Genomic DNA, 144,179 nt, shown 5'->3' on the forward strand with positions numbered 1-144,179 from the left:
CCGAGGGCATTTATAAGCCTAGCCCATAGTTTTGTGGCTTACGCCACCCATTTAGTTTGGAGAAACTATGCCCATTATTTAGCTGTGCCTCTGTCGAGCAGTGACACTGAGGTAACCCCTGGGGTGTATCTGCGATCTCCCATCCATTGGTCAAGATTCCTCTTGAACAAGGCCAGCGAGGTGCTCTGCCTCACATAAACCGGGATTTTGTTCCACAGCATAGGGAGTCTTTGGGTGATGAATCTATCCCTCCAGCACGTCCTATTAATAACCGTGTTGAGGTTTAAGTCTCCCGCCCTTGTGGCTCTGAGGGATCTAGATTTTTTGAGATAAAGCATGTTCATCAAATCTGGGTTTGACATGGCCTTGTATGTCAGGCATAGGTCACCTCTGAGCAAGCGGCAACTGAATATAACTGGAGTTCTTTCAGTCGGGCAGCATAAGACAGATTTTTGAGACCCTTTATCCTTTTGGTGAGGAACTTTTGTGGCCTCTCCAGCTGCTGCAAGTGTCGGGTCAGATACATTCCGAATGGGGCATTGTACTCGATCATTGGTCTGATGAGTGATGAGTATAGGGAGACTATGACTTCCCTTGATCTAGATGTGAATCCCTTCATGATAAGGTGGGCAATGTAGAAGGTCTTCCTAACTACTTTAGCAATATGAGTGTCGAATGAAAGGCTACTGTCAACCTGGGTTCCCAGGTCCCTAATAACTTCTTCTGTGTTCAGGGGATTGCCACTTATATGGTAGCTAGGGGTAACCTTATTTTTACCGAAGGGTATGACTATGCATTTCTTGGCATTTAACTTGAGGCCATGGCTCTGGCACCAGTTATCCATTTCTGTGAGACCCTTATGAAGGATATCTGTGTCGGATGTGTTTTCAACTATGGTGCCCAGTTTGCAGTCATCTGCAAACTTTGTCAGCCATAACCCTCCTGTGTTTGCTTGTACTTCAGAAAAGTAGATGCCAAACAAGAGTGGGCCCAGGACTGAGCCCTGTGGGACACCACTTGTGACAGGCTTTGAGTCTGACATGGCGCCAGCAACTCTGACCCTGTGGGTTCTGTCACTCAGCCAGTTTGCAACCCATCTTGTAATGTATGGGTTTACATTTAAGTTGATGAGTTTTTCAATGATACCCGAGTGGGGTATTGTATCGAAAGCCTTCGCCAGGTCCAGGTAGGCTATATGGACTGCCTTTCCCTCGTCAATGGCCTTGGTGACTGTTTCGAAAAAGTCAACCAAGTTTAAAAGGCATGATCTGCCTTTGACAAAGCCAAACTGGGTTGGATCCAAAGTCTGCAAATTCCCTATGTCTTTATTTATGAGATCCATTATGATCCTCTCCATGGCTTTGCAGATAAGGCTTGTCAAGCTGATGGGACGGTAATTTCCAGGGTCGGTGGAGGCACCGCCTTTGTGGAGTGGGACCACAGTCGCTGTGCGCCACTCCCTGGGTACGTATCCGGAGGTGAGACTAAGATTAAACAGCTGTCCTAACTGTGGGTTTAATTCCTCGTTGAGTTCATGGAGCACACAGCCGGGGACACCATCAGGTCCCATGGATGCTGTGTTCTTTGCCTTGGAGAGAGCAGTTCTCACCTGAGCGTTAGAGATGTTTGCGGGGCTACAATCATTTGGTATAGATATCTCTCCTTTAGGCGGGGAGGGAGAAGTTTGCACTGAACCTGTCAGCCAGTATGTTGGCAATGTCTGTAGGATCAGTAATCTTCACATCATTTTGAACTAATTCTGAGCATATCTGGGAGTTTCCTCCTAGGTTTCTGACATAGCTAAAGAATGCCTTATGGTTGTCTTTAGAGTCCTTAGCTATTTTTTCTCAAAATTAGCTTTGGATGATTTTATGAGAGCTCTTAGCTTTTTACTTATAGTGATCAGCGGTGTCTTACCTTTTAAGGATTTTGCTCTATCTTGTAGTAGCTTTCTCCTTTTGTTGTAGAGTTTGTTTATGGCTGGGGTCCACCAGACTGGACGCTTGCCTTTGGTACAAAGAGTCTTTGTTTTGCTTGGGATTGCCTGATCCATGCAGCCCTGCAGGTGCTGGTAGAAGGCATTTGTAAGTGATTCAGTGGTTTGAGTAATGTTAACCGCCAGCTCAGGGGCCTTAAAGGAGACCACACTAGTCTTTAGAAGTGTGAAGTCGGCTTTCGAGAAGTTCTTTACTGTGGTCTTTTCATTTCGGGTGGGGGCAGGATGAGGACCTCCAGCGAGATTAGTTTGTGATCAGATCTCACCAGTGAGGGGTATACTTCTGGCGTTGAACATTGTGCTCCCATGTTCATGATGATGAGATCAAGTATGTTCTCTCCTCTTGTGGGGATGGTGACTAGTTGTTCCATGGCATTTGAGTTTATGAATTCCAGGAACTTTTGGGCTAGAGTGTTTGGGCTTGAGTAGTGTTCCCAGTCTATATTAGGGTAGTTGAAGTCACCTAGTATGATGGTGTTGGAGATACATTTATCCTCCAGTGTTTTCAGGAAGGCCATATGAGGTTCCTGAGTTTGCGAGGGTGGCCTGTAACATGCTACAATTTGCAGAGCAGTCTTGCCTATGGTTAATTGCACCTGGATGGTTTCCGATGCATCGTGCAATGCCACCAATCTTGAGGTGTGGGTGTCATTGATGAATATGGATACCCCTCCTCCTTTCTTGGTATTGTCCGGGTTTTGTGGCCGGAACGCATGATATGAGGTAAAACCTGATAGTGCTGGGGTGCTCTCAGAAGCCTTGAACCAGGTTTCTGTCACAGCACAGACATCGATGTTCTCCATACTGAGAAGGGCCTCGAGTGCATGCATCTTGAGGTTGAGACTTCTGGCATTGAGCAGCATTACCCTTAGTTTTTTTCTTTGTTTTGTTCTAGGGTGGTAGGTTTAGAATTTGAGCCTTGCCTAAAAAAGGCACTATGGGGGTGGCAAGAGCCTTTGCCAAAATCCGGAATCCCAGGGCTGACAAGTGCAAGCCGTCCCTTGCGAAGCAGCGTGGCTTGTCCAGCATGTCATCCCAGGCAGACAGACATTGGATCCCCTTTGAATGACACCAGAGTTTAAGCCAATTGTTAAAGCTGATCATCTTATCTCTGTATTGTGGCATCATTCTTGGTGAAGGTAGGATACTGCTCAAGGTCAGGGTCATACCTGCTTGGGCTACATAATCAGAGAGCTCCTCTATGTCTCTTTTCATGTAGTCCAAGGAAGTACGTCTCAGGTCGTTTACACCAGCGTGGACAATGATTGAGTCGTACTTGTACCTGCTGTTGAGAGACCTGAGTGCATGCGTTATGTGGCGGATTCTAGCACCCGACAGGTAGCTTACTGTGACGTTCTCCTTACTCAGTCTGGTGAGCGGGACGTCAGTGTGTCTGACTATGGAGTCACCAATGACTAGTGTGTCTGGCATTGTGTTTGGCCTTAAGGGCTGTGACTGCTTGACACTCTGACTGTGTGGTCTATGTGTTGCAGGTGTTGTGTTCTGAGGTGGTAGTTGTTTGGGTGTCTGCTTTGGTGGCCTCTGCTGTTTTGGTAGATTTTTGATCAGAGCCTCCGAGTATGTCTTTGTGTGTTTATGTGTATGATTTGAGGTTGTGATGGTATTATGTGAGACTGGGTCTATAGTGTGTGTGTGGTTACCTTCTCCTCCTGTCTGGTCTTGCCAGTCCTGTGTTGAGAGAGCTCAGCCTCCAGTTTGACCGCATAGTTGCATCTCTTGCATGTATTTGTGTTTTGTGGGAGGAGGAGAGGGTTGTCTGTGTACATGAGGCAATTGTAACATTGCCTCAATAATCCCAGGTTCACCAGCTGAGCAGGAGAGGACATCAGCAACTGATCCCTTGACATGCTAGAAGGAATAGACAGAAAAACTTAAAAAAAAGGTTCTGGGGGATGTGGGTGACCGAGAAATGGGGTTTGCTTTTTTTGGGGTACTTTCTATAACAAGAGTGCTGTATCGAGGTGATAAGTACTGTAGGAGCAAGTGCTTAGCTATACAGATAGAGAATAGTCTACTTGGGAGTCAAGTAGAGATAATTTATAGTTGTAGGATACACTAAATAGAACAGTAGTATACTTTGAGGAAGGTAGTTTTAAGGGAAAATTTGAAGAGTGGACTTTAGGTAGCCCTAATAGTTTAAATCTGCTTAACCGGCGCTGCCCTACTGTGCAACGGTAGCAACTCCGCGCTAAATCGTGCTAAAGCGCGCTAACACGTGCTTTATAGCAGGGGGCTGGAAAAAACAGGAAATGACCCAAAATGGCCAACGAATTACCAGTTGCTGCTTCTAACCACTCCTCTGAGGACAAACAAGCAGCTCAGTACTCCCCACTCCCACTGGTGAGTAAAGAAACTACCTCTGGCCACACAAGAAAATGGAGGAACATAGAAACCAAATACAAAGCCCAGGGATCAGCAAAATCTGATCACTGGAACAACTAGCAAGGAAAGTTTAGGAAGGGAGAATTTTTTTTTGGTTTTTTTGTTTTTTTTTCAAACAGACAGGATAAAATGCAGTAAATGCTTTGTTTTCGATTAAATTGCTATCAAAGGCTGGTACACTTGAGTGTATTAGCCTGTTTGTTACTTTTAAGCAATACTTTAGCCCACAAGTGCAATCAACAATATAAGCTCACAAAAACAGGAAAATAAGGCAATAAAACAGTAATATAGGCACAAACAGTAGTCGAAAAGCTCAAAAGATCGAAAAATGCAAACTAAAAAGTTAAAAAAATACTTATGATCAAGAAAGTTGCTTTTTCTGCTCTCTGCTGGCTTGTGTGTGTGTGTGTGTGTGTGTGTGTGTGTGTGTGTGTGCGTGTGTGTGTGTATGCATATGCACACACACACACACATATATATATATATATATATATATATATATATATATATATATATACACATATGCTTTAATGAATGTTTATATATATATATATATATATATATGTGTGTGTGTGTGTGTGTGTGTGTGTGTGTGTGTGTGTGTTGTGTGTATGGCTATAGATGTACATATTGTATATGTATTAGAAAATTGTGCATTTTTCAAAAGAATGCATTGATGACCAACTATTACAATGAGCCACATGGCATGACATTATTTGGAACACAATGTAAGCATTAGAAAAAAATTAATTAATCAACAAATTCTATAACATTTAATCCACAGTGAACTTAAATGTAATGCATACTAGAAAAGGGAGTAAGATGGAGTCATTTTGTATAAAATGACAGAAAAGCAGAATTATGATTGCATACAGTAATGCTGAGACTAGAAAGAGGCTAGTCAATATTATAAATTCAAAATAAAGGAACAGAGAGTATTTAGATAAACTATTGTATGATGTGACAGCAAAATAATTTTCAATTATTGAATATGACTTTATGCAGAAATAGTTTAATTAAAGTGTAGCTGTTTGAAGAAATTTAAAAGTGCAAGCTGTATTTTGAAGTGAGAACAGACATTTTAAGTCACATAAAAACAATGAATGAGATATTTTTGCATATCAATGAAATTCATTTTGCATGCAGACATTTTGAGCTATTTGTGGATAATTAAGCAAATAAAAATGACAATAAGTGTTTCAGAGCAAATTGGACTTCATTAACTATGTAAAAGCCTGAACTAAACAAATGTTGAACATCACTGAATACAAATTTGTGTGAATGCATTTTAAATCATTTGTGGTACTTTACCATATACAAAGGGGGAAAAGCTATCTATTATAAGCAGAGCTTAGATATATTTGCACAACCATGCTAGACACGTAACTATCTGTTTATGTATAGGCATGGGAGAGGAAGGAATTCTTAGGTGGAAAATGAGTTACACTGCTATAGTGTTGAAGTGACCAATACAAATGGGGATGTTAATATGTACAGGGCTAGAAGAGAAGAGTCAGTAAACTATACTAAACGTGTAGGACCTTATTGCAAAGATAGTTGTATTCTTAAGTGATAAATGAGTTTTGTTGATATTAACTACAATAGGTGACAAGACTGACAGTGTTCTGCACAGAATGGCAACACCAAGGAAACAGACAAAAAAAATATTCAGACAAACCACAGGTACTTTATAAAAGCACTTGGATCCAAAACCTGTGAAAGAATAGAATGCTTTAGATTTCATGTGAAAAATCAAAAGAGATGCAACATTATGGAGTACAAACTACAGTTACACAGTTAAGTAAATTATGCAGTTTTAGCATATGAACAACAGAGCAGTAAGATTTCCAAATGGTTAGAAATATTTTCTATAGTCTTAGAATGACCTAGAATATGTAGTTGTATTAAATTCAATAAAAAATATGTCACCCAGAGCTGTACTTTAGTATTTATTTACTTACAACATAACTGACAGAGAAGCATGCCCAGACAGGATGCCCACACATGTATAAATGCATGTGTACACATAACTTATTCTGTTGGAAGCTATAAATGGGTAATGGCCCAAGTTGTTTGAGAAATAAATCAGTTATATAATTTGATGGTATGGGACATGGCAGATTGAAGACAAATAAGTAATACTTGTTCATCAACCAGTCTGTCTAGAACCAATAGATAGAAAACTGAATGGCTGAGAATGGCAATTAAGTAGAAATGATGATGTCCCTTATATTGCAAGATAAATTTCTCCTAGATGTATTTATTAGTCTCCAGACCTGCAGTTTTAGCTAGTGAAAAAATGATATATAGTCATATTCAGAAATTTAACTAGGGTTTAATTAGATGACCCCCCCCCCATGACAAGTTGAGCATACTGCTTCACCTAGCAGAGACTCCCACAGTTTTGCTGCACCAATTAAAACTTCCCTACCAGGGATACTGGACACCAGCCTCTATGGCTGAGGAAGGATATTATACATTTGGTACCTGTCTTGGGTGCCCACGGAAATTAGGAGATGAAGTTCAGAAAATTGGGGATTGTTGCTGGGTTAAGAGCCTATGAGATGTCGCCACTAACTTAGCTAATAAGGTGCTGTGTATAAGTATCCCCAGCACAGCAGAGGTTTAGGTAATAGCGCATCTCCTCCCCTTGGTTAAGCTTAACTGCTGCTCATAAATGTTGCATGTTTCAAGTTTCAGTTGTTACTATGTCATACATAACCTCTGAAGGGGAATCACTAGCATCCCTTTCTGCTTTGGAACTGCAAACTTTTACAAGGAAGAATTGGATTCTCTATAAGACAGACCTGTGGATGGATAATGCTTCTGTTTTTCAGAAACTATCATGTGGATAAAATATTCCTTTTATTTCTGGAGTCAAGCCTTTTCCGTATTGGTTGAGAGAACATAACAAATTACTAAGTCAGTATGTTTTGGTTGTTAAATGTGTAGTGAGTACTGTTTCTCTTGTTCATAGGAAAATACTAAGATATTAGCCTGCAGACTATTACAAGCCTAGCCAATAACCAGAGTCCGGAATCAAACACTGCACCTTGCATCTATAAAAGACCTTAACCGTTATGCCAAACCCTTGTGTAAAAGCTGCTTCCTTTTATTTTCTTTCTCTTAGTAACTTAACCCTCAGTTGATTGATAAATATTAGAAGTGTTTGTAATGAAACCATGATCTTCATGCTCTTACAAAACTTGGTTAAAATGATGCATCAGAAATGAACACCTTCGCCCCTCCTCTCCCAGCTATAATATTATTAGGACTGATAGACAACATAAAAGAGTTGGAGCATTTGCTATCTCACACCCCAATATTTTTGAACTCATGTTATATCCTTATCAAGTCCCACAATTTAAGAATGCTGAAATACTAGTTACCTTCCTAAAAATAAACCTGTACAGAAACCTTTGCATTGTTGCTTTTTTCATACCTCCAGCCAATAATATCACAATCAAAGAAGATATCCGATTTTGGATACATTCTCATATCAACTGTGTAACCTACATCTAAGATAATCTAAATATAGCCTGGAACAAAACAGGTACACATTTTCATTTCTCCTTAAATGACACTAATCTGTGGCTTTACACAACTTATCACTTCCACCACTAGATATGAAAAGTCCAGGCGCATTGAATCTGTTCTAGACTACATAAACACCTTACACCCTAACAACATCACCAACTCAGGCACTCTTGCTAATATCTTATGTGATTACCTTCCCATTTGTGCCACTAGACAGACTCTTCATATTCCCAATAATCACTGTTTCAGTCTTTCTCGAACTCTATCCACATTTAATAAAGAAACTTTCATAACAGCCTTAAAATCTCTATAATGGGAATTTACTAACAACTTTACCATTAGATGAAACTGTCACACATTTTAATTCTACCTTCCTAAACAGTTCAATAGCCTGGCTTCATTAGAAAAAAGAATTAAGTGAAACCCTGCATCATGGCATCAAAAAGTACCAAACAGTTAATATTGCAGTGCGATAAGGCATGTAAAATATGGAACTCACAGAAGATAAACCACACCTTTAAACATTTTAGACAGCTTAGAATCTCTGTTAAATGCCATGTCATCAAAGACAAATCTTATTTCCACACATTACAAAATTCCACCAAAACAATCCAAAATTATTCTGGAAACATTTAAATAACATTTTTTATCCTCATAGATCATCTTAGCCAAAACCCCTGCCTAATGAGATATTTCAATATATTGCCTCCAATTTAACATTGACGTCATGCAGTCACTTTTCTTTTACACAGTTTTATTTCACTTAATACATCTAACATTTCAGTACCCAAAAGCACTAATGCTAACACCACCTTGTCTTTAACCACTGTCCTTATCTCCACAATTAAAAAATACATGATCAAGCTTAAATCTACATCACTTGCAGAGATAATCTTTCAAAAGAATACATCAAGTTAGCTGCAGGTGCTCTGGTCTATCTAGTCTTCACACTTAAAAATAGGTCCAGTAAGGAATCCTGTGCTCCCCTCATGTGGAAAAAAATCCTACCACTTCATAAAGAGGGAACTCCTGTTAAATCTTTTAAGTACCATTCAATTGCGATTCTTCTACCATTAATAGCACTAGAAAAGTGCGTGTACTCACAAATTATTACATACCTTTTAGAATTTAACCTATTACCCCCCATAGCATGGTACTCCTTCCACAGTGCTACCACTGTGTATGCTCAGCTGTTTGAATGCAATAAACTTCAACAGAAGTGAGCACAAGATGACTTTAACTGCATTCTTAAACCCATCCAAAGCTTTTAATACCATTTTGCCTCATATACTTCTACATAAGCTGTCCAACCAAGGACTATCACCACCCATCATTAACTGGTTTTACATTTATCTCTCAAATGGATCATGGTCCATAAAATGGTAAGATTAGTTCTGTCCCTCTGTAACTATTTCTGTATCACAAAAACCTGGCAGTTTAAAAGAGGTGTGTATAGGTGTCCCCAGGGATCCATTTTAGGACCTCTTCTGTTCACCATATTTATTAATAACCTATATTCTGACATTAACCTTGCCAACATCATTCAATGTGCAGATGACTATCCCATTTTGCTCTGCCTCTGCCCTTCAAGAAGACCAAACTCAAACATAAACTTATTTTCCAATATTGAGTCTCAGCTAATAGATGCACAATTATTACTGAACCCACATAAAAATAAACTAATGGTATTCACACCTAAGCTGCATATAGATATGAGCTCCTCCTTTCATATTACTTCAGTAAACAAGAATTGAGGTAGTATTACATGCCAAACTTTTGGGAGTTAATATTGATAAGCTGAAGTTTGAGCAACATATCCAAACTTTGGTTAAAAAAAATTGAGAAAATATTTATTTGAGAGGCACTTTATTTGATAGACATCACCAGAAAAACAACAGAAATTGTCTACTTATTACTGGCCCTCTTTTATGCTTCTTTTGTTTTTACAAAACTCCAATCCTCACAGATATACAAACTGGATCAGTACTACAATAAAGTCACCTGATATACTGCTGATCTCCATCCCAATATGCATCACTATAAAGGTCTAAGAGCTCTAGCTTAACTATCTTAATTATGCTCCATTAGAAATAATACACAACATCATTTATCATCAAGACAAATGCCTATCTTTATTAAACCTTTGGCAAAAATATTCACCTGACAAAGCTTTGTATTCCAAGGACAAATTCCTCCTAGTACTAACAATATCTCATAATGTAGCCAGAATTCTTACCATGTCACACAGCTTTGGAACAAAGTTCCCTTAATACTGTCATTGCAAATTCTCAACAATTTGAATCTGTTATACAGCTGCACCTGAAAAAAATCTTGGATTGCTTACTTCTCTTTAAGGACTCATTAATTAGGCTACCAGAATCAAATTTGCAACTACCCAATACTAACCTCTAATTTCCTTCACTTTCCCAAAATAGGCAAACCTAGGTGCCATTTTATTGTGCTACTCTTCAATTAATTTTCCAATGCACTATTAATTCAGTTGTCTACTAGTATTCTATTATTCACCTGCAAATATTAGTTATATTTTTGTAAAAAAATCTCTAGTCTTTTATTATTTGTCACTGTTGTAAGTTTTTACCTGAAACATATTCATTTCACTTCTTTTTAGACTTATCTAAAGCTATGATTTAATCCACTGAGGTATATATTTGATAATTGTTTCCTACAAATAACGTATAATTTGCTTGTGTAATTATAGCTGTATATTCATCATCTTGTTTTTTCAAAAACATTAATATGTTGTTATGTTTACTTAGCTGTTATTTGTTTATCTTGTTCTAAATGTTAATATGTTGTTGTTAATGGAGGTTTTTAACCTGGGCCTGCACTGGAAAGGGGCTTTGGCCAGTTGGACCTTCCTAATAAATAAAGGCAATAAATAAATAAATAAATAATTTTATTATAGACCACAATATTTCTTCATTAAAGAGGTAATGTTTGAATAAATGTAATCATTGTGTTAGAACTTATTATACAATACTTTTGCACATCTTATTAAAAGAATTCCCAGAGTATAAACATCCAACACAATATGACATCAGTAGAATGAACATTTCCCTCCTTAACCTTGTAATACAAAAATCTGTAGACAAATAATGTACCAGCACTTGCAACAATACTCAAGCTTTAGAAAAAGTTTACAAACAAATTTTCATCTGCTCAAATTCTAAAATGATTTGTTCAATAGTTTATAGATTTCTACATAAACATACCCCAGGATTTACTAATCTTCCGTGTAAGACTAGATTAGTCTTACACGGAAGTGCCAGTCTAAGAGTATGATGGCAGCGTGCCATGCATATTAATGAGGGTGCACTGCCTCAACTCTAAAGTTTACACGGAGTGTGGAAGAGTGTAGGGTGCGTGTCGGACTGCCGAGCAGTCCAAAAATCCACACCCCTGCAATGAAGAAACGCCACAATTTCAAGTTACATGAGTGAGTCCACTCACATGTGCACAATGTAACACTACACTCCCCCATATGTTAAACACCTGACAAAATTAAAAATAGAAAGTTTTTTTTTTTTTTTTATTTCATCCGCTATAGCTGCCCGTATTTGCGCGTGTTTGCACGGGTTTGCCCATTGCTTAGCTACAGATAGCAGCTTAGACACCAGAAGAGGATAATAAGAAAAATATATGCAAATTAAGCAAAATAGCGATAGCATAGTGGTTAGAACCTTCGTACAAAGAGAAGGCATTCCCAGTTCGAGTCCCACTACTGCACGTTCCATTTTCTGTTGGAAATCTGTATACAAAAATATTTCCTGACATTTTTTATGTATAATTTTTGTAAAAAGCATTGAAAAGTTAAATGTAGTAGTGAACAAATTTTATATATATATATATATATATATATATATATATATATATATATATATATATATATATGAAGGTGAAATGGTTATGCATTCTGAGGCATGAGTACCCTATTTTAAGCAATATAAAGTACTGCTAAGCACATTTTACCAGTACTGAGCATATTTAAATCCAATTGCGCATAGCTGCTCACCGTGTTAACCAGCGCAATGTCTTTGCGTGGAGCCGCGCACCGTGCTAACCAGCGCAATCACAACGTATTTGCGTGTAGCTGCGCACTGCACTAACCAGCGCAATGTCAGCAATGTCAAGCAACGTCGAGTAAAGTTGAGCAACGTCGAGCAATGTCAAGCAACACTGAGCAATGTTGGGAAAAGTCAGGCAAAGTTGAGGAAAGTCGGTTAAACATGGCCACACCTACTTTACTGTACCTTAACCAGTCAGGTCTGCCCAGTAGAAAAATAAAAAGAAGTGACAGGTCTCAAACTCAGGATACTGTGCACTATAGTCACAGTACTTAACCACTAAGCCATGACAGCATTTCATAAACATGCACTTTCAACAGACACATATCTATCAAAGGAATTTTAAACATTGCCAACATCAGCTAAGCAGGCGTGCCTACAGCTGCGTTTTTCCAAAACTGGTCAATAACAAATAAGTGCGGGAAATGAGGCATATTTAAGCTCCACAGGCAGGAATATTTGCTATAATTGGTTGTAGCTTCCTTCTGCAGCCAGCATGGCCGGTGTTGGAGAAGGCACTTGATTTAGAGAGCAATGCTGGGGCATTGAGGAGTCCAAAGTAATGGTTTGGCTCCTTGTCCACAATCATGAGGAAAGACTCCTACAGGGCCAGTACCAGGGTACCCAATATAAAATGGAGGCCTGGAACAGTCTTGCCCGTGATCTCACCAGTGCCACTGGTGTTCCTTGGACTGGTGAGCAGGTCAAGCACCATTATTCTGACCTGAAGCGACATAGGGAGGATCAACCAGACCAGTGGATCCAGGAATCCCATGCAATGTGTAATGCTGCAGTACTGAGTAAGTAGCCATTGTATTAAGTAGTTAAGAATTGCTATGCTTGTCTATACTATGGATAGGTATGTCTCAATATCACTGCATTTACTTCACAGCTGCAGGTGTCTGGGCTATGAACCAGCAAGCCCATGAAGATAGGCTGCAAAGGCTGTGTCATCAGGCAGGTTAGTAATTATTCTGCATATACTGTTATATAAAATAAATGAGAGAGCCTTCAAAAAGTGTTTTAACCCAATAAATAAAGATGTAATAATCCTTTAATAAATGTATAATTCCTGGAGTGTGTCTGTGTCATTTTCTTTGATATGTTGTTGTACTGTTGCATTCTACAAATAGTAGTGTTGTATTAAGCAGTGTCAACCCACACTTGGGTAGGCCCATATAACGTGGATGAAGGGAGTGCCAATAGGTTTTATGCATATTTACAGCCCTCAACTGTTGGTTCATGCCCAGCATGTACAGGTTAATCTGGCCCATGAGTAGTTTGGTATTGTGTTCCCCAGAAATGTCAGTGTGCTGCCAGAAATGTAGGGAGCTGTTAACATATAACTGATACTTTCACCTGAACATATATAGATAATTATATGAAAGTAGAGCTGTCAGTGTACCATCTTAGCAGTAGTGTGTGTAAGCAACTCTCAAAATATGTTGCAGTAACATCTGCATCTTGGACAGTTTGCATGTAAGATACAGCTCATGTATATAATGATCTAACAAAATCCAATTGCACAATATGAGGACATTGGGTAGTGTAATAATACATGTAAGGGACATATAACTGCAGTTAATAGGAATTTAGTGAAAACTAGAAGGATATATAAGTTGTTAACTGAGCTATCTTTTTCCACCCTACTGTATGTGCATACAAAATGCAATTCCACACATCAATCGGTATGTCTAATCTCAAAACATTTCTTGGAACATATGTCCTATTGGTTTATAAATATTTGTGTTTATTTCTATGCATGTGCCCTGTTAAAATACCACGATATTGGTGGCCTGTTGCCATCAATTCAACCTGCATGCTGTTGCAATGTCCGCTATTGTTAAATATATGCATGTGTTATGCTTGCTTTTCAACTGTTGAAAATCTGGTGTGTTGGGTTAATGGGAATACTTTTGCATGCTGTTATAACTAATTGGGAATGCTGTTGACTGTTACTAACCCACATCTTTATTAAACTCTCCAAAACATAGTTCATATGGGAAGGCCGGTCCCAGCGGACTCACCTGTCCCACCTCAGCTGGCCATGGCACCTGGCACCAGCAGATCTGGTGCCCAGCCTGGGACCTCCTCCTCCGTTGGTCCTGTGCCACCTTCAGGTGGAAGTGCTGCAGGTGATGAGGCTCGGGCCCCCCCATGCAAGCGTGGGTGGAGGAGGGCCACCAATCACCCTTCGAACGGTCCGGGCTGTGGTGCGTAGAGAGATTGAACGTTCTGTTGCAGAACCTCTACGCCAGCTTGAGGCCCAAGTGGTGCAACTCCCGGGTCAGCCTGCCCCTCCTACACAGCCCCCAGTACAGCCACCCTCTGGGCTGTGAAGGTGCAGTAGTGACTGCCCATGGGTGGGGACCTCAGTCCCACTGTTTCCATATGGGGACTCATGGGCTTGCGATTTCCAAACATCCCTCCCCATCAAAGGTGTTCACCCACCACATGTGTCATATACCGCCCCTGCATGCATCTTGTTTGTCTTGTCTGTTTACCTTCCCAACCTACCTCCCCAAATATACCTACTTCCCCTACCCCACATTCCACTCACCTGAAAAAAAAAGGGCAATCTGCTCCCAAAAAAAAAAATTACGCCCCATACATAGCTGCCCATTTTGCACACATGTCCACTGGACCCATGAAATGTTATTTAATTGGCATTACAACATACTTTGTTGTCCTCACCCCTCTCTCAGGGGTTGAAGGTTTCATATCTACCTCCAAATGTATTGCATATGCACAGCTGTTGAAGAAATGGGCAGTTAGACACTTATTTTACTTCAGAAAAGGTGTATTAATTCATACGCTCTGATTCTCTCAATGTCTCAACTTAATGGCACTAATATTTTAAAGGTGTCCCTGATTGTCCCTGACTTTTTATTGACTTTTCCCTGAGTCTGTTCAAATATGTACCTGAGTGGTTGAGAGGTCTGGCAGAGGCAGAAACACAGAAGCATATCAGCCTTTCTGCTGTTACACACTGTGCAAATAGCTTTGGAAGGAGTTTCAGAAGCATACCCTTATGTATTAATACAACACTGAAATACAAATGGATGTAGCCATATACTGGTAGCAACCAACTGTAAGAATGCCATTGCTCTATTGCTGAAAAGACCTGTGTGGTGCACAGACAAAAAATAACAGGCTATTCTCTGGCTATCATGTGGATAGGTCCACAGTTGGGAGTTACGCAGACAGATTACTTGCCTTGATAAACTAACATGTACACAGCAACCCTGTAAGTCCAGCAAGATAAAATCCATACAATAGTAATTACGATCTCTGTACTTCTGCAACCCTACCCAAATGTAGAATATACCTGTGTGTGCAGGGCCTACCAAGGATGTAGGTAAGCATACTCACAGTACTGACATGTGTGCAGTTTTTCTGAGCAGCTTGTGCTAATGTCAATACTAAAAAAGCACAAACTGTTTAGAACTGAGTAAATGAATATTCACAGTATAGCAGTTCACAAAAAATTCTTGTGCAAAAGGAATACATCTCAATAACTAGCTTTGTATGGCAGTTAATTGTAACAGTTGAAAAGAAAGTACATCTTTCCATGTATCTTGGGGTAACATTTTGAGGGGTAAGTTCATTTCTACACTGACAAGTGGGTACTAGAAGCAGCAACATTAGGTCTGTGTACAAAATGTAAATCTCTGGCTACACCCCTGGCTTCTGATATAAGAACTATAAAAACCTTCTGTCTTAAACAATGATGTCCACAGCAAACAAGGATGATCTCCATCTTGGAAAGCTGAAAGGGCCACGCCTACATGAGTCAGCAATTTATAGTACTGGGTTGCTATGACAGTGATTACTGCAATTACTATGCAGCAGGCTGCATGCAATTAGCAAATGGTGGCCACTAATTGGTGCAGAGGCCATCACATTCTCATGTGCAAATTCCTACAAAAGCAGGCTGCAATCTCTGCCAACAAACTCAATCACTCTATTGCAGAGACTGACAGAGAGAGAGAGAGACAGAGAGAGAGAGAGAGAGAGAGAGACAGAGAAAAAGAAAAAGAAATATTACCAAATCATACAAAGGAAAGGTATGTGACACATATGTATTTACTGGCATGTAGTACATGTTATTGAAGAATAGTCTACATAATGTGAACCATTCATACGTGACAGCAGTACTTCCTTATGCACAGATGTTCTGCTTAACTACTGCTATAAACAATACTGTGTGTACCTGTGGGCAGTGGGGCATACCTGTGAAATGTGTAGCTCAGCATTAAATGTCAAAGATCTGATCCATGTTATCTGTGTTCTGTACCGAAGTGTGGCCAATGGCTGTTGGAGGGATTAGCGCTGACATTATATAAACATGGGTGTGACAGAACAACACATGCATCATAGTCATATTAAAGTGTAGCATATTAGCATTGGCAACTGCTGTAGCAGTCTAGTATGTTTATCTAGCATCTGTTGCCATATATACCCCCCCCTAATGTTAGTGTGTGTTCATATGTGACACCTGTTTGTGTTGCAGCAAGGCTCAACAGTTCAGCTGTGAGGTCCAGGGACTTACAACAGTGTGGACCTTGTGTGTGTATGCCACACACATATGGAGAAATATATATATGTCATATATATTCACATCTGTATATGTGCATAGAGCAGGGGACATATTGCAATTGTTTGTGAAGGAGGGAGATATATATGTTGGTGAAGGTTAGTATGTGCATATTTGTATGTAGGTTTTAGTGTGTGACAAACAAGACAGCATACAGTGCTATTATATGACATGTGGTCATTAAACACTGTGGGTGGTTTGTTCATTTTGCAATGTTGAAGCCAGTAAGGCCTGCTAAAGCTACCTGGGCTGTGAACACCTTCAATGCATTTATCCCAAGACATCCTTTGTATAATTGATATTCTCACTATGAAAGGTGAAATGTATATGTGCCTACATATATATGTATATGTAAACCAATGGATGTGTATATGTATATATATATATATATATATATATATATATATATATATATATATATATATATACTCATACACACCTATATCTACTTGTTGCAATAGATTCTCTGTACTGTTGCCTGACTGTGATAGTCAATATGTTTGTGAATACGTCAAAGATATGTATCTGTGGGATAGCTTAGTGGGAAACTGTTTATGTCATGGTATTATGGGTCCTTGCTTTGATCCTAGCAAAAGCTGTGTAATCTGTTGCTAGGCAGAACAAGTACTATTGCATACAGTGTGATTAAGTCCCTTGGTTTTAACTAGGGTGTGTCATTGGGGGCTAAAGCACTACATCTATGATTATTGATTGGTACTGATGTTGAATGCAAATCCTGTGTGTACTGTAATACTACTTGAAGCTCTGGGCCTGTACAGCAAAGTATGGTGTATGTCCACATTGCTTGCATCCACTGTTTTGTGTGGTCCCTGTATTCATCAGATATTACATTTCTCAAGATTAAGGTTGTGTAAGTACTGACACACAGTACTGTATAGTACACACTGAAAGCTTATCTGGGGTGTTATACCTTTGTGTCCTGTAATTATGTCTGATGTGTGTGTGTGTGGGTATGCCTGTAACATGTCATTTGACATATGTGTGGTAAAACATATAACTGCATATCTAGCAACATTCATAGTGTACTACAGAGGTATGCGACCTATATTCCCAACTGTGCACATATTTTGGCCACAGGTTTGCCATTAACAAGTTGTGTGGTATAATAGTAATACATTTATTGGACCTTACACTGACTGTGATGGATGATATATTTCTTTACACATCAGCTTGATGTATATCTGCTTTGGCTAGGTGGTGCATCATGTTGCATACAGTCTGCCAGCTACTCTTGTATAGTCTTACATAGTGATTTTATTTTGTTGCTGTGCAGAACATGGTTCATTAGATAGAGAGTGAGCAAGGCACTTTCATGCAGTTGTGGGGTGAGCAGTGATATGTGGCAGTTACAGTGTTTCACTCTCGGTTAGCTTATAGGTTGCTATACATGGCAGTTCAGTGATTTCTGTACTGTATAATGTTAAATGTGCCATATGACTTGCTCAGACATATTTTTGTATTTATGTCTTCCAGGGATCATGGCCCATCGCAGGAACCCCAGTTACAGTAGTGCTGAAGATGATATCATTACTAGCAGTATGATTCAGCACTACCATGTCATGTTCTCACGAACCAGCCAGGACCAGCAGAAGCATACTGCAATGTGGCAAGATGTTGTCCGTAGGGTCAATGAGGTAGGCCTGCATAACCAGACATATGAGCAGGTACGCCACCACTGCAGTGATCTTCCCAGACATGTCCGTCAGCGTGCTGCTGATGTGTGTAGACAACAGCTTGCAACAGGGGGTGGTGTTAATATCCACCCCCCCTCACCAGAGTGGAGGAGCTGCTCCTAAGCCTGGTGGCACCTGCCCAACAACAACAGCAGCAGACATACACCATGATGGAGGTTGGAGCCACCCAGCAAGCACACATGGAGCATGCAAGTAACATGGCATATCTGTAGACTACTTTTATCTGTATTGGTAGATCATGCATATGTGAGATGTGGAGTGTGTTGTTCAAAGATGTGGAGCTTGTTGTTGTGCAATACTGATCATTTGGAACATAATCTGTAGCCCTGTGAATGTAAACTGTTGTTGTACTATAAGATTGCAAACACACAGTAGCAATGCCACAGTTGTGGCCACTGACAAACTGTCCCATCTCTATGTAGGTCCCTCTGGGGTGACATCAAGGCAGCGGACAGATGCTGGTGAGTGTGTTCTACATTTATTATTGTAAATAAAAAGTGCATGTCATAGTTAAGGTGTAGGCCATGTACACATGTAACACACCTACCCATAATGCATGCTGTGCATGTTTGGTGTAAGAGCACACACATCTCACTAATGTGATTATCTGCCTCAAACACATGCAATACCAAGACCATCTTAAACAAATGTGGCTAGACTGTAGTGACCATTGGATAGGCACAGTTGATACTCAACATGCACATAACATACACATCTATGTCATACAGAGAGCATTTTAACATGCTACACATAAAGGATTCCCAAGCCCTCTGTAAAGACACACTCCAGTATCCAAAATCTCATCCACACATTACACATAATATACCTGAGGGGTAGAGGCCTATCATGGGGCATTTAAACACTCTGCAACACACTACACATTTATGTCAGGGAATGCTCCTTATTGGCCTCCTTACAAACTCACATAACAACTGGTTGCGAAATGGTGAATTTAGCCAAGGTAGTACAGTTCTGGCATAGCATGATTAGTGCTGGTTTGGGAAACATTTGTAGCCTTGAGTGACCACCTGATGCTTCATGATGATGGCCTATTGTACTATACCCCATCCAGTTATTGTAACCACAGTACTATACATAGCTTTCATTGCTATACACCTTAATGTTGTGTATGTGCACACTTATGCACCTCTAAACAGTATGCATCCCAATCACCATTTGCACAACTGACACATATATGTCTTGTGATGCTATTGAGCGGCTAGGTCATATGACACACATTGGGTATGTGTAGTGTTTAAATATGCAGTTGTGTTTTAGCATGCCATGTCATGGATGAGACTGGCATGTCCACAATATGATCTACACTCACCATAAGTACCGTACATTGGGTATGTGAACGAATGGTATTCCATCAATTATCCATGCACCACTGATGATGTTGTGTGAATACTCATCATGCATGTGCTAAAAATGTGTCCACAATTATTTGCTAAAGACACAGAGGCTGTAATCAGCATTGGATACCTATCTGACACACTGATACACATCCAGCAATGGTATGTACACCTGTGAGTTATGGTGCACAGTACATTACAAGGTTATGAATACCTGCACAGCAATGTTATGTCCATATATGCATTGTGTTCCATGGGGAGGGCCATCACCTAATAACAAAACACATGCATCAAAGCCATGTATACTGTTAGTAACAAGGACTGACTACACTTACACTGCATGCTGTTGAGCAACACATGTCCTGCATGCTGACATGTGTGATATGACTGTTTTGCTTGTGATACTGTACCCCACCATCACCTGCTATTGTGTATGTTCTGTAATTGCTGGTGTTGTGTGTGTCTGCTTTAGGGAGGAGTGTATTGTTGTGTGTGTGCATGTGTGCATGTGTGCAGAGATCATCCATGTGCAACTATCAGCAGGCAAAACCACATTTCAAGTCGTAGCCGGTTATAGATCACCCACCATGTTCCAAGATGCTCACTCTGCATTCCGTGAGACATTGGAAAATATAAAGGTCCTACCCAACACCATAATCTTGGGTGATTTCAACTACCCTGGTATAGACTGGGCGAACTACCAATGATCCAACTCCTATGCTCAGCGATTCATAGAATTTATAAATTCAAATGCCCTTGAACAACTAGTATGTTCCCCCCACTAGAGGAGACAACATATTGGATTTAATCATCACAAATATGGGCACCCATTGTACCACACCCGTTATCACCCCCTCCTTGGTCAGATCCGACCACAAACTGATAACCCTGGAAATCCTCACGCCTCCACCTCCCCCAATCAAAGAAACCATAGTCAAAACCTTTCCAAAGCAAACTTCAAACTACTTGCATCCGAAGTGGAAAGCTTCACTATTCCCTTGCAGAAGGATAATGATATCCAGGATGCGGAATCCTACACCAAGGCACTCTATATGCATCTTCAGGATTGCATGGACCATGCTATCCCAAATAAAACCAAGACTCCTTCCTCAAGCAAGAAGAAACCAGTCTGGTGGACCCCGGCCATAAGCAAACTTTACAATAAAAGGAAGAGACAAAAAATGGCCAAATCTCAAGTAGAAAAATCATCCCTGATCAGCATTAGTAAGAAATTGAGGGCCCTCATCAAGTCAACTAAAGCTAATTTTGAAAAGAAAGTTGCCAAGGATGCCAAAGATAACCATAAGGCCTTCTATGGTTATGTCAAAAACCTAAATGGCAACGCTCAGGTCTGTTCTGAGCTACTACAAAATGGAACAAAATACACTGACCCTTCTGACATTGCCAACATCTTGGCTGACAGGTTCAGTGCAAATTTCTCCCCCCCCTCACCACCTAGAGGGCCTATTACCATTCTAGGGGATTGTGTAAGTCCAATTATTACTGATATGTTGGTTAACAAGGCTCTATCTAAAGCTAAAAACACTGCCTCCATGGGACCAGATGGTGTCCCAGGCTGTGTCATATGTGAGCTCCAAAAGGAATTAACCCCGCATCTTAATACCCTGTTCAGTCTCAGCCTCTCCACAGGATATGTGCCCATAGAATGGCGCACAGCAGTGGTGGTCCCGCTACACAAGGGTGGGACCACAACTGACCCTGGGAACTACCGACCAATAAGCCAGACCAGTCTGATCTGTAAGGCTATGGAGCGAATCATTATGGAACTCATAAATGGAGAGATTGAGAACCTCCAGTCACTGGACCCCACATAGTTCGGCTTTGTCAAGGGCAGATCATGCCTCCTGAACCTGGTGGATTTCTTTGAGACAGTTACTCAGGCTATAGATAAGGGAAAGGAGGTACACATGACTTACCTTGACCTTGCTAAAGCATTTGACACCATTCCCCATTCAGGTATTATTGATAAGCTCATCAGCCTGGGCATAAACCCTTATGTCACAAGATGGATCACAAACTGGCTCTCAGACAGATCCCATAAAATAAGAGTAGTGGGATCTATGTCTGACTCCAGACTAGTAACGAGTGGTATGCCTCAGGGCTCTGTCCTGGGGCCCCTCCTGTTTGGCATATACTTCTCAGAAGTACAGGCAAGCACGGAAGGGCTGTGGCTGACTAAGTTTGCAGATGACTGCAAACTGGGTGCTATAATAGAGTCTCTGGCTGACATGGAGTTCCTCCAGAAGGGCCTAAATGAGACTGATGCATGGTGTCAAAGCCATGGTCTCAAGCTAAATGTAAAAAAATGCGTAGTAATCCTCATTGGAAAAAACAGAGTACCCACAAACTACAACATAGGAGGTAATCCCCTGAAATCTGAAGAAGAAATAAGGGATCTAGGGACCCAAGTAGATAGTCAGCTTTCCTTTGATAACCATGTTGCCAAAGTGGTTAGAAAATCCTTCTATGTGACCCATCTGATCACGAAAGGGTTCGCATCAAGATCTAAGGATTTAATGGTGCCCCTCTACTCTTCCCTCATCAGACCCATTATTGAGTACAATGCACCAATTGGAATGTACCTGGCTAGACATCTCCAGCAGCTGGAGAGACCACAAAGGTACCTAACCAAGAGGATTACTGGCCTCAAACAGTTGCCCTATGCAGCACAATTGAAAAAGCTAAGACTGTTCTCTGTTGCATACTGCTTTCTCAGAGGCGATCTCTGTCTAACGTACAGAGCCATGTCCAACCCAGAATTGTTGAACATGCTCCATCTTAGCAAAACCAAATCTACTCGAGCAACACGCTCTAGGGATATAAACCTCAACACAACAATGAATAGAACATGCTGGAGGGATAGATTCCTTTCACAGAGACTTCCCTTACTATGGAACAGGGTCCCGATCTACATAAGACAGAGCCCCTCACTATCACTCTTCAAGAGGAACCTTGATGAGTGGATGGGTAACAGAAAGTTCACACCGGGGATCACACCAACAGCACTACTAGATAGGGGCCAAGGGTACTAGCTGCTAGTACAAGGGTCTAGGGAACTACTAAAGGGGCGGTGAACACCGCACAATGTGGCTGGGCTAATATATGCCTTCAGGCAGATAGCCCAGTACCAACCTATGAACCTGTGAACCTATGTGCGCATGTGTGCATGTGTTCATGTGCACATGTGGTCTGAAGTCATGTACAGGTCTTAAAGAGTGTTTCCTGTTTTCCTCTCACAGGTGCCGAGGTGGGGCTGGTTCAGTACAGCAGGGGACCTGATGTCACTGAGACAGACAGTGATGATGAGGATAGGTGTGTTGAGGCACAGGCAGGTTTGTCAGGGTCTGTTGTTGGGCCACCAATTGACAGTACACAAGTCCCCACCCCATCCATGCACACAGTCTTACTGCCTGTACATCCATCATCACCATTGCCCTTAGCTGAGGGACAGTGTATGGTTGACACTGGCCAGGACAGTGTGGTATCTATGGCACATGTATCAGGACACAGCAGCCATAGCCAGATGTCTGGAATGGTACCCCATAGGCAGATGCCCAGGGGTTCTCGTCAGAGCACTGCTGGTCATCATGCCCCTGGCAGACGTGCCACACCTCTTTCTATCACATGCATGTTCCAGGCTGTCATGGAGGCACAAACACAAATGGAGCGGTACACCAGACATGGACTAAGGGCACAGAGGGCTCATAACACCTCTGTAAATGACAGTATCCATGACCTAGCAGGTGCCATACGTAACTACACTGAGGTCATTGATAGACGTTGGGGTGAGACATTGGATGTCCTCCACAATGTCATGTCCATGTGTCAGGACAGTGTGGGACGGTTGAGATGTTGACGTGGACGTATGCCAGCAACATCAGCAGCTGGAGGTCGCCGTGGACATCCAGCAAGTCACAGCCATTCCCGTAGTGCCAGTACCCGCCCCAGCAATGTTGGGGGGAGGCTGTCCATAGACCGTCCTAGCAGACCACGTGCACATGGCTCTGGCCAGTCCCAGCAGGGACCTGGATCCAGTGGACATATGTCAACCTCTTCGGATAGTACCCAATCTGGATTAGTACCTGATACTGTCTGTAGCACCCCTGCCAGGCACAGGTTCCGTATCCATGGCCAGAGATGGTGATCTGTAAAGCCTGCCAGGTACAGTCTGTAGCTGTCTCACAAATCCCCGTTTATGGCAGCCACATGGTGGAACTGTGTGCATGCAAACACACACACATAAACCAGAAACCTAGGGCAAAACATACCCGCACACATTACATCAACATTGGCCCATAACAGTACTCATGGCCCTCACACACACACTCACACACACATGTCGATTGTATGGCTCAGTGTAGGCATCTGGCAAACCAACAACACACTCTGTGCATATGATGAAACTTGTGCCACCTCCTGTCATCTGTAACATTGATGCAGAACAGGCTAACATGGTGCTGATGCACAGGGTGACTTTAATAAAGTATAGCAATGGTTGGATGTGTAGCATGTTGTCAGCAGTAAAGTGTAATGATATCCTTGAAGGTGTAGCTGAGCAGGCATGATGCATTAAAGATGTAATTAGCAATGTTGTATTGTTTTCACCAGTGTTTATTCCAATTGTGTTTTGTTTGCCCATGTGCCACTTGGCTGATGTGTGTAGTTGTGTCAGCATGCGTTATACAGTGGACAGTAAGTGTGGGGTGTGTGCAACACAGGTTTGCAGGTGTCCATTTGTGAACATGGTGGAGGTACACTGTCTGCATGTACATGCATATTGGACACATGGGCAGGGTGACATGCCCTGTATTGGCCAGTGTTAACACTCCATGGTTTCTATTGGTGGCCAGTATGCATTGTACTACACACATTTTGGAACTTGAGTACACATGTGTGTGCATGACACAGGTTGACACTGTGCTGTGGGTGATGCTGTTGTTGCTATCTGTCATTGGTTTGCATTACTAAGGTTAACACTGTCCCAGCTGCATAATCCTTTAGCAATGCACACTGTTCACCTACAGGGTTGCATGGACCGTGCTATCACAAACACAAGAAATTCTCACTTATACAGTAAAAGTGCATTAGTCTCATGGACCACTGCCATAAACTAAATATATAATAGAAGGTGTGAAGTTGTACCAAAAATGAGTTACATACCAAGAAGGGATAACCTCTCTGGTCAGTATCATTGGTAAAATACAATCCCTCAATAAACATACAAGGCAATCTTCAAAATACAAAATGGCAAGGATTCCAAAGACAGCACTAAAGCTTTCTTTAGTGTTGTGTATAATCTACAGGGGAAATCTCAGATTGGGTCACAGTTAATGTAAATGGTCACAAAGTACACTTATCTGACTGACATTACCAGTTTCTTGTCAGACAGTTTGAATGCGGATTTCACCACCCTGTCGTTACACAAGGGCCACATTTCCAGACCTGAAGAATGTAAAACCTGATGATTCACAGACACTCTAGTTAAAACATCTCTTTACCAAAGTCCAAACCACAGTGGCAATGGTACTGGACAGTGTCCCTGGCTGTGTCATACACAAGCTGACATATGAAGTCACCACTCACCTAAACACTGTCCAGATGCAGCCTCTATACAGGTTACATACTTGTGGAATGATGCACGGTAATGGTGTTCACAGTCCACAAGGTTTGAGCTACAACGTCTTCTTCTTCTCTTTTTGGATGCTCCCATTAGGGGTCGCCACAGTAGATCATCTGTTTCCATTTCTTCCTGCCCTCTGCATCTTGCGCTGTCACACCATCCACCTGCATGTCCTCTCTCACCACAGCCATAAACCTCATCTTAGGCATTCCTCTTTTCCTGTTACCTGGTGGCTTCATTCTTAGCATCTATTTCACAATATACTCTGCATCCCTCCTCAGCACATGTACAAACCAACTTAATCCTGCCTATCTGGCTTGGTCTACTAACCTTCAAACCTGGGCTGACCCTCTAATAAACTTATTCCTAAACCTGTCCATCCTCGTCACACCCAGTGCAAATGTTAACATAAATTAATTAAGGGTAGAACTACAACAGATCCTGGAAACTCTCACCCTATAAGCCAGACAAATGTTATCGGGAAGGCTATGGAGCACAGCATTATGGAACTCATTAACAGAGACATTATGAACCTGCAAACACTGCACCATACCCACTTAGGTTCTCTAAAGGCCAGATCATGGCTCCTACACCTAGTAGACTTCAAGCCAGTTAACAAGGCTATAGGTGAGGGAGGGGAGGTCCACACAGCCAAGCTATAGCTCACCAGCAATTCATACCCATCCCACATTCTGGTATTATACATATCCTCAACAGACTGACCATAAACGATTGTTAGATGATGGATTAACAACTGACGCACAGATGTAGGACACACAGTAACATTTGCAGCCTCCATGTACAATTCTATGCCAGTAACAAGTGGCATTCCCCTGCACTCAGTCCTGGGACCACTCCTGTTTGGCATATAGCTTTCTTAGGTACAAGCAAACACAGTAGGGATATGTCTGCCCACGTTTGATGAAAATGCATACTGTGGGCTATACTTTATTCTCCAGATGACACACACATCCACCAAAAGGGTATCATAGAGACAGATACCTGGTGTCAAACTCATGCTGTAAAGCTATAAGCCAAAGAAAGCATAGTTATCCACTTTTAGAAAACAAAGTATCCCCAGAGTACAACATAGGTAGTAGCCCCCAAAATGTGGAACAGGTACTAATGTATACATAGAGCCATGTGTTTAGTCATCTCTCCTTTGTTAATCACATTACCAAAGGGTTTTGGAAATCCCTCTGTGGAGCACATAAGCAATAAAGGGTTTGCATGCAGATCCACAGAGGTTGTTGCACACCTATAATGATTAGTCATCTTTGCCAGACTTTGTTTGCTTTGGAACAGGATTCAAATATACCTCAAGCATAAACCCTCACTCACACTCTTCAATAGAAACCATAATGAGTGGATGTGAAACAAAGGACGTAGCCTGGGGATCACTGCAGTGGCTACGCTTGTCACTAGCATACAGAAGTGACCTAAGGTCTGGAAAGTGCCAGCACACTCTGACAAAGATAACAGATGTGTTCATGGAGAAACCAGAGTACCCACCTATGAAATAATTGAGGTCACATATATATATGGCTTTGCCCCACAGTTACCTTACATGTGTAATGCACATACAGCTGTCATTGTGATATGTCATACACTAGAAAAATCAAAACCCACACCACATTGGCCAACGGTGTCACATATTCTCACACTGCTGGAACACACACAGTCAGCAAGTGCAAGATTCAAACTTCTTCCTAAGTACATTATGATAATGCAGCACTATGCATTTACATGACACGCTATACACATTACTAGAATTTCTCTTTTCCACAGGTATATTTGTAGGATGGTGACATCATCAGACTTGACAAAGATGAGTATACAACTTGTAAGGGGGTGTGAGTAGTCTCCATATGGGCTGCTCCTCCCCAGGGAGACACACACACTCACTTGGCAAGTGCAGGATTTGAGCCCCTACCTAACTATATTATGATACTACAGCAGTACACATTTACATGACACGCTATACACATTACTGGGATTTCTCTTTTCCACAGGTATATTTGTAGGATGGTGACATCATCAGACTTGACAAAGATGAGTATACCACTTTTAAGGGGTGTGAGTAGTCTCCAAAAAAGTTGCTCTTTCCCACGGTGACACACACACTTACAATTGGCAAGTGCAGGATTCAAACCCCTACCTAACTACATTAGGATACTACAGCAGTACTCATTTACACAATGCACTATACACATTACTGGGATTTCTCCTTTCCACAGGTATATTTGTAGGATGGTGACATCATCAGACTTGACAAAGATGAGTATACCACTTTTAAGGTGTGTGAGTAGTCTCCAAAAAGGTTACTCCTCCCCAGGGACACACACACACACACACACACACACACACACACAGTTGGCAACTGCAGGATTCGAACCCCTACCTAACTATATTATGATACTACAGCAGTACACATTTACACAACGTGCTATACACATTCCTGGGATTTCTTCTTTCAACAGGTTGCTCTCCCCCCAGGGACACACATACACACACACACACACACACACACACACACACACACACACACACACACACACACACACAGTTGGCAAATGCGGGGTTCTTAATCCAAACTAAGTATTTCTTTACACTTCAACAAGCAATATGGAGTCACAGGGTGCAATACAGACATTACTTGCTGACAGTTTGCCCAAAGGTTTTTTTTCACATTTGCTAACCTCAGCAGGCTTATCATGCTAGGAGTATTGTGAGTATATTGTATGCATAGGCCGTGACCATATTATATATGGGTTGATGCACCAAATGCTGGCACACACAGGGACAAACGGGTGGCTAAGCTCTGTCAACCCAATACTGGACAATACAGTCAGGAGGAGTAGGGTCATACAACCACAACACCAACTGTCTCACATAGACCTACAGTATAAGCACCAGCAAAACACACACATAAATACACATTACCATACTCGGAGAATACAAATATTAATCTGAAAAAGAGAGCGTGTCCTCCTAAGCAGACAAGCAAGCAACATGCACCTCCAAGCACACGCCAGAAAACACATAATACACCAAAGCAGTGTGTCTCACAACAGGCCCTAAGGCAAAATAACATAGCCAACACACTAGTAATAGGTGACTTCATAGTCAGGCACACAGATGTTCCACTCACTCGGCTAGACAAGGGGAAGGTTACTGTCAGTTGTCTATCAGGTGCTATGATCCGCCACATAACGCAAGCACTTACATCACTCCAGAACAGGTACATATATGATGTGTTCTTTGTACATGTCAGTGTGAATGATCTGAGACATACCTCCCAGGACAACATGACAAGAGATATATATTAGCTCTATGATCATGTAGCCTAGGCTGGTATGACCCTGACCTTGAGTAGCATCTTACCTTCACCTACATGATACTGCAATATAACAGAAAGATGATAAACTTCAACAATTGGCTGAGCTTCTGGTATCATTCAAAGGGGATCCACTCTCTGTCTGCCTGTGATGACATGATAGACAAGCCTCATTGCTTCACTACAGATGGTTTGCACCTGTTGCCCCTATGCTTCTGAATACTGGCCAAGGCTCTTGCTGTCCCCATACTACCTTTTCTTAGGCAAGGCTCAAAGGTTCATAGGTTCATAGGTAGGTACTAGGCTATCGGCCCTGGGGCCTATACAAGCCCAGCCAAAAAGGTACCCTGGCTTTTGCCACCCAAGAAATTTATTTTCCTGTGCCACTGTTGAGCAGAGACACAGAAGTGATCCCCGGGGTGAATTTCCTATTTCCCATCCAATCATCAAGATTTTTCTTGAAGAGTGCTAATGAGGAGCTTTGTTTGATATAGATAGGTAGTTTATTCTGGAGTATGGGAAGTCTCTGGGACAGAAATCTATCCCTCTGGCATGTTCTATTTATTGTGGTGACAAGGTTTAGGTCCCTAGAGCGTGTAGGTTCATAGGTTCATAGGCAGGTACTAGGCTATCTGCCCAAGGGCATTTATAAGCCTAGCCAGAATGTGCTGGCTTTTGCCATCCTTTTAAATTAGTTTCCTGGGCCTCTGTCTAGAAGGGCCACTGAAGTGATCCCAGGGGTATATTTACGATTTCCCATCCACTCGTCAAGATTCCTCTTGAAGAGAGTCAGCGAGGGGCTCTGCCTAACATAAACTGGGATTCTATTCCAGAGCGAGGGAAGTCTCTGGGACAGGACTCAATCCCTCCAGCACATCCTGTTTATTGCTGTGCTGAGGTTTAATTCACTGGAGCATGTGGCTCTAAGAGATTTGGTTTTCTTGAGGTGGAGCATGTCCATTAATTCTGGGTTGGACATGGCCTTATACGTCAGGCATAGATCACCTCTGAGCAAGCAGTAAGCAACCAAGTAGAGCTGGAGTTTCTTTAGTCGAGCTGCATAGGGCATCTCTTTGAGGCCCATGATCCTCTTGGTGAGGTACTTCTGTGGTCTTTCCAGCTGTTGCATGTGCCGATTAAGGTACATACCAAATGGGGCATTGCACTCTATTATGGGCCTAATGAGTGATGAGTAGAAGGGCACAATGACCTCTCTTGATCTAGAGGTGAACCCTTTTGTGATTAGGTGGGCTACATAGAAGGAATTTCTAACCACTTTGGCAATGTGATTACCAAAGGAGAGATCACTATCTACCTGGGTCCCCAGGTCCTTAATTACATTTTCTGTACCTAGTGGATTACCACCTATGTGGTAATTCATGGGCACTTTGTTTTTTCCAAAGGGGATGACTATGCATTTTTTGGCATTCAGCTTGAGGCCATGGTTTTGACAACAGGTATCTGTCTCTGTAAGACCCTTCTGGAGGATGTCTGTGTCAGCCGGAGAGTCGATTATGGCTCCCAGTTTGCAGTCATCTGTGCACTTGGTCAGCCATATTCCTCCCGTGCTTGCCTGTACCTCAGTGAAGTATATACCGAACAGGAGGGGTCCCAGGACCAAGCCCTGTGGGATGCCACTTGTGACTGGTTTAGAGTTGGACATGGCACCCACAACTCTGACCATGTGTGTTCTATCCATGAGCCAGTTGGCCACCCATCTCATGACATAGGGGATAATGTTCAAGCTGATAAGCTTGTCTATGATGCCAGAGTGGGGAATGGTGTCGAAGGCCTTAGCGAGGTCCAGGTAGGCTGTGTGGCCTACCTTCCCTTCATCTATTGCCTTGGTAACTGTTTCAAAGAAATCAACTAGGTTTAGGAGGCAGGTTCTGCCTTTAACAATGCCGAATTGGGTAGGGTCCAGTGTCTGGAGGTTCCTAATGTCTCTCTTTATGAGTTCCATGATAATTCGCTCCATAGCTTTGCAGACCAGGCTGATCTGGCTTATAGGGCAATAGTTCCCAGGTTCTGTTGTGGCACCACTTCTGTGGAGCAGGATGACTGTTGCTGTACGCCATTCTTTGGGTACATACCCTGTGGTAAGGCTAAGTCTGAACAGTGAATTTAGGTGAGGGTTTAGTTCCTTTTGGAGCTTGTGTAAGACGCAGCCTGGGACACCATCCGGTCCCACTGATGCTGTGTTCTTAGCTTTGGAGAGGGCTGTTTTTACCTGCATGTCCGTGATGTCTGGGGCTCTGCATTCTTCTGGGATGGACACGGGCCCTTTTGGGGGTGAGGGGGGTTGAAGTTTGCACTGAACTTGTCCACCAGGATGTTGGCAATGTCAGTTGGTTCAGTGTATTTTTTGCCATTTTGCAGTAGCTCAGAGCATATCTGAGAGTTGCCACCTAAATTTTTGATATAGCTAAAGAAGGCTTTGTGGTTATCTTTAGATTCCTTGGCAATTTTTCTTTAGAAACTGGCCTTGGATGATTTTATGAGCAATCGTAGTTTCTTGCTAATAATGATCAGTGATGCCTTTCCTTTTTTGGAATTTTGCTATATCATGTAGTAGTTTCCTCCTTCTGTTGTATAGCTTATTTATGGCCGGGGACCACCAGACTGGTTTCCTCTTTTTGGAGGAGTGAGTCTTGGTTTTACTTGGGATGGCTCGATCCATGCATCTGTGTAGATGCTCATAGAATGCACATGTAAAGGATTCTATGGATTGGATAGCATTATCCTGTAGCAAGGGGGCTTTGAAACTTTCCACTTTGGTCTTGAGAAGTGTGAAGTTTGCTTTTGAAAAGTTTTTCACAGTGGTTTCCTTGACTGGGGGTGGGGCCAGGATGTGGATGTCCAGTGTGATTACTTTATGATCTGATCTTACCAGCGAGGGGTTTACCTCTGGTGTAGAACACTGATCCCCCATGTTGGTGATGATCAGGTCCAGTATGTTGTCACCTCTAGTGGGCATGGTGACCAGCTGTCCCAGGGCATTTGAGTTTATAAACTCTAGGAAGCGTTGGGCAAAGGAGTTTGTACTTGAGTAATTCTCCCAGTCAATGTTTGGGTAGTTGAAATCTCCTAATATCATGGTGTTTGGTAGGACCTTTATATTTTCCAGTGTTCTCAGGAATGCTGAGTGAGGGTCCTGAGACAAGGTACATGATCTGTAGCAGGCTACGATCTGATAAGCAGCTTTGCCCACTGTTAGTTGCACTTGGATGGTCTCTGAGGGCTCGTGCTGTGCCACTAACCTGGAGGTGTGGATATCCTTTATGAAAATGGATACACCCCCTCCTTTTGTATTTTGGTCTGGGTTTTGGGGCCGAAGCTCAGAGGGATTGGGATTTCTTTAAGTGGAGCATGTCCAACAGCTCTGTGTTTGACATAGCTTTGTATGTTAGGCAGAGATCACCTCTGAGTAGGCGATATGTGACAGAGTAAAGCTGGAGTGTATTGAGACGGTCTGTGTAGGGCATGTATTTGAGGCCAGTAATCCTCTTTGTCAGGTATTTCTGCGGGCCTTCCAGTTGTTGTAGATGTCTTGTGAGGTACATACCAAAAGGGGAGTTGTACTCTATAATGGATCTATTGAGTGATGAGTAGAGGGGAACAATGACCTCTTTTTTTCTGCATGAGAAACCTTTTGTGATGAGGTGTGCCACGTAGAAGGATTTCCTGACTACTGTGGTGATGTGATTATCAAAGGAGAGACTACTGTCCACCTGTGTCCCAAGGTCTCTTATCACACTTTCAGTGTTAAGTATACTACCGCCTATGTTGTAGTTCATGGGTACAGAGTTTTTACCAAAGGGGATGACAATGCACTTTTTGGCATTGAGCTTGAGGCCATGGCTTTGACACCAGGCATCTGTCTCAGTGAGGCCCTTTTGTAGGATGTCCACATCTTTAGTAGTTTCGATTATGGCTCCTAGTTTGCAGTCATCTGGGAATTTCATTAGCCAAAGACCTTCTGTGTTAGCCTGTACTTCAGGGAAGTAGATACCAAACAAGACAGGACACAGGACTGAACCCTGTGGTACTCCACTTGTCACTGGTCTGAAGTCAGATTTGGAGTCTGCTACTTTCACAGTGTGGGTTCTGTCAGTGAGCCAGTTGGCAACCCATCTTGTGACATAGGGATTTCTACCTAGTTTAGTGAGTTTATCTATAATTCCTGAGTGGGGGATGGTGTTGAAAGCCTTGGCAAGATCTAGATAGGCTGTGTGAACCACCTTACCCTTGTCTACAGCTTTGGTGACTGCTTCAAAAAAGTCTATCAGGTTTAGGAGACATGATTTGCCTTTCACAAACCCGAACTGGTTGTGGTCCAGAGTTCGGAGATTACCAATGTCTTTGTTTATAAGTTCCATGATGATATGTTCCATGGCTTTGCAGACCAGGCTCATCAGGCTAATGGGGCGCTAGTTCCCGGGGTCTGTGGTGGCTCCCCCCTTGTGTAGTGGGATAACCGTCACTGTGCACCATTCAGCAGGCACAAAGCCTGAGGTGAGGCTATGATTGAACATGGTACTTAGGTGTGGTGCCAGTTCGTACTGTAGTTAATGTAGAATGCAGCCTGGGATGTTGTCTGGTCCCATGGATGCTGTGTTCCTGGCTTTGGAGAGTGTTTTTTACCTGTGCAGCCATGATGACAGCAACATTGCATTCTCCTGGTATAGAGATGGGCTCTTTCATGGGTGAGAGGGGGGTAAAGTTAGCACTGATCCTATCTGCCAGGATGTTGGAAATATCAGTTGGGTCTGTATATTTAGTGCCATGTGCTGTAACTCAGAGCAGATCTTAGTGTTGCCATTGAGATTCTTGACATAGCTATAGAATGCTTTGTGGTTGTCTTTAGAATCAGTGGCGATTTTGTTTTTGTAACTAGCTTTGGAGAATTTTATCACGGATCACAGTTTCTTACTGAGGCTGACCAGGGAGCTCCTCCACTCATGGGATTTTACCCTCTTTTGCAACAGTTTCTTCCTTCTGTTGTACAGTTTGTTTATGGCAGGGGACCACCAGATTGGCTTCCTTTTCTTGGAGGATAGCATCTTGGTTCTGTTTGGGATAGCACAATCCATGCACTCATATAAGTGCTTATAAAGTGCAATTGTGTAGGATTCAGTAGTCGTAACTGTATTGTCCATCTGCATGGGTGTCCTGAAGTTCACCACTTCTGTCTTAAGAAGCATGAAGTTGGCTTTGGAGAAATTTTTAACATGGTTTCCTTAATGGGGGTTGGGGGCAGAATGTGGATATGTAGGGTAATTAGCTTATGGAGAGATCGAACCAATGAGGCATTGACTTCAGGTGTGGAACACCGGTCACTCAGGACAAACCAAACCCCGTAACCAACACAAATAACCACAAGGTGAGCTAAATGCTACTCATTGCCAGAAGTCTCAGCCTCCAAATGCACACACTCGAGGCACTTCTCAGTATTTAGAATATTGATATCTGTGCAGTAACAGAAACCTAGTTCAAGGTTCCAGAGAGCACACCAGCACTACCAGGATATTACTCATTCCATACCTTCCAGCATCAGAACCTGGATCATAGCACATAAGGTGGGGATGTATCCATATTCATCAAGGATGCCTACACCTCTCTCTACATCCTCTCTACAGGATATGTACCCATAGAATGTTGCACAGCAACGTTCTTCCCACTCCACAGGGGTGGGGCCACAAAAGACCCTTGGCATTCATGCTCTATGAGCTTGACGAGTCTGATCTACAAGGCAATGGAGCCAATCAGAATGGAAGTCAACAATAAAGACATTGGGAACCTTCACACAGTTGAGCACACCCAGTTTGGCTTCGTCAAATGCAGATCACACCTCCTGAACTGGGTGGATTTCTTTGAGACAGTTACCCAGGCTACAGATGATTGAAATGAGATCCACACAGCCTACCTATACCTCGCTAAGGCCTTTGACACCATTCCCCAGTCAGGTATCATAGATGAACTCACCAACCTGGGCATGAATCCATACATCACAAGATGGATTGCAAACTGGCTCACAGATAGATCCCACAAATTAAAAGTTGCTGGCTACATGTCAGACTCTACACCAGTAACAACTGGTGTCCCCCAGGGTTCAGTCCTGGGGTCCCTCCTGTTTGGTATAGACTTCTCAAAAGTACATGCCAACACAGGAGGGCTATGGTTGACTAAGTTTGCTGGGAACTGTAAAGTGTTTGCCATAATAGATTCCCCGGATGACACAAATATTCTCCAGAAGGGTCTCTATGAGACAGATGTGTGGTGTTAGAATCATGGCCTCAAGCTCAATGTGGAAGAATGCATAGTAATCCCCTTTGGTGAAAACAAAGTACCCACAAACTACCACATAGGTGTTACACCCTAAAAACTGACAAGGTAATAAGGTATCTGGGGACACAAGTAGATAGTCATCTTTCCTTTGACAACCATGTTGCCAAAGTGATTAGGAAATCCTATGTGGCCAATCTAATCAACAAAGGGTTTGCATCAGGATCAAAAGAGGTAGTGGTGGCCCTCTACTCTTAAGTCATCAGACCCATCATTGAGTACAATGCACCATTTTGGAAGTACTCGACTAAGCATATCCAGCAGCTGTAGAGACCACAGAGGTACCTCACCAAGAGGATTACTGGCCTCAAACAGTTGTGTTATGTAACACAGCTGTTAAAACTAAATCTGTTCTCCGTTGCGTACCGCCTACTCAGAGGCACACTCTGCCTAACATACAGAGCTATGTCCAACACACAGCTGTTGAACATGCTCCATCTACGGATAACAAAACTGAGTCACACTACACACTCCAGGGATATGAACCTCATCACAACAATGAATACAACATGCTGGTGGAATAGAGTACCATCCCAGACACTTGCCTTACTGTGGAACAGAGTCCCAATGTACATCAGACAGAGCCCCTCGCTGACACTCTTCAATAGGAACCTTGATGAGTGGATGGGAAACAGACAATTCACGCCAGGCATCACATCAGCAGCCCCACTAGAAAGGGGCTTAGGGTACTAACTATTAGAACTAGGGCTTGGGAGACAACCCAATGGGGTGGTGAAAGCTGCCCAACTTGCCTAGGCTAATATATGCCTTCATGAAGATAGTCTACTACATACCTATGAACCTATGTGACAGGTACATGTCTACAGATAGTAGATGTGTACTTCATTGTACAGTCATGTTGTACAGCAGGCATATGGACCACATACACTGTAATGCTTGCAGATACTGGTGGCTGTTATGTACACTGGGTGAGATGTGGACCTCATGTCTTTTGTGCCATTGGGATGTGTGCTGGGTGGGACAGTCCTGGATGACTCCCTGTCATGGTCACCCTCTTACACACATCTCTGCCCATCCATCTTTGGCTTATTATACTGTGTTCCCCCTACATATATATAGGTACATAGGTAGGTAATAGGATATCTGCCTGAAGGCATATATTAGTATGGCAAGAGTGTGCAGCTATCACCACACATGGGGTTAGTTCCCTAGGCCTCTGTACAGTAGAGCTGATGAAGTGATCCATGGTGTGACAGTTCAGTTTCACATACACTCATCAAGGCTCCTCTGGAAGAGTGTCAGTGAGGAACTCAGCTTAATGTAGGTTGGGAGTCTGTTCCAAAGCCAGGGAAGTCTGTGAGTTAGTAATGTATCCCTCCAACATGTTCTATTTATTGTTGTGATGATGATATCCCCAGAGCATGTGGCACAGTGAGCTTGGGTTTACTTCAGATAGCTCATGTACATCAGTTCTGCATTGGACATGGACCTGTCTGTTGGGCAGAGATCACCTGAGTAGAAAGTATGCAACAGAGTTCAGATTGGGTTAAATTCAGTCTTGTTGCATGGGACAACTGTTTGAGGCCAGTAATCCTCTTGTTGAGGTACATCAGTGGTCTTTCCAGCTGCTGAAGGTGCCTAGTCAGATTCATCACAAGTGTGCCGTGATACTCTCTGATGGGTATGATGACTGATGAGTAGAGGGAACCTCCTTTGACCTCTACATGCAAAGACCTTGGCAATTTGTGGGAACACATAGCATGATTTCATAACCATTTTGTGAATGTGTTTCTGGAAGTAGAGATGACTATCCACATGTGTCCATAGATCCCTTATTATTACCTCCATATTTAGGGTGTTGGCACCTATGTGGTATTTGTATGACTGTAGCTCGAGGCCATAATTTTGACACCACATCTGTCTGACTGAGACCCTTTTTAAGGATGTCTCTGTTGTCCCAAACATCGATTATGACAACCTTTTTGCAGTCATCCACAAACTTTGCTAACCATAGCCCTCATGTGTTTGACTGTATTTCTGAAAAGTATACACCAGACAGGAGGGGTCCCAGGACTGATCCATGGGGGACAGCAGTTATTACCAGCTTGCAGTCCAACATGTAGACCACAATTCTTACCTTGTGGGATCTATCTGTGCTCCAGTTGGCAATCCATCAGATGACATATGTGTTTATGCACAGGTTGTTGATTTTGTGGATACGACATGTATGTGGGATGTTGGAAAAGGCCTTTTCAAGGTCTATGTAGGCCATGTATAGCTCATTTCATTGATGTATGTTCTGGGTAACTGCCTTGAAAACTGTCTAGCAGGTTTAGGAACCATGATCTGCCCCTGACCAAACCAAAATGGGTAGGGTTGGGTGTTTGTAGGCTCCCAATAGCTCTGTTTATGAGTTCCATAATGATGGACTCCATGGCCTTGCAGATCAGGCTTATTAGGCTTATTAGACAATAGTTCCCATGGTCTGTTATGCACCAACACTTGTGGAGTGTGCCAAACGTTGCTGAAACCCATTCAACAGTTTCATATCCTGTACAGAGGGTGAGTCTCAACAGACTGTTCAGGTGCAGGGTCTGTTTGTTTTGGAGTTCACATATGACACAGCCAGGAAACCATGTCATCCCATAGTCGCCATGTTTTTAGGTTGGGATAGAGCTGTTTAACCATTGTATATGTGATTTCTGGGTTTTCACAATCTCCAGGTATGGTAATGGGCCCTTTTGTCAGTGAGAGGGGGTTACTAATCTTCTGCTCAGTGTTGTCTCTTTGTGATCTTTATAGTATGAAACATGAAATATGAGGCCCACTAGAATCACTGTTTAACCACATTGTCCAAATGGGCTTTGTGCCAAATGAATGGAGGACTACAACGATTATCCTGATGCACAAAAGCAGGCCATTCATGGACCAGAGGAATGATTGACTGCTAGGCCTGACTAGCTTGATACAGAAAGCAATGGAGAGAATAAATGTGGATAGCTTAAATCAGAACATAGGTAGCCTTTAAACACTGGACTGAAATCATTTCAGGTTTGTCAAAGGCAGGTCTTCCCTAGTCAACTTGGTGGACTTCTTCAGAAAGGTCACAAAAGCAATGGACAGAGGGAAATAGTGCATACTGCCTACCTCAACCTGACCAAGGCAGTTGACACTATACCCCACTCAGGGGTTGTAGAAAAGCTCACTAAACTAGGTATAACTCCACACACCCCCATCAACCACTGGATAGCCAGTTGGCTTACAGACAGAACCCAAAAAGTCAGGCATAGGCAATCTACCTCTGCAAAAATTCCAGTTAATAGTGAGGTGCCACAGAGATCAGTGCTGGGACTGCTTCTGTTTGACATTTACTTCTCTGAGGTCAAAGCTAACATCACGGCCCTCTGGCAGACCAAGTTCACAGATGATTGCAAATTGGGTGCAGTCATTGAATCCCCTCAAGACACAAATATTCTCCAAAAAGATCTGACACAGACAAATAACTGGTGCGAGAGTCATGATCCAAAACTCAATGCCAAAAATGCACCATAGTATCTTTCAGAAAGATGGTCACCCTAGCAAACTACTACATTGACAATACACCCCTAAGAGTAGACTCTGTAGTCAGGGATTTGGGAACACATGTATACAGTGATATGGTATTTAACCATCATTGTGTTTAGCGTTTGACTATCATGTGTTTGTTGTAGTGAGGAAATCATTTTGTGTTTCATAACTTATAATCAGAGGTATGGCATCTGATCCAAACATGTCATCATTTTGTTGTACTCTGCTCTCATAAGACCAATCAGTGAGTATAAATACCCAATTCGGTATGTACCTGGCCAGATATTTGTATTAAATGGAGCATCTTCAGACATTCCTCATAAAAAGAATACATGTGTGGAAAACAAGTCTGATGCGGACTGCCTCAAAGCCTTGCCCTTATATTCAGTCTCCTACAGGCTGCTGAGAGGTGACTTATCCCTGCTCTACAAAGCATCCTCTGATCAACCCCAAATGAACCATCTGCACATCCATAAAAAAATAACATCAGGAATACCTGATCCAGGGACCTAAACCTTGCCTGCAACATAAAGAGGACATGCTGAAGGGAACAAGCTTCTCTGGAACAAGACTGACATCCAGGTGAAGCAGAGTTCATCCCTGTTCAAGCAAAACTGAGATCAGTGGTTGGGAAATTATAAATATACTCTTGGTCTGGCACCTATATCTCTGTTAGAGAGAAGAAGCTTGTAAATGCTTGGTTCCAATTCCCAAGTATATATACCTCCACAAAACCACTGGAAACCAAAAGCTATCAAATTCTATTGGGAAGTATGGCTGGTCTTAAAAAGACTCCTTGCATGGTGAGCACTCTCATTCTCACAGTCAGGACATCTGTTGGTCTTTTTCACATGCTGTCAGAAGAGATGCAGCTAGATCCCAGTATCCATCAGGTGTCATTTCCCTCATTGGTGACCCTCTGATCACCTAGTTCCAACAATAAAGGTGGGACACCAGTCTCACAGCTGGGCAGCTTCCATCAGTGGAATGATGACCTGGAAGTATTTCACAGAATCCATTGATGCAATGCTATAATGACTCATACTATCTTATTATATAATTCTTTCTTTCCTATGCATGATAGTCATGCACTAATAAATCAAAGGATCACAGGAAGTTACTAGGCTAATAGCCCTAGGGCCCTTACAATCCTAGCCAAGTACAACCCCTGTTCCCAAGAATATCTGGGACTCTTACATAGAAACAAACATTTCTTTACTGCAGCAACCAAAACTACCCTGGCAAAAACATTTTTACTTCCCTCTCTTCTTTATGGTGCCCCTATCTTAACTAACTTACAAAGTTCTAACGTAAGCAAGCTGGAACAGTGCTACAACAAAGTTGCAAAGTTTGACACAAACTCTAAATATCAGACACACCACAGTAAACCACTCCTAGAATTAAATTGTCTTGAACTACCCAACCAACTTGCCTTTATTCAGCTATCCACCTTGCACAACCTTATTTTCAAGCCTACGGCCTGCCCTGCACTAGCCAATCTAGTCACACCTTACACACCAAATCAATCCCTACGATCAGAAGACAAAAATCTCTTAGCTGTCTCAAAACCCACAAGAAAACCTGGTCACTCTCTGTAGTCATACTCCATCTCTGTACATTGGAATTCACTACCTCTAGCTACCAGGTTTATTCCTGGCCTAACCCATTTCAAAGCCTCTTTAAAAATCATCTCAAAAATACATGGCTGCATAATGCCTGTCTAGTTCTTAGGTCTTCCTCTTCTGTCACATTTCAATCCCTCGTAGACTGCAAAATCCTAAAGCTCTTCTAACTCCTTCTCTGCTTCTATAACATATCCTTAAGGTACTGTTCAGGCTTTATTGCTTCTGTTCTTCTTAACTCTCTCTCGCTATATGTCTGCATCACTAACTTTCTGGCTGCTATTTTCCTAAGACTCTAACATTCTATTTTGCATGTACTACAACAGTCAATGTCACACATTGCACTAGCTATGTACTTTTTTTTTGTGACACTATCTACATCATGTATGAAGAGAGTGACTATTATCTGTAATGTTTTAACTGTATAGAATTGTCTAGATGACTAGTAAGAACGAACCAGAAGAGAAAACCAACTATTAAATCCACGAAGTGGCTTGATGCACAAGGAAAAGCACAGTACCAGGAACGATGTTTTAACAGCTTTATTGGTGATCCACTCCACAAGAACAATGCTGTACTAAGTAATGTAACAGAACACAATACACACAAGGTTGAGCGCTTTCATCTGCGAAGCAGATTTCATCAGAACCAAGAAGCTCCCAAAAAGAGTTCTTAAATATCCAATTGGGCGCCAAAATAAGTGAATTGAATGATTGAATTCACTCAAATTATACATCCTTCAGGGTTTATGCCACCAAGCATGCAAAAAATGCATACATAGAATATATAAATGTATAAATGCAATAAAACAAAGGCGAAACTGGTTACTATATAGCTTATTTGAAAGGTGTTGAACTAAAAACTTGTAAAAATATAGCTAATATTACATATAAAAATAAAATTGTATATATCCAGTATTTCTGATGTATAAATATCTCGTATTTATAATGTATAAAGATAAGGTGTAGAAATGTAATGTATAAGTAATGTATACAAGTATGTAAAAATATGTAAAAAAGTATGTAAAAATTTTGTATAAATTGTAGTGTATTAGAATAAGACAATATTGACTATATATAAATATAAATATAAATATAAATATAAATATATATGAATATAAATAAATATAATTGATGATGTTGTATATGAAAGTTGGATAAGAAATGACATATAAAATATATATATAAAAAATGTATATATAAAAATGTATGCACAAGAATAGATGTACTGAAAAGTACTCACAAGGACTATGGTGCCTCAAAAGATGGCATGCAACCACCCAACATAAAATGGTCTGTGCATAGGTCAATAAACATTCAAAGGTGACAAAACAGTGGTGCAATTGATAGGTCAAATAAATATATCAAAGTATCAAAGTAAAAATGTCTCATAGTAAAAATGTACACACAAAAATCTTCCTAATCTACATAGCTGATCACATCTTAAATGAAGAATGAATGCATAATCATAATAACTTTTCTACATATAAAATAATTGTTGTTTGAACAATAATAAATAAAAATAGTTGAAAACTAATGACTAATAAATGAAGTGGTGCATATGTTTAAAATGACTACATTAACTGTCAAAGATAAGGAAGGGTTTTATACTTATGTGGTCATTGAGGCCAGGTTTGGTTGTTGCATCACAAATCATTTGCCATTTACTTTCCAGGAGAGATAAATAACATTTCCAATTTCCCCCTGCAGTTGTTGTATCAATGTGATCTATGATGATAAACAAAAAGGAATGCTCACTACCCCTGTCTATAATATGCCTGCTTAATGCATTGTTGGGGTCCTTCTTTCTTATCCTATATGTATGTTCATAAATGCGGGTCTTAAATCTCCTTTCTGTTTTGCCTATATAAAATGCATCACATCTCTCGCAGGTGGCAACATAAACTAATCTAGATGTATTGCAGTTGCCACCTTTGCTGTGCAGAATATTGTGCGTGATGTTATTTAATTTCACTACCTTGCTAGTATTGATTAATCTGCACTGCTTGCAAGATCCACATTTCGTGGTGTGTCTTAGCATTTTGGCCTCCCTATGTTTCACCTGTGTCTTTTCCAACAACCTTTTGATGTTGAAAGAAGTTTTATACACAAACTTGGGGGCATTCCCCACGACACTAATAGAGTCGTCTGATATTCTAAAAAGGTTCCAGTGTTTTAAGAGTATCTCCTTAAGGGTGTTGACATATGGACTATAAGTAAGGACACAATAACATCCTTCTTGAACTCTCTTCTTTTCTTGTGAAATGAAGGGTTTACCTAATAAGGGTGGGTATTTGTTCCCCCATTCCTTCATAATATAGGTTCGTATTGGTTTTATTAAATTGTTAGGATAACCCCTATTGGAAAACATTTCAGATATCATATTGAGTTCTCTCTCCATAACCTCCCCGGTCGTGCTCATGCGTGCAGCTCGAATGCACTGACCTTTAAAGATATTTTTAAATATATGTGGAGGGTGACAACTGTTGTAATACAAGTAGTCATTCGAAAATGTTTTTTTCCTAAAAATTTGAGATTGAAATCCACTCTCCGTGGTGGATATATATGTATCCAAATATGCTATACCCTGAGACTCCACGTTATAAGTGAATTTTAAAAATTGAGTTGTATTATTTAAATAATCAATAAATTCTGGTATCAAACTGGCTGGTCCTTTCCATAAGACAAATAGGTCGTCCAAATATCTACTGTAGTATGAAACATACTTGTAATAAATGCTTGGGAATACATGCAAAGATTCCCATTCAAGCATTACTACATTGGCGAAGATCGGGGCACATGAGGCCCCCATAGCAACTCCTCTACTTTGTCTGAATAATTCCCCTTGGAATTTCAGATAATTGTGTTCCAGGACCAACCTCATCATGTCGACCAACAAATTGATTTTCTCATAACTCAACCCTGAAAATCTCTTTAGACCATCAAAAAAGAGATCAAGGCCTTTCTCCTTCGGGATACAGGAGAAAAGGTCGATGACATCGATAGTTATAAAAGTTTGGCCTTGGTGCCAAATCAGGGGAGTGAGCCTACTCAGAAAACTCCAGGAATCCTTGATGAGATGATCAGCATTGTGATATACTTGCTTGGTCCAAGAATCAATGGTCACTCCAATGTTATATGTTTTGGACTTGGAACCGGAAATGATGGGTCTGAAGGGGGGTCGGTTTACATTCTTGTGTATCTTCGGAATCCCTATGATTGTAGCCATCTTGGGAAATTCATTTCTCATGAACTCATAAGTATCATTCGTGATCCTATTGTCTAGTAGAAAGGCTTCGATGGCTAGGTCGATATGTTGGTAGCCTATATTAACCTGATTGAGGGACACTTCTTCATAGTTTCCGGATTCATGTAGAATGTTCAAAATTTCCTGATGGTAGTCAACAGTGTTAAACAACACGATCCCTCCACCTTTATCCGGTTTCATGATCCTTAGGTCTTTATTGCCTATAACGGTATTCAAGCACTCTCTTTCTGCCACTGTAAGATTGTCCAGTGAATAATCAGATGATTGAGGTTCGTGCTTCCTGATGTTTTTCGAATGCCAATATATATCACTTGCTACCATCTTTTCATATTGAGCAACCATAGGATTGTATCCTGGAACATAAGTACTCTTTCTTTTGAGTCTGGACTGGTGACCTTCTTCATGCTGTACTGTAGTATCTTCATGGTTGTTGTCCTTGAAGTGAAAGGCCAGGTTCATTCTCCTTGTGAGAAGTTTAATCTCCTTTATAGTGTCAAAAATGTTGAACTTGGAAATGGGGATAAATTTTATGCCCTTGCAGAATAAGGAACAAAATTTTTCTGTAATAACAAAATCAGTATAATTGTAAACCTGCAGGCCTTTATAAGTGTGAGTGGCGACAGGTTGGCCTTGAGGGATGATGGGACAGGCGGAGTTGTTATGGGAATCAAGTAGATCATTGGAATGTAGTGGTGGAACACTGGAATCTAAACTACCTAGCCCCACGTGGGAACCAGAATTTAGTATCTTGTCCTGTACTTTTTGGGAGCAGGGTGAAATCGTCCCCCCTGAAAATTTTGTTCACCCTCTAACCTCCATGTATCATTTCTTTCCCTTCTGTATGTCTCCTGTCCTGTGTTGGATCTACTCACATAGCTCTTATAATGAGGCCACACATACGCCCTCTGCTGTTTGTAAGCCGTAATATCTCTTTCAATTTTGCCTTTCTTTCTATTTACTATGGTGTTCGCTTTATATTCCACAGCACTAAATTGTTTGTGATATAAATCACACCATGAATTGAAATGTTCATCATGCAAAATATCTTCATTAAGCTTATCAATTTCATTTGTAAGGTGTACCAATTTTTCTTCATTACATGCTATTAACTTTTCTATATATAATGTACCAAACTGATCAAACAGTTTATTAAAATCTTGCACCACATTGTCGGTATATTCCAACCCTAGCGGTAGTTTGAAAAATCTTAACCCCTTTGGAATAATACCCAACTCTATGCACTGTATTAAGTAAGAGTTATCAATTTTAATACTTTTGGCTTGTAAAAGCCTCTTCCCTAAAGCATATATTTTTTGCTTAACACTACCCTCATCAACTCTAGTCGGGGTTTTATTACAATCAACACAATTGTCATTCTTTGTAAATAAAACATCTTCATGAATAAAATTATTAACATTATAATGTTTAAAACCTTTATCGTTCACAACATGACCACTTTTCTTTTTTTGAACATATTGTGAATTTCTAGGGGTCGACCCTGTTTTCCTATAATTATTGTAAGAAACAGTACCTTTGTGTGACCCAACACGCTGGGCCACAGAGGAATATGTTTTCAACACTTCTTTTCTTTTAGGTTTAGCTCCCAGTCTTTGCGACTCGTCATCTAGGTGGAACAGGCTAAAATCGAAAGTGCATTCAGCATCCAGAGAAATATTTAAATGATTGTCCTCCACGCTAGTATCTCTCAGATTGAGTCTAGTTGCCCGCTTGTTAGCTTCTCCTTCCCCTTCCGTGACCGAACCTCTAGTGTGGTGGGGTTGGGCATTTGGAATATCAATGGAACTGTTAAAATGGCCATCAGAATGCACGCTGCCATTTCGCCTCACTCGATCCTTCATCTCGGTGCTTTCGTCACTCCTAGTACCGATAGGTACATCTTTACCTCCAATACAGGCTTTTTGAAGAGTGTCCTTATCCAAATTGGTAAGGAACGAAAATTTGCTGACCATAGCCAACAGTTTGCTTACGTCGGCCTGTAAAGACGTCACCTCCGCCCTTAAAGAGACAAGCTCTTCGTTACCAGTAGGAACCGGCAATCCCTCGAACACTTCAGCCATCGCAAAATGCAACCAAGAACGAACCAGAAGAGAAAACCAACTATTAAATCCACGAAGTGGCTTGATGCACAAGGAAAAGCACAGTACCAGGAACGATTTTATACAAAATTTTTACATACTTGTATACATTACTTATACATTACATTTCTACACCTTATCTTTATACATTATAAATACGAGATATTTATACATCAGAAATACTGGATATATACAATTTTATTTTTATATGTAATATTAGCTATATTTTTACAAGTTTTTAGTTCAACACCTTTCAAATAAGCTATATAGTAACCAGTTTCGCCTTTGTTTTATTGCATTTATACATTTATATATTCTATGTATGCATTTTTTGCATGCTTGGTGGCATAAACCCTGAAGGATGTATAATTTGAGTGAATTCAATCATTCAATTCACTTATTTTGGCGCCCAATTGGATATTTAAGAACTCTTTTTGGGAGCTTCTTGGTTCTGATGAAATCTGCTTCGCAGATGAAAGCGCTCAACCTTGTGTGTATTGTGTTCTGTTACATTACTTAGTACAGCATTGTTCTTGTGGAGTGGATCACCAATAAAGCTGTTAAAACATCGTTCCTGGTACTGTGCTTTTCCTTGTGCATCAAGCCACTTTGTGGATTTAATAGTTAGATGACTAGTAATATATTACAACATCTTGTAGCAGTTTGTTCTTTCAACTTATTTTTTGTATAGTATTTCTAATGTAATCTTTATTGTATTGGATTATACTGTATTTGTATTGTACGGTATGTGGAACTTTTCTTCCCGGGCCTCTGCTGAAAACGGGTTCTGTAGACCCAGTCAGACCACCCCGGTAAACAAATGTCAAATAAATAAATAAATATCAACGTATTAAGCGGAGCTAATTCAACAACTACTGCCCCTGTCCAAGAGGGACACACGTGAAACTCCCAGGTGGATTTGTGGTTCCCATCCAATCATCCATATTATGCTTAAACAGGGTCACCTGAAACGGAAGTCTGTTCCAGAGAACAGGTAACCTCTGTGAGATAGGTTTGAAACTCACATGTAATATAGGTACTATAAATATTACAAAACTACCAGACAAACCTAGAAATCTGCAAGGTGTGAAAGTCTGGGAGCTCCTAAACTTCTCCAAACCCCTTAAAGTATAGACGTTTTCAAGATTTTCATTATTTCATAACCTCACTTCCTTGGGTTCATCCACAACATTCTGAGTGAATTCATTTGATTATATGTATTGGTTGTTTTGAACTCTGTCACAAAACTGCAGCTGTAGTCATTTGACTGTTACAATACTGTTAAGTATAGATTAATAGAGTATCTGCTTGAATATCAGCTGTCAAAGAGTCTGCACCAGCATGGTCTAGGGTGTGGCTGAAAAGGGTCCTTGTACCAGCTCATACTGACTTGGCTAACAAAGTAAATAAAAATTGTATTTATTTGGTGCATAATTATTTCATTTAAAAATGTGTATTAAAAAGCTATTACTTTCTTGCATTTTTATTGGTCTGACATCATGCTAAGACTACAAAGTGCTAACAAGCTTTATCCACTATTTATATCCTAGATGCAGGGTTTCATTCCATCTGTATTCACTTACATACTATGAGACTCAGAAGGAATGACTTAAATAATCTAGTGCTTTCAAGCTACCACTGAAAAGTGGCACTTGTACCTAGTGGCCTTATTAAGTTACTGAATACATCAAACAAATTAATAAAAAAGATAAATGTGTCTTAAAGGCAGATGCTACAGAAACTGATTTGTCAGCTCATTTTTAACTTATGAAAAGGGCCAGCGATATTTGTATTCATGGAAATCTTCAGCAGCCTAAAGCAAATGATGTATGTCATTGCAGACTGGGGATTTCCATGCCAGTTTAGAAGCACATCAAAAAGATGATGATTACCATCACATGTAATACAGTCATGAATCTGGAAGGATGATGCAACTGTTTATCAACAGCCTGCATCCCTGGTCTATCTGCCAAGGATACCATGACAATGTTTATCCCTAAATGCCTTCTCCCCGCTCTGGTGCTCTGTCTCTTACTCCAGACGTTAATGCTGATCATTAATTTCTCACCATGTTTGACACCGTGTTCTTGGTAGTACTGTGAGGCCACCCCACTGTGTCACTATTCCTGAACTCCATCCAAGCGTAAAACAAAAAGTGACCTGGTGGTACCTTGTGCATTGGAGCAACCCAGTGCTCACCCCAGTGTACATCTCACTGTAACTAAGAAATATCACCACTAATTTAGATGTTCATGTTCTGTCCTTTGCATATACAGCTTCCATGTCCACATCTCATAAATTCCTACCCTCATAATGTGTCACAAACGCAGCACTGAGTGGAACTGTTTCTATTATATCTGCACAATTACCTTGTTGGTCTTCTTATGTGCATTAAGAAGACTTTGAGGCTTGGGTGTTCATTTAAGTAGTTTATTGTATACAAATACATCAGGATGGATGGCAGGAACCTTAAACTTAAATAGACTATCTAACTAATTGACTGACTACATACTTGCATGCTCTCGTTCTGGCTGCTCACCCAAAATGGCACGCTTGCTTGCACTTGGTCAGTACTTTTATGCATGTGCTGACTCACTGGAAAGCTTCTTAATGGTATATCACACACAATGATCTACATACTCCCTCTTTACTGAGCTGCCTTATATAAATAATGGCATTTCAATAGGCATGCAATTATACAGACACTAATAAAGAAAAACAACAGTCATGGCCAGGTTGCCGTCTATCTGGACGTAGGTTTCGAGATGCAACCTGATCTTGTGACATAATAGTTAGGACTGAGTTTAGCAACAGGGACAGTCACTGGAGAATGTTCTGCTTGAGAAGTCTCAGTGGATTTTCTCAGGAATGGGGATTGCTGACAGGATGTTCTTTGGAAAAGGAACATTGGACAAGTCACTCTGAGAACTACAGTCTATGTCACAGGCAAGATGCTGTAACACTGATTCAGATACTGGTAATAAATGCTTCCAATTTCATCTGAATTCCATTCCTTGTAATTCTACAATGTACGATCTTGGCTCTTGACACAAACTTTTCACAAATCCGATGCGATCAAAACCTTTTCACGTCTGCACCCTCACTATCTCCCCTTTTTGTAAAGAACGGAGTGGTTTGCTGGTTTTATCATAGTAAGACTTCTGGGACAAATGCTTTTTTCAACAGTTGGGCTTTAACAGCTTTGTTGCTCTTAGCACATGGAACCAATAAATTACTGCTGATTGGCAGTGTGCTTCTTTTTTGTCTTGACATAAGTCGCTGGGCAGGTGAACCAAGATGTTCATCAAGAAGAATGTTTATGAGATTTAATAAGTTGAGAAAAACATCAGTATTATCACATCTGGATTTCTCTAACAGCTGTTTTGCACTTTGAACTGCATGTTCAAACAAGCCATTTGACTGAGTATGTTCAGGACTACTCGTAATATGAACAAAGTCCCATTCTTCTGCAAATTTCTTGAACTGCTGACTTGTAAACTGTGTACCATTGTCAGAAATGATTCTGCAGACTACCATGGTCAGAAAAATGTCTCTTCAACTTAGTAATGACAGTACTGGAAGTTAGGTTGGGAAGCAGGTCAATCTTGAACCAACGTGAATAAGAGTCTACTAACATCAATTAATTTTGACCATTCCACTCAAAGACATCTGTGGCTACTGTCGACCAAGGTAGTTTAGGAATCTGGCTTAACTGAAGTGGTTCTTTTTGTTGATGTGGCTTTGTACTATTACATACTGAACAAGATGAAAGCACTTTCTCAATATTTCTTGACAAAGAAGGCCAAAATACTAGACCTCTCACTCTTCTTTTGGTAGAATCAGTTTCTGGGTGGCCATGATGCAAAATTTGGATGTATTCTTGTTTCAAGGACTTTGGAACAATCACTTTAAGACCTTTCATGATGATACCATTGTCTGTCAAACTCTCATCTCTGTATGGTAAATATGATTGCACTTCTACTGGTAAACAAGATTGCTTTGAAGGCCATCCTCGACTGATAAAGAGGTTTAGCTTCTGGAGAATTGGATCTGAAGCTGTGTGAGTTCTGAGCTCATCAAGGTGTGTGGAAGAAAACTTTCTCACTTCCATGACCTCAAAATCAAGTTGCTCATTGTCATGCTGTTCTGTGTTTTTTTCTGGATGATCTATGTAAGGTATCAGCAAGATAAAGATGTTTGCCTTTTGTGTAAACAAGACTGAAATTGTACTTTTGTAATCTCAGCATCATATGTTGCAGTCTAGCTGGAGCTGTATGCATAGGCTTTCTCAAAATAGTAACAAGAGGTTGGTGGTCAGTTTCAATCTGGATAGGCCAACCATAAATATAATCATGGAACTTTGAACGTGCAAACACAATTGCCAAAAGCTCTTTCTCAATCTGGGCATATTGCATCTCAGTTTGGGTAAGCGATCTCTATGCATAGACTACTGGTCTATCCTCTTGAAGAATGACTGCACCTAGACCAAACTTAGAAGCATCACAGTTAAGAGTAACTGGTTTGCGAACAACATCATAGTAGCTGACAGTTGGTAGGTTAGCAATTTTCTGCTTCAGGACATCAAATACTCTTTGGTGCTTTTCTGACCATAACCAAGTTACATCTTTGCCTGTCAGTTCTCGTAATGGTGCTGAAAGTTGGCTTAAATCTTGAATGAACTTGCCTAGATAGTTGACCTTGCCAAGAAAATTTTGTAGGGCTTGGACCTTGTCTGGAGCCGGCATCCTGAGAATTGCTGTTTGTTTTGAAGGATCTGGTCGTAAGCCTGAGCTTGTAAACAAGTGATCAACATAAGTAACTTCTTGTAGCCTGAACGTGCACTTCTGAGGATTCAGCTTAAGATTCACTTCACATGCTCTTTCCAAAACTTTCTTGAGGTTTCTGTCATGTTCAATTTCACCATTGCCTCCTACTAAAATATCATCTACTATAATAGCTCACAGATAGCCTGAAAAAATTTGTCTATTGCACACTGAAAGACTTCACTGGCAGAATTTATTCAAAATGGCAATCTCAGAAATCTATATCTTTCAAATGGCGTACCGAATGTGGTTAATAATAAAGATTTTTGGTCAAGTAAAATTTGTCAAAATGATCTCTTTGCATCTAAGACAGAAAAAACAGTGGCATTTGGCATAAGGGCTGTAACCTCTTTGACTGTGCGCATTGGATGATGAGGCCCTTTTAATGCATTGTTCAGATTTCTTGGATCAATACATATTCTGATATCATCTGAGTTTTTTGTATGAGGTACCACCATGGAGGATACCCATTCAGTTGTTTTTTCTACTGGACAAATTACTCCTAGCTGTACCATTCTGTCTATCTCTGCTTTGACTCTGTTCTGCATAGCTACTGAAACTTTCCGTGCTGGTCTAATAACAAGGCTGACCTCCTCTGGGACTAACTTCATGGAGTACACAACTGGTAGTTTCCCTAGTTTGTCTGCAAAAATATCAGCTTACTCAGAAAAAATAGTTTGGGTGAAATTTGAGCTGTTGTCATACATGCTTACATGGCAAACTTCTTTATTAAGGGAAGCAGCCCCATTTTCAAACTGTCTCTGAGGCCTAATAATGGCTGCACATGTCTCTTGGCTATGAAAAAACTGCAAGTCATAGCTGTTCCCAGCAGAATAACATAGAAGCACTTCTGAGCCATTGGTTTGAATCTGTTCACCACCATAAGCAACAAGCTTCACAGACTTTGTCAGATCAAGTTGTCCTGCAGCTTTTACTCTAGCAAATGTTTCTGCTGACATAACATTGCACTTTGAGCCAGTATCTACTTTGAACTCTATGGGAGTCCCATTAATCCAAACAGTACAAAAGATTTCATTCTTTCCCCACAAATCTGCTGCATTAACTGTTTCACCAAGCACAGACACACCATCAACATAAAAAGTAGGGTTGCAGCTTTCTAATTGATCGACTTGCCTCTTGGAATGCCCTCTTTTAATAAAAGAATTTGCCTTATTTGATTTGCAAAACCTTTTGAAATGATTCTACTTATTGCAAGAATGACACTGCTGACCAAAAGCTAAGCACTTTTCTCATTTGGGTTTGTGATTTCCACCACAGTTACGACAGCTGACTATGAAGCTAGGTGGAGGCAAATGTTTTGACTTTGCTGACTCTCCGTTATGCTTCACTGAGCATGCTCTGGAATTTTCTGAAATGACTTGAGGGTTTCCCAGGGACTGTTACAGGATGTGAAATGTTCTTTGAAATGGCTGCACTTTGCAAAATAACTGTACTGTAATACTTCACACACTTGCAAACACTTTGCACACTTTGGATACTTTGAACAGCTTTAGTTAATATGACAAAGTAGTACAAAGCAGAAAAATAAGGTCATGTTCCCTTTTTTGTACATTTTAAGCAATTTGAATATTGCTTCAAATATTTTTGTAATTATTTTGAATGTTTTTGTCGATATATCGCAGTTTTGGGCATTTCGTTTAATAAGAAAGTCATTTTGAGCATTCTGAGTGCTTCGGGTTTTATATTTGTAATGAAAGAAATCATTTAAGCAAGTTTTAGTACCTGGAATTTCTTTATGACCTGTTTTGTGAATTGTTTGAGTAGTAGGGATGATCCACTCCTATACAGACCTCTCAACCAATCAGGGACAAATTTGAACAGAATCAGGGAAAAGTCAAGAAAAAATCAGGGACAATCAGGGACACTTTTAAAATATTAGTGCTATTAAGTTGAAACATTGAGAGAATCAGAGCATAAGAATTAATACACATTTTCTGAAGTAAAAGAAGTGTATAACTCTTAATTATTGTCATTATCCATTAAGTGTAATTCACCACCTTTCTGCCCAAAGTCAGTAGTTTTAGGAGGGATTCAGAGGGACAGAGCAAAAATTTGAGTCAAAATCAGGGACTTCTCTGAAAATTAGGGACAGTTGAGAGATATGCTCCTATATATTCCTTCAACTTTAACTGGTTGTCTCATGTCAGTAACTATGGATCCCATTCTGACACCATGTCGTTCTTCTTATGTGCATTAAGAAGACACTGAGGCTTAAGTGTTCATTTAAGTAGTTTATTGTATACAAATACATCAGGATGGATGGCAGGAACATTAAACTTAAATGAACTATCTAACTGACTGACTGACTACATACTTACATTCTCTCACTCTTGCTGCTCACTCAAAATGGCACCCTTGCTTGCACGTGCTCAGTACTTATATGCATCTGCTGACTCACTGGAAAGCTTCTTAAAGGTATATCGCACACACTAATCTACAGACCTGTTTACTAAATGATGATAGCCAAGCCCTTTCCTGATCAGTGTTCATTTTATGGCTGGATGTGGCAATGTATGAATACCTGTTAATTAACACATTATATCCAAAATGTGAGATTAGGGATTGAAGTCTTGCTGTGCTGGATCCAGTGCATTAGTTGTCATTTTGTGAAGTGCAAACTCCAGTATAGTGTTTATGGGCTTGCTGTGTACTGGTCTTCATTTAGTTGTATTAGACCACCCACACAGGTGTACTAAGTTGCTTGAGTATACAACACATCTATGCCTTTGTTTACAAACACAATAGACCACAGAGCTTTTTGTTGTAAATCATTATTAGGCCACCGACACAACATCAGCAGCTCCTTACGCAGAGCATCCATCCAGTTGTTTGAATACTTCCTCTAGAAAAAAATGCTTTCTGCAACACTTTTATGTTTCAAAAATGCTTTTGTCAGCATTTTTTATGGCAGCATCTTTTAGGTAGTGTCGTGTATAATATGACAGCTTATTTCTTTTATTAGCTTTTCTACTGCCTCCTCTGATACTTTGGAGGTTACTCTACAAATCCAACTCCATTAAGTGTTTTTCCATTATGTTTCTCTAAGATTGCCACCAACTCATTTTTTTTCTAATTCTGAGCAACCTAATTTCACATCATAGAAAATTTCTCTTTTATATGAAAACGTCACCTCAGTCTGATTTACTTGCATCTTACTTCATGTATATTATTACATGAAAAGAAAACTACTGTATTTAAGTAATACTTTAGTAAACGGTAAGCATATCTGAATGGATAGATTTTAGGCTGCATCTCTGTTCAGGTTTTCTAAGTAAGTAAAAACCATAAACTGATATGTTATTCATTTTATGGTATGTAATTATCTTTGACGTGTTTCTTTTTCTCTTTTTTTGCACCATTTATAGATCTACTATGAGATTTCAAAACTTAACGTCTATATATCTGTATCTATATCTATATTCATCTATCTATCTATATAGATAAATATGAATTAATGGTAATATTTGATCTGGCATTATATCAATGTGATTAATGTCTACTGAGTTTTTGTTAATGTTGAGTTGCAAAATGTTCATTTTGTAGCTGGATGTGGCAATGTACGAATACCTGTTACTTAACACATTATATCTAAAAGTTACTCCTCAGAAGATGCATTTATACAGTGTTTTGCAAGGAGAGGCAAGTCCCCCCTTCAATCACCACACCCCCTATGTATACTAACTCCAAGACTGTATAATCCCTGGGGAAGGGGTATATTCCCCTCCCCTAGAATTGTGCATTATCACCCAATTGTTGATCAACAGCACTATCATCCAATGTGGGTTGACAATATTGGGATCAATATTATCCCTTGTTGACCAATCTCATGTAAACCACACACACACACACACACACATATATATATATATATATATATGTGTGTGTGTGTGTGTGTGTGTGTGTGTGTGTGTGTGTGTGTGTGTGTGTGTGTGTGTGTGTGTGTGTGTGTGTGTGTGTGTGTGCATGTGTGTGTGCGTGTGTGTGCGTGTGTGTGTGTGTGTGTGTGTGTGTGTGTGTGTGTGTGTGTGTGTGTGTGAGTGTGTGTGTGTGTGTGTGTGTGTGTGTGTGTGTGTGTGTGTGTGTGTGTGTGTGTGTGTGTGTGTGTGTGAGTGTGTGTGTGTGTGCGTGTGTGTGTGTGTGTGTGTGTGCGTGTGTGCGTGTGTGTGTGAGTGTGTGTGTGTGTGTGTGTGTGTGTGTGTGTGTGTGTGTGTGTGTGTGTGTGTGCGTGTGTATTTATTCATTTATTCTCTGCTAACGCATTTTACTCGATTCAGGGCAGTTGGAATCAATCACAGCAAGCAAAGGATACAAGGCAGAGAATCAAAACTGGACAGGATGGTCTCTTCCAGGATGTGCACATATACTTACTCATATACTGCACACACATATATATGGGGAATTTAGAGAGATGGCAATTCATCTAGAGGGATGTGAAAGGAAACTGGAACAAATGATACGAAACCTCGTAGAGACAGAGAGAGGATGTGCAGCCTCCATACAGAATCCAGACCAGACATCGAGAGCTGTTACATATACATATACATATACATATACATATACATATACATATACATATACATATGGGTCTACCTCTTATTATTGAAAACCCACTTCACAGAACTGCAAAAGATGAGACAACTTTGTCAAAAACTGATTTTTTTCAAACATTTGCATCACAAAAGTTTTACTCTGGGAAAGGAGACACTTGGCTAGTATCGGAAAATGTACCCTTTTCTCCACTATAGTCCGATCTCGGAGTTAGTATATTTAGTTGGATGGGTTTGATATGCTCCGGTGTATTTATTTTTATCCAGTGGCCTTTCCCAGAGTAAAACTTCAGTGATGTGAATGTTCAAAAAAATCAGTTTTTGGCAAAGTTGTTTCATCTTTTGAAGTTTGATGAACTGGGTTTTCAATTATAACAGGTAGACCCATACCTGCATGCAGATGGGTCTACCTTGATTTATTGAAATTACACTTACCCAAACCTGTAGTCACCAAGACAACTTCAATGAAACATTTAAAAAGCAAAACCAGGAAGCACCGAAAATTTTCACTGGGAAATAAACCACTTGTCCACCAAGGCAAAATAATAAAATGGACAGAAAGTAAACTCACCAAACTGGGGGTCTGCACCCTCCACATCCCCCTAACAAAATATACCAACTCCAAGGTCGCACTACACTTGGGAAAGGGGCAATGTTCACCCTGGTGGCCAAGTGGTTAATTTTCCATTGAAAATTTTCGATGCTTCGTGGTTTCGTTTTTTAAAGGTTTTGTTGAAGTCATTTCAGTGAATACGGATTTGGTAAGTGTAATTTCGATAAATCAAAGCAGACTCATGCAGACATATATAGAATTTGTGTGAGATCAGATGTATAATACATTACATCACCTGTGCTATAAATTTTGGAAATTAGTTTAAGGTGGCTGACTATGCCATTCCTACTGGACCAAGTTCCTTCATTTTAATGTGCAAGATATATTTCCATGTATAAAAAAATCCAATATATTTCATTTAGACAGTTTTTTCTTTATTTTTAGTTAGACTGCACTTTTTACATTGACATAAATGAGCTTCATTAATTGCCTTAGCTGCAATGGATAGGGCTACAGGTAGTTGTGTAAGTTTTTAAGAAGAGTCCGTTTCATATTTGACTTCATACTTTAGTTCTGAGGTAATTTTTAATCTTTTTTTGGCAATATGAGTTTGTTTATTTATTTATTTTTGTAGTTTAGCAGTGTACAGAGGTCTGTATTAGGATTTATCAGTTTCATAGTTTATGCTTTTATTTCATTTATTCAAATTAGGTTAGACAGCATCAGGTCCGCTTTGTCATTCATGCAGTTTTCTGATTGGCTAATTGTGATTAGTGTTTCATTTTTAAATTTCACTCTTACTAACATTTTATTTCTAGGGAAATTTGTTTAGGTAGGCAGTGTTTTTGTGGGAGTTCCATGTATGCACTTTGTGTGCGAAGTTACATTCATTAAACTGAAGCGAGTCAGAAGTGCATTCTATGTTTTAAGCCACATTCTTTATCTGAGGTCCACCTTTAGGATAAATACTTGTTAACACATACCAGGAAGTGTGATGAATGATGTATTTTATAATTTAGCCTTTGGATGTAGATTTTAGGATAAGTACTTTCTGCGGGGATAAGATGTACTTTGTAAAGTGTTTTAAGTTTTGCAGAAATAGCACTAGGGACAATGGGCATCTGTGCCTAATGTCTTTATGTAGTGAAAAAGGAGAGAAAAGTGTCCATGTCATTAAGCAACATGGAATTAAAGGAATTAATCTAAAGTTTTTAAAGTCATGATTGTCTAGAGTGGAATGTTAAACACTCTCAGTGCTCTGTGGAGACTTCCATTACAGAAGGCATCAAAGGATTTTACAAATTCCACAGATGCAGCCTCTGCAGATTTAGTCATACCTTGAGATACCTGGATAAGTATAATGAGGCCTCCTTGGATGATTTGCACTTGGCCATCCCTTATCAAAATCAGACTGGTGTTGTCCTGTGAGTTGCAATAGATAACAAATGGAGCCTGGATGCTTACATTTTTGTGTAGCGTTAAATAAAAAGGTAGAGCAATAGTTGCTAACTACAGATTTTGGGGCAACAGTTATCAAGGGAGGATTTCAGTTGGGGGGGGGGGACGACTTTAACTTCCCTACTATAAACTAGGAATCTTATATAACCCCAAACATGCAGGCCTACAGATTCCTGGACTTTGTAAACACAAGCATCCTGGACAAAAACATCCATATGCACACTAGGGATGCTAACATCCTTGATCTGGTTCTCGCAAACATGGGAGAATGTTGCACAAACCCCTAGTGTAATGTCCTCAATTGGCAGGTCAGATCATAAAGCTGTCTCCTTTTGAAATAAACATACAACCTAGGATGCTAGCTACTTAGGAATTATTCTAAGGCAAACTTCCTACTATTATGTGATGACCTGGCAAAATGTCAAGCTCCCCCAAACCCTGAGAACACCAGCACTTATGCAGAATTGTTCCCCCAAATCATGTTAAGGGAAGAAGAGAGACAACAGTACCTATTTGGAATAAGCACAAGTCAAACACAAAAAACAGCCATTCTGGTGGAATCTCAACATCATAGTTTATATAACAAAAGGAAGAAAATCATGGCAAAAATTAGGAAGCGTAACATCCAGCAAGGTAAAAACGTTCTCATCAATCTAAACAATGAACTTAAGGTGCTAATCAAATCTACCAAGGCCAAATTTGAAGTAAAAATAGCTTTGCAGGCCAAGGACAATCACAAGGCATTCTTGAGCTATGTCCATGACCACAAAGTCAATAGACAACAATAAGCTGAACTAATTGTTAATGCAGCCACCTATACTGAGCAAGACTTAAAAATGGGGTCCATTCCCGTCATGGTATTAGAAACCCAAAACAGTTGGAGAAATTAAAAAAAAGCAGCAAGATATAGCAAATCTACTGACTGACAAATTTAACTCATATTTTACCCTCCACCTCCTCCCCCTGACACCTCTCAAGAAATACCCATGACCATAACTTCTCCAACTATCATGAGGGTACAGGTCCTCAATGCACTTTCCAAGGCCAAAATCATTGCATTAGTGGTCCCAATAATATTTCAGGATGCTTCTTCAATAACATGAAAACAACCTATCAGGACCACTAGAATCACTATTTAATCACAGCCTTTAGACAGGTTTCATGCCAAGTAAATAGAGGACTGCAACTGTCATCCCTCTGCACAAGGGCAGACCATCTATAGACCCAAGTAACTACAGATCAATATATCTGACTAGTCTTATATGCAAAGCCCTGGAAAGAATTATAACTGAGATGATAAATAATGACATAGGAAATCTTCAGACACTGAAACCAATCCGGTTTGTTTTTGCCAAGAGAGAGTCATGACTGCTTAACCTGGTGGACGTCTTTGAGAAGATCACCAAAGCAATGGACAAGGGAAAAATGGTGCATACTGGCTACCTTGACCTGGCCAAAGCATTTGACAAAATACCCCACTTGGGTATTGTAGGGAAGGTAAATTAGAAATAAACCCCTATGTCATCAACTGCAAAGCCATCTTGCTCACAGATGTGACCCAGAAAGTTAGGATAGGGGGTTCTACCTCCACAAAGAGCCAGTTACTAGTAGAGTCCTTCAAGGCACTGTGCTGGGGGTTGCTCCTTTTTGTCAGTTACTTCTCTGATGTCAAGGCCAATTTCAAGGGCTCTTTATGATTGCAAACTAGGCACAGATGCAGAATCCCCCAGTGATATCAAAACCCTCCGAGAAGGCCTAACACAGACTAATAACTGGTGCCAGAGCCATGGCCTAAAACTCAATGCCAATAAATGCATAATAGTATCTTTGGGAAGATGGCTACCCCTGGAAACTACCACATTGATAATACATCCCTAAGAGTAGATCAGTCAGGGATTTGGAAACACATATAGATAGTAACCTGACCTTTGACCATCATGCGTCTACCGTAGCAAAGAAATCATTCTATATTGCATAACTTAACAAACAGAAGTATGTCATCTAGGTCCAAGGATGTCATTACTCTACTGTACTCTACCCTTATTAGACCAGTCACTGAGTACAACATCCCCTTTTGAATGTATCTGACCACACAAATGCAACAGATGGAGCATCCGCAGATTTTCCTCACAAAAAGAATACATGGCCTAAACAACATGTCCTATGAGGACTGCCTTAAAACACTATCCCTGAACTCAGCATCCTACAGACTGATGAAAAGTGATCTATGCTTGGCTTATAAAGTAACCTTGTTCTGGTGGATCTGTTGCACATGCAAAAAAAATAAATAAATAACATCAGACTTACCCAATCTGAGACCTAAACCTAATCTGCAACATAAATAGGACAAAAAAAACTAAACAGGACAAGAAACCAACATTTTCAAACCACACTGAAATTGTACATGTAACTTAGTGAATGCAGAGCAACTACTTTGCACATTGATTAGCACAGAACAGCTTGTTTGTAAATTGGGGAGTATTGCCCCTTAACATTAGTATCATATATCTTAGTCTAGTTTCTAGCCCCAGAAGCTCCCTTAGTCAGCCCACCATTAGCCCTTCATGCACCATACCATTGTAGCTCACCCAATAAAGGATCTGACATAACAGATATGTACTTTCCAATTTCTCCGCAGCCATTTTGGTGGATATGGGTACATTGATAAAATGTAACAGCTGTATAACATTCACTGATAACCATTTAATCCTCAAAGAAATAAAAAACAATATGTGAGAGATGTAGATACACAATGTCTCTGGAGGCAAAACTCTTGCATACAAAGACACATAAATCAGAAACACACATTACACATACCACGCATAGACCTACTTATGTTGAGGCACTTAAATACAATCTTCCCAAACCCCAAAGGCTTACCAGACATTCCACCTGAAAAATTATCCACAGCAAACCTGAAAGCACTCAACAGAAATAGCACCTAACACTGTGCATATCACCACATCAAGTGGAACGTCAACTACCAAGCGCATATGGCAAGCCAATACACTACCCATGACTCTAGTCATAGGGGACTTCATTGTACGACATACTGATGCCCCTCTCACCAGGCAGAACAAGGAGAAAATAAAGGTCAGTTGCCTATTGGGGCAAGGATCTGCCAAGTTATGCCCACACTCAAGTCATTGCACCACACATACCAGTATGATTCAGTCATAGTCCACTCAAGTCCAAATGACCTGAGACATACCTTCCTAAACTGAAAGAAGAAAAGCATTATGGAATTTTCAGACTATGTATTATTTTATTTATTTATTTATTATTTGTTTAACGGGAAAGTCCGACTTGGAACGTAGCCAATTTTCAGCGGAGGCCCGGGGAGAAATACTCCAGATGCATGTCTTTGAATGTGGGAGGAAACCGGAGCACCAGGAGGAAATCCACACGAAAGCAGGGAAGACATGCAGACTCCACACAGAAGGCACCCCAGACAAGAATCGAACCAGAGGACCTCTTGCTGTGAGATGACAATGCTGGTATGTGTCTAGCACTGAACAGTATTCTACCCTCACCATGGATGATGCCAAAATATGAACAGAAGAGGACTGATTATCATAATTGATCTAGTTTTGTTGTCATTCTAGGGGGATATAATATTTGTCAGTGTGGGAGGACATAGTTAACAATTCACATTGCTTTGACAAGGATGGTCTGCATCTGTCCACTCTAGGCTTTTGAGTATTGGCTATAACATTGCAGTTCCCCATATTGCCTCTTTTAAGCAATGCCAAATTGTCAAACCTTCCAACATAGCAAAATCTACCCAAGGACATTTAAAGGTATTACTGCTCAATGCCAGGACCATAAACAAGCAGCTACACTCCCTGCAAACTCTCCTTACCTTGGAGAATGCAGACATCTGTGCTGTTAACAAGGCTTGGTATAAAGCCACAGAGAGTACCCCAGCAGTGCATGGCTTCAGTGCCTTCCACACATTTAGACCACAAATCACACAGACATGGACTAAAGGTGGAGGTGTCTCAATATTCATCAATAACAAGCATTCCTCTAGGTTGGTTAAATAGGATGACTTAAAGATTACCATAGAAATAAAGCTCCAGACCATGTCATAGAAGACATGCGTCTGGAGTGTTTCTCCACGGGCCTCTGCTGAAAATAGGCTCTATCCTAGTCAGGCTTTTCTGGCCAATAAATGATAAATAAAAATAAATAAATAAATGCTATAGGTCATCCTGTATGTCCCAGGAAACCCACAGCTCATACTTAGAACTCTTGTTGGACTCACTGACCATTCAACCAAACACTATACTTGAGACTGACTTTAATTATCATTCTATGAACTGGAAATCCTACATAACCCCAAGTTTGTAGGTGCAGAGATTCTAGATTTTGTAAGCACAAACACTCTGGACCAGTTAGTGCATATGCCTACTAGAGGTCACATACATTGGGCCTGGTACTTACAAATATGGGAGAATATGCTGCAGCTCCTCCCCCAGTGTCATGTCCTCTCTGGCAAGATCAAGCCACTGAACAGACTCCTTTGAAATAAGAATCTATTTTGTAACCCCAGCAAACTCTGTACAGATTAGAAACTACTCTAAAGGAAGCTACCTTTTATTAAATGATAATCCATAAGAATTTAAAGCCTCTCCAAACCCAGATAACACAGCAGCATATGCGGAATTATTCACAAAAGCTTGTCAATGATTGCATAGAGGCTGCTGTGATTACCAGATGTAAACCCAAGAATAACTAAAAAACAAACCTCTCTGGTAGATTCCAAACAGGTTGTACAACAAAAAAAACGTCATAGCTAAAATTAGGAAGTGTGACACTAAAAAAGATAAAAACTTTCTCATCAAACTAAACAGATAACTAAGAAGATAAATTAAGAACAATAACACACATTTTGAGGTAAAGATAGTCTCACAAGCCAAGGACAACCATAAAGACTTCTTTAGCTAGGTTTGTAACCTCAACGGCAGCACACAACAGTGTGCCGAACTGTTGGTAAATGGAGCCACATTCATGGAACCAGGAAATCTTCTGGCTGACAAAATTTAGCTCCACTTTTACCTCAACCCCACATCCAGCTGTCCCCAGAAAATACCATATAACATAACCCCTCCAACTACCAGCAGGGAGCAGGACTTTGATGCACTGTCACAGGCCAAAAATATAGCTTCAGTGGGCTCCAATAATATCTCTGGTGCCTCCTAAATAGCCTCAAATATCACCTGTCAGGGCCAGTGAAGTCACTATTCAACCATAGCCTCCACACAGGCTTTGTGACACACAAAAGGAAGACCACAACAGTCATCCATCTACACAAGAGTGGACCGTTGAAGGATGCTGAGAACTAAAGACCCATAAGTCTGACTAGTCTCATATGCAAAGCCCTGGAAAGAATTATCATGAAAATTATTCACAGTGACTTAGGAGACCTTCAGACACTGGATCCAACTCAATCTGGTTTCATCAAATGCAGGCCATGCCTATTGAACTTGGTGAACTTTGTTGAGAAGGTACCCAATGCAATAAATGATGGAAAAACAGTACTGCCTAGCTTGACCTGGGTCTATATTAGAACATCGAAGTTTCACAACTTCAAATGTTCTAATATCAACCCCTATTCAGTGAACGCTGAAAATAGCGAAGCTGCTGAACACCAAATTTCTTCCTAGGGAAGGAATTCAGTTGGTTGTTCCTGTGGCTTCACTATGTTAGGCACTGTGGTGGAAAGTTACAGGTCAGGATGAGGTAAGTGTGCAATTGTGTGAATGTGAGGGTTAGGGCATGGGGTAGGTGAGTTAGGGTTAGGGCGCGGATCTGGTAAGTGTGTGATTGTGTGAACGTGAGGGTTAGGGCGGGGTAGGTGAGTTAGGGTTAGGGCACGGGTGAGGTGAGTGTGCGATAGTGACGGATCTTAGGGTTATGGCTTGGGTTAAGGTAAGTGGATAGCTAGTTGTGTATGTACAGTTCAGTGTAGGGTGAGATGTAGGATTTTAGGTGTATGTGTGTGGATTGCTGTTTGTTTGGTGTGTTTGTGTTGTGTGTATGTGTGTCGGAACAGCAAATTTTTTCCCTGGGAAAAAATTCACTGTTCTGCATGTTCAAAATTGTCAGCGTTCATTGAATAGGGGTCGATATTAGAACATTCAACATTTTAAAAAGTCGATGTTCTAATATAGACCCCCTTGACCTTGCTAAGGTATTTAATAGAATACCCACTCGAGAACTGTAAACAAACTCAAGGAATTAGGCATAAACCCCTGTGTAACTCACTGGATAACCAGTTGTCTCAGAGGAAAGGACCAAGGAAGTTAGGAATGGAGAGACCACCTTCACAAAGAGAATGGTCAGAAGTAGAGTCCCCCCAGGGTGCTGTGCTGGGTCTGCTCTTCTTTGGCATCTATTTTTTAGAAGTCAGTGCCAATGTCAAGGATTTCTGGCTCACCAAGTTTGCAGATGTTTGCAGGCTAGGAACAATCATAGAAACCCCCCAAGATGCTAACATTTTACAGGAAGGCCTAACACAGACAGATGACTAGTGCCAAAGTCACAACTAAGAACTCAATGCCATGAAGCCATTTATAAAACAGCCTTAAGAGAGGACATAGTAATCAGGGATTTGGACACTCATGTAGATAGTAACCTGGCTTTTGACCAACATATGTCAAAGGTAGTAAGAACATTATTTTATGTCACTCATCTTATAAGTAAGGGCATGGCATCTAGGTACAAGGAAGTCACTGTGCCACTATACTCAGCCCTCATCAAATCCATCATTCAGCATAATGTCCTCTTCAGTATGGACCTGACCAGGCACATGCAACAACTTGAACATCCAAGAGGTTCCTCACAAAAGGAATACAGGATGTAAATACAACATTCTATGCAGATCACCCTAAAGTGTTATCTCTATACTTTGTTTCCTATGGACTGCTGAGAAGTGATTTATGCCTGGCATACGAGGCATCCTTGGATCCTGTTCTGATGACATTTTTGCATATCCACAAAATGAACAGCATCAGAACTACAAGACCTAAGGATTTAAACTTTACTTGTGACTTAAATAGAAGATGTTGAGGGACAGGTATGTATCTCAGAGAATTCCAATTCTTTGAAATAGGCTTTCCATCTATGCAAAGCAGAGCTTCTCTCTAACTCTATTCAAGTGCAACCTGGACTAGTGGATCGGAAATTGGAAATTCACCCAGCTTTGACACCAATGTCTGTGCTAGACAGCGTCAGCCATTAAATCATGCCCTAACTAACATACACTCATTCAAATGACCTCTAAGGCACAATACCTCATAGGATACATTTGGGTTGCAAGGATAGGCTTATAAAGGCCCCACTGGTTGTTAGCCTAGTACACACCCATGAACCTACAAATGGAAGAGAATACTATGCAAAATTCCAACCATTGAAAACCAAGATAGGGAATATGGAAAAGAAGCAAAGACATTGCAACTGAAAAATGATAAAACACACAACAAAAGGATGAGCTGCCATGACCACAAATAAACAATGACAACATTTATTTACTCTGTTCAGCATTTTTGTCAATGATAACTTCTTCAGAACTTACAAAACATAAACATAAATTGTCTGACAAGTCATTTGAAAAAAAAAACTTACATCTACAACTCAAATTAATATGAAATGAAATATACATAAAATATAAACGTACATATCATATTAAAAATATTTCTTTGTTTTAAACCATATATTTGTTTGAATTTGAAAACACATTTAATATTTAAGTATCCATTTAAATCAATTGATTGGTCATCATACAACGTTACCTGTCACTTTCATTCTAAGTTCTCCTATTTAGTATTTGTGTCTCCACCTCCAGGATCTGTAGACAGTAAATGTAGACCAAAAAACAGTAACTTTTTAAATCCATTACAGTGCACTGAATGCCTGTATAATGCATTTCTATCTGTATACTTGATAGCATATGTGTGTTCTCAAATTCTTGAGTTAGACGTCCACATAGTTTATCTACATAAAATGCTTTACAATTCATAAAAAACTGCAACATAAAATAAATGAGTGCTACTATAGCTATATCTTTACCCAGCATTAAACCAGACTGCCATATCTGAAAATATTATTATGGGTCCAGTATTTAAAAATGACACTACTGACACATATTACAGGAAAATGTCCCTTCATCCCTCATTGTCTGTATATGTCCTTAAATTAGAGCCAGGTTTCCCACTGAAGAGTAGTTCAGCTAACCGCTATATCAACATTACCAAAAACAATTTCCAATTAGTTTTAACTACATGTTTGATAGTACTGGCTTCTTGACTGTATGCTACTGGAAAACATGATGTAAAATTCTTAGCACCTTTAGAAATAATAGCATTTGAGAAGAAACATCTTGAAAATTAGAATTATTTAAAATGGAGGTACATATGTTGATTGCTTTGGATGTAATATCAGCACATAGTCTATGGTGTATGCTGTATTAAAAATCTATTTCCATAAATAATGTCTAGAATGTATCACTTTCTGTGTCAAAAAACTGATCAGTAATCATTTTAAATAATTTAATCTAAAGTCTGACAACAAGCTCAAATATTTCTGGTTTACTTATAACAGAAGCTTGCTGTGCTATTGCTAGCAACGTCTTAATCCCAAGACTTGAAGACTCTTTAACCATTATTATCCCTCTCTCAGGACAGAGCACTGCTTTACTACTGACCACTGAAAATGTAGAGGACTATGCTTGGGCCACCAATTACAACCAGGATGTTATGTGTTTGATACATGGAAGTCAAGAAATTCTCCTCGAGAGTGAAGCTCAAGAGATGAATGTTGACATGTCGAGAACACGTAACAACCCGGGTTAAGACTGCTGAGGTTCAGTCATAAATCTTTGTAGTGCATGAAGTTTTACCTGCTCCCATGTACTACAAAACGTAGAGAAAAAAAGTGTCATAGCATGAAGTATTTTGTAACTTTTCAATGTGGAAAACACTTAGCGCTCTGCCACACAGTGAGCAGCCACTAAAGAAGACCGACACGAAGCAGGTAAAATCTTCATTTGGATAGTTAAACACTTTATTTAGGCACAAAGTCTGAATGAAGTGTTTAACGGCTTTCCATCACTCTTCTTTTGTGATCACTGAGTACTACTAGTGCCCTAGGATGTGACCAGTGCTTAAAAGTGCTGGGGGTACTTTTGTCAAGCACCTTTCTGGCCTTAAGTCATTTGCCTGAATTTGTGGTACAATCATGGTACTCCGTGCACTAAACAATTCTTAGATTATTCACCTGGCCTGTTCTACTGAATACCATTGCATTTCTATTCATAAGGCAAATGGTTTTCCATTTCTGTTGGATCTAATTTCTTACTTAATACTCTCATGTTCAAGCACATTAAAGAAAGTTGCTGCCCATCTCTGGCTAACAAACTATCAGTCCCCAAATGCAATGACTCAGTCAGAAGTTCTACTAGTTATTTGTGAAAATATTTTGGCTAGCTTTCTCCTGTCTCTTTGAACACTATTCAGAGTAATATTACTGCTATAGATAATCTCATATTTTTTTAGAAAATGTTGGCATCATACTTATCGCAGAAAGATATGTGCTTGCATTATAGATGTTAATTGGCATAATATATAATTGTGCATTATTTTCCTTTTTATGTAACTATTCCATGTTACTTCCAGCAAAGATGTGTCACTCTCTCCAATTCTGTCTGTTAAATGTTGGCATGTTTTGTAGATGTTATTGATACTGTATATATTGTACTTACTATTTCTAGGCCTATTGCTTGTTCATATACTTTTACTTAATTTTCTTATAGTTTATGTTGAATTTTCTATTTTGTTTATTATTTTACTGTGCATTTTGTGTCTTTGTTGTGACTGCCTTTAGCCCAGGTTGTGGCTAAAAAGGGCCTTGCACCAGCCCCCTCTCCAAGTTATCTGACAATATACAAAAAAATGAAATGCTATCTTGTAAATACCTACCAAATGCTTCTTTGTGGAATGAATTCACATCTCACCTCACAAGGTCACATTTATGCAGTCTGAATGGCCCATGTTCAAGACTTCAGCAGCTGATGTGTCAGCAAGTACCTCAGGTTAAGTAAGGGAAACTTCAATTGCTCTTCAGTAATTCGATAGCTTTCCTTCTCTCATTGGTTTATTACTTAATTGAATCTAATTTAATTTTCAGTTTAGGACTCCGTACAGGCTTGGTGGATCAGCTTTCTCCTTCCAGTCCCCAGAAGGTATGTGTGAATGGGTTACTAGAAACTAATAGATATCTTATTACTTGTGCCTTGTTGTTTATATACACATATCCACCAGACTTGTGCATTGAACTAGCATGAAAAAAGGTGCACATGTAGCATTAAGATTCACATAAATATATATTTTTATTTATTTAACATTTGTTAACCAGGAAAGTCCGACTTGGAACTAAGCCAATTAATAGCGCAGGCCCAGGGAGAAATGTTCCAGATGCATGTCTTTATAACGTGGGAGGAAACCGGAGCAGCCAGAGGAAACCCACATGAATGCAGGGGGGACATGCAGACTCCGCAAAGAAGGCACCCCAGCCGAGAATCGAACCAGAGGACCTCTTGCTGTGAGAAAGAGAGAGAGAGATTTCCAAAGAAAACCTACAAGTTATGACAAAGGAAGAAAGTAGTGGCTACAGTAATAACAGAAACAAAGGCCTGGATGCAAGAAGTGCTTGGAGAGGTGTTGGCGAGTGAATGTCAGGTGGCATCAGAGAGGGGATGAGATGCTACACATTGCCAGGGTTTCATGGACAATACATTTTTTCATTATTATTTGGAAGGCTGGGGCAGTTCTTCTGAACTAGCAAACTGAAATAGCAGCCCCCCCCCCATTTTCAGAAATGGGAAGAGGTAAGTTTGTTCCAGTTATTGAGGGATTATATTTAGTCTCCTCTGAAAAGCAAGGATGCTGGAAAGAAGACTTAATCCAGCAGTCAGTCCTTAGATTCAGGAAGAGCAATATGGATTCCATTCTGACTACAGAGCACTTTTTCAGTTCTTTATTCATCTGCATATATTAGTGGGTCATGAGAGTTTTTCAGTGCTGTCTACATGTGTTTTGTAGACTTGGAGAAGTTATATGACTGTGGGCTCCCAAATGTCACTGCTGCATAACACTTATTTGTGGTATTTATGGAATAAGATTTATGTTCTTATTCTCAATACTATGTCAGATAAATTCAAGGTCTGCACAGGATACCAGTAAGGGGGGGGGGTTGTCTAACTTCCTATTTGTGATTTTCATGAGCTGGATATCAAAGTACAGCCAAGGTCTAGATAGTATCCAGCCTGGGAATGTGAGGGTGACATCTTTGTTGTCTTTAGATAATGTTTGATTATTAGCCTTAAGTGACTGGGATCTAAAGTGTACACTGAATTTACTACTACTGAGTCTGAAGCATCTGAGATGAAAATTATCACCTCCAAATCAAAGGTCATAGTCCTCCCAGAGAAAGAAGTGGATTGCCTGAAACAAATGAAGGGGTGTACTTATAAATCTAGCAATTTAAAAAGATAGAGGGGGGACTGGAAGACTGACCAGTGGATTAAGAAAACAACAGCAGTACTCCAGACATAGGTGTGAAGCAAAGAGCCGAATCAGGATGAAACACTCAGTGGGCTCAACCATCTATGTCCTCTTGACCTATGGTCATCTGATTTGAGTAGCGATCAAGAAATTTGCCATTTTGTATGTTGTTTGATTTTAAAGTTTAGGTGTCATTGGAGTAACATGAAGTAATCCTAATACTTACATTATGTACTTACATTACAGGAAATCATATATCTATAAGCTGGGTATGGAGGTTCTTTTCAGGACTGATGGCATGACATAGCACTGGTATGTACGATTACTCCATGTAAGATGGGTTATAATTCATATCCATGCACTGCTGCTTAAAAATATGGCATTTGCGTGTGCCCACATTTGTGAATGGAGAAGTAAAGCAATGTTCAGTCATTCATTCATTTTCCAGTAATTCATTGTATCCATTTACAGGATGACATTGGATACTGAAGTTGATCCTGGCAATGAAACACAATTTGGACACTGCGAAGTCTATTGCAGAATGTATACACACACAAACATACCCTAACAGGAAATTTGGAGAATACCTCTTCACCTACCACTTGTCTTTGGAAGTTTGGGAGAAGCTACAGCATCTAGATGCAGAGATGACATTCAAATGCTACAGAGAAGGCACTTCAGTGGAAAATCAAACCAGAGAACCTCTTACTGTGAGGTGACAATGGTACTTGAGTTACTGTACCACACTAAAGTAAAATTTTTATTAGGTAGCTGCACCAGTCTTATTTATTTTCCTAAACTGTTTTTTTTTGCTTTGTATTTTCTCATAAGACTGGAATGCATTTGTCTGTAAACTTAAATTTTTCTGACTCTAACATTATATTAAATGGAACAAGTGAAAAATAAGTAAATAAACAACAACTATTTAGGTGGTAGCATACAGAAAAAAATGATTTTACTGACAAAATGGACATAATCCTGTGTAACTAATTTAACTACTCCATTAACATTATTACAATTAATTTAGAGTTTACCACTTTACTTCAGTGAACTGAACCTCTCTATGTATCTACTTCTTACTGTGAACCTAAAGCATTTTTTTGGTATCTGTTTGCATTGCAATGTATCATTGATGTTTGCTTTCAGTTTTTTTTTCTTTTCTTGCATTTTAATAGTAATGTTTGCTCCTGGGCTGTGCCTGAAAATGGCCCTTGTGGATCAGCATTCTACACTGGTTAACGAAGATTAAATTTAAAAAAAATAAAAATTAAATTAACTAAAGTAAATAAGGTTATGTATGCCACCTGCTTACACATATGAGCAGGAAATATCCGCACTTTGCTGCTATTATATTTGTTGTATTTGTCCCTGTTTTCATAACATAAATACCTTGCTCATTTTAACTTTTTGCATATTTTCTTTGTTTTGAGCACATGTACAATTAAAATTAACACGTAATCATGAAACTTCAGTTGTCTAGAACAGTTAGTATTAGTTACAATATCCTGCATTCCTCTTCCATCTGCACACTGTCAATAAAGCACTATTTGGCATCAGGTTTATAGTACCTCCAATGCGCACAACTGTAATGGGTTGTTCAAGGACTCGCTTTCCACGGGTGTTTGGTGCACTTGGGCAGCCCAAGCTCAAAAACTAAATGAATATTTTGGTTATTGAAAGCATACAGGTGTAATGTGCAGAAACTGTTGTGTAAGCATACCTCATTTGATTTTACAAGTTATTTTCATAAAGCTGATGAACTAGAGTAAATTCATTAAGTAGTTTCTCAACCAGAATGGGTAATAACACTGTAAGTAACATTTCTCATTGTTTATGTTTCATGTTCTTCATTGTTTGTGATAATACTGCATGTATGTCTTGTGTTATTACAACATGCCTTTCCTTATTGTAACTAGATTTGGGTTGAAAAGGGGGAATTTTGGTCCTGTCTACCTACTAAAATAAATAAAACTGTAAAAAGTAAATTTTCTTCTGTTTTTTTGTTTTTTGTTTTTGCATTGCATTGTTTCTCCTGTAGTTGACCATCAGCTAGCACTGGCACCTCCCGGGGTCTCCTTGATACCTCTAGACTAACTCCAACCCATGCTTATGGTGAGAAGATCAAGGGGTCCTGGTGGAGTGTCATATTGCTGCCAGGGGGCTGTTCCTTTAAGCTCTAATCTCCTATTACATATCCCTTTTGCATGGCTACATCCAATGTGCAGACATGCAATGGGGACATTTGATATTTTGTCCAACCTCTGAGACAGCTCAGGCAATGTCCCTTGCCTGTTCCCATTTATGATGGTTCCCTATCAGAAGCCTGAAACACTATAAGCCTGAAAATCAAAATCCTGAAAACTATAGACTGAAAGACCAAAATCCTGAAACTCAAAATCCTGAAAACACAAATAATGCTAATATGTCACTATAAAGACACTAATATCTACCAACTGACCCTGACCCTAACCCTAACCCTAAGGTCCGTCACTATCGCATACTCACCTGACCCGCGCCCTAACCCTAACTCACTTAAACTGTCCCTAACCCCAATATTTGTCACTATTGCATACATGCCTAACCAGCGCCCTAACCCTAACTCACTTAAACCGCCCCTAACCCTAACATAAAACCAACCGCACACTTACCTGAACCCAACGCATGACCCAACACCACAGGGCTAACAATAGCAAAGCCACAATGATGTCAGTATGTCCATTTTGTGTTTTCAGGATTTTGAGTTTCAGGATTTTGGTCTTTCAGGATTTTGGTCTTTCAGTCTATAGTTTTCAGGATTTTGATTTTCAGGCTTATAGTGTTTCAGACTTCTGATAGGGAACCTTTATGATACATCTCTCATGCAAGTTTCCAGCCCCCACCAGAACTCTAACATAACAGGTACCTATGTGTGTTCTCTCCCACTAAGGATAGCCACATTCATCCTTCCACTGGCATCTCAGGCACCTTCTTCTTCTTTCAGCTTTTCCTGGTCAGGGATCGCCACAGTGGATCATCTGTCTGCTCATGATTGTCAGTGGAGTTTTACAGTGTCGAGTTGCCAGTCCGGCACCCAACCTTCCACAGAAGGCACACACAAGCACACACTCACACCTAGGGCCAATTTGGAGTGTCCAATCCACCTACTGCATGTCTTTGGGATGTGGGAGGAAATCGGAGCACCCGGAGGAAACCCACATGACCAGAGGGAGGACATGCAGACTCCACACAGAAGGCACCCCAGCCGAGAATCGAACCGGAGAACCTCTTGCTGTGAGGTGGCAATGCTAACCGCTGCACCACCACTGGCATCTCAGGCATCCAAAGTCTTAATTAAACCTAGGTAGCCTGGACCATGGTATGAAGAGTTGTATAAAAGGTTGGACACTAAGGAGGGAGAAAAGGACCTGTACTAATTGGCTAGACAGAGGGACTGAGCTAGTAAAAATGTGCAGCAGGTAAGGGTGATGAAGGAAACGTACTCACAAGTGAGGAGAGTGTGTTGAGCAGATAGAAAGAGTACTTTGATGGGTTGATGAATGAGAGGGAGAGAAGGTTGGATGATGTATTGTATGAGGAATTTGGGAGTGTCAGAGAAGTATATAAGAGTGGTACAGGATATGTACGAGGGTAGTGTGACAGCGGTGAGGTCTGCGGTGGGAGTGACGGATGCGTTTAAGGTGGAGGTGGGATTACATCAAGGATCAGCCCTGAGCACTTTCTTATTTGCAATGGTGATGGGCAGGTTGACAGACGAGATCAGACAGGAGTCTCCGTGGACTATGATGTTTGCAGATGACATTGTGATCTGTAGTGAGAGTAGGGAACAGGTGGAGGAGACCCTGGAGAGGTGGAGATATTCTCTAGAGAGAAAAGGAATGAAGGTCAGCAGGACTAAGACAGAATACATGTGTGTGAATGAGAGGGAGGATAGAGGAATGGTGAGGATGCAGGGAGTAGAGTTGGCAAAGGTGGATGAGTTTAAGTACTTGGGATCAACAGTTCAGAGTAATGGTGAGTGTGAAAGAGAGGTGAAGAAGAGAGTACAGGCAGGATGGAGTGGGTGGAGGAGTGTTGGGAGTGATTTGTGACAGACGAGTACCAGTAAGAGTGAAAGGGAAGGTCTACAAGAGGGTAATGAGACCAGCTATGTTATATGGGTTGGAGACAGTGGCACTGACAAAAAGGCAGGAGTCAGAGCTTGACGTGGCAGAGTTGAAGATGTTAAGATTTGCACTGGGTGTGATGATTAGGACTAAGTATATTAGAGGGTCAGCCCAGGTTGGAAGGTTTGGAGACAAAGCCAGAGAGGCAAGATTACATTGGTTTGGACATGTGCTGAGGAGGGATGCAGAGTATATTGGGAAAAAGATGCTAAGGATGAAGCTGCCAGGTAACAGGAAAAGAGGGAGGCCTAAGATAAGGTTTATGGATGTGGTGAGAGAGGACATGCAGGTGGTTGGTGTGACAGAGCAAGATGCAGAGGACAGGAGGAAATGGAAACAGTTGATCTGCTGTGGTGACCCCTAATGGGAGCAGCCGAAAGAAGAAGAAAGAAGAGCCTGGACCATGGTCAGGGCTTTGACGCTCTATGCCAAGAAGTGGCTTAAAAGGAAATGTTTTCTGTTGCACATCCCATTAATGCCTGCTTATAAATATGCATTATTTGGAAATGCAGGTTATTGTGGAGTAGGGGTGTACTGGAGCTGGGAAAAAAGTCTTAACAGTTCTGTGTAAACCCAGAAACTAACAATCAGAAGGACACAAACACAGAATTATTTAAGATACATACTTTATGCCAGGGAAATCCCCACACACATGAGAAGTTTACATCTCCCACAACTCCTGACAAATAATGCAATCTCACTTCAAGTTTGTCATTACCTGGACAGAAAAAAAAACACTGATTTGTTAAAATAATACGTAGTTGATTTATTTTCCTCTCTCTTGTAACTTCATTAAATGCAAATCATTTTATCAAAATAGTATGATTTGAGTGTTTCTGTTTAAGAGGGGGACAGAAGTTGAAACTCAGTTTCACTGCTCAGGAACCAATCTATAGGACCCCCGAACCTGATGTTACAGCACATCTTTGCAATGAATTTCCCTACCAATGACACTCAAAATGATCTAGATTATTTTTATTTGTTTACTGGTTTAGAGTGCTGATCTAAGATGAATGCTTTTAGCCAGTGCTAACACTACCAATAATGTTTTATACAGACAGCCAGTAGCAGGTATCAGTTAACCGTGGCACAATGCAGAGAGGTAACAAGACAAAGGTGTACAAGACTGTCAACCTCATATTAATAATATGATAATAATTAATTAAATGGCCTAATTCATAAGGTAGAGAAAGCATCTGTAAACTGTGACCAGATAGCTTTGTACTGGCATTGTCTTTCATGTCAGGGTTCCCTAGATGCAATTAGTTTAGTACTAAATTCACATGTTAATAAAGATCAAAAAGTCTACAGTAAAAATGTAATTATGAAAAAAAGGCATTTTAAGTAACTGATCTGAAGATTATTCCGAATAACATCTTAAAAGACTGAAATGATTTTAATTAGGTGTCTAGAGATTAAATGAAAGGTAAATTACATATATCTGACAGCTCAGTTTCAGAATGTTCATATTCTTATGCAAATCACACCTCAGTGAGAAATAATTTTTAAGGGTCGGAAAACTGATTTAAGAAACCCAAAGGATGTTTTGATTTGATTTTTCTGGAATAAGCCAAAATTGCTGCAGCAACAGCATATGTCATTAATTATAGAAACATTACAAGCATAGACAACCTATTTTTTGTACCTGCTAATTCAGTGTTTAAAAATGATCATCTGTTATGTTATATATATACGGATGGAGTTTATATTGTTACATTACCCACTGATACCAGAGATATATTACAAACATTTCTCAGTTTCTAATCAGTTTGTAATCTGGGACTTTTTAGTTTAGTAATACAACGATCTGTTGTTTTTATAATGCAGGTGAGAAAAAAGTAGAAATAATTCAAAACACAGCAGAAATGCAATTGTAGTTAAGTGAAAATCTAACATAAAAAAATGAAAAAATACCACTGTAGAAAAGTAAGGGAGCAGAAAGCAATTTTGTATTGGCAGATGTCACACTGTATGTGAATAGCGATACTGGATATAATCCACATAAAGTTATAGCAAAACCATTGCCAAACAAACCATGTTTTGGAGCTGGTATCTCATATACAACAGAGTTCTCCCATTGTAACTAATAGTGGTGATTTAGCAATCTACCTATCGACCTTTCTTCATCAAAACATTTGACACCGTGACATGGATTCATAGAGATGCTCTACACCTCTTTACAATGCTGTACAACTGTGTGGCAACATACGCAATCAATGCATATGCAAGCTGAGACAGACAGTGTTTTTGTGCGGCTAATTGAATTCCAGGGTACATAAATAAGTTGTGCAACAACTATACAAAGAAATGCTACAATGTAGTAAGATGCATATGTAGATGTTAAAGATATGCTAGATAGGCAAGTGAGCATCTTATTTTACGATTTTGTGAGAAACAAAAGTGTAATTTCACAGACTGATGCATTCTAAAACAAAACCAGTACATGTAGCATATGTGGTATGTGCTATTGTGTACTTCAGCAAGACAGCACAAAAAACACAGGCAGCTGTATACAACTGCAACTATAGTATTATGGTGTACACATATGTGGATAGCTGTTGAATGCATGCATAACATCCAGTATCTGTCTGCCTGGGATGACATGGTCGACAGACCATGATGCTTTGCCAGAGATGGCCTGCACCTGTCACCCCTGGGATTCCGGATACTGGCTAAGGTTCTTGCTCCCCCATAGTGCCTTTTTTAGACAAGGTTTAAATGACAAATTCACCACCATAACAGGAACAGGCAAGCAAAAACTGAGGGTGATGCTACTCAATGCTAGAAGTCTAAATCTCAAAATGCACTCACTCGAGGCACTCCTTAAAATGGAGAACATTGATATCTGTGCAGTGACTGAGATCTGGTACAATGCTCCAGAGAGCACCCCTGCACTACCAGGCTATAACTCATACCACACTTTTTGGCCATGTAACCTGGATCGAAACACCAAAGGCAGAGGTGTGTCCATATTCATTAAGGATATCCACACCTCCAGGCTAGTTGCTCAGCATAATGCAGCCGAGGTTATCCAAGTGCAACTAACTCTGGGCAAAACTGCAATCCAAATTGTAGCTTGCTACAGATCCCCCACCATGCCCCAGGATTCCCACTCATCTTTTCTTGATGTACTGGAAAATATTAGGGTTCAACTAAACACCCTAATAATGGGCGATTTCAACTACCCCACCATTAACTGGGAAAACTACTCATACCAACTCCTTTGCTCAATGCTTTCTGGAATTCATAAACTCCAATGCCCTGGATCAACTTATCCACACCCCCACCAGGGAAAACAATATCCTAGATCTAGTCATTACCAACATGAGTGACTGGTGTTCCACACCTGAAGTCAACGCCTCATTGGTCCGATCCGACCATAAGCTAATTACCCTAGATATCCACATCCTGCCCCCACCCCCCATTAAGGAAACCATGGTAAAAAAGTTCTCCAAAGCCAACTTCATGCTTCTTAAGACAGAAGTGGTGAACTTCATGACACCCATGCAGATCGACAATAAAGTTATGACTACTGAATCCTACACAATTGCACTTTATAAGCACTTACATGAGTGCATGGATCATGCTATCCCAAACAGAAACAAGATGCTATCCTCCAAAAAATGGAAGCCAATCTGGTGGTCCCCTGCCATAAACAAACTGTACAACAGAAGGAAGAAACTGTTGCAAAAGAGAGTAAAATCCCATGAGTAGAGGAGCTCCCTTGTCAGCTCCAGAAAGAAGCTGCGATCCCTGATAAAATCCTCCAAAGCTAGTTACAAAAACAAAATTGCCACTGATTCTAAAGACAACCACAAAGCATTCTATAGCTATGTCAAGAATCTCAATGGCAACACTCAGATCTGCTCTGAGTTATTGCACAATGGCGCTAAATATACAGACCCAACTGATATTGCCAACATCCTGGCAGATAGGTTCAGTGCTAACTTTACCTCCCTCTCACCCCCAAAAGAGCCCATCATTATACCGGAAGAATGCAAAGTTCCTGTAGTCACAGCTGCACAGGTAAAAAACACACTCCCCAAAGCCAAGAACACAGCATCCATGGGACCAGACAACATCCCAGGCTGTGTTCTACATGAACTATAGAACAAACTGGCACCCCACCTAAGTACCATGTTCAATCATAGCCTCACCTCAGGCTTTGTGCCCACTTAATGGTGCACAGTGATGGTTATCCCACTCCACAAAGGGGGAGCCACCACAGACCCCAGGAACTACCGCCCCATTAGCCTGATGAGCCTGGTCTGCAAGGCCATGGAACGTATCATCATGGAACTTACAAACAAAGGCATTGATAATCTTCAGACTCTGAACCCCACCCAGTTCGGGTTTGTAAAAGGCAGATCATGTCTCCTAAACCTGAAAGACTTCTTTCAAGCAGTCACCAAAGCCGTAGACGAGGGTAAGGTGGCTCACATAGCCTATCTAGAGCTTGCCAAGGCTTTTGACACCATCTCCCACTCTGGAATTATGGATAAACTCACTAAACTAGATATAAATTCCTATGTCACAAGATGGGTTGCCAACTTGCTCATTGACAAAACCCACACTGTGAAAGTAGCAGACTCCAAATCCGACTTCAGACCAGTGACAAGTGGAGTACCACAGGGTTCAGTCCTGGGTCCTCTTCTGTTTGGTATCTACTTCTCTGAAGTACAGACTAACAAAGAAGGTCTTTGGCTAATGAAGTTCGCAGATGACTGCAAATTAAGAGCCATAATCGAAACTCCTAACAATGTGGACATCCTACAAAAGGGCCTCAGTGAGACAGATGCCTGGTGTCAAAGCCATGGCCTCAAGCTCAATGCCAAAAAGTGCATTGTCATCCCTTTCGGTAAAAACTCTGTACCCATGAACTACCACATAGCTGGTAGTCTACTTAACACAGAAAGTGTGATAAGAGACCTTGGGACACAGGTGGACAGTAGTCTCTACTTTGATAATCACATCGCCACAGTAGTCAGGAAATCCTTCTACATGGCACACCTCATCACAAAAGGTTTGTCATCCAGAGAAAAAGAGGTCATTGTTCCCCTCTACTCATCACTCATTAGATCCATTATAGAGTACAATGCCCCTTTTGGAATGTACCTCACAAGACATCTACAACAACTGGAAAGGCCGCAGAAATACCTCACAAAGAGGATTACTGGCCTCAAACAGATGCCCTACGAAGACCATCTCAAAAAAACTCTAGCTTTACTCCGTCACATACTGCCTACTCATAGGCGATCTCTGCTTAACATACAAAGCTATGTCAAACCCAGAGCTTTTAGGCATGCTCCACTTAAAGGAATCCCTCTAAGCTACACACTCTAGGGACCTAAACCTTATCACCACAATAAACAGAACATGCCGGAGGGATAGATTCCTATCCCAGAGACTTCCCATACTCTGGAACAAACTACATATCTATATCAAACAAAGCTCCTCATTAGCACTCTTCAAGAAAAATCTTGATGATTGGATGGAAGATAGGAAATTCACCCCAGGGATCACTTCTGTGGCTCTGCTCGACAGTGGCACAGGAAAATAATTTTCTAGGGTGGCAAAAGCCAGGGTACCTTTTTGGCATGGCTTGTATAGGCCCCAGGGCCAATAGCCTAGTACCTACGTATGAACCTATAACACCAAAATGGGTGGATGGAAAGTAGAAAATAAGAAGTTAGCAAGCAGAGCGACACATGGAAGGACAACATGGAGCATGCAGGATGGTGGTGGCAGGATAACTTTTTTGGTGCGGATAAGCCTCCTTTTTTCATCTATGTAGAAAGGAAGAGGATAGGGGAAGGAAATAAGTTCAGAAAGGTAAGAAAGTGTTTATTGTATGAGGACAGACACACAGTCACGGACAACAGTTGAGACAAATGGGGTGGATGTGCACAGGTTGGGACAGGAAGACATGAGATACACAGAGGCAGAGGGCAGACAAGTGGTGATGGCGATGGTTGGACAATGCACAGGGAATGGAGCATATACACCTGGCTGGAGATTCAGTGATGTTGAGCAGCAGCATGCCATCCACTGTCTTCGCTCAAAGAGATGTTGGTATGATTCATTATCAGGTACTGCATCACTGTGGTAAGTGGAATGGGCCACACCCTCCTCTGATGGCCAAATGGTCAAGACTGAATGGGTGAGCAAATCTGCTATCAGCTTCTTGAGGCTTTCCATCCAGGCCACATACCTGCCCAATGTTCAATTAAACAAAGACTCCACCATGTGCTCCAGATGTGATTGGGTCATCCCAGCTACATGGTCACCCTGGATGCACATACACTTTTTACTGTTATCCCCAATGATATTGGGGTGGAATCTGTAAGGTTTTACTTGGGCTGTAATAGTGTGTATGATAATAATCAAATTGCTCTCATATGTGTTCTTTTAGAGCTTATTCTTGAGAACAATATGTTTAAGGACAGCTTCTATCTTCAGAGGCTTGGCATGGCAATAGGTTCTCCCTGCACTAATAGTTATGCTAATATCGTTATGGCTAATTAGAAGAATGAACATATTTTAAATGGAGGCATGTTTTCAGGTTATCTTAAGTTTTATAAACAATTCATGGATGACATTTTTATGTTGTGGGATGGTCCCCTAGAAATGTTGAATGATTTTATTACTTATTTGGAGAGTATCACAACATTCCTTAGGTTCAGTATGACAAAATCTAAATGTACCATTGATTTTCTTGATGTCCGTCTTCAGATCAGTCAGCATGGTACTGCGGATAGCAAGTTGTTCAGGAATAGTTGTTGGAAAAATGGCCTTCTTCATTAGACTAGCATGCACCCTAGGCATGGTATGGTAATGTTCTTAAGAGCCAGTTTCTCAGGATGTCCAGTCTCCATACCAATGATAGTGAGTTTGAATCTGCTTCTGTGCATTTAAAAGTGGACTTCATTAAAAGAGGATACAGCCACAATGAGATCTCTAGATCTTTTAACGAGTTGAGATCCATGAGATTGACCAAGGGTAAGCCATACTTTTCCAACAGTATAGAGAAAGGTAATCGGCAGGTAGATTCATCTCCAAATGATAATATAACCAGAGTGACTCTTACTAACTCCAGGGACATCGGCTTGGTTTGTGATACCATTGTAAAAAGTTGTCCAGTACTTATGTCCGATGATAATATCAGGCATGTTGTTGGTGATAGACCTAGGTTTTCCTTTCATAATAGTTTATCCCTTAACAGGCAATTATGCTTTGGGCCAAGGGTAAGGATGGCTGTTAAATCTGACAGGGTGGGAACTTTTCCCTGTCATTTATGCAAAGCATGTAAGTCTATTTCTGTTTCAAAGACATTTGTCTATCCAGTTACTGGCATGAGATTTACACCTAAACAGTATGCAGACTGTAAAAGTGTGACTGTGGTATATGTGGCTGTTTGCAAGCTCTGTAGCAATTTCTATGTGGACAAGACTAATCGACCATTCAAGGAATGGCTTGTCAGACATATGAGTGATATAAGGACTGGGAATATGTCCAATGCATTTGCAAAGCACATTGCCTGCAATCCAAATCATTCATTTTGTTTTATAGTTTTACAACTTATTAGAGATAATATTGGTGATGCTGTAAAAAGGACAGAAGTGGATGAAATGAAATGGAAAGCCACGTTACAAGCAGAAAAGATTCCTGGACTGAATGATGTGATACCTTTAAAACCTGCCCTGAAAGATCACAGAGTTTTTCATTGAGTTTTCATTTCTCTGCTTCCTATTGGCTATGGCTTTGTTGGATACAATGTTTCAATGGATGTTTCTTTTTTAAATGTGATGGCGTGTGATCCTTGATTTTAGATCTGAAGAAGCACATAGAGAGTGAAAGTGGTTATCTCCATTACTGTTTTACATTTATTCCTACAGTGTTTATTGTTATCTTGCTTAATAAATTACAATGTTCAGCCTTGGCTGTCAGACAGTTCTTATCATTTTTGCAAGACATCTAGGTTCAGCTGCCGTGAGGTGGACTGGAACATTCAATGCAGCATCTCTAGGGAGATCATTAAGCAGATTTAGATTACCAGTATTGCCTGCCTTTTACTAACATACTGAAGTCTATGTTAGTGGCATGGTGTTAAGCCCAGGGATATGAGAAATGATACTGACAGAGAATGTACAGGGAATTTCAGATTGCATACCTTTCCTGTGTGGTATAAGGTTATTACGGACAACCACTCTATTTTCAAATGATGGTAAATTAGAACACATGGAAAATAAATGGACTTGGGTACTGAATAACATACCAATGGACCCACCGTTAGTAAGTTTCTAGGGGGTGTACAGAAGGTACAGCAGACTATAAGGAAGTATTTCCAAACTAGGACATTATTGTTTAACAGGTTAAGGTGTATTGGTGGAGGAAGGAGTGAGAGTTGTTAACAAAATAAAAGAAAAAATGTTAAAATCAAAGGGTATTGTAAGAAGGCTATGTAGTTGTTACAAGACAAAATGCCTAATACATTCCAGTCATACAGGTTGAGATGGTAAGGTCATTCTGACAAACCTATCACAAAGAAAAATTATATGTATGGTTGAAAACTCCCAAATGTTCTTAAAGCAAAGGAGAAATGCATATTTGTTCTAACGTCACTGGTACAGATCAACAGTTCAACAAAAGGAATCAAGTCTGTTGGCTGGACAGATGTCAAGCTTCAATGGTAGATTTATTATTTACCTTGTTCTCTTCTCTGTTACTCCTCATTCATCTCATAAGCTGCATATTTACTTAACATTCTGCGTTAATCACAAATGAAGTAATTTATACTTAGAAATGGTCTAGACAGGACAGTCATGACATATTTATATTTTCCTTATATCATTCCAATTGGCATGATGACATTACACTCTCTGCCTACATTAACAGTGTGTCTGCATCTTTCTGATTATAATTTATTTTATGTTATTGATTTAACAATGTAAACCTAGTAGGTGTGAGTTGTCTCTTTTCATGGGTTATCTGGGAACACTCTCTGGTTAAGTGATCGCTCAAAGTCATCTAGTAAGCAAATAAAACCTTATGAGACCAAACACAAGACTGCCAGATGAAGCCCATTGGAGGATATTTTTGAAGATTGTAAAATTATTGTTCGTAAAATGTTTTGCAATAATTTGGAGCTTTTCTCCCCGGGCCTCCTCTGAAAATGGGATTCTACCAAGTCAGACTTTCCTGGTAATCAAATATCAATAAATAAATAATAAATAAATAAATACATTTAATGTCTTGGACTAAACCTACAGACAAAGCCATACCCAGAAGCCTGACCAAAGTTAGTGTATCATCAGCAGAACAGAAGTGCATTCAACATTTATTTGGAGTTGTGGCAGTGCACAGAACAGAAGTTATACAGAGTTTGACTGGCAGGAACCTGATCGATACCGGACAAGAATTAGAGAAGGAAACTGAGGTCTGGACAACCAAGTGGGCTGTGAATCAGTCACTCGCTGGAAAGGAACAGCAGTCAGAAGTTTTGAGAAAATTAAGAAAGTTAATATATAGGATTATTATCAGGTCTCTGATCATAACTGACTTGTTATATGTTAGAAATATGAATGTACAGAAATCCACATTGAGAGTGGTGTTATGCTTGGAGAGACCTGATGATTATATTTTGTAGTACAAGAAGGTTTAGCTACCCTAGTGTGCAACTAGTTGCAGAAAAAAGCATTGGAGTGTAAAATGTTTCACAGCTTTGAAAGCTGTAACACAGTTAGTTCTGTCTCACCTCAGTGGCCAAAAACAACGTGTATTTTTGATCTTGCAAAAAGTTACAATCCATTCTGCATGGTATGCTCTGAGAAAGAAGTGTGGCAGTTTTAAGTGATCTACCGCTTTTAAAGCTGTTTTAGCTTCTCAGTGCTGTTCTGATATGACTGCTATTTATGTTCTAGCCTAACATTTGAGCTTATCAGCACCGAAAGGTCATAACAAAATTGTCTTTTTCTCAAATTCAAAATGTAATCACAACTCTCCATGCACTAGAATAAAGTTATGAAACTAGGATATTCATTATGGCCTTTGTGACGGAACAGAGCATCTTAGATGATTTTTAAGTAGCTGCTTCATTTATTATAAAGAACTGCAGATTTCACACTCGGCACTTGAAATTTTCTTTTTATGTGGTATTTATCTTTTAGAGTACACATACATCAAACTGAAATGGACTTAAGTATAATGGCTAAGGAGGCACAGTGTCTTCTTATTACAAAGAATATTATATTGTTTAAAACGAATTGTGAAAAATGTAATTCCCCAGCACATCGTCAGGAATTTGGTACATATTTTATGTATGTATGAAATGACAGATTTAATTATTCAAAAGCTTCAGACTACCTACTACTGTGCTATTAGCTCCTTTACAAAGAGTTCCTGGTGAGTACAGACATTTAATAATAACTGTAGCAGCTGCTCTGATTACAGGTATAGAAAATTAACTGGTGAATAAATTAAATGGAACCTTGTGTGCCTATCTAGTGAGAAATTCTATTAATATAGTTTTCTCAGCGGTAGGCTCTCCTCAGGGTGAAAGCATCAGATTTTTGCTTAAATAAGATGTGTATTTTTTGCAGCAGATAGGGACATGGACATATAAAGTAACACAAGCAATCCATCATTTATCATAAATGCCTGTGATTCTCTGATCCATGGCCCACAAAGTATCAGAAGGAATACAACATGTAGGATTATATTGTGATACATTTGGGAACTGTGGAGTGGGAATAAAGTACAACTACTACATGAAGACAATTAAGCAACTGGTTACATTTTACTAGTTGTAGAAAGACAGCTGTGTTTATATTTGCATTTTGTGTAATGGTGCTGGTTTGTTGTGCAGCATTTATTGAAATTATTTTTTTACAGTGGCTGTAGACCTAGTAGAAGAAATAAGAACACATTTTCATTACCGTGACTCAGAGATCAAGCAAACAAGAAAAAAAATGTAAGGATTCACTATTGTAGATGGTATGGGTGTATGATAACAAAAAGTCTATTCAGATGATAATCACTGTACGTATGTTCCATATCAGCCAATGACTCTGCAATATACAAACAACAATTCTGCATATCATAAAATGCATTGCAGAATGAAGGTAAGGATTTTAATACAAAGCTAATACAAATGACATACAGAAAGATGAAAATTAGTCTATAAAAGGCTGCACAAAGTCATGGACATTATAAATGACAGAAGGCAACATATAAGAAAAAGGGGAAATGCCAGTCACATAAAGGATATTCAACATGGCCAGCATATTCATACTACAGAAATGGCAAAAGTTAAGTGTAAGGCTGTTTATTTACTTACTTACTCATTTGTTCATCTGTTTGTTTTTAACTGATTATGTATTCTGCTACATTTACACTTCTCAGTCATAACCTCGGTTAATGGAACACAAAAGCAGTACACAGCATTCAGTAGCAAACAAATTATGCGTATCATTGACAATTTCACTTATAAAGATAAATGCCAAAAACAGAAAAGCACAATAGGGTGCTATAATAATTTACAACAATCTCACATGAGTCAGACATTTGTGAGTGGTGGTTTGTACATTTTTAGTTCAGTTCGGTTATGATAGACAATATGACATGCAGTGCAATGACTGTATAGATTATCCATTACCTCTGATGTTTAAATCTTCCCTTATCTTCCTAAAAGTTTATTGCAGCTGCACAGATAATATGACCAGACCATACGTATCACTCTCCTTAAACAAGAACCAGTGTGAGAGACATTGGCAAGGCCATGTTATTACCCCCTCCATCCTGATAGCTGGCATCTCCCTACCCGAAGCACTAAATGGGAATGCATAGTGCCTGAGGATGCACCAACTTTCAGGAAAATACATGGGCAAGAAAAGGAATATGCAAGCTGATATTTGGAAATTTTGAAGTGAGCAGTTCAGTGGAAATAAAAGGAAGGACTGTATACAAAAATAACTGGATGAGTCATCTGGAAGAGGTACAAAAAAAAATTGGCCTAGCTCTGTGACATAGAAAGATGGAGCCCTGGTTGTAACACATGTGACCAGAGTTTGATTGACAGTTTCACCATCAGAAGAGCCAGGCAGAAAGGGAGAGGAGTAAATGAGTGTGACCTGCTCACCTGTCCTTACGAGTGGGTAAGGTTGCACACTCTTGGAGGCACACTGGGCTGATGTGATCTACTTGAATGAGGCTGGAAGTACTCCCTCCTGTGCTTTGGTGGGGAGAAGGAACAGGGCTGCATCATGGGATAAAGCAAGTGGATAACCTTTGTGGCTAGCCTATTGCATGTATTTTCATCCAGATATTTTGCAGAGTGCACATAGAGAGGTTAGGAACACAGAAAAAAACAAACATCACCCTTCTTCCCTCTTTATCAACCATCATCCAGAACTAGGAAATAAATGGAACAACTGGCCAGAAGGGAGCTGGTGACTGACAAACAGTAGAAGCAAAGTGAACATTAAAAAAAGTAAAATAATTAAACCTTGAATGGGGCAAACTTAAGGTAATTCTTATGAGGGATGAAAATATAAAAGTTACTTTATAAGTAACATTCACAGATTATTTGGTTGCAGACAAATGGGAAACAGGGTGGTCCAAGTAACTATTGCCTACTGTCATATTCTGTTTTCTACACCCATGTTCATATGGCCAACAAGCTATCAGAGGTACCAGAGGTCCCAAAATGAAGATTGTGAGTGCAGTTGATACTTCCTCATACTAAAGTTCAAACAGGCATATCTAACTTAGTTGAGCCACCATCCACTGAGCTAGAATTCAGTGAGTTCAAAGTATCAACTCTTTCATCAACAAAATTCAAGAACAGACTTTAACATTGGATGTGCATGGGGTAGAGCAAGTCCAGAACTCTTACAATGTCATGGTCACAATTCTACTCTCATGGTTTGTTAAATCAGGTGTTGATAAATGGAACTCAGCAACCTATGGGTCAACAGATACAGACTCAATGACTTTCAGGGAATCCAACTGAAACACTATAACATGATTTAACATCTCCAACAAGAAGAGAAACCTAAGCAGTTACAAAACCAGAGTACAGAGTATGGAAGCTGAGAATATTCTAGATGAAATGTACAGAGACAGGAAATCAACTTTAACTGCTTGAGTATGGACTGTCATACACAACATTTTTTTCCATCTCGAAGGGATGACTTATGTGGTATGATAAGTTTCATGATTCACTGCAATATTAGTGATAAAATTAGCTGAACATTCCCTAGCTGTCCTACTCATAATACTGTGATTAATAAATGACTGAGTACATCCTGGCATTTTGTAGCAACACCAGCAGTTATAAGGATGCAGCATTTAGAGGCTGAGATCACCAGTAAAGTAGATGGCCCACAGAAAGATTCTTCTCCCATGAAACACAAAAGCAGTTGCATGCACAAGCAGTGATATATAGACAATAACTGATGGATCAATACATAATTTGAGATGTGGCATATGAAGAATGTATGTCACTTTTTAATGTGTTTTAGTTGGTGGCATATATGTTCACAGGCATGTGTGCATGTCTGTACGGTAGTATTGTGATGCCTCGAATATTCTTAAGATGCCCAGACATGGCCCTTAACAAATCCTTATATTTCATAACCTCCTCTAATACTGCAAAAGCTGTTCTGAGTTTGCCAAAAATAGTCCTACATTTTGCTAAGTTTTCTGCATTTGTTGAAGTTTTCCTACATTTGTGCCCATTTGCCTGCATTTAGGAACATTTCTCAGGGTCTGAGAACTTATTTCCAAGGATTCCTGATACTGTAAGAGTTCTGCCTTTTGTTGTAAAGCATTTATTACTGCAGCTGAGCTCAAACCCAGTTTGTTTTACATGAAGAGGGTTTTATTCTGCACTCTGGTGGGAGCAGAGGAGTGATTCAACTCATCTGAGTTAGGAACTCCTGGTAGAAGGCTTGTTGTGTGTTTATTTGATTGGAGTGAAGGCTTAACTGTACAAAAGTCTTTCATCCTGCCAGTATAAAGGCATTATATTTATGGGAGTCTTTGCTAACTTGTTCAGAGCTTCCTTGTGCTTGGTTTGGATGCCTGTGGCTGTAAGACTCTTGGATTGCATCTAACGTCATCTGTGGAGCTACAAAGCTGATGTAAGTATTTTGTTACACTTGCTCTAATGATCTCAGTGCTATTTAACAGTTCTGTGCTTCATTTATTGATTTGTTTGAATGTGTCACTGTTTTTCAGCTTGCACTTGTTAAAGAAATGCCGTCTGTTTGTTGTTGCGTTGTTTGTTAGGTCATTTTAACAGTATACTGATATTTTCTAACCTCCTCTGATACTGCAAAAGCTGTTCTGAGTTTGTCAAAGTTCTCCCAAGTTTGCCAAAGTATTTATAAGTTTTGCAAAGTTTTTTTTTCTGTGTATGTAGAACCTTTCCTACATTTGCACACATTTTTCTGTATTTGGGAACATTTCTCAAGTGTTTGTGAACGTATTTCCAAGGATTCCGGATACTGTGGGAGTTCTGCCTTTTTGTTGCAAAACCATTTGTTACTGCATTTGAGCTCAAAACCAGTTTGTTTTACATTAAGAGGATTTTATTCTGCACATTGGTGGGAGCAGAGGGCTTATTCAACCCATCTAAATTGTGAACTGCTGGTAGAAGGCTTACTGTGTGTTTATATGATTGGCTCGAGGGCTTAACTGTGTAAAGGTTTTTCATCTTGCTAGTAACCTTGCCTTGTATATATGCAAAACTCTCCAGGTTAAAATTCTCTATAGAAAATGCTCTCCATAGTTGCCCACTGTTCAGAGTTGCTCAAAGAGCTTCTAGTTATCTCAGAGGGTAGCACCACTGCAAGTTATCCTATAGTATACCATTAAACACTCTCACTTAGACCTTTAAGTGACTCTCCCCAACTCATTCTCATCTACTAGGGATCTGGTATATTGAACAGGCACTTTCCAGATGTCTCTGTTTGTGGCCTGGTGGATATGGGCATTCTGAGGCAGTGCAGTAACTGCCTCATGTTCACTGACAGCCACTTAATTTTAGAACAAATACAGTATGTGAGAGATTTAGATACACAATGTCAGTGGAGGCAAAGCTCTCACACGCACATATGAAAAATGTAAACCAGGATGTCAGTGTTACACCCAAAACACTCACTACCAGCACTAAGGAACAAACACATAGACCCAGATATGACGAGGTACTCAGATGTAATCTACTCAGACCTCAGAGACCTCCTAAAAGCATCTCTCAGTGGCCCAACACACACTCAAAAAAGAAAAAGCCTCACAGAAAACATGACACTGAAAATCACAATTTCCCTGTTTCCAAGGCAATAAGGCAAGACAAAGCATAGTCAAACATTCTAGTTATTGGGGATTCCATTGTAAGACATACTGATGTCCCCCTTACCAGGCTAAACAAGGAGAAGGTGACAGTGAGCTGTCTGTCTGGAGCCAGTATCCACCAGATCATGAATGCATGTAGATGTTTAAACCACAAGTACCAGTATGACCTGGTCATAGTTGATGTAGTAGTAAATGACCTAAGACATACCTCACTGGACTATATGAAGACAGACATGATGGAGCTCTCTGAATATGTGTCCCAGAAGGGTATATATCTAGCCTTGAGTAGCATCATACCTTCACCAATAACAAAGAAACATAAATTCCATGACCAGGAATATTAATATTAAACACTGCTACTGATGTCTGCGACTCGTCGGTTTCATTGGGTGAACAAAATTTTGCAAGAAAAAGTGTTTCTTTTGAGAAAATTAATTCAGAAGACTCCTTGCACTCAAAAAAATGTGACAAAAAGGCAGCAGCCAGTTCAACAGCAAGCCAAACCGAAGAGGGTATGAGGAAAACACATCAGAAAAACAGAAATAAGACTGTGTGTTACTGACCATAATGCTTGTGATGGACTATTGAACTATTTTTCTGCTTCAGATAATTGAAACATAAATAACTATGATAATGTTAATAGGATTCATGATGATGTTTGTTTAATTTCTGAAACACGTGGGGATATTCATGGTCAAGGGGAAAGGAATGCATTGAAAACTGCCAATTTAACTGACATTAACATTTCTGGTGATGCTGAAAGGGTACTATTAAGAGGGGCAAAGTTTGTCCCAACTAGAATTCCATCTCTTGCAGACATAATTTTAGATGTCAAGAAGTTTTGTTGCAAATTAAACTTGAGTACTTTTTCAAGTAAAGCAGAATGTGATTTTTACCAGTGAAGAAAATGTAAATTTAATAAACACCAGTGATGTGTCTTCAGAGGAAGATGATTTACTTAATTTAAGCATTTATGACAATGAAATGTTTCAACAGTATGTGGGACTTGGTGATGGGGATGTGGGTGATTATGCTGAATCTAATACTGTGTCTGAGCCATTTTTTACTGGATATGGACATTTAGATATGCCTAAACTGACTTCCGGTAGTAATTTTATGCCCCCTAGGACAAGCCATGCTATTAATGTATTTGACAGTTTAGTATGTAAAAAAGTTGAACATTGTTACGGCAATTTTGTAAGGACATTTTGTTCCTATAATCTCAATAAAGGAGAATGTCAGGCATTACAGGAATTAAGGTCTAATATAGATAAGGGTATATATAAAACAGCTGATAAGGGGGTAACTGGGTGTTGAGGAGCATGGATCAATATGATGAAATGGTGTCAAAAATATTGTCTGAAGATGGGCATTATGATAAGTTACAATATAATCCCATTCAAAGATTTTCAATAGAATTAAATGACATTTTGGAAAGTGGGGAAAGGCTTGTTTTTTTTTGAAAAATAAAGATGTCAAAAAATTGATTGTTAGTACACCTAGACACCCTTTCATGTATGCTATTCCAACGATTCATAAAGATTCATAAAGATTTATCTAAACCCCCAGGTCAACCTATTATCTCAGGAATAGGATTTTTTTGGAGAATGTTAATATATTTTTAGATTTTCATCTCAAAAGATATTTGACTGTGATACCTTCACATGTTAAAAACACTCAGGAAATATGTCAAAATTTAGTAAATTTTGAATGGAAAGAAAATTACTTTTGGGGAACAGTAGATGTCAATGCTTTGTATTCTAACATTGACAAAAGATGGGGCATGGAAGCTGTGGCCAAGAAATTGGGGGAAGGACCAGATTCAGCATTTCTGTTGACCCTCCTTGAGTTTTGTTTAACTCATAATTATTTTAAATGGAAGAATTAGTTTTTCTTACAAAAGAAGGGAACAGCGATGGGGCGGCTTTTGCCCCATCTTATGCCATTATCTGTATGGGGGACTTTGAAAGGCAGTTTATGATGTTGGAAGATTATTATGTGAAGAATGTAATTTACTACAAAAGATACATAGATGGTTTGTTATTCATTTGTAAAGGTAGTGAATTAGAATTTTTGGAATTTATGGCAGTTTTGAATAATAACTCACATGGATTGAAATTTACTTAGGCACGGATAGATTCAGCATTTAATTTTTGGATGTAATTTTTTATGTACATAGTGAAAACAGGATACAGCACAAACCATATAGGAAACCCACAGCTGTTAACAATTTTCTACATGCCACTAGTATGCACCCCCTCACCTCACTGAGTCATTGCCATATGGAGAATTTAAAAGGATATTCAGCAAACCTCTGAAGTTAGTTTAAAGGAAACATGTTTAAATGAGGTGTATGATAGATTAAGAGTCAGAGGTTATGATGATAGAATATTACAAAAGGCAAGGAACAAAATTATGGATGATGGGGAGGATCATACTAGGATGACTAGGAGTCATAATGGAGGAGAAATTATGTATAGGAAAAGTGAAGAAGAAAAGAGATTATTTTTCGTCACTAGATATTCTGAATTCTCCTCTGTCTTGGAAAGGATAGTTACACAGGCTTGGGAAATTGTTAGTGAAAACAATACTATTGGTTCCCTGTTTCCCAAACATATTGTGTTTTCTTATGGTAGGCACAATAATCTTAAAGAATTCTTGAACAAGAAATTTTTGAAGCCTGTGTGTCAGGGTATGATGGGTAGAGCAGTAGGTACTTATAGTTGTGGAAACTGTTCAGTATGTAATCGGGCAAAGAATTTACATGGGTGTAGAATTAATAGGAAATTATACAGGGCCAATGAATTTTACAATGCGTTTTCTGTGTGGAGACATGCATGAATGGGCGTACTGTCGTCGAAGGTTGTGCATCAGGGCCGGCAACTCTGCACGTAAAAATCTACTGCCAATCATTAGCGAACCAGAGTTCCGCTGTGGCAACCCCTAACCGGGAAAAGCCAAAAGACACAACAACAACAGCTATGCGGTGATGTATATTATAGGTTGTGGCTGCTACCCCATCTCCTGGTATGTTGGTCAAACTACCAGGAAGGCCAAGATCTGAATTTTGGAACATTTAGGCGACGTTAGAAGGCAGAAGTTAGAAAGTCCTGTAGCCATACATTTTTTGTCCAAGCATCAGGGTTCAGATAGCATTCTATTTTTTAGCATTCTAGCATGACCAATCAATGACAGGGGAAATTTTAAGAAACAATTAAACAGACTAGACAGCAGAATGATTATTAATTTTCATACCTTGCATCCCAATGGAGTGAATTTAGAAAATAATTTGATTATTTGAAATAGGGAGGTTAAGATGTTATTGGCACTTTGTATTATGTATGAAAAGAGTTTTTGTAATACTTTTTGGATGCATTTAAAAATCACATAAGATGCATGATATGACAAAATGACAACTCTTAAAATCACTTAAATTTGTTTAAAAGTGCAGATATAATCTGTTACAAAGTCATTTGGATTACTCATGAAAAGTGCAATAATTCTATAATTTGGGATATGAATTAATATTTACTTTTAGTATAGTAAATAAAATTGTAGCAAGGAAGTTAGAGGTAATTAGAAGTTTATAACATGGTAAAATATTTTTGATATTAAGATAGAAAAGATATATAATATTAAATACATTTAGTAAGACATTTAGTCATATAATAATGATATATATAATATTGTTTAAAATGTATTTATATTTACTGTTTAAACATTCAATGCCATTTGGTTTATATAGAGAAGTGCAATAGCTTGAAAGTCTGAAAATGTTTGCTTAATGTACTGATTTATGTAGTGCTTTATTTGATAATTGATTAATTAAATAATTGGAAGTGGTGTGTGTGTGTGTGTGTGTGTGTGTGTGTGTGTGTATGTTTATATATATATATATATATATATATATATATATATATATATATATATGTATATATATGGACAAAATTGTGTTTAAAATTGTTCCAGCAGAAGGCAAGAAGCCGAGGTACTAGAACATGTTAAATAAAGAATTTTACTTTGCCCTGCAGTGGTGTTCCTGGTCATGGAATTTTTGTTTCTTTTGGGAGATTTCTTGTTGATCTAATGTGTATAGACTTCACCAATAACAATTAGCTTAGTTTCTGGTATCACAACAAGAGGATCCAATATCTGTCAGCCTGGCAAGACATGATAGATAAACCATGATGCTTGCCAGAGATGGTCTGCACTTCTCACCACTTGGCTTCTGGATACTGGCAAAAACTTTATCTATCCCCATAGTGCCTTTTTTCAGGCTATGCCAAGTTGTTAAACCCTCCAACTTAACAAAAATCACTCATGACCACCTAAAATACTGCTGCTCAACTCTAGGAGTTTAAATAAAAAAACTTTACTCCCTGAAAGCACGCCTCACCCTGAAGAAGGCAGACATATTTGCAGTCACTGAAACATGGTTCAGAACCATGGACAGCACCCTAGCTATCAAAGGCTTCAGTGCCTTTCATACATTTCGATCTCCATCAGCTTAGGATAAAACAAAGAGAGGAGGTGTTTCAGTGTTCAAAAGGGAGAAGTACACTGCTAGAATGGTCCAACAACATAACTCATTTGAGCTGCTCCATGCCCAACTAAACATGGGTGTGCCCCCCTATCATATCCTTCCTAGCTACAAATCTCTTAACTTCAGTCTGGAAACCACACCCCCTACCTAAACTTCCTGGAATCTCTTAACATTCAGCCTAACACCATAAACTGGGAAACTTATATGACCCATAATTCACTTGTTCTGTGTTTTTTGGGCTTTTTCAATGCAAAAATCCTGGAGCAACTAGTAGCTCTAGTTGCCCAACTAGAAGTATAAATATCCTAGACCTGGTATTCACGAACATAGGGGGATGCTGCTCCCTCCTATGCATTAAATCCTCACTGGTAATGTTTGATCACAAAATTATCTCCTTTATTATTAAAACTAACCTAGAATCCCCATTAAACTCCAAACCTACTAAGAATTTTGCTAATGTCAATTACCTCAAATTAAGTGACAGCTTATCAAATTTCCAAGCCCCTCCAAACCTGGATGACACTGAGGTCTACTGTGTGATGTACACAAAAGCACTGTACAGCTGCATTCATAGCTGGCTAGAGCAGGCAGTACCTGTCTAACTCAAAGCTATGACTACTGACAGAAATAAACAACCCTATGGACCCCTAGAATAAATAGGCTGTTCAAGAAAAGGCAAAAAATCCTCTCCAAAGCCAAGAAAGAATAGAAAACAGTGCAAAAAGACACTCACCAGTCTTAACAAAAAATTTAGAGGGCTGTTCAAATTTGCCAAAGCAAACTATGAGGCAAATATGGCCTTACAGGTGAAAGATAACCATAAGGCTTTTTCTTAATTATGTTCATAACCTCAGGGGAAATGATCAGCAATGTGCCAAGTTAATCATGGATGGCAAAACTTTCACCCATCCGGAAACTATGGCAAACCTGCTGGCCAACAAGTTCAGTGCAAACTGCTCCCCCCATCTACTTCTACCACACCCAAAGAAATACCGGAAACAATCCCCCTGCTGGTCATTACAAAGGAACAGGTCCTTACTGCAAGAAATCATCAAATCCCCAAATGATGCTCACATGCAACAAACAGACCTAAAAATAACAACCAACTGGTGCCAAAACCATGGTCTGAAACTAAATGCTAAAAATGTGTAATCATACACGTCAGTAAATTAGATACCCTGCAAATTATAATATTGATAGCATGCCCCTAAAAGTAGACCCAGTGGTGAGGGACCTAGGAACACAGATAGATAGTAACCTAAACTTTGACCACCAGGTAGCTATGGTAGTGAGGAAATCCTTTTGTGTGACTCAACTTATAAGTAAAGTCATAGCATCGTGGTCAAAGGACGTTATACTGCTATTGTATTTGTTCCTCATGAGGCCCATAATCAAGTACAATGTCCCTTATACATTTTAAAACTGTAAACCAATGACAACAGACCACAGCTACAAATCAGGTGCAAAGTTTATTGGTTTAGCGCTTTCTTCTCGTGATAGAGACTTCCTCAGAACAAACACACAATGCTAACCCAGCCCTTAAATACCCATTAATCAAGTACCTAATTATAAAATTAATCACATGACAATGCTGAAATTAGTCATAAAATCTAATTTACAAGTTTCAAAATGTAAACGTTAAGACATATTATACAAAATATAAAATATGAAAATAATTCCCCTATTAAGACACAACAATTAGGACACTAAAAACTAGAAAAACTAAAAGACTTAACCTGTAAGGTATTTTAATTTTAAAATACAAGCTATATTAATGGCCACATTTATACCTGGATACTGTGTTGCGCCTAATCTAAGTTGCCATTTTAGTTCACAAATGTCCAGGTGCACATCAATAATTTTTCCCTGTGGATCTTTGGCAACATAATCAGCTACCAAAAACTTAAAACAGTGATTGCTGTGCACCTTAATATGTCTAAACAGGGCGTTAGTAATTTTTCCCTTTCTTATGTCATACATATGTTCACTAACTCAAATTTGTAAAGATCTGGAAGTCTTTCCAATATAAAAAAAAGGGCACATTTGGCACTTTGTCAAATATACAAGTTTTACACTATTACAATTAAAATGCCCTTTAATAACAATGTTTTTGCAATTTAATTTGAATTTGTCCTTAGTTTCTAGTATGTGGAAACAAATGTTGCACCTACCACATTTAAAATTCCCAATGGGTCTGTTGGAACAACTACCAGAGGTGTCTTTACCTAGTTCAAAAAGATTTTTAAAAGACCTATCTTTTCTATAAACAATTTTTGGGGGCACACTAACCCAAAATGTCCCAATTGCTAACAATAATGTCAACAATCTTTTCTGTATCCAGATTAAAGGTCGTAATAAAACTCAACCCAAACCTTGCTCTTATTCCCTTGTTCTCACTGAAAGCTTGTTCCAACCTAGTCCTTGTTGTCCCACTCAAAATTGGCCTATGCAAACCCTTGTCACATTTTTCCACAACTTCCTTTGTAATTTTTTCCAAAAATATGTCAGGGTATCCCCTCTTAGTAAACATGCTGATGATAAAGTTCACTTCATCTAAAAAGTGACAGTCCAAACTGATCATTCTGGTCGCCCTGACAAGTTGACCATTATGGACTTCTTCTGATACAAGGGATGCCAACTACCAAATTCCAAATAGGAATTTGAGAAAGTGGGTTTTCTATATATATTAGAACACAATTTTTCTTCCTCAACATTCCAAGACAAATTGACGTCTAGGTATGAAATGTTCTCTTTGTTGTAATGGTAGGAGAACCACAAGAAATCCACAGTATTGTTAATATAAGTGAGAACACCCTTAAGTTGTTCCTCAGTGCCCTTCCACACAAGAAACAACTCATCTAAATATCTGGTGTAATGCAAAATGTTAGGACAATACACACTATTCATAATAAATTCCTGCTCCCAGTAGGACATGATAAAATTGGCAAAAATAGGGGCACAAGTCAACTGTTTAAAATACTGACCTTCAAAATGTACATAATTATTATTTAAAACTATGTCCATAAGGGCAGTGACCTTATTGATAGAATTCTGGTCATACATTTGGGTTTTCACCAACTGTCTTTCTAATCATTGAACACCCTCAATGTGGAGTATAGCCTCAAACAAGTTGACAACATCTACAGTAACCAAAATCATTCCAGGAGATATACTAGTGTACTCTAATTTCTCCAGAAAATGCCATGAATCTCTCGTAATGTAGTTAAACTTTTTCAAGCCCTTTTGTAACAATTGATCCAAAGACTTACTAATAAAACAAGTCTTTGATCTATGTCCATCAACAATGGGCGAAATTTCAAATTTGACAAGCCCTTATGAATTTTCGGTATTCCGAAAATGTTGAGTATCGTGCGATGGTCATTTTTCATGAATTCATATTCATCCAAACTAATTTGGCCTTGGAAAACCATATCATCTAGTGCCAAATCGATCTTTCTATAAGCTATATGGATTTCATTGAGGGAACTTTCTTCATAGGTCCCATCCATAAGTAAAGAATTCATTTTATCTAAATACTCACTTCTGTTCAATAAAACCACCCCACTTCCCTTGTCAGGTCTCATAATCCGTATAGTTTTGTCATTAATAAACTCCGTTAGTATGACACTTTCATTTGCTGTAAAGTTACCATAATTTTCACACTGGGAACATTTAAAATACTGTCTAATGCCTTTCTCACAAATCTTTTCGTAAATGCGTATAGCATTATTCAGTGGTGGATAAAAAGCACTTGGTCTGGTTGTCCTAACCAGCCCACCTTCTCCAAAATTAATATCATCATTAAACCACAAGTTGAGGTTAAACTTCCGCGTAAAACATTTTAAGTCAATTATAATGTCAACTAAATTACCCCCTTCTTGCAGGGATAAAAGTGAAACCTTTTGCTAGAAGGTCAGCATGTTCAATACCCACAACTTTAGAAGAGTAGTTAAAAATGTTAAAATCATTAGCACCATTGTTAACTATAGTGCAAATATCACTAGAAACCACATTTTGTTTGTTGTTAAAATCTACTAAATTGGTCAAACAAGTTTTCATAGGGTTTCCTTCCTCCAGACCACACAACAAATCATGAATAGCAACATCCACAGTGTCAGCATCCATTGGGCCTCCCCCTCCCCACTATCCTTACCAATCAAAGCGTGGCCAGCCCAGTATGCTGGGCACCCTGTTTGATTTAAAATGCCAACTGCGGAGTTAAAAGATTTGAAACTAGCACCTTCCGTGCCTACAGGAAATCCTGTTTCCAAATCCAGATTTGGATGTGGTAAACTAGGTAACAGCATTTCATTAAAATCAACTAACTCTGGAACAGCATTTACAACTGCGCCATAATTAACATTGATATTTTTCTTTCTTACTGATACATGTACAAACATTATCAAAGACATTTTTAATAGCATTGTCAACACCATATTGATTATCTAAAGTAAAAAAGTTGATCACAAAATCCAAGTTATCATCCACATTACCCATAATTTCATTTAATTCAGTTTCAAGCCCCCTGGCTTGTTGCACATTAAAACCATCTTTGTTCAAACTACATGTCTCTGAACTAAATTCTGACAAGTTTGTAAGGCTAGCAACCAGTTACTCATTAGACAAAGTCTTATTAACAGGACTAGGGCCAGCCACAGTCACAATATTTAGGCTTTTTTTGACGTGACCCAATCCACCATATGAAACTACAGAATTAGTACTAAAAAACCTTTTACTTACAACTAGTGGATCGGAATCATCATCACAAATAGCAGAAGCTAGCAAAACCGATTATTGGTCCTTTTAGGCCTGGCTCCTTGCCTTGTGTAGTCTATATTTTTGCCCTTGGAAAAATGGGAAGGCTGATTGTTCTTTCCACAAAGCCTCTCGGACCGCCTATCTCCTTCGTTAAATTCCTCACCAGTTGTAGAGTTGAAACGCCTTCCTTTTTGAAACCTCTGCTCCGACGTCACTTGTTCCGCCCCTCTTGACTCACTATTGGATGGTCCTCATTTGTCACTCGCTCTGTTCCCCAATGAGAACGGGTAAACTTTGTTAAGGGAATATTCATTAATATCCCTTCTGAGCTTATTCTGTTTTCTTAAAAAGATAGCACTACAAGTGTTGCCAACATTTTTTTGGATCTCTAAATAACTAACCCGATGCTTTTGGTAATCACAGTCTGCAAGTATTGATTGATTAAGGGTATCCAAACTATTACATCGGGTTGATAATGCCTGATTATTATATTTAATCATCAGGTGCATAATTTCAATACCCATACGGTCAAACAGAGCATGTAATTCAGTAAGAAATTCGTCATTTTCTTCTGCACCGTTAGGGTATCTCTACAACCTTAGACCCCCTCGGAATATGCCCCAACTCAATGTTCTTTTCCAAATATGAGTTTTCCATCTGTAATTTTTTGTACACAAGCAAATCATGTTCAAATGTTTTTAGCTTTTCTGGCAGCGTGGCAGATTGTTCAGAATTCTGTGCACGACTGTCATTACTAACTCGAAAATTAAAATTAAAGCTATTGGTCTTCCAGGCTTCTCCCCCATCTTCAGTCGCAGAAATTCCATTTCCAACTGAATGTTCATTCCCCTGTTTGGGACCACTTCCATTCTGTCCAGGGGAACTGGTATAGTCTGCGTGGGCTGGGTTAAAGGGAGCCCCAGACTTTCAAAGAGATTGCTAGCCACTGGTAAATCAGTTTTGTCCATTAAATTCTGAATCTGTGCAGTATGTACTGCCAATTGCTGATTTATTTCATGTAATACATCCAAAACTTCACCATTGGTAGCTGTAGAATCCATGCTGTTGGAAATTTCACCAAAACAATCCAAAACAAACAGTAGAACAATAAAACTGTAAACCAATGACAACAGACCACAGCTCCAAATCAGGTGCAAAGTTTATTGGTTTAGCGCTTTCTTCTCATGATAGAGACTTCCTCAAAACAAACACACAATGCTAACCCAGCCCTTAAATACCCATTAATCAAGTACCTAATTATAAAATGAATCACATGACAATGCTGAAATTAAATGTGGTAGGTACAACATTTGTACTCACATACTAGAAACTAAGTACAATTCCAATTAAATGGCAAAAACATTGTTATTAAAGGGCATTTTAATTGTAATAGTGTAAACCTTGTATATTTGGCAAAGTGCCAGATGTGCTCTGTTTTTTTTTTTTTTTTTTTTTTAATGTGGGAAAGACTTTAACCCAGCCACTGGGGATGCACAAGCCAGTGCATTTCTTTGTGCCGGTCCCAAGCCCGGATAAATGGTGAGGGTTGTGTCAGGAAGGGCATCTAGCGTAAAAATTCTGCCACATAACTTATGGTGCGAAAATTTCATATTTCCATACCGGATCGGTCGAGGCCCGGGTTAACAACGACCGCCACCAGTACTGTTAGCCAACAGGGTGCTGGCGGAAATTGGGCTACTGTTGGCCGAAGGAGAAGAGGAGGGCGAAGGCATGCCCAAAGGCAGTAAGAGAGGAGGAAGGTTAGGATTGTAGCAGTGAGGGTAGGAACTTTGAATGTTGGCAGTATGGCTGGTATAGGAAGAGAGCTAGCTGATATGATGGAGAGAAGGAAGGGTGATATATTGTGCGTGCAAGAGACCAGATGGAAGGGAAGTAAGGCCAGGTGTTTAGGAAACAGGTTCAAATTGTTCTATCATGGTGTGGATGGCAGGAGAAATCGGGTAGGGGTTATGCTAAAGGAACAATATGCCAAGAGTGTTTTAGATGTGAAGAGAGTGTCTGTCCGAGTGATGTTTATGAAGCTCAAAATTGATGGTGTAATGATGAATGTTGTTAGTGCATATGCTCCACAAGTTGGGTGTGCGATGGATGAGAAAGAGAAATTTTGGCGTGAGTTGGATGAAGTTGTGATGAGTGTACCCAAGGGTGAGAGACTAGTGATTGGAGCGGACTTTAATGGGCATGTTGGTGAAGTGAACAGAGGGGATGAGGAAGTGTTGGGTAGGTATGGTGTTAAGGAGAGGAATGCAGAAGGTCAGATGATTGTGGATTTTGCAAAAAGGATGGACATGGCTGTGGTGAATACGTATTTTAAGAAGAGGGAGGAGCATAGGGTGACGTACAAGAGTGGAGGAAGATGCACACAGGTGGATTATATCCTATGTAGGCGGGCCAGTCTGAAGGAGATTGGAGACTGTAAAGTGGTGGCAGGGGAAAGTGTAGTTAAGCAGCATAGAATGGTGGTCTGTAGGATGACGCTGGTGATCAAGAAGAGGAGGAGAAGTGTGAAAGCTGTGCCAAGGATTAAATGGTGGAAGTTAAAAAAGGGTGATTGTGAAGTGGAGTTTAGGGAAGAGTTAAGACAGGCACTGGGAGGCAGTAGAGAGTTACCGAATAGCTGGGTAACTACAGCAGAACTAGTAAGGGAGACTGCTAGAAAGGTGCTTGGTGTGACATCTGGACAGAGGAAGGCGGACAAAGAGACCTGGTGGTGGAATGAGGAAGTACAGGAGAGTATACAGAGGAAGAGGCTGGCGAAGAAGAAGTGGGATTGTCAAAGAGATGAAGAAAGTAGACATGAGTATAAGGAGATGAGGCGCATGGCAAAGAGAGAGGTGGCAAAAGCTAAGGATCAGGCGTATGGAGAGTTGTATGAGAGATTGGACACTAATGAGGGAGAAAAGGACCTGTACCGATTGGCTAGAGCTGTGGTATTGTATGAGGAAGTCGGGAGTGGCAGAGAAGTATGTAAGAGTGGTACAGGATATGTACGAGAGTAGTGTGACAGTGGTGAGGACTGCAGTGGGAGTGACAGATCCGTTTAAGGTGGAGGTGGGATTATATCAAGGATCAGCTCTGAGTCCTTTCTTATTTGCAGTGGTGATGGACAGGTTGACAGATGAGATCAGACAGGAGGCCCCGTGGACTATGATGTTTGCAGATGACATTGTGATCTGTAGTGAGAGTAGGAATCAGGTTGAGGAGACTCTGGAGAGGTGGAGATATGCTCTAGAGAGCAGAGGAATGAAGGTCAGCAGGGCAAGACAGAATATATGTGTGTAAATGAGAGGGAGGGTAGAGGAATGGTGAGGATGCAGGGAGTAGAGTTGGTAAAGGTGGACGAGTTTAAGTACTTGAGATCAACAGTTCAAGAGTAATGGTGAATGTGGAAGAGAGGTGAAGAAGAGAGTACAGGCAGGGTGGAATGGGTGGAGAAGAGTGTCATGATTGATTTGTGACAGGTCGGTACCATTAGGAGTGAAAGGGAAGGTCTACAAGACAGTAGTGAGACCAGCTATGTTATATGGGTTGGAGACAGTGGCATTGACAAAAAGGCAGGAGTCAGAGCTGGATGTGGCAGAGTTAAAGATGTTAGAATTTGCACTTGGTGTGACTAGGATGGATAGGATTAGGAATCAGTATATTAGAGTGTCAGTTCATGTTGGACAGTTTGGAGACAAAGCAAGAGAGACAAGATTGCGTTGGTTTGGACATGTGCTGAGGAGGGATGATGGGTATATTGGGAAAAAGATGCTAAGGATGGAGCTGCCAGGTAAGAGGAAAAGAGGAAGGCCTAAGATAAGGTTTATGGACGTGGTGAGAGAGGACATGCAGGCGGATGGTGTGACAGAGCAAGATGCAGAGGACAGGAAGAAATGGAAAGAGATGATCTGCTGTGGCGACCCCTAACGGGAAAACCCGAAAGATGATGATGGTATGTTGGAAAGACTTCCAGATCTTTAAACATTCGAGTTAGTGAACATATGTATGACATAAGAAAGGGAAAATTACTAACACCCTGTTTAGACATATTAAGGAGTACAGCAATCACTGTTTTACGTTTCTGGTAGTTGATTATGTTGCCAAAGATCTACAGGGAAAAATTATTGATGTGCACCTGGACATTTGTGAACTAAAATGGCAACTTAGATTAGACGCAACACAGAATCCAGTTATAAATGAAGCCATTAATATAGCTTGTATTTTAAAATTAAAATACCTTACAGGTTAAGTCTTTTAGTTTTTCTAGTTTTTAGTGTCCTAATGGTTGTGTCTTAATAGGGGAATTATTTTCATAGTTTATATTTTGCATAATATGTCTTAATGTTTACATTTTGAAACTTGCATATTAGTTTTTATGACTAATTTCAGCATTGTCATGTGATTAATTTTATAATTAGGTACTTGATTAATGGGTATTTAAGGGTTGGGTTAGCACTGTGTGCTTGTTCTGAGGAAGTCTCTATCACGAGAAAAAAGCGCTAAACCAATAAACTTTGCACCTGATTTGGAGCTGTGGTCTGTTGTCATTGGTTTACAGTTTTATCCCTTATGCATGTACCTATCCAGGCACTTACACCAACTGGAGCTGCCCCAGAGGCTTCCCACAAAAAAAAAAAAAATAATACAAAGCATAAGACACATGTCTTATGCAGAGAGACTAAAGGTTCTATCCCTTTACTCTGTCTCATATTGTATGAGAGGTGACTTATACTTAACTTACAAAGCATTCTCTGATCCACCCTGATGTAAATGTTAGATATGAACAAGAAAAATATATGAGAGTTACACATTCTATGGACCTAAACCTTATCTGTGACTCTAACAGAACTTACTGGGGAGACAGATTTGTGTCCTAAAGGTTACCTCATCTATGGAATAAACTGCCCATCTTCGTAAAACAAAGCCTGTTACTCACTCTCTTCAAAAAGAATTTGGATAAATAGGTGGGGAACAGTAAATTCACTCCCGGGGTATTGCCCATGTCCCTTATGGGCATAAACAGTCTGTAAATTGACTCAGGGCTCCAACACTCTCATAAACAAAGATATAGGGGACTTGCAGACATTGGACCCGACCCAGTTTGGCTTTGTCAAGGGAAGATCATGCCTTTTGAACTTGGTCGACTTCTTCGAAATAGTCACCAAGGCCATTGATGAGGGAAAGGCAGTCCATACAGCCTACCTTGACCTTGCAAAGGCTTTTGACACAATACCCCACTCGGGTATTGTAGAAAAACTTACCAGCTTAAATGTAAACCCATATGTCACAAGATGGGTTGCAAACTGGCTTAAGGACAGAACCCACAGGGTTAGAGTTGCTGGCGCTGTGTCAGACTCCAAGCCGGTCACAAGTGGTGTCCCACAGGGCTCGGTCCTTGGCCCCTATTGTTTGGCATCTACTTCTCAGAAGTACAGGCCAACATGGGAGGACTTTGGCTGACAAAGTTTGCAGATGACTGCAAACTGGGCCATAGTGGAAAGTGCATCGGACACTGATATCCTTCAGAAGGGACTCACGGAAACAGATAGCTGGTGCCAGAGCCATGGCCTGAAGTTAAACGCCAAAAATGTATAGTCATACCCTTCGGGAAAAACAAGGTAACCCCAAGCTACCATATAGGTGGCAATCCACTAAGCACAGAAGAGGTTATCAGGGACCTGGGGACCCAGGTTGACAGTGGCCTTTCTTTGACACTCACATTGCTAAAGTGGTTAGAAAGACCTTCTACATTGCCCACCTGATCATGAAGGGATTCACATCCAGATCTAGTGAGGTCATTGTTCCCTGTACTCTTCACTTATCAGACCAATGATCGAGTACAATGCCCCATTCAGGATGTATCTCACCCGACATCTGCAGCAATTGGAGAGACCCCAAAAGTTCCTCACCAAAAGGATAAAGGACTCCAAAATCTGTCATATGCTGCCAGATTGAAGAAACTCCAGCTCTATTCAGTCGCATACCGTCTGCTCAGAGGTGACATGTGCCTGACATACAAGGCCATGTCCAACCCGGAATTAATGGACATGCTCCACCTCAAAAATCCAAATCCACCAAAACCACTAGAGCAAGCGACTTAAACCTTAGCACGGATATAAATAGGACGTGCTGGAGGGATAGATTTATCACTCAGAGACTCCCTATGCTGTGGAATAAAATCCCGGTCCATGTGAGGCAGAGCACCTCGCTGACTCTGTTCAAGAGAAATCTAGACCTGTGGATGGGAGATCGTAGGTTTACCCCGGGAATCATCTCTGGGTCACTGCTGGACAGAGGCACAACAAACTAATGGGCACAGTATTTTTTCATATAAGGGGTGGCGTAAGCCACAATAATTTGGGCTAGGCTTATAAATGCCTTAGGGCAGATAGCCTAGTATAAACCTATGAACCTATGAACCTAAGAACCACTACCTTAATATTACCACATCCCATATTTGGGGAATTAAGATATAATATTGCCATATCATGTGTATTATTGGCTAGAATTGTAAAGGCTCTTATGCCATTAGCCTAGTAATCACCTATGAACCTATGAGACTATATATGTGTCTACGTCTGCTGCATGCACTGAAACTGTATCTGTGTCTATGTCTGCTGCATGCAATCAGACTGTATTTGTGTATACATTTGCTGCATGCAATGAGACTGTATCTGCATCTATGTCTGCTGCATGCACTCAGACTGCATGTGTTCTCTGTCTGCTGCATGCACTCATACTGTATCTGTGTCTGTTGCATGCACTGAGTCTGTATCTGTGTCTATGACTGCTGCATGCACTCAGAGTGCATTTGTATCTATGTCTACATGCACTCAGGCTGTATCTGTGTCTGCTGCATACACTGAGTCTATATTTGTGTCTACATCTGCTGCATGCACTGAGACTGCACACATAAGAAAATTCGAGAACTAGTCTCAGATCAGGAACTGCCTCTCTAAATTAATAGAGTCGGACCATGGTAATGAATGAAACATATCCAAACAGCTGTCTCACAGCAGTAAAACTACTTTCTGTTCTACATTTCTATAACCTTATTCACCATGATGACACCTTTCAACAGCAGTATCACAGCTCACATTGGGACAGCACAGTGCACAGCTCACACCCAGACAGCACAGTGCACAGCCCACACCTGAACAGCACAGTGCACAGCTCACACTTGAACAGCACAGTGCACAGCTCACACCTGAACAGCACAGCACACATCTCACACCTGGACAGCACAGGGAACAGCTCACATCTAGACAGCACAGGGCACAGCTCACATTGGGACAGCACAGTGCACAGCTCACACCTAGACAGCACAGCACACAGCTCACACCTGGACAGCACAGGGCACAGCTCACACCTGAACAGCACAGTGCACAGCTCACACCTGTACAGCAGTGCACAGCTCATACATAGACAGCACAGCACACAGCTCACACCTGAACAGCACAGGGCACAGCTCACATTGGGACAGCACAGTACACAGCTCACACCTAGACAGCACAGCACACACCTCACACCTGGACAGCACAGGGCACAGCTCACATTGGGACAGCACAGTGCACAGCTCACACCTGGACAGCACAGGGTACAGCTCACATTGGGACAGCACAGTGCAGAGCTCACACCTGGACAGCACAGTGCACAGCTCACACCTGGACAGCGCAGTGCACAGCTCACACCTGGACAGCACAGTGCACAGCTCACACCTAGACAGCACAGCACACAGCTCACACCTGGACAGCACAGGGCACAGCTCACATCAGGACAGTACAGTGCACAGCTCACATTGGGACAGGACAGTGCACAGCTCACACCTGGACAGCACAGTGCACAGCTCACACCTGGACAGCACAGGGCACAGCTCACATCAGGACAGCACAGTGCACAGCTCACTTTGGGCAGCACAGTGCACAGCTCACACCTGGACAGTACAGTGCACAGCTCACACATGGGCAGCACAGTGCACATTTTGCAATGTAGCTTGTAGTCAGCAGCTTAGATGTTGCTCCTGTCACAGGTTCATAGGTATTTCCCAGGCTATTGATCTGAGAAGATCATAAGAATACTTGCCTTACATTCTCTCTGTAATTTTTAGCCTTATATCGTTGCATACAAATAGCCCAGAAATGGGCCAAACAAGAATAGGTTGAGACATTTACATTTACCTTATTCATGAGAAAAAGGGGTGCTAAACCAGGGGTGAATTTGTGATTACCCATTCATTCTTACAGTTGAACAGAGAAAACAAAGTATTTTGCTTTATGTGGGGTGGAAGACGATCCCATAGAAGCAATAATCTTTGTGAAACATACTTATTCTTCCAACTTGTTCGATTTATTTTGAAAAAGAGATTGAGATCCCGTGAACAGGTGTTCATTATTCCATTGGACTTGTAAATGTACAATAGCTCTGAGAGAATAGGGTCTGCTGAAGCTCTATACACAAAGCAGAGGTCACCTCTCAGAACCTTGTACGATACCAAGAAAGGGACAAGGCTTTGAGATGGTCTGCATAGTCATGGATGCATCATGTATTATATTTATCACATGGGATATGCACTGCAAAATATGTCTCGGAATTACTCACATATTTTAATAAAGTCTGGTTAAAATACAAGCTTTCAAGTTCACCAGCAGTTTACTAGGTAAAATAAAAGCTCTTTGGCTTTATAAGTACTTATTTATAAAATGTTAATGAGGTAATAGACTATTTCTCAGTAATGGCACAACAGAAAAATGTTACTCAGCTGTGAACTTGGCTAAAATCATATGAGTCTTCAGGACTCCATCCTTAAGGCAACTCATATTGTTCACCATGCTAATAAAATACATTTATTAACTCTGGTTCTTATATCAAACATATGCTCCAGTATTCTATTTTTAGACATTTTAATATTTTTCTGACATGTTATGTACATACTAAAATATTCCTTGTTTCAGGGATTAATATAAGGAGACCCCAGACATCACATATAACCTTATTAATGCTTTCAGTAGCTAACAAATATGCCAATATACATTGCATATTCTTTTTTCATACAAGTCACTATTTGTTATCATTTGTTCTCCATTAAATAATGTCTGTTATCTAAGTAGCCCTCAATATCTCATTTCCTCTTTCACTTTCTCAAATGTACTAATGCTAAATCCTGTAATAATTATATGAAGCAGCAGGAATAAAAGTGACAATCTTCAGTGCAATCACATAAGCCAGTTGGGCTGAATGAGGGTTTTTTAATTAATCCATAATTGAAAAATTAATGATCAGTTCATTCCGTTTTTTGCATGCAAGTGCTTATAAAGCAAGAGGGATCTTTTAAGATATCCTATGAAATGCTGGTCAGCACAAAAGCTTGTATTTTATCCACTTATATTAAAATGTGGGTGTTATCCTAAACTGCATTTTTCTTGATTAAAAATATTTCTCTGCTTATTTTTTTTTATTTTTCATGTGGCATATGGTTATGCATACTGATACAACAACCGTGTGTAAGCACTCATTTTTAGCAGACCTTGTTTGTTTTTTTGTTTTTTGGTTTTTTTTTTTGCAGACTATCCCTGATTTTGCTTTGTATTTTGCTCTGTACCTCATAAAAGCTTTGATTTTCTGGTAAATTACTGAGGATTACGGTCAGTCAATAATGCTAGACATTAGAGTTTCATACTTCTTATAATGTGAAAAATGCATATTGAGGCAAAATATATTGTTCTAACTGTAATGTTTAAAAATTGTTCCTGATTTTGGGACTTTGTCCCTTTATTACTTTGGCTTTGTCCGGAATTCTGGAGCAAAGAAGGTGAAAGTTATGCATACCAGAGACTTTCTTTGTTAGGAGTTACTGTGGTCTTTTAATTTGGGTTCTGTGTCTTGATAGGTATATGTCAAAGGGGGCAGTACGTTCTATTATGGGCCTAATCTGGGAAGGGTAGAGAAGGATGACTTTCTTGGATTTGAAGGATATAACCTTACTGATTTGTTGTACTAAGTAAAAGGATTTTGTGATGACTGTTGACCCATGGTGATTCAATGAAAGTTCAAGCTCTGCAAGCTTGCCCAGATCTCTGATAACAATGGAAACTTTAAGTTGAATATTATCAAAGACATTGACGCAGAGATGTTCTTGCTTCCCAAAAAATAATATACTGCATTTGTTTTCTTTGTTGTATTAAGTTTCAGGCTGTGATCTTTACATCAGGAATTAGTATGGCTAAGACCATTTTGCAGAACATGGATATCAGCTGGAAAGTTAACAACAGCGCCATGTTTGCAGTCATTAGTAAACAACCAGCCAGAGACCCTTGATACCAGGGAAGCATTATCCAAACAAAAGTGGTCCCATCACAAAACCGTGGGGTATGCTACTTGTGACATGTCTCTTTGATGATAGCATGCCACCAGCCCTCACTGTAAGGGTTCTTTCTATGAACCAGTTTGTGCTCCACCAGGTTACACAAGTGATGACATTCAATTTGCTGAGTTTATTTATGACAGCAGATTATATCACAGCACTGAAAGTCTTCATCAGATCAAAGTAGTGTTTACACTGATTTCCTTTTATCCATTGTCTCAGTCACACCCTTTAAAGAAGTTCACCGATTCCAGTAGACAAGATCTATGTTTCATGAAGTCGAATGGGTTGAGAATGAGAACCTACAGGCTATCTATGTCATCATAAGGAGCTCCATTCTAATTATGTCTATTACATCACAGATAATGATGATGAAACTAATGGAGCTATAGTTCTCAGAGTCAGTGGTGGCCTCTCCGGTGTGCAGGCACATCACTGTGGTTGCTCCTCCAGCTTCAGCCTAATATCCAGTGTTGAAGCAAAGGTTGACTATGTGGATGAGGAGGTCATTAAGCTGAGTTAAACAATAACTTAAAGACAGCCAAGTTCATAGGTTCATAGGTGTGTACTAGGCCAACACCCCAGGAACCTTTACAAGCCTAGCCCATAGATGTGCCCTGGCATCATGCCGCCATTAGTTCCTGGTGCCTTTATCAAGTAGAGCCACTGGAGTGATCCCTGGAGTGAACTTTCTATTTCCTATCCACTCATCAAGATTTCTCTTGAAAAGGGCCACTGAGGTACTCTGCTTGACATGTATGGGAAGTCTATTCCAGAGCATGGGCAGTCTCTGGGTTAAAACCCTGGCCCTCCAGCATGTTCTGTTGATTGTGGTAATGAGGTTGAGGTCCCTGGGGTGTGTGGTGTGGAGGGAATGAGATTTATTTAGGTGTAACATTTCTAACAGGGCTGGGTCAGACATGGCTTTGTAAGTTAAGCAGAGATTGCCTCTTAATAGATGATATGAGACAGAGAAAAGCTGGAGTTTTTTTAGTCTGTCCATGTAGGGCATGTGTTTAAGGCCTTAGATCCTCTTTGTGAGGTACTTTTGCGGCCTTTCCAGCTGTTGCAGGTGTTTAGTGAGCTACATGCAAAATGGGGCATTATACTCAATGATTGGTCTAATGAGGGAAGAGTAGAGACAGATGATGACCTCTTTCTTTCTGGATGCAAAACCCTTGGTAATGAGATGTGCCACATAGAAGGACTTTCTGACCACAGTGGCAATATGGTGGTTGAAGGAGAGGTTGCTGTCAACCTGTATACCGAGATCTCTTATAATGCCTTCAGTGTTCAGTGGGCTACCATCAATGTGGTAATTAGTGGGAACTGAGTTTTTCCCAAAGGGAATGATGACGCAATTTTTGGCATTAAGCTTAAGGCCATGGTTTCGACACCAGTCATTAGTCTCAGTTAGGCCTTGCTGTAGGATGTCTACATCATTTGGGGAGTTAATAATGGTTCCCAGCTTGCAATCATCGGTGAACTTGGTTAGCCAGAGTTCCTCCGTGTTGGCCTGGACTTCTGACAAGTAGAAGCCAACCAAGGGAAGGATCCAGGACCGATCACTGTGGGACTCCACTCATGACTGGTCAGCAGTCTGACTTGGCGCCTGCTACTTTCACACTGTGGATTCTATCTGTGAGCCAATTTGCAACCCACCTAGTGATATAGGGGTTGATGCCTAGTTTGGTGAGTCTATCAATAATTCCTGAGTGGGGAATGGTATCACAGGCCTTGGCCAGATTGAGGTAGGGTGTATGAACTGCCTTACCCTCATCCACAGCTCTGGTGACTGACTCAAAGAAGTCAACCAGGTTGAGCAGGCATGATCCACCCTTCACAAAACCAAATTACGTGGGATCCAGAGTTTGGAGATTCCCTATAGCCTTGTTAATTAGGCACATGATGATGTGCTCCATAGCCTTACATATCATACTCATCAGGCTAATGGGGTGATAATTCCCAGGGTCTGTAGTTACTCCCCCTTTATGGAGAGGGATGACTGTAGCTGTGTACCATTCTTTAAGGACAAAGCCTGAGGTGAGGCTGTGATTGAACAGGACACACAGGTATGGTGCCAGTTCACTTTGTAGTTCATGTAGAACACAGCCAGGGATATTGTCGGGTCCCATGGAAGCTACATTCTTGGTCTTGGACAATGCAGCTTTAACCTAGCTGCAGTAATGCTGGGTGACTGGCATTCTTCCGGTATTGTCATTGGTCCTTTAGGGGGGAGAGAGGGGTAAAGTTGGCACTGAATCTGTCAGCCAATATGTTGGCAATATCTGTTGGTTCAGTATAGGAGGCACCATTGTGCAGTAACTCAGAGCAAAACCTGGGTATTGCTGTGGAGATTTTTGATATAACTGTAGAAGGCTTTGTAGTTGTTTTTACTGTCTGCCGCAATTCTGCTTTCATAGCTAGCTTTAGATGTTTTGATGAGGGATCTCAACTTTTTGTTGAGGCTAATAAGGGAGTTTTTCCAGTCTTAGGACTTCACCTTTTTCTGCAACAGTTTCTTCCTTCTGTTGTAGAGTTTGTTAATGGCAGGGTACCACCAGATTGGCTTCCTTTTTTTGGAGGAGAGTGTCTTGGTTCTGTTTGGTCTGGCTAGTTCCATGCATTTTTGTACGTGTTCATACAGTGCATTGGTGTATGATTTGACATGCACCTATTTTCCATTTGCATGGGTGCCGTGAAGTTAGCCACCTCTGTTTTTAGGAGCCCAAAGTCAGCTTTGGAGAAGTTTTTCATGGTGGTTACCTTTGCTGGTAGTGTGGGTGAGATGTGGATTTCCATGGTAATTAGTTTGTGGTCGGATCTAACCAGGGAGGAACTGACTATTGGTGTTGGGTAATGGTTGCCCATGTTAGTAATAATCAGGTCAAGGATGTTGCTTCCTCTAGTGGGGGTAAGAATGATCTGGTTCAGCGCATTGGAATTAATGAATTCCAGGAAGCGTTGGGCAAGTGTATTGGTGCATGAGTAGTTTTCCCAGTTGATGGAGGGGTAGTCACCCAGTATGAGAGTGTTGGGTTGGACCCTAATAGTTTCCAGTGTGCTTAGGAACATGGAGTGAGAATCTTGGGACATGGTTGGGGACTTATAGCAGGCCACAACATGAATCGCCGTCTTACCCACTGTTAGTTGTACCTGAAGTATCTCCAATGAGTTATGCTGGGCTACTAGTATGGAGGTGTGCATATCCTTTATGAATATGGAGACACCACTGCCATTGGAGCTTCGGTCCATGTTCTGGGGCCGAAAGGTGTGGAATGAGTTATAGTCTGGTAGTGCAGGGGTGCTTTCTGCTGCTTTAAACCAGGTCTCCGTTACAGCATAAATGTCGATGTTCTCCATTTTGAGGAGTGCTTCGATCGAGTGTATCTTAAGATTTAGACTTCTACCATTGAGCAGCACGACATTATTTATAGCTGTTATGGCTGTAATTTGATCTTTGGTCTTTGGTGTATTGTCAGGCCCCATGTTGAATGTGCAACAGTGATACTAAGGTGACAGCTTGTAAATAGTAGCCATTCACAGAATGACCACAAACAAGTACAGTAAACATGCACAGTTATACCCATACATCCAATGTCTGTTAGAGAAGTCATTCAGTTTGTCAAAGCAAATGTCACTCTGATGGACACAGTTTCAGAAAGCACTCTTTCCAAATGAAGTCCACATTTGCTAAGCTGTGTGTGTGTGTGTGTGTGTGTGTGTGTGTGTGTGTGTGTGTGTGTGTGTGTGTGTGTGTGTGTGTGTGTGTGTGTGTGTGGGTGTGCGTGTGTGTGTGTGTGTGTGTGTGTGTGTGTGTGTGTGTGTGTGTGTGTGTGTGTGTGTGTGTGTGTGTGTGTGTGTGTGTGTGTGTGTGTGTGTGTGTGTGTGGTAGTACTTACATGATTGCATGGATTTAATGCAGTTTTTAAATTATATTTTTTGCAATTTTTCACAATTGGATAAAATATAAGGAAAAGAAGTCTAGAAGAAGAGAAAAAAGGGAAAACAGAATGTAGCATGTGACAAATATATGAACTTAAACTGTTACAGAATTACAAGCTCTCAGTCCATAAACAAACTGTCTTAGTCTTACATAGTCAGCTGGGAAGTAAGAGACATAATACTATAGGAGTCCACATGATGTCTAGCTATTACTTAATTCATTTAAGACATCTAACCATCTATACTGATAAGTTATCACTACTTGGAAACACTGTGTTTCCTCTTGTGGAATAGCCTCCTTTTCTTTCTTACTCTGTCCATCTGTATCCTCATGCAATTTTCACTCATATTGTCTTGCAGATATCTTCAGTGCCGGTTAACAAAAAAGGCTTTGAAACTCAAAGTGTAGAGACCATCAAAAATCATACTCAGAGTTTATTCTAAGCAAGCTTTAAATAAACCTGATAACTCACAGAAATGCCAAAAGAGATGAGCCAGCCTTAAGGAGCATAAAAACACCTGTGCAATTATTGTTAGATTAATAGCTTTCCTATTGATTACTTTGATAGTTTTGTACCATTACAGAATCAATGCTTCTTTTCTACTTCCTTTATTAAAATTTCACGACACATCTTCATAGGTGGAAGAAAAATCTTCCATCCTTTCAAAATCCTTCATTAAACTACAAAAGATATTTACTGTTTCATGCCACAAACACCTACAAGCAATGCAGTAGACATTAGTGAGGAGCTCAAAACTTCCTACATGCTGGGCCTCATATATTTTAATAATGCTTTCAAATGTTGTGCCTTACTTCATCAGGCTTATTCACCAATATTTGTGTTATCATCATCATCATCACTCACCTTTTGCCGAGTTTTACGTTGGGGAAGTATATGCTTCAACTGACAACACCTCTCTCAGCTCAGTGCCACTGTTGTACCTTTTGTAACAATAATGTCCGACTATCGCAGATCTTCTTTCAAAAAATCCGTCCATCTGTTGGCTGCACGTCTTCATTTCTCCTTGCCTTTTTCTTGTCTCACCCAAATCTGCTTTATTAAATCCTCTTCTGTTTTCTGCACATTTGACTGAACCAAAACAACTTATTCCACTTGACTTTCTCTGTAATTTGGGATACTTTGGCTTCATCTCTGATGTCTTCACTTGTTATCTGTTCCACAAAGTGCATCCTACTATCCATCTCAGGCACTTCATCTCTATTACTTCAGGCTTCCTCAGATGCCCTGGCTTCACAGCTCAGGTTTCTGTGTGATACAGAAGTACTGGTTGCACTACTGTTGCATACACCTTACTTTTCAGCTGTTGCGGCCATCTGTTGCACAATAACCCTGACTGTGCAAGTTGGCTGCACCTCTGATTCTAGCTTTGACTTCCACATTTACATTTCATTTCTCCTCAGACACACTTCTCATATACCAGAAAGTGTTAATCCATTCTGTTTTTTGCCCTTCAATTTAATTTTCGGCATCTGGCTTCCCTCCTTTGCCGCCATGCCCACTATCTTGTCCGTTCCTGCAAAGGTTTGTTTTATTTATTTTTATTATGCATTCATCCACTCTGATCTGTTCATACTGGGCTTAGAGCTGAACCCTCATGCAGACCCACCCCCCAGTGGGAACCTCTTTGTGAGTCTGAACACTACTCATATTTGTGTACTTGGAGCTTTGTGTATATTTATTTTATTTATTTATTTATTTACTTACTTATTTAACATCTCTTGACTGGGAAAGTCTGACTAGGACGGAGCCTGTTTTCAGCGGAGGCCTGGGGAGAAATGCTCCAGATGCATGTCTTTGGAATGTGGGAGGAAATCGGAGTAACCAGAGGAAATCCATTCGAATGCAAGGGAGGACATGCAGACTCCACACAGAAGACACCCCAGATGAGAATCAGACCAAAAGACCTCTTCCTGTGAGGCAGCAACACTAACCACTGCATAACTACACCACCCGTATATACATGCGTATAGCATGATTCTTGGATTAAGAACCACCACAGGACTTCTTTTCCACTATTTGTCTCAGTGCAAAGATTAGATTGGATGAATTGCATCCTGATCTGAATCTGAAGTACTCATCTCCCATCTTACTTTGTAATTCTCTGCATATTTGTTTATCAGTTATCCTGTCCATCACTTACATGTAGTGTGACTGGAGGTTGATACCTCCATATCGCCTGCAGCTGGGACTCTACCCTTTGCTCTTGTACGCTGACATTACAATGCTTATTCTCCAGTTGTCTGGCTATGCCTGTGTCTGTCTCCACACTGTGCTGAGTATCCCCAGGAGTCATTTCTTCCCCAGTACAAACATCTTGATCATACCTGCTGCTACTTCACCCGAGCCTGCTGCTTTTCCTGACCTCATATTCTTTAGTGTATTTCATGCATCTTATAGGGTAAGCTCTCTTTCACCTTTGCTCATAGGTTGTGAATGTGGCAGTGCATCTTTGGGGTTTTCTTCATTCGGAAGCTTCTTGAAGTACTCCTTCCATCTTCCTTCAATGCCCTCTGCATTGGGGAACAGAATGTTGATGGTGTCCTTATGAATGGCTTCTACCAGCTATCTTCTTTGTCTTTCGGTCATTGGTTTGCTGCAGCTTGATACAACACAGACCTCCCCAAGGGGTTGGATATATTATCGACCACTGGAAACAGAGTGGTGCTGTCAGTCATTACTGGCACCCCTGAGGTCACAACAAACACCTTCCCAATGGGTTGGATAGATACTCTACCATCATAAACAGGGCAGTGTTTTTAGTCTTTACTGGCACTTGTCTGGGCCTACCCAATCTGAGAGCTGATGCCACAGCAACAGATTAAACTCATCTGCCTACCTTGTGATAGTCATGTGGGGCAGGTATATTTCTTGCAAATACATGAAGTGGGGACTCCTTTACCTAAATAGCTTAATGATTCCTTCTCTTTATACATGGCTATCTAGGTTAGTTATACTATTATCCACAGTGAACATTGAAGAAACTGACATTTTAATCAGTTGTTCAGTCCCACTTCTATAAAGTACACCAAAATATCTCCGCATCAGACACCTGGATCTTTCTTACCACTTCCCAAACCATCTATTAAAAACTTATCAAAAATCCAGTAATGTGCCAGAAACTGTAATCTCCATTATAACTACATTACCAAGGAAAATAGAAAGCCCAAATATAGATACATACAACTTTAGCTCAATTCAAGCCATCTTTGTTGGAGAAGGCCCTTCTGCACCCTTGTGGGAGGAGAGTGCTGTCTGGGTCCCATCTAATCGAGGCTGATTGGATTAGAGCTCAGAGAGTACATCCTTATTGACTAGTTTAAGTTAAAAGGGTTATTTCTTTATTTATTTAAGCCCCAAGTCTACGCTTGCTTGCATGTAGTGCACCAGTGTGCAATGCTGCATAGCAGTAGTTACTGTTGATGATTATACTCGCAAACATTTTGCTCGTTAAATTTTCCTTTAGCACTTTGCTTGTGGTCCTCCAGAAGTTTTTCATGGCCTTGCACTACTGTCAGGTAGAACACTAACCTAGCTTTAGAAGTACCAACACACCTCTCACCCACGAGCCATTCCTAAGTGTGACCTCTCTTCCTGACCATATAAATTTACCTAAGACTATGGATATACAATTTCTCACAGTTTCACCAGCCAGCTTGGTCAACATAGGCATCATGAAAGAGTGTAGTAACTGCCTCATGTTCACCGACAACCCTGTACTCCTATTCCACACAAACTCAACATGTGAGAGATGCAACTATATTAAGAGCCTTGAATCCATGCTCTCTCACAGGGTTCCTATCAGAATGACGAAAAATCAAAATCTTGAATGCTCGGATGAGCGAAAACGCAGGTAATTGAAATCGATATTGTGAGATCACAGTACAGTGAAGTTCAGAAAATTTCCCTTTCCTCACTGTAGTGCGATCTTGGAGTTGGAATATATTTTTAGGGGGTGTGCCTCCAACAATAGCAATTTCGACTACCTGTGTTTTCGCTCATCCGAGCGTTCGAGATTTTGATTTTTTTGTCTACGTAATATAGACCCCTCTCACACATCAGGCAGTATATATGACAATGAGCGAGTTGTCAGCATGCACACCAAACCTCTTACTCCACCCAAATTCACATCACACATACCTACATATGTGAAGGTCCTCAACAGAAACATACCTAAACACCAGAGACCACCCAAACACAGACACAAGCATGCTACACATGATATCTCATCTGCAGAACATAATGCACATACTAGCTCACATACCAGTGAATCACCTATCAGCCCTTAAGGCTAAACACAAAACCAACCATATTAGTCATAGGTGATTCCATCGTGAGACACACAGATGTCCCTCTCACCAGGCTGGATAAGGAGAACATTATGGTCAGGTGTCTGTCAGGTGTCAGGATCTGCCATCTCACACAAGCACTCAAGTTACTCAACAACAGGTACTGTTATGACTCTGTCATAGTCCATGTTGGTGTGAATAACTTCAGATGTATCTCTCTGGACATGACTGGGCTCTGGGACTATGTGTCTCAGGTTGATTTGTCCCTAGCCTTAAGCAGCATTTTACCTTCACCTAGGATGATGCCTCAATACAAACAGAAAATGATTTACTTCAATAATTGGCTTAGCTTCTGGTGTCATTCTAAGGGGATACAGTATCTGTCAGTCTCTGATGATATGATCAACAGACCTCAATGCTTTGCCAGAGGTGGTCTTCATCTGTCACCCCTGGGATTTTGGCTGCTGGCCAAGGCTCTTCTACCTCCATAGTGCCTTTTTAGGTTGTGTCTCAATGGCAAAATTCCTGACATAAAAACTCCATCTAAAAACAACCTCAAGGTCATGCTGCTAAACACTAGGAGTCTTAACATGAAACGGCACTCACTGGAAGCAGTCCTCACCTTGTTGACAGACATTTGTACAGTCACAGAGACCTGGTTTAAGGCTGGGGAGAGCACCCCAGCCATACCAGGCTACACCTCCTTCCACATGTTCAGACCACAAACTGAAGGCATGAAAACTAAAGGAGGCAGTGTATCAATATTCATTAAAGATAAATACACCTCCAGATTGGTTAGACAGCATAATTCCCTGGAGATACTTCACGTGCAATTAATTGTTGGTAGGACACCTATTCAAGTCATTGTCAGCTACAGGACCACTTACATGAATCAGGACATCCACTCTGCCTATTTAAATCTTCTTGAGTCTATCGAGATACATCCGAACACCATGGTTTTGGGCAACTTTAACTGCCCATCCATTGACTGGGTAAATTACTAGCGCACAAACTCACTTGCCTAAAGGTTCCTCGACTTCATTAACTCTAATGCCCTGGACCAGCTGGTTGACACCCCCACAAGGGGTGCCAGCATCCTGGATCTAGTGCAAACCAATATGGCAGACTACTGTAGCACCCTTCCCTGGAGAGATCTTACCACAAATCAGGCTCATTCAAAGGAACTATCACACCTGACCCCCCCCCAGCAGCAGCTAAACTAAAAAACTTCTCCAAAGCAGATTATAACCTCTTAAGGGATGATATAAATAGCTTTGCTGCATCTCCTCCCTGAGATGGAACTGGCAACTATGCCAAGTTCTACACAAATGCTTTATACAAACACCTGTATGACTGCATTGCCTCAGCTGTACTTGATGGGACCAAAACAAACTCCTCAAGGAAGAGAAAATCTGCCTGTTGGACAACTGCCATTAACAGGCCTTACAATTATAGGAAGAAATTGCTGTCTAAGAGTAAGAAGGAGCGAGCCCTAAACTGGCAACACTCCCTCCTCAGCTTAAACAAGCAAATAATACTTCTTGTGAAGTCCTCCAAAGTTAACTATGAATCCAGATTAGCTTCCTGAACTAAGGACAACCATAAGGCATTCTTTAGTTACATCCGTAACCTAAAAGGAAAGGCCCAGATTTGTGCCGAACTGGTAGTTAATAATATCACATATACTGAGCCGGTGGATATTGCTAACCTGTTAGCTGACAGGTTCTGTGAAAATTGCACTCCCGTGTTCCTGCCACACGTTCCCCATGACATCATTACCACCTGTCCTCTACCTTGCATCTCTAAAGAGCAGGTTGTGAACTGGTCTAAGGTCAAAAACACAGCATCTATGGGACCCGATAACATCCCAGGCTGCATCATACATGGGCTCAAACAAGAGTTAGCAATACCATTGGATACTCTTTTCAATCATAGTCTAAGTACCTGCTTCATTCCAGTTGAATGGAAAAAAGCCATCGTTATCCCCTTGCACAAAAGTGGTGCTTAAACTGACCCCAAGGACTATATACCTATTAGCCTGACTAGCCTTATCTGCAAGGCCATAGAGTGTATCATCATGGACCTTATCAATAAAAATATAGGTAATCCCCAAATACTTGACACTACTCAATTTGGATTTGTCAAGAGGAGATCATGCCTGTTAAACTTGGTAGACTTCTTCAAGATAGTCACCAAGGCCCTTGACAAAGGGAAAGCTGTGCATACAGCCTACCTAGACTTAGCCAAGGCTTTTGACACTATCCCTCACTCAGGCATCACTGACAAACTCACCCAGCTAGGTATCAACCCTTATATCATTAGATGGGTCACTAACTGGCATACTAATAGAACCCATGTAGTCAAAATTGGGGAATTCACCTCCAACAGCAGACTTGTAACCAGTGGTGCTCCACAGGGATCAGTCCTGGGACCTCTGCTGTTTGGAATCTATTTCCCTGAAGTACATGCTAAAACTAAATTCTGTGGCGGACAAAGTTTGCTGATGGCTGCAAACTGGGAGCAGTCATAGAATCTCCAAATGATGTCAACATCCTATAAGAGGGCCTTACACATACAAATGATTGGTGCCAAAGTCATGGCCTTAAGCTTAATGCAAAAAAATGTGTCATCATCCTTTTTGGAAACAGCAATGTTCCTGCTAACTACCACATCAGTAAAAACACCCTAAGTACATACTCACTGGTGAGAGACCTGGGCACACGGATTGACAGCAACCTTACCTTTGATCACCATGTCTCCACAATGGATAGAAGGGCATTCTACATTGCTCATCTCATAAGTAAGGGCATTGCCTCCCAAAAAAAGAAGTTATAACCTCCCTATACTCTTCCCTTTTCAGGCCAATAATTGAGTACAATGCCCCTTTTGGTCTGTACCTTTCCACGCACCTGCAGCAATTGGAGCAACCACAAAAGGTTCTTCACAATGAAAATTCAAGGCCTTCAGCATCTGTCCTATGAGGATTGTCTGAAATCACTGTCACTTTATTCTGCTTCATAACGACTACTCAGAGGTGATCCCTGCCTTGCATATAGGGCAGACTTTGACCCGACTTTATTGGAAATGCTACATGCCCGTAAGTCAAATAGTACATGGGTTACTCGCTCTAAAGATCTTAACTTGGCATGTGACATTAATATTATCTGCTGGAGGGACAGATTTGTCTCCCAGAGGTTACCACACCTTTGGAACAGACTCCCGCTTCATGTCAAACAGATCACCTCATTGACCGTCTTCAAACACAATTTGGACGATTGGATGAGTAACCGTAAATTCACCACAGGGGTTCCACTTGTGTCCCTCATGGACAGGGGAGATAGGTGCTGATCATGGAAATTAGGGTATAACTTGGTTAGGTTTGAAAGGGCCCTAGGGTCATTAGCCAGATCCTATGATCTACATCTGAAGTATGGAGATATCTGCCACATAGTAACCCTGATCACAGACAGTTACCATGCTAACCAAGACCCTCATTAGGCTTCCCAGGTATGATATGTTAGCCTGGCTTGGATTCTAAAACTTTGTAATTAAGCATACGTGGAATGAATCAAGCAATCCCCTCAAGGACCCCTTCAAAGTATCGCAAACTGACTCATCATATCTTGATCCTGTACTTACCCACTCCCTTCCCATAAATGTCAGGACCTCCCCATGCCAAAAAAAAAGTTCTTGGATTTGGATGTCATCAGTCCATACCTAATACAACAACTTTAATCTTTCCATTTTATTCCTTGCGTAAAACACTTACAAATACCTTACTGCCATGCAAACAACATATTCACTGGCCTCCCTTAAGAAGTTTCTGCAGACAATGGCAACATATAGTATTATATGCAACTTCTAAAAATAATACAATATGAAATAAACACTTAAACTTCTCTTATGCATTATGACTGGTGGACCAGATCAGCTTGTTACACCTACCCTTTGCATACTCAGACTGCTAGTTGACTCACACCCACATGCAAGCCTTTTGCAACCAGTGCAAATCCTCATTAAAAAGAAAGAAAAGCTTGAGGGTCCACTCAGATTCCCTAGATTTCTTTTAAGAAAGATAGAATTATAGCCTTCATATCACAGTTGCTTAAAATTAATGCCTTGAAGTGCTATGTAAATGAGTATGCAGACATACAATCAGAGTAGTCTAGAGTGCATTTGAACATTGCAGCTATATACAAACACTGCGAAGGAGGGCTCAGCTTCTTACAAGGATGAATCATTGTCTTTTATCTTCTTAAATGCTACTGTCAGTGCTGTCTCTTTAAAAAAATCCTGCAGAAACTGAAGCCTCACTGCTGAATGCAGACTTTTTTCATCTAAGCAAATTTATGTAAAAAAACGTCCAGTGCTTCAAACTAAGTAAATAGCTTAAACAAGCAGTGTTGCAATGCATCATTTTTTTTTTTTAATTTGGCAATTTAATATAATTGGGATCACCTGTCAGATTTCTTATAGAGCAAGACTCTTAAGGATAGCAAATATGACACAAACTACTAATATTTGTACATCCACACCCCCCAACATAATTATTCTCACTGTAAGAATATACCCCCACACCTCACCTCAAAGAAAGAAAAACATACATTTTTTTTATTTGCTCTTGTTGAGTTGCAATTACCTCAGAGTGAGAATACGTTAATAGGATATGATGCATGCAGGGCCTCAGATGAGGATTGTAGGGAGTTTGGTACCAACAAAAACATTTTTCTATAGATTTGTGTGGCTTTCACTCATAGCTGTTCTGTATTGTGCTGCCCGTGTGTTTTGAAACTAATTTTAACACTTGTGCTTTTAAGGAAAATGCATCTGTAATATGTAATTCAAGTACTTTTGACTATTACACTTTGATTCTTGCTGCTCTCTTTCATGATTTCCTAGGGATACCTATCAATAAGATGGTGGATTAACGTCTTGGAAGGGTCTTAATTTGTAGATAGACAAAATGTGATGGCTGTCAGTTCTGCTACCAGGGCTCAATTCCAAAAGGCTTGCTGTCAGTGTTAAGTGACCACTTACACTAAGAACAGACTGAGAACAGGTCTTTATAGGTTCATAGGTTCATACCAGGCTATCTGCCCTAGGGCATTTATAAGCCTAGCCAGAGTATGTTTGGCTTTCGCCACCCATTTTAAATTCATTTTGCTATGCCCTTTTTCGAGGTTAGTATACTGTGCCTCTGTCTAACAGTGACACAGAAGTGATACCCGGGGTAAACCTATGATCTCCCATCCACTCATCAAGATTCCTCTTGAAGAGAGTCAATGAGGGACTCTGCCTAACCTGGACTGGGATTTTATTCCAGAGTGAAGGGAGCCTCTGGGTTATGAATCTGTCCCTCCAGCATGTCCTATTTATTTCAGTGCTGAGGTTCAAGTCTCTCGAGCGTGTAGCTCGATGGGATTTGGATTTTTTGAGGTGCAGCATGTCCCTTAATTCCGGGTTGGACATGGCTTTATACATCAGGCACAGGTCGCCTCTGAGCAGGCGGTATGCCACTGAGTAGAGCTGGAGTTTCTTTAACCGGGCAGCATATGGCATCTATTTGAGCCCTTTGATCCTCTTGGTGAGGTACTTTTGGGGTCTTTCCAGTTGCTGCAGGTGTTTGGTAAGGTACATCCCAAAAGGGGCATTGTACTCGATTATGGGCCTGATGAGGGATGAGTAAAGAGGCACGATGACCTCCCCTAATCTAGATGTGAATCCCTTCATGATTAGGTGGGCTATATAAAATGTTTTTCTAACCATTTGGCCACGTGGTTGTCAAATGAGAGATTGCTATCAACTTGGGTCCCCCGGTCCCTAATTACTTCTTCTGTACTTAATGGATTACCACCTATGTGGTAATTTGTGGGCACTTTGTTTTTGCCAAAGGGATGACTATACACTTTTGGCGTTTAGCTTGAGGCCATGGCTCTGGCACCAGTTGTCTGTTTCTATGAGGCCCTTTTGGAGGATGCTTGTGTCGGCTGGAGAGTCGATTATGGCACCCAGTTTGCAGTCATCTGCGAACTTGGTCAGCCACAGTCCTTCTGTGTTGGCCTGTACCTCCGAGAAATATATACCGAACAAGAGAGGTCCCAGGACTGAGCCTTGTGGGATGCCACTTGTAACTGGTTTGGAGTCTGACATGGCTCCAGCAATTCTAACCATGTGGGTTCTGTCCTTGAGCCAGTTTGCAACCCATCTAGTGACATAGGGGTTTATATTTAAGCTGGTGAGCTTATCTATAATCCCCGAGTGGGGTATTGTATCGAAGGCTTTTGCAAGGTCCAGGTAGGCTATGTGGACCACCTTCCCCTCGTCAATGGCCTTGGTGACTGTTTCAAAGAAGTCAACCAGGTTTAAGAGGCAGGATCTGCCCTTAACAAAGCCGAACTGGGTAGGATCCAGTGTCTGTAGGTCCCCAATATCTTTATTTATGAGGTCCATGATGATCCTTTCCATAGCTTTGCAGACCAAGCTAGTCAGGCTTATGGGGCGATAGTTTCCAGAGTCCGTTGAGGCACCACCTTTGTGGAGAGGGACCACTGTTGCTGTACGCCACTCTTTGGGTACATATCCTGTAGTAAGGCTGAGAATGAACAGTAGTTTTATGTTTGGGTTTAGCTCTTCTTGGAGTTCATGTAGGACGCAGCCCGGGACACCGTCTGGTCCTATTGATGCTGTGTTTTTTGCTTTGGAGAGGGCGGCTCTTACCTGAGCATCTGAGATGTCAGGGGGGCAGCACTCTGCTGGGCTAGATATTTGCCCTTTTGGTGGGGAGGGGGGGAGAAGTTTGCGCTGAACCTGTCAGCTAGGATGTTGGCAATGTCTGTGGGTTCGGTGTATTTTTTGTCATTTTGGACTAATTCTGAGCATATCTGGGAATTCCCACCCAGGTTCCTAACATAACTAAAGAAAGCCTTGTGATTATCCTTAGTGTCCTGTGCAATTTTTCTCTCGAAGCTGACCTTAGACCATTTTATGAGTGCCCTTAGTTTTTTGCTAATACTGATCAGAGATGCCTTCCCTTTTTGGGATTTTGTTCTGTCATGAAGTAGCTTCCTCCTTCTATTATATAGTTTGTTTATGGCTGGGGTCCACCAGACAAGACGTCTGCCTTTTGAGGATTGGGTCTTGGTTTTATTTGGGATTGCATGATCCATGCATTCCTGAAGGTGTTCATAGAATGCATTTATAAAGGATTCTGCGGTCTGGGCCGTATTTTCCACAGGCCCGGGGGCTTTGAAGGATTCCACCTCAGTTTTGAGGAGTGTGAAATTTGCTTTAGAGAAGTTTTTCACTGTGGTTTTCTGGGCAGGGGGTGGGGTCGGGATGTAAATATCCAGTGAGATCAGTTTATGGTCTGATCTTACCAGTGAGGGATACACTTCTGGTCTGGAGCACAGAGTCCCCATATTGGTGATGATCAGGTCCAGTGTGTTTTCCCCTCTTGTGGGAGTGGTAACAAGTTGTTCCATAGCATTTGAGTTTATGAATTCTAGGAACCTTTGGGCTAGGGTGTTGGAGCTAGAGTAATGCTCCCAGTCTATGTTTGGGTAGTTGAAGTCGCCCAATATAATGGTGTTTGGAGAGACCTTCATATTTTCCAGTGTTCTCAGGAAGGCCGAGTGGGGTTCCTGGGTTTGGGAGGGTAGTCTGTAGCAGGCTATAAACTGGAAGGCAGTTTTACCCACTGTTAGTTGCACATGGATAGTCTCTGATGCTTCGTGCTTTGCCACCAACCTGGAAGTGTGGGTATCTTTGATGAATATCGATACTCCCCCTCCTTTTGTGGTTCGGTCCAAGTTTTGGGGCCGAAAAGCATGGTATGAGGTATAACCTGGTAGTGCTGGGGTGCTCTCGGGAGCCCTGAACCAGGTTTCTGTTACTGCACAGATATCGATGTTCTCCATGCTAAGGAGAGTTTCAAGTGCGTGCATCTTGAGGTTTAGACTTCTGGCATTGAGTAGCATCACGCTTAGTTTCTTATCCCTTGTGATACCTATGGAGGTGGGTTTATCTTTTGAGCCTTGCCTAAAAAAGGCACTATGGGGGTAGCAACAGCCTTTGCCAATATCCAAAAGCCCAGGGGTGACAGGTGCAAGCCGTCCCTAGCGAAGCATCGTGGCTTGTCGAGCATATCATCCCAGGCTGACAGGCATTGGATCCCCTTTGAATGACACCAGTACTTAAGCCAATTGTTGAAATTGATCATCTTGTCTTCATATTGTGGCATCATTCTTGGTGAGGGTAAGATGCTACTCAAGGTCAGGGTCATACCGGCCTGGGCTACATGCTCAGAGAGCTCCTCTATGTCTCTTTTCATGTAGTCCAGGGAGGTACATCTCAGGTCATTCACACCAGCATGGACAATGACTGAGTCATATTTGTACTTGCCTTGGAGTGACCTGAGTGCTTGTGTTATATGGCGGATCCTAGCGCCCGACAGGCTGCTCACCGTGACCTTCTCCTTGTTCAGCCTGGTGAGCGGGACGTCAGTGTGCCTGACGATAGAGTCACCTATTACAAGTGTATCAGGTGTGTTGTTTAGACTTAAGGGCTGTGACTGTTTGGCACACTGGCTTTGTGAGATATGTGTTGCATGTGTTTTGTTTTGGGGTAGCGGTTGTTTGGGTGTCTGCTTTGGAGGTCTCTGCTGCTTAGGCAGATTTTTATTTAGAGCCTCCAAATATGTTTTTGTGTGATTATGTGTTTGGTTTGCTGTCGTGGTAGGTCTATGTGAGACTGGAATTGTAGTGAGTGTGGTTTCTTTCTCCTCCTGACTGGTTATGCCAGTACTGAGTTGAGAGAGCTTAGCCTCCAGTTTGGCTATATGGTTGCATCTCTCACATGTGTTGGAATTTGTTGGGAGGAGGAGAGGGTTGTCTGTGTACATGAGGCAGTTGTAACATTGCCTCAAGATTCCCAGATTCACCAGCTGGACCGGAGAGGAGATTGACAACTGACTATTGGACATGCTAGAATAATATTGGGAATTCCTTTATAAATGAAAACAAGGACCAATGGGGAGTGAGGGTGTAGTGCTTTTAATTGTTAGTGCTGACTTATATAATTGCTTTATTGAGCAAGTGCCAGGTAACTTAAGTGCAATGTGTCACAGGTAACTTAAATGCAAAAACGACAAACAGTAACTTTCTTTCAAGTGAAACAAGGAAATAAGTACAGTAAGCAATGCAGATATCACTAGGGATCCACAGAAGCGCTGAGAAGCTGCGTTTTAGGTGGAATTAGCGTTCCAGGGAAATAACAAGCAAACAAACAACAAGCGTACAAACAAAGCTAGATTCAGCAGGCCTGGATCTAGTCTATGCTGCAGCAAACAAGGTGTACCAATTTCAGTAAGAAACAGCTCAAATATGCAGGCACTATAAACCTTTAACTAGAAATTCCCAGCTCAGAAGGGCAGAGTCCAGCCTCTCCTCCCACAAGAGTGCAGACCACGAACCTTCTTAATGTAAAATAACTGGCCTGAAGCCCAAGTGCATAAACCAGAACTAATACACTTTAGGAATAACAGACACTGAGCTCTCAATCAGCAGTTCCCAACTTAGAAGGATGAAAGCTACCTGCCCTGCCACCACAGTGCATGCCACAAACCTTCCTAATGTAAAACAACTGGTCTGAAGCCCAAGTGCTTAATCCAAAAGACTTAGAATGATAGCTACACTTTAATCAAGTTACTACCAAGCAGTAATAAATACAATTGAATACTTTAAAGAATGCCTGGATTAGTGCTCAAGTTATACAAACAAAGCTAGATTCAGCAGGCCTGGATCTAGTCTATGCTACAGCAAACAAGGTGTACCAATTTCAGTAAGAAGCAGTTCAGATATGCATGCACTATAAGCCTTCAACCAGAAATTCCCAGCTCAGAAGGGCAGAGTCCAGCCTCTCCTCCCACAAGAGTGCAGACCACGAACCCTCTTAATGTAAAATAACTGGCCTGAAAGCCCAAGTGCTTAAACCAGAATTAATATACTTTTAGAATAACAGACACTGAGCCCTCAATCAGCAGTTCCCAACTTAGAAGGATGTAAGCTACCTGTTCTGCCACTACAGTGCAGACCACAAACCCTCTCAATGTAAAACAACTGGTCTGAAGCCCAAGTGTTTAAACTAAAAGGATTAGAATGAGTTACACCAAGCAGTAATAAATACAATTGAGTACTTTTAAGATGACGCAAAAGCAAAATAAAGTAGGAAGAAACACAAGTACAGTAAAAGCAGATGATTTTTTTTTTTTTTTTCAGAAAAGTAGCAAAAGCAGTAGTAAATACAATTCTCATGCAGTGCAAGCTGGCACACTTGAATATGTAGCAATATTAGTCCACACACAGTTTGAAAAAATGTAATTAAATTAAAAAGGACTAAAAGCAAGTGCAGTCTAGTCCCCCATATAAGCCTGTTTTTAGATAGGCCTTACGTTGAAGTAAGTCACTTAAACTGAGACTAAGTCTTTTGGAATCTGGGAAGACTTACACTGAGGGCAACTCTTTTGGAATGTAGATTATTCACACTGAACACTAAAGAAACTGCCATCTTAATCAGTTGTTCAATCCCGCTTCAACTGGCCTACATCAAAATATCTCTGCCTCAGATTCCTGGATCTTTCTGATCACTTCCCAAACCATCTATTAAAAACTTATCACAAACCCAATAATGTGCCAAAAACTGGAACCTCCATTATAACTTCATTACCAAGGAAACTAGAAATCCCAAATATAGATACATATAAAGCCTGTTTATAGATAGGCCTTGAAGGAAGTCACTTACACTGAGAGTAAGTCTTTTGTTATCATCAGGGCAGACTTACACTGAGAGCAACTCTTTTCAAATTTGGTTCCTGTTGTAAGCCTGTTGATAGATAGGCCTTACAAGGAAGTTAGTCACTTACACTGTAAGCACCTGTTTTGGAATCTGGCCCCCTATCTGTCATCCCTGTTGTAGGGTCATATTATAATAGGCATGTAGTGGAGCATGTGTCTTCAGCCATGGTCATTTGACATACATCTCATGCCACAGTACTACAGCATTTTTCCAGAAAGAGGTAACTTCATTAAATACCATTTGGTGGAGATGTGATAAGGACTTCTGTGTCATATAAGTCATTAGGTATTTGTTGTATGATAATTTATTTATTTTTTTATTTGCAGTTTGTTTACCAGAATAGTCCATTGGGCCACAAGGAACCCATTTTCAATGGAGTCCTGGGGAGAAAAGCTCCATTACATTACAAGTATAAAAAGTTTCAGAATTAGAAGATTACAGGATGATAACTTTTTCAAATTTTAAAAAACAGTTATCAGACATTAGAAAGATAATTCATGGTAATAACATTTACAATAAATTAGCTTGTGATAATTTCAATTATAGTCAAATTAAGGTAGCAAAAATAAGAATGCAAATTCCATCTGGAGATTATGGGTTGAAGGAGGTTGTTAGAAGATATGTTTGGGTATTAGGATGTTATGTAAGAAGAGAGCTATTAGTAGATATGGTAGGTAGTGAGAATATTATAGTAAGATGTTATGTAGGATGAGAACAAGAGCATTCCCATTGTGAGATTAGGTGTGAGTGAAGAAGAGTTTTATAGAGAGAGAGACTGTTAGTGGTAAGGATAACAGGTGGGAGAGAATTCCAGTGACGTGCTAAGCAGAAGGATAGAAGATGTTTGCCTGGAGGGTGGGCAGGTTTATGTAGCTCGATTAAGTTTTGGAAGTTAGATCGGAGGCATCTGTTTGGACAATGCATTTTGAAGGTAGAGGCAAGGGAGGGACAAAGAGAGGGACAAAAAATAATTTTGTGAGCCTGGATAAGTTGGATATAAGTAAGATAATTGGGGAGTTCAAGTCAGTTCAGTTGGTGCAGGGAGATGCAATGATGGGTATTGGATCGGTGGCCAGCTGCAAATTTTGAGCTTTTATAGTAACAGGAGGAGAGCTTAGATTTGAGGGACAATTGCAGATTTGTAAGGATAGAGGCACCATACAGGAGGGAAGGGATGAGGTATGTATTGGCAAGAATGAGTCTGGTGGAGGGAGAGATGAAACGGTTGTGGCGATAAAGCATACCAAGTTTTTCTGGTTTGCTTCCTCTGTTAGCCCCTATGGCTTTAGAGTATTGTTCAGTATACATTATGAAATCATGGCTTCAGGATATTGTTTATCATACATTATGTATGCATGGTTTCAGGGTACTATTTAGCATATATTATGCATGCATAGTTTTAGGGTATTTTTAGCATATATTATGTATGTAGGGATTTAAGGTATTGTTTAGCATACATTAAGCATTGTTGGCTTTGGGGTATTATTTACCATACGTTATGTACATGTGACTTCCGGGCATTGCTTGGCACACATTATATATGTATGTCTTCCAGGTATTGTTCATAGGTTCATAGGTATGTACTAGGCTAACAACCACCAGGGGCTTTATAAGCTTAGCCATGCAATCCAACCCACTCGTGGCCCTATGTATCATGGGCATTTACTGGGGGCATGTTAGTTAAGAAGTTTCTAGAGGTTATGTGGGGAGATGTTAGTTTGGAGATTAATATCTGCCTCTGTCTATCAGAGACATTGGGGTCAAACCGGTGTGAAATTTCCAATTTCCCATCCATTGGTCAATCGTATTCTTAAATAGGGATAGAGATGGACTCTGCTTCACATGGATGGGGAACCAGTTCCAGAGCATGAGGATCCTCTGAGACACATACCTGTATCACCAACATGTCTTATTTATGTCACAAGCTAAATTTAAATCCTTAGATCTAATGGGTCTGATGTCTTTCATTTTGTGGATGTGCAAAAGGTCCATCAAAGCTGGATCCTAGGATGTCATTTATGCCAGACATAGAACGGCTCTCAGTAACCTGTAGGAGACTGAATATAGAGACAGGGCCTTAAGGCAATCCATACTGGACAATGTATTTATACCCTGGATTCTCCTTGTAAGGAACCTTTGTGGGTGTTCCAACTGTTGCATATGTCTGGTCAGGAGCATGCAGAAGGGGGCATTATACTCAATGATGGGTCTGATAAGGGTCAAATAAAGTGGTACAATGACTTCCTTGGACCTTACTTATAAGTTAGGTGACACAGAATGATTTTCTTACTACCCTTGGCGACATGTTGGTCAATGGCCAGATTGCTGTTTACATATGTTTACAGATCCCTGACTATCAGGTCAATTCTTATGGGTGTCTTATCAATGGAGTAATCAGTCTGGGCAGCAGTTTTCCCAGAAGGCACTATAATGCATTTCTTGGCATGGAGTTTTAATCTGTGACTTTGGAAACTTTGGTGTTAGCCCATCTTGTAAAATGTTTGAGTCATGAGGGGAATCTATGATAGCTCCCAACTTGCAGTCATCTGTGAACTTGGTCAGCCAAAGGCCTTTGACATTAGCCTTTACCTCCAAGAAGTAGATACCAAATAGGAGTGGTCCCAACATGGAGCCCTGAGGTACCCTGCTGGTGACCGGCCTCTTAGCAGAGGTGGTATCACCATTCCTGACTTCCTGGGCCTTGTTTGTGAGCCAGCTGATAAGCCAATGAGTTATATAGGGGTTTGTGCCCAGTTCAGTGAGCTTGACAACTATACCCAAGTGGGGTATTGTACTGAATGCCTTAGCCAGGTCCAGGTAGGTGGTATGCACCATTTTCCCATCATCCATTGCCTTGGTGATCTTCTCAAAGAAGTCCACCAGGTTTAGTAGGCATGACCCTCCCCTGCCATAGACAGACTTGGTTGGATCCAGTGCCTGACGGTTGCCTATGTCTTTGTTGATCATTTTCATGATGATTTGTTCCGTGGCTTTGCATATCAGACTAGTCAGACTAATAGGTCTGTAGTTTCTGGGTTCAGTTGATAGTCCACCCTTGTGAAGTGGGATAACCATTGCAGTCCTCCATTCTCATGGAACAAAGCTTGTTCTGAAGCTATAGTTGAAAAATGACTCAAGTGGCCTTGGTAGGTCATATTTCCAGTTATTTAGGAGACATTCTAGTATATTGTCAGGGCTTGTGAGGCTGTATTTCTGGCTTTAGCAAGCACTGCCAGGACCTGCTTCCTATTTTGTTTCCTGTTTAGTTTAGCTTACATTATGCATGCACAGTGTCAGAGCATTGTTTAGCATATGTTATGCATGCAGCCATTTACAGCTCAGTGAGCTGCATATCATTACTCATGAGTGCTAATGTAAACCATTTGTCAGTATAGAATATCTTTTGAGGAACTTGTATATCCATTCCAGTTATTGTGAAGACAAGGATGCTTGAACCTCTACTGTTTTGGTAAGCTCTTTCCACTGCTTTCTCCAAAACGTACACGCTTATGCTATACTGCCATTTATATACTGCATATAGACATCATAGCCTCATGAGGTGGGGGAATGTGTACAAAATTTGCATGTTGCTGCAGCAGTGTTGAGGTATTTTGCTTTCTTTGTGCAACATTTTTCTTGCCATGCACATGTAAACTGATCAATGAAGAGCACGCCTTGTATATGTTTAATGTTTATACTCAATGTGCAACCCTAGCTGTCCATTTCTACTTGTTGATTTGTACTGCAAAGTGATGAACAAAGGATATTGGGCAATCATACCTCTCAACTGTCCCTGATTTTCACGGATGCCCCTGATTGGTTGAGGGCTATAGGGGGCATCGTAGACATCTTCACATTTACAGTACAAGGTGACCTAGAGAGATGAATTATGGTTATTTAATGTGCATAACATCTTTGGACATATACTGAGAAAAGTGCAGTTCTTGGCACAGTCTGCTTATATTATAATGTCAGTTTTCACAGGACGTACAAGTTAATATTGCATGTGTTTTCTGACTCATGTCTGACTGTGTCTGATTATTTCTGTGTTGAACATAATGACAGAGGCTTACAGTTTTGTTCTTCATTATAACTGAAAACATTTTTTTCTTTTTTATAGTAACCTACCAAAATGAAAATATAAAATTGAAGAATATGTCATTGCAAAAGAGAACTTGTTACCACTTATGGAGATGTGAGAGAAATGCAGAAAATCAACCAAAAATCAAATCTCATTTCAGTATGTGGTGGTGAATGAAATAGGAGTGTGACTTTGTATCTAATTACAGTAATTGAATTGAGCAGTAGTTTATTTTTGTTTGCTAAAAGTCAGAATTTTGCAGAATACAATAACTGGCAGTCCAGCCTTTCATTAAAAGCTGCTATGGCTATATTGCAATGCCCAAAGAAAGATTAATGATGCATATTATTTTACAAAGCTATTTGTTCAACCATTGCGAATTGCTGACACAAAAAAAAAACTTAGATAACATTAGCAGAGCTCAGTTTTACTGTTGTTTTACTGTTGTTTCATTTAAGCAAGTAAAAAAAAATTGTATCAAACACCATAGCTTTTGCACTACAGGTAGCTTATAAGTGAACAAGAAACTTCTATGATCCCAAGAGTAGAACTAACCTTCTATGAGCGGACAAGAAAAGACCTGATTTTTTAAACAACTACACTCAATACAGTCTATCAGATCACTAGAACAAGTCAAAAGGGAGTTTAGGTTGCTACAATTACATTTCTATAAAAGTCTGCAGGTTAGTCGACTTGTTAAAAATGCAAACTCTTTAACAGGATATGGTCTGCCTACTTACATAAGAGAGAAATTAGTAATAATAATAATAATAGTAATAATAATAATAATAATAGTAATAATAATAATAGTAATAATAATAATAATAATAAAAATAGTAATAATAATAATAATAATAATAATAATACATGCATACATACTGTATAAACTTATCACAAAGGGAATGAGTGTGGAGTAAAGTGGAAAAGACAAAAGTTAGAGAAAAGGCCAAAGTGAAAACACTACAAAAGAATTGGGGATTTGGAAGAAATAAATATACAGTTTTGATCTATAGGAAAATCCTATTTACAAAGGAATATTAATAGTTTATATGCTTAATAACGCAAAGGAATTTAACTATGAAGAAAAAAAAAACAGTTACACTATGAGTCTTCCAACAATTATGCTTCAAAGAGGGTAGTATGTGTGGTATGGGTAGGTAGTATGTATGTATGTGAGTATGCAGTATGGGTAGGTAGCATGTGTGTAGGTATGGGATATGGGTAGGTTGTATGTGTGCGGGTATGGGTAGGTAGTATGTGTGTGGGTATGCGGTATGGGTAGGTAGTATGTGTGTGGGTATGGGTAGGTAGTATGTGTGTGGGTATGGGCAGGTAGTATGTGTGTAGGCATGGGGTATTGGTAGGTAGTATGTGTGTTGGTATGGGTAGGTAGTATTTGTGTGGGTATGGGGTATGGGTAGGTATGTGTGTGAGTATGCGGTATGGGTAGGTAGTATGTGTGTGGGTATGGGTAGGTAGTATTTGTGTGGGTATGGGGTATGGGTAGGTAGTATGTGTGTAGGTATGTGGTATGGGTAGGTTGTATGTGTGTAGGTATGGGGTATAGGTAGGTAGTATGTGTGTGGGTATGGGTAGGTAGTATTTGTGTGGGTATGGGGTATGGGTAGGTAGTATGTGTGTGGGTAGGGGTTATGGGTAGATAGTTTACGTGTGGGTATGAGCTATGAGTAGATAGTATGTGTGTAAGTATAGCGTATGGGTAAGGAGTATGTGTGCGGGTATGGGTTATGGGTAGGTAGTATGTGTGCGGGTATGGGTAGGTAGTATGTGTGTGTGTATGGGGTATGGGTAGGTAGTATGTGTATAGGTATGGGGTATGGGTAGGTAGTATGTGTATAGGAATAGGGTATGGGTAGGTAGTATGTGTGTGTGGGTATGGGATATGTGTAGGTAGTATGAGTGTAGGTATGGGTAGATAGTATGTGTGTAGGTATGGGGTATGGGTAAGTAGTATATGTGTAGGTATGGGGTATGGGTAGGTAGTATGTGTGTATGGGTTATGGGTAGGTAGTATGTGTGTGGGTATGGGGTATGGGTAGGAAGTATATGTGTGGGTATGGGGTATGGGTAGGTAGTATGTGTGTAGGTATGACGTATGGGGTATGGGTAGGTAGTATGTGTGTAGGTATGGGGTATGTGCAGGTAGTATGTGTATAGGTATGGGATATGGGTAGGTAGTATGTGTATAGGAATGGGGTATGTGTAGGTAGTATGTGTGTGTGGGTATGGGATATGTGTAGGTAGTATGAGTGTAGGTATGGGGTATGGGTAGATAGTATGTGTGTAGGTATGGGGTATGGGGTAGGTAGTATATGTGTAGGTATGGGGTATGGGTAGGTAGTATGTGTATAGGAATGGGGTATGGGTAGGTAGTATGTGTGTGTGGGTATGGGATATGTGTAGGTAGCATGAGTGTAGGTATGGGGTATGGGTAGATAGTATGTGTGTAGGTATGGGGTATGGGTAGGTAGTATATGTGTAGGTAATGGGTATGGGTAGGTAGTATGTGTGTGTGGGTATGGGGTATGGGTAGCTAGTATGTGTGTGGGTATGGGTAGCTAGTATGTGTGTGTGGGTATGGGGGTATGGGTAGGTAGTATGTGTGTATGGGTTATGGGATATGTGTAGGTGGCATGAGTGTAGGTATGGGGTATGGGTAGATAGTATGTGTGTAGGTATGGGGTATGGGTAGGTAGTATATTTGTAGGTATGGGGTATGGGTAGGTAGTATGTGTGTGTGGGTATGGGGTATGGGTAGCTAGTATGTGTGTGGGTATGGGTAGCTAGTATGTGTGTGTGGGTATGGGGGTATGGGTAGGTAGTATGTGTGTATGGGTTATGGGTAGGTAGTATGTGTATGGGTATGGGGTATGGGTAGGAAGTATATGTGTGAGTATGGGGTATGGGTAGGTAGTATGTGTGTAGGTATGGGGTATGTGTAGGTAGTATGTGTGTACGTATGGGGTATGGGTAGATAGTATGTGTGCAGGCATGGGGTATGGGTAGGTAGTATGTGTGTGGGTATGGGTAGGTAGTATGTGTGTGGGTATGGGTAGGTAGTATGTGTGTGGGTATGAGGTATGGGTAGGTAGTATGTGTATAGGTATGGGATATGGGTAGGTAGTATGTGTATAGGTATGGGGTATGGGTAGGTAGTATGTGTGCGGGTATGGGTTATGGGTAGGTAGTATGTGTGTGGGTATGGGTAGGTAGTATGTGTGTGGGTATGGGGTATGGGTAGGTAGTATGTGTATAGGTATGGGATATGGGTAGGTAGTATGAGTGTAGGTATGGGGTATGGATAGATAGTATGTGTGTAGGTATGTGGTATGGGTAGGTAGTATGTGTGTAGGTATGGGGTATGGGTAGGTAGTATGTGTGCGGGTATGGGTTATGGGTAGGTAGTATGTGTGTGGGTATGGGTAGGTAGTATGTGTGTGGGTATGGGGTATGGGTAGGTAGTATATGTATAGGTATGGGATATGGGTAGGTAGTATGAGTGTAGGTATGGGGTATGGATAGATAGTATGTGTGTAGGTATGTGGTATGGGTAGGTAGTATGTGTGTAGGTATGGGGTATGGGTAGGAAGTATGTGTGTGGTTATGGGTAGCTAGTATGTGTGTGTGGGTATGGGGTATGGGTAGCTAGTATGTGTGTGGTTATGGGTAGCTAGTATGTGTGTGGGCATGGGGGTATGGGTAGGAAGTATATGTGTGGGTATGGGGTATGGGTAGGTAGTATGTGTGTAAGTATGAGGTATGGGGTATGGGTAGGTAGTATGTGTGTAGGTATGGGGTATGTGTAGGTAGTATGTGTGTAGGTATGGGGTATGGGTAGATAGTATGTGTGTAGGTATGGGGTATGGTTAGGTAGTATGTGTGTAGGTATGGGGTATTGGTAGGTAGTATGTGTGTGTGGGTATAGGGTATGGGTAGCTAGTATGTGTGTGGGTATGAGTAGGTAGTATGTGTGTGTGTAGATATGGGGGTATGGGTAGGTAGTATGTTTATTTATATATTTATTTATTTGTCTTTTGTTAACCAGATTAGTCCAACTGGCTTGAAGCCCATTTTCAATGGAGACCCGAGGAGAAAAGCTCCACACAAAGACCAAATGACAGAGTTTACATAAGCAGTAATATAAATATGGATACAAAACTACATACATTCAAGTCATATATGACAAATAAGTATAAATCAACAAATATTCATGCAAATAATGAAAATTAAAGCATAAAAATTCAGCAAAAATTAGGTGTAGTGTTTTATAGCTCTAGGTATAGGTATAGTCTGTATAGTAAGTGTATCAGTACTAATGTAGTCAGATAAATGGAGGCAGTGGTAGTCAGGTAATTGTTGTGGGATTTTGTGTGAGGGTTGAAGGAAAATAACTGATATCAGCAGGAGAATATAAATGTAAGTCACGGTTATAGGAATTCCCAGTGTAAAGTAACTGTAGTATAGGCTTTAAGTTCTAGAGAATGAGGGTGAAAGGTGTATTCCTTTAATGGGTGTTTACTGGGTGGATAAAAATGGCTGGTAATCTTCCACTATAATTGTGCATGTCTGGGGATTTGGGGTGGGAGGGGAGTAAAGACGAATGTGTTGATTGGAGATGCATGGAGCTAACTTCTGATTTTGTCTGAACAGAAGGGATAAGCAAAGTGTGGAAGGAATGTTGCAGAGAAGAACAAAGGGTGAAAAGGAAGGGAGGGGTTAAAGGCTGGGAAGAACACAGGAGAGAAAGTTTCAATGGTGGCTAAAAAACAAACAAACAAAAAAAAAAAAAGAAGATGTGGAAGAAGATAAAACGAAGAGTGAATTCAATCAGAGTGGTTTGTTATGATGATGTAATTATGCTTACTTTTTAAGAAGAAGTTGAGGTTGAAGAGGCTAGCAATGATTGGCAGATTGATAGAATGGATGGAGATAGCAAACTTTAAATGAAATGTAAGAGACAGTGGAAAGGATTTGGGAATGAAGTGAGTCCGAGAGTAGCGAAGACAAAGGGACAATTCACCCCTCAATGTTACAAAAAACAATCAGTGGCACTGAAGGTAAGTTAATGTGTTGGCAAGTATGTAGTGTTAGAGAAGAATTGAGAGGTGCTCTAGTAAAATACAACTACTGACAATTTGGAATAATTATGAGGTCTCTGAAAGGATGGAAAAATGTAGCACTGGAGGTAGATATGAAATGCACCACACAGAGAACAATGCTGTAACAAGACAGACCAACTGTGCTTCACAACTGAGTGTAGGATTCCCCCGAGTTTTACTCAAATAAGGGGGGGAATTCTTATATCCATTGGCATTGCTTAGATTACTGCCTTTTCATAGAGCGACTGCTAACCCCCGAGTTTTACTCAAATAAGGGGGGAAATTCTTATATCCATTGGCATTGCTTAGATTACTGCCTTTTCATAGAGCGACTGCTAACCCCCGAGTTTTACTCAAATAAGGGGGGGATTCTTATATCCATTGGCATTGCTTAGATTACTGCCTTTTCATAGAGCGACTGCTAACCTGATAAAAGTGTTTTTTTTTTTTTTGCTGCTACTACCTGGGCGACTGTCCGATATAGCTAAACTGCAAGTATTTCTGCTTCTTGAACTGTTTTAAACTGTTTAAAGTTGTTTTTGCACCTGCACTTTTAAAGTTTGCCCTGTTTGTTGCATTTACCTGTTGAGGCTACACACTCAAGTGTGCTAGTCTGTGTTACATATTTATTGCATTTTCCTGCTGTTTGTTGCAAAAAAAGAAAAAAAAAAATGATCCCTGTTTCCCGTCTTTCCTGACCTAGAGTAGTCCAAATACAGGCTTTGCTGTATTCTGGACTTTTGGAAAGTTCCTGTGTTGCCCATTTCCTTTCTTGGATAAAGGGAGGCTTCTTTGTTCACCAGTGGCAGTGGGGAGCTTAGAGCCAATTTCTAGCTCTTTCAAGTCCCCCCTGTATAAAACCCACTTTAGCATGGCTTTGCGTGATTTTGTGCATAGCGCAGCATCGGGCAACGTCGCTTAATTGGGTTTAAACCATTCTCGGCTCCACAAAGTCTGCTCTTCACTTTTTCCCTTAGAACTGATCTAGTTCTCATAATAAACACCCTATTCCTACTCTAAAGCCTGGAACTTGCTCACTAAAGCAATTATATAAGTCAGCACTAAAAAATTAAAAGCACTACACCCTCACAAACTCCCCTTGAATACCTTGTTCCCCATTGGCCCTTTTTTCAAATATAAAGAAATTCCCAATACTATTCTAGCATGTCCAAAGGTCAGTTGTCAATCTCCTCTCCGGTCCAGCTGGTGAATCTGGGAATCTTGAGGCAATGTTACAACTGCCTCATGTACACAGACAACCCTCTCCTCCTCCCAACAAATTCCAACACATGTGAGAGATGCAACCATATAGCCAAACTGGAGGCTAAGCTCTCTCAACTCAGTACTGGTGAAACCAGTCAGGAGGAGAAGGAAACCACACTCACTACAATTCCAGTCTCACATAGACCTACCATGACAACAAACCAAACACATAAACACACAAAAACATACTCGGAGGCTCTAAATAAAAATCTGCCTAAGCAGCAGAGACCTCCAAACAGACACCCAAGCAACTGCTACCCCAAAACAAAACACATGCAACACATAGCTCACAAAGCCAGTGTGCCGAACAGTCACAGCCCTTAAGGCTAAACAATACACCTGATACACTTGTAATAGGTGACTCTATCGTCAGGCACACTGACGTCCCGCTCACCAGGCTGAACAAGGAGAAGGTCACAGTGAGCTGCCTGTCGGGCGCTAGGATCCGCCACATAACACAAGCACTCAGGTCACTCCAAGGCAAATACAAATATGACTCAGTCATTGTCCATGCTGGTGTGGATGACCTGAGACATACCTCCCTGGACTACATGAAAAGACACATAGAGGAGCTCTCTGAGCATGTAGCCCAGGCCGGTATGACCCTGACCTTGAGTAGCATCTTACCCTCACCAAGAATGATGCCACAATATGAAGACAAGATGATCAATTTCAACAATTGGCTTAAGTATTGGTGTCATTCAAAGGGGATCCAATGCCTGTCAGCCTGGGATGACATGCTCGACAAGCCACGATGCTTCACTAGGGACGGCTTGCACCTGTCACCCCTGGGCTTTCAGATATTGGCAAAGGCTCTTGCCACCCCCATAGTGCCTTTTTTAGGCAAGGCTCAAAAGACAAACCCACCTCCATAGGTATCACAAGGGATAAGAAACTAAGAGTAATGCTACTGAATGCCAGAAGTCTAAACCTCAAGATGCACACACTCAAACTCTCCTTAGCATGGAGAACATCGATATCTGTGCAGTAACAGAAACCTGGTTCAAGGCTCCCAAGAGGACCCCAGCACTACCAGGTTATACCTCATACCATGTTTTTCGGCCCCAAAACTTGGACTGAACCACAAAAGGAGGGGGAGTATCAATATTCGTCAAAGATACCCACACCTCCAGGTTGGTGGCACAGCACGAAGCATCAGAGACTATCCATGTGCAACTAACAGTGGGTAAAACTGCCTTCCAGTTTATAGCCTGCTACAGACCACCCACCCAAACCCAGGAACCCCACTTGGCCTTCCTGAGAACACTGAAAAATATGGAGGTGTCTCCAAACACCATTATATTGGGCGACTTCAACTACCCAAACATAGACTGGGAGCATTACTCTAGCTCCAACACCCTAGCCCAAAGTTTCCTAGAATTTATAAACTCAAATGCTATGGAACAGCTTGTTACCACTCCCACAAGAGGGGAAAACATACTGGACCTGATCATCACCAACATGGGGACTCTATGCTCCAGACCAGAAGTGTATCCCTCACTGGTAAGATCAGACCATAAACTAATCTCACTAGATATTCACATCCCGACCCCAGCCCCTGCCCAGAAAACCACAGTGAAAAACTTCTCTAAAGCAAATTTCACACTCCTCAAAACCGAGGTGGAATCCTTCAAAGTCCCCGGGCCTGTGGAAAATATGGCCCAGACCGCAGAATCCTTTATAAACGCATTCTATGCACACCTTCAGGAATGCATGGATCATGCAATCCCAAACAAAACCAAGACCCAGTCCTCCAAAGGCAGGCGTCCTGTCTGGTGGACCCCAGCCATAAACAAACTATACAATAGAAGGAGGAAGCTACTACATGATAGAGCAAAATCCCAAAAAGGGAAGGCATCTCTGATCAGTATTAGCAAAAAACTACAGGCACTCATAAAATCGTGTAAGGCCAGCTTCGAGAGAAAAATTGCACAGGACACTAAGGATAATCACAAGGCTTTCTTTAGTTATGTTAGAAACCTGGGTGGGAATTCCCAGATATGCTCAGAATTAGTCCAAAATGACAAAAAATAATCCGAACCCACAGACATTGTCAACATCCTAGCTGACAGGTTCAGCGCAAACTTCTCCCCCCCTTCCCCACCAAAAGGGCAAATATCTATCCCAGCAGAGTGCTGCCCCCCTGACATCTCACATGCTCAGGTAAGAGCCGCCCTCTCCAAAGCGAAAAACATAGCATCAATGGGATTAGACGGTGTCCCGGGCTGCGTCCTACATGAACTCCAAGAAGAACTAAACCCAAACATAAAACTACTGTTGAATCTCCGCCTTACTACAGGATATGTACCCAAAGAGTGGCGTACAGCAACAGTGGTCCCTCTCCACAAAGGTAGTGCCTCAATGGATCCTGGAAACTATCGCCCCATAAGCCTGACTAGCTTGGTCTACAAAGCTATGGAAAGGATCATCATGGACCTCATAAATAAAGATATCCGGGACCTACAGACACTGGATCCTACCCAGTTCGGCTTTGTTAAGGGCAGATCCTGCCTCTTAAACCTGGTCAATTTCTTTGAAACAGTCACCAAGGCCATTGACGAGGGGAAGGTGGTCCACACAGCCTACCTGGACCTCGCAAAAGCCTACGATACAATACCCCACTCGGGCATTATAGATAAGCTCACCAGCTTAAACATAAACCCCTATGTCACTAGATGGGTTGTAAACTGGCTCAAGGACAGAACCCACATGGTTAGAAATGCTGGAGCCATGTCAGACTCCAAACCAGTTACAAGTGGCGTCCCACAAGGCTCAGTCCTGGGACCTCTCTTGTTCGGTATATATTTCTCGGAGGTACAGGCCAACACGGAAGGACTGTGGCTGACCAGGTTCGCAGATGACTGCAAACTGGGCGCCATAATCGACTCTCCAGCCGACACAAGCATCCTACAAAAGGGCCTTATAGAAACAGACAACTTGTGCCAGAGCCATAGCCTCAAGCTAAATGCCAAAAAGTGTATAGTCATCCTCTTTGGCAAAAACAAAGTGCCCACAAATTACCACATAGATGGTAATCCATTAAGTATGGAAGAAGTAATTAGGGACCTGGGGACCCAAGTTGATAGCAATCTCTCATTCGACAACCACGTGGCCAAAGTGGTTAGAAAATCATTTTATATAGCCTACCTAATCATGAAGGAATTCACATCTAGATCAGGGGAGGTCATCATGCCTCTTTACTCATCCCTCATCAGGCCCATAATTGAGTATAATGCCCCTTTTGGGATGTACCTTACCAGACACCTGCAGCAACTGGAAAGACCCCAAAAGTACCTCACCAAGAGGATCAAAGGGCTCAAACAGATGCCATATGCTGCCCGGTTAAAGAAACTCCAGCTCTACTCAGTGGCATACCGCCTGCTCAGAGGCGATCTGTGCCTGATGTATAAAGCCATGTCCAACCCAGAATTAATGGACATGCTGCACCTCAGAAAATCCAAATCCCATCGAGCTACACGCTCGAGAGACTTAAACCTCAGCACTGAAATAAATAGGACATGCTGGAGGGACAGATTCATAACCCAGAGGCTCCCTTCACTCTGAAATAAAATCCCAGTCCAGGTTAGGCAGAGTCCCTCATTGACTCTCTTCAAGAGGAATCTTGATGAGTGGATGGGAGATCATTGATTTACTCCAGGTATCACTTCTGTGTCACTGTTAGACAGATGCACAGTATACTAACCTCAAAAAAGGGCATAGCAAAATTCATTTTAAAATGGGTGTCGAAAGCCAAACACACTCTGGCTAGGCTTGTAAATGCCCTAGGGCAGATAGCCTAGTAAGAACTTATGAACCTATGAACCTATATATAATGTGCCACACCTTGTAGTACCTTTAAATTGCCTTAGCATCATGCAAATAAACTACATAATCAGCAGTGTTCATGAGCTGTTCAGTTATGTAAGGCATGACTATATGATTTAGTAAATGCAGCCCAGAAATAGATCTGTACAGAAAAATAACTGACATAATGACACAGACAAGATTGTGGGTGGAAGTGCCCTCATGGTGATTTGGTAGCCAAGTTCTTGGCCTCACAACTCCAATGTCCACATTTCAAAAATGACCTCTAGCCACTGTGTTGACTTTGCAGGCTGTCATTGTGGCTGTGTGGGTTTTCTCTGGCTATTCTGGTTTCATCCCACAAGCACCCTTTGGAAATCTTTCTTCACTATCCCTCTTTATAAAGGTGGAAACTCCACTGACCCCTCAAACTACTGACCCATTGCCATACTGTCCCTTCTCTCCAAGATATTAGAAAAATGTATTCACTCACAGCTTCTCAATCACCTCCTTTTGGCAAGTGAGTTTCTACATGAGTAATTTCCCCAGTCAATGGAGGGGTAGTTAAAGTCACCCAAAACCATGGTGTTTGCATGTATCTTGATAGACATAAGTAGATCCAAACAGGCAGAGTGGGTGTCCTGATTCATGGAGGGGGTTCTGTAACTGGCAATGACTTGAATAGGTGTCCTACCAGCAGTTAATTGAACCTGAAGTATCTCCACGGAATCATGCTGTCTAACCAGTCTGGAAGTGTATTTATTTTTTATGTTTCTTTAAACTCTCATTTCATTTTCCACTACTGTTTCAAAATGTTTTAATTGGGGATTCACTGGAAACTTTTTACTTATTTTCTTAAACTTACTTTTTTCAAACCTTGTGTCCATATTTGGAAATATCAACTTAAAATTAATGTTTCTAATAACTAATTTACGATTAATCAAAATCTTACTTATATCACCTTTTCTGTTCGGAATGAATTTGATACCTTTAATAAATAAATTAAAAATTCCCCCGAGTTTTACTCAAATAAGGGGGGATTCTTATATTCATTGGCATTGCTTAGATTACTGCCTTTTCATATATAATGTGCCACACCTTGTAGTACCTTTAATTTGCCTTAGCATCATGCAAATAAACTACATAATCAGCAGTGTTTATAATCTGTTCAGTTACGTAAGGCATGACTATATGATTTAGTAAATGCAGCCCAGAAAAAGATCTGTACAGAAAAATAACTGATATAATGACACAGACAAGATTGTGGGTGGAAGTGCCCTCATGGTGATTTGGTAGCCACGTTCTTAGCCTCACAACTCCAAGGTCCACATTTCAAAAATGACCTCCAGCCACTTTGTTGACTTTGCAGGCTTTCATTGTGGCTGTGTGTGTTTTCTCTGGCTATTCTGGTTTCATCCCATAAGCACACTAGTTGATTGGTTACAACAGATTGTCCAAAGATATTATAATTATTGTTAGACACGTGGCCCAATTCATGGTTGAAAAGAACCCAAAAAGCACTAGTTCACTTACTCAGTTATGGATAAAAAATAAATAAATTGCCTTAAACCTTCCTTGCATGAAAATGTAACCACTGACTGCCCTTTCATGTAACACAATTTTTTTTTTAAAACCACAATGGAAGGTTTGAAATGCATAACTGATGTTACATAAACAGCTACCTCTGATCACTGAGGTGGGCGGTCACAGATGTGCCACCAGGACACCCTGCTTGTATATACATGTTGCAGTTTATTGGTCCAGGCTTTAGCTGATGTGCCCACATAGAAAAGCCTTCTTCTTACCTACCAAGGACTTTTCATTTATCCAGCATAGCATTTTCAAAGCTGTATCTCATATAACTTTTGAGATATTTTACTGTAAAGTTTGGTGGAACATTTTCATCACAGAAACAGGTACTTTGCAATTAACATATGGTTTATAACCTGTCTTAGATGATATTTGTAAAGTTGTGGTGCCCACGATTTTACAATCAACATTTATTTCAATGACATTTCTGAAGATGTGGCTTGCACATTTGTAAATATACTTCCATTGTTGTGTTTTTTTTTTACCGTGAAACATTTCAGTTTGTGAAAAATTAGAAAAGAAAGTATTCTTCCATAAAAATTACATGCAGACATTTATACACACACACACACACACACACACACACACACACACACACACACACACACACACACACACAAGGAAAATGAAAATTAAGCCAATTAAATGTACAAACATTGGCATGTAAATGTAATTATATGAAAGCATATGACAGGCATTATAGAGAGGGATGTTTTTAACTGGCAGTATACATCACCAAGATATTATTGCACAAATCTGATGCTTTGTCTTTGTCATTGTGTTGTGTAGCAATGTATAATAATACCTTACATCTATATTCTGTGAAAGTCTTTCCTACAAAAACAAAATGTTAAACTTTCACGGAAACCAAGTACTAATACAATAGCAATTCAACATTTTAACAGAATGCATCAAACTCTGTACCCAGAACATTCACTTAAATTTCATCTTGTTTTTGATCGCTCTGAGATGTGGCATGTGTTAATTCAGGCTTATCTTCTTGTCACACTAACACCTGAATGTGTTTTTAATCATTCCTTCCTAATGTTTGTCAAACTGCTTTTCAAATGAACTCCACATCAAAGAGCTAAAGCGTACACAACAGTAAGAGCAATCCTGGAAGCACCCCCACACACCCACTCACAAGGAGATGTGCTATAAAGGTGCTGAGGTTTCCCAGTTCTAATTTATTTATGTATGGATATATGCATGCATGTATTTCATTTTAAGTATGCTTTATTTGCTCACCAGATTGACTTCTGGGTTATATTATATTTGAACAACACTGAGACACCATTGCGATAACTTTTATGAGGATGCCTGTAAACCTAGTCAGGATTTTAAAAGAAGCCATCTGCTATTTGCCTGATGACATAGTGAAAGGGTGTCCATCCAGGGCATTAGTGTCACAATTTCAGAACAGTATCCTGCTGAGACAGTGACTAAGTTCATAGGTTGCTCTCTTTATGTGTGTGTGTGTGTGTGTGTGTGTGTGTGTGTGTGTGTGTGTGTGTGTGTGTGTGTGTGTGTGTGTGTGTGTGTGAG

Source organism: Protopterus annectens, chromosome 6.part0, assembly GCF_019279795.1.
Source record: "Protopterus annectens isolate FY-2018-M chromosome 6.part0, PAN1.0, whole genome shotgun sequence".
NCBI lineage: Eukaryota > Metazoa > Chordata > Ceratodontiformes > Protopteridae > Protopterus > Protopterus annectens.